At 41.0% G+C, this 144179-nt stretch overlaps 2 long non-coding RNA genes across 2 annotated transcripts; one reads left to right on the forward strand and one right to left on the reverse strand.

The window, feature by feature from the left end:
- Nucleotides 1-19336: 19336 nt before the first annotated feature.
- Nucleotides 19337-43846, reverse strand: LOC116738145. The gene is made up of 4 exons (XR_004343796.1): nt 43393-43846; nt 29131-29418; nt 21228-21299; nt 19337-20484 (listed from the first exon to the last, which is right to left on the reverse strand). It is a non-coding gene; the product is annotated as an uncharacterized LOC116738145 (long non-coding RNA).
- Nucleotides 38633-105668, forward strand: LOC115516127. The gene is made up of 4 exons (XR_004343797.1): nt 38633-38830; nt 98646-98714; nt 99940-100044; nt 105492-105668. It is a non-coding gene; the product is annotated as an uncharacterized LOC115516127 (long non-coding RNA).
- The last annotated feature ends 38511 nt before the right edge of the window (nt 105669-144179 follow it).

The raw sequence follows: 144179 nt of genomic DNA on the forward strand, positions 1-144179 counted from the left end.
CACCTTTGAGCCTTTTCTTATATATTCATTCATCCTCAGAATCAACAGCCAGACTGAGCTGAAGACACTACCACATGGGCTGGTCTGGCTGGACGGTGTTTGGCTGCTGCCCACCTGACAAGAATGAAGGATAATCAATACCTGTTCCTGATGATGTGATGCACACTGTGGCAGGCACATGGAAGGTCACCTATCTGAGGGGCCACCCTTTATCTTTTGATTTTCTGTAATTGAAGGGTAGGAGAAATGACAAGACACAGAACATTCTCTTGAGGCAGGAGGCCAGATTACAGGAATGTTACTTATTCCCTCCGAACATTCAGTGTGATCATACTTGAGGTGGGTAAGTACAGTACTAGGTGTTTTTTTTTTCCACAGTGATTAGCACATTGTTGGCATTAAAAAGAGTTGGGTTGATGAAGGAAAGGAGAACCTTCTCTTCCAGTGCTGATAGCCCCTCCTACCAAAGATGGTTCATATGATACATACTTTTTCTTTTAAATATTCTCGCTCTCCCAGAGTATGAGGGTATCAGCTAGTAAGTCATTGGCCCCTGTGCTGACTAGTATTCTCAGAGGAGTTTATTCATAGAATCTGGCCCATGTTTGCCCACTTGATATATTTCTTCTAATATCCCCTCCATACTTCTTGATCTTTGGACTATAACTCCAAATGGTTGTAGATAGTGGCTCGAGTCATCTCAACTTGCCTATTTATTTGGAAGCATAATTAACAGTGCAAAACACCACAGATTCAGGCCTTAAAATAAGTGGAGTCATTCATCAAGAGAAATTAAGCTGGAATCAAGTGAAGACATATTGAAAACTGAAGGATATCACCACAGCACCAGCAGTATATTAGTTAAAGTCACCAGCACTCAAGGCTTTTGGCCATCTCATTGTCTTGACATTGATGTATGGGCTAAGAATGTTGATTAAACTAACAGACTTTAGAAAGCATCTTCTAATGTAGTTTCTATTAAATACTTCCCCTGAGTTTATGAAAGATCCCCAGAGTGCCGACTCTGACAATCTATTAATGAAAATGTACACATGAAATGACTTGCTGTCTTTATATAAATGCTTACCCAGGAAGCTGTTGTATATGGGGGGGGGGGGTTGTGACCAGGAAAATGCAGTCATCTGAGAGAACTATGGCAGAGAGCACTGTGTGAATAAGGAGGTGCTCCTTGTGAGACAGACCCCTTTAAAGAGCAAGAAGGGAGAGGGGGATGTGAGAAGGACTGAGTAGCACTGAGCAGTGTGGAGCAGACCTACTGAGCTGGTTTGCAGCATGGGAAGAAGGCAAGGAGAAACCGGGCTGCGATAAGGTGCCCAGAAAGTGACCTCCTAAAAGCCATTTTGTCAAGTGTCTCCCTGAGGAAGGATTCATGCCCTTGGGATCAATGGGGGATACTTTAGGTTTAATGGAAGATCTTCCAAGGACCTCTCAACTTGCTGCATCCAGCGATCTCATCAGCAATTATTCTGTGACACCATGATAGGTAGTAAGGTTATGAAAAGGTACGCACGACGCTACCTGTCCCTTCACTGAGCCAGCAGTCTCTGAAGGGACCAGATCTACACAGACACACACACAATCTTATTTGTTTCATGATGAACGTCACGGAAAGATGGCTAATGCAGTGTGGCACGTACTATGAGAAGGATGAGTCAGCCTGCCAAAACCATAGTCTGATTCACTGCTTGACAATCTTTTTCTCTGACAATGAACTATTTTTTAAATGTAAATGAATTTCAGATTTCTCTGAAATGACCAAAGACTACTTTTGTTAAAAAAAAAAAAAAAAAAAGCCAAGGAGCTAGCTTCCCAGTTTCTTTTTTCCCTGCTCATAAAGGCAACCATGGAAGAAGGCTTAAGAGGGGCTCTGTGCTCAGGGAGGCCACATGACATGGGTAGCAGGTTCCACCCCAGGAACTCAATGTGGCCAAAACAGAGGCAGTGGGATATTGCTTCCCCCACTGCCCTGGTATGAACTGTTCTCTGTCTGAATGTTTTACCCTTTGAACTTTCCCCCACGTCACCAGAGCCTTTTATGGATGATCTCATGCATTTACTTATTTATTGATTCAGCACATATTTTGACCCCCAACTATTTGTCAGGCATGGTATAAGTTACTGCAGATTCAATGATAGACAGGCCCAAACAGTCCCTGCCCCCAAAGAGCTTAAACTCTAGTGAGGGACACATTATAATTTAATAATAATTGCATATACTGTTTTTGTTGTCTGATTACTGCCTAAAATTACAGTTAGGCCAATTATAAGATCATTTACAAAATGCCCAACAACTAATGATTATGAGTAGTCAGTTTCTGAAAGGTACACACGTCATAATTTTGTTATAGTGCCGATGGGTGCTACGCTGGCAAAGGATAGGGTGTGATGAAAGACTGTGGTGGTCAGGGAAGGCTTTGCTGAAGAAGTGAGTTGTAGTGTAAGACTGGAAGAATGAATAAAAGTTGGTCAGGGGAAAAGGAAGTAGAGATGAAGAACTGACAGTGATCCAGGCAGAGGGAACAGGACAAACAAAGTCTGGATTTGTAAACCCTTTGGGGGATGCTCCAGACTGGTCCCCTTCAACTTTTCAAACAAAGAAGGTTCACAATGCCTTCAATCACCCACATCATGTACTTTTCTGTCTCCCTGCTTTCAAGTTCTCTGCCTGTAACGTTGAGCTGTGCAAGAGGCCATGTATTTTACAGATCTCCTCCTTGACCCTGGTCAGCGGGGCTTTGGTAGAAGACATAAGTGTCTAGACAAAAGATTGGTTAGTCTTTGCAAAAATAAGTGTTCCAGGTCTGACTCAACCTGACCAAGAGCCAAGAGAGATGATAAGGCTGACGGAAAAGATCTCCTTAATGAATGGTAGTAAAAAACAGCCCAGAGGTGAAGGCACGAAACAGCCTTGGCGTTTCCTCAGGCTGCTGGCCCCAGACAGGCTCTTGAAAGTATCAAGGATCAGAGGTGGGCAGGTTATTTCATTTCCTCTCTGCTACTGGTGCTTTAATGCTTTCCTGCCTCTCACTCGGGTCTCCATTTCCCACACCTCCTGCTCCAAACAGTCACCCTTCAGTGTTGAGGAGGTAAGCACTATCCCTCTTAAGTTGGATTAAATGTCTAGGTTCCACAGTCTATAGGAAAGGAGATTATTTAGTCCCCTTTCCTGGTCGTCCCCTGCTTTTTAACCCTTTGGACCTTAGGATGTTCATTTATAAAATGGTTGGAGAGATGAGCCTATGATGTCACCCTGAGGGCTGAGAGTTTAAAGAACAGATTATAAATTATATGGAAAGCTGGATATTAAAGACAAAAATTCCCTTATTATTGTCTAGTATCCACGGGTGGCCATTACCCATGGTGAAGTTGTCACCTTATGGGTACTTAAGGGATCTCACTTCAGGGGACTACTAACATACCAGTGACCTTGCAAGGCTTTTTTTTTCTTCCAGAAATAAGAGATATAAACAAGGTTTAATTATTAGTCAGGAGACATACTTTGGTCTGTCTTAATGAGAAAAATTTCAAAAATAAAGCCACATCTAACTTTTAAAAAACACATTATAATGTATAATGTAAGAGGCCTTTTCAAGATAGTAAAATATAGATCTCATTTAGATGTCTTCCTTTCCTTTTCCAGTGATCCTTGTGAGGTACGGAACACAGCTCTTTATATTATAGACAGGAATTGGGAGGCTTAAAAAAGTGAAGCTTCTGGCTCAAGCCCATGTCACTAGCAGGTAGCAGAGATAGGTTTTTGACCTAGATGTTTTGATTGAAGGTTCAGTGATATTTCTGCTTTATTTACTACCTCTGGGCCCAGGAACCATGCTCCTGGAATAAGAAACACCTCAGTCAATGGAGGGAACCTGCTATGATTTGTCATGGCATCCTGGTATGTTTTGGGAGCAATATTGGAAAAGGAAGATTTTTTTTCCCCATTTAGTATCCTGGAGGGTGACTCAGGTCTTATAAAGGAGCTCCTGATTGTCATCTACTGGCTGGGATTTTGGTGCATGCCCTGAAGATCCTGAAAGGGATTAGATCAGAACTCAGTCTACAGTTCTCTGTCTGGGTGGGTGGAGGTAGGTGTTTGGGAATGAAAGGGAGGAGCACAATGCAGAGAGTAATGAAGATTCGTGTTCCTTGTGCTGAGACCCCGTATGATCATCTTACTCTACCCACTTCATGATGGAAGCACTGCTAGACGTTTAGAAACGCTTTCAAGCTGAGGAAGTGGGACTCAAAGAAACCCTTTCCATAAGGTTTAAAGGCTTGTCCTGGGCTCCCTTACTTCATCGGGAGAGACAGAGAAGTGGAATGATAATGGCCTTTGGAGTCAAGTAGACACAGGTTCAAAATTGGGCACTGCTGCTTTTGAGTTTGTGTGAGCTGAACTTCAGTTGTCTTACTGGTCAACTGAAACTAATAATACCTCTATCAGAGCATTTCCCTGAGGATTTAACTGTGTGAATGAGGGTCACCCCACAGTACATGTCAGAGGCAGTGCTCAAATGTTAATAGCCACACTCCTGCACATATGATAAGAGAACTCTTACTGTATGATTATTTATTTTACTATATAATTGTTACTTATCATCTGCCCTTCTATTAGAATATAAACTCGACAAGGGCAGTTACATCATCTCTGATGCCTACACTAGTGCCTAGAACGTGGTACATATGAATAAACATTTGCTTAATAAATAATATTATTTAAATAAATGTATTGATGCTAAAGCAGAGAGGTAGAAGTCCTCAGAAAGCTACAAGAAGATTCAACGTTTTAAATCTAGGATATGTCAAAACCGTGAGTGGCCCAGGGAAGGACATAGCTGTCTCAGGCAACTGCAGGCCTTGCTGGGTAGTGGCCTCCCTGAGGCATGTGGTTAGGGGGCTCTGGAGGGTACCATCTCCCTTCTGGAAGAGGGTCTGCCTTCACCCCTGGAAGACCTGCATCCTGTAGCTACAGGGGTTCACCTGCATCTGGGGCAGGGAGTCAGGCTTACCACAAATGCCAAGAAAAAGTAGCTCCTGTTTCAACATATATAGGATCCATCTTCCCTCCCTCTGGGTCTCTAGGATCATGGTATTATGAACTGGATAAACCTATGTTTGGACAGTGAAGAGGGTAGCTGTGCTAAGCCTCTCCTCAGCATGTGCCTAGGAATGCTCTGTGGCCCAAAGAAGCAACTGGTTGGTATTCAGGCATCCTTGGTTTAGCACAGAGCATGAACGGGTAGACCCTTCTGCCTTTGCTTGCTTATGGGAAAGCCCATCTCTGCCTGAACTTCTAGAATGCCTACTACTGTTACACAATCCTAGTTGGGGGAAAAGTGTCGAAGGAGCAGGACACACAGAATTTCCCAGAAGTCAGGCTGCAGATTCACTGTCTTTATCAAAGGTGGTGGCACGTGTCAAAACCATGATGACACATGGGGCAGCCTTTGGTAGTTGCTTAAAAATAGCTGAGGGTTTGGTTAACCACAGGGAAGCCTGGGCAGGGGGCAGTCCCTCCCCTCTCACGTTCCCTCCCTGGATGATTCAGGGTGGTCTCTAGCTCAGTGTCAGGAAGCCAGATCTCTGCAGGCCACCTATTGTCAAATGACAGGACTCATCTGGCACAAGTCATGGACAGTGACCAGAGAGGGCAGGGCAGAGGGGTGGAGCCTGGAGGACTCACGGAAGCTGCTATAGCCACACGCACATGGCCTTACGTTAGAGCTCTGTTGCTGATGATCCAGAAAGACATATGGTTGACAGATGTTATTTACAAGCAGGACTGAAAAAACTGAAAGAAGCAGAATTCTATGTAGTGTAGTCAGAAAAAAAAAATTAAAAAAACACAAGCCATTACCACACCCATGACATTTACACATTTCTTTGTGTTTGGGGTTTACTTCTGAAACTCACATTTTCTTGTGGACTGGCTTGTGTAAAAAAAAATGAAAGTGAGCTCGGAGTCACTTTGATCTCTTTTGCCTCAATTTGGGCAAGTTCTTTACCACGCATTGTAGCACAGTTATTAGAGAGAAGGTCTCTGCTTCCCCTCCCCCCCCCAAATGGTGAGCTCCTTGAGGGCAAGAGCCAGATAAGACCATCCTAAATGCCAACCCCCCCCAATATTCCACACATAGTGTTGTTACTGTTTTGACTTCTCTTCTGCCATTGCTGCTATGCATGTAGCATATTTTGTAGGTGAGTATTCTCTCCTTCTCTTACGTGTTGGCATGCCTCACAGAACTGGCTTTTTGTACAAGGTGGTCCCAAGCTTGGCATTGGGATGTGAGTTCATGAGGGGAGTTGTTTGGTACTAGTCATGGAGAGGGATGGGAATGAGAAGGACAGAGGCACTAAGGGCTCTCCTCCCGAGAATGGGGGTCCTGCTGTACATGTGGTGGTTCTGAAAGCAGACCTTCCCCACAGTGGCTTCTCTCAGATTCCAGCAGCATCTTTGGCAGGCCCTCTCAGCCTGCAGGATTGGAAAGAGCAGGCCTGGAACGGGACACCCAAGCCCTCACTGGGGCTCTGCTCTGTGACCGTGCAAGCCCTGTTACATCTTTGGGTTTCAATTTCTTCATCTGTGAAAAGAAACTGCAGGGTTGATTACCATGGTGGTACTTGTTAGCTCAATATGTAGTGAACAATCTCCCCATCCAGTACTAGGCCTCCTCCTTGTATGAGTGTCTGCCTACCCACAGGTGACCTCCTGTCACAATTGTGGTGACTCTTAGAATCATCTAGCAAGTGACCGGATTCTCTTCATCCTGGCTCTCTTGGGTAAGGTCTATGTTTACAAGTGTGGGGCTGGGGTCTAGGAGAGCAATTTATGGAACAGGAAGGCGGTCTTAGTAGTACGATGGGGTGCCTTCTTGTGGGAAGAGCTGTCACCCAGGAACTGTTGCCAGAATTCCCAGGACTGCCCTCATTCACCTTTAGAATCTGATGTACAAAATCTGACTGGGGCCTATGGCCCTGGCCTGAATCAGACTAATGTGCCAGATGCCAATTTATAGAAATAGCAAGGAGAGACTTGGAGTCTACATGCCTATCTTCCTCTTGGTGGGCTTAGAAAAATAAGTCCATTGGAATTTACAGTAATACAACCTTACAGATGCAGACTCTAACAATTCTGTGTGTGACCATGATTCACAATATATCCATCAGAGTCCTCTGCAGTTCAGATTTTCTTGGGGGCTGGTTGGTTCACCCCATGCTCTTCTCCTTCATGCCTACCTATCTTCCTTCATTGAAACGTAGGTGAGAGTGAAGATCCAGAGACTGGCAGCTCTCCCTTTTGCCGGACCTCACCCTGTTCACCTGGGGAGTGGGATAAATTCCTTCCTTCCAAGATTCTTGTTATGAGTAGTTTATGCAAAGCCTTCAAGGTATTTGGATGCCAAGGTAAGGCCATCCAGTGCCTTAATCTGCCCATTTGAACTACTAAGGACATTGCCAAGAAGAGCACATGATTTGACATATTTCTTTTTTTTTTTAATTTTTTTTAACGTTTATTTATTTTTGGGACAGAGAGAGAGCATGAATGGGGGAGGGGCAGAGAGAGAGGGAGACACAGAATCGGAAGCAGGCTCCAGGCTCTGAGCCATCAGCCCAGAGCCCGACGTGGGGCTCGAACTCATGGACCGCGAGATAGTGACCTGAGCTGAAGTCGGACACTTAACCGACTGAGCCACCCAGGCGCCCCATTTGACATATTTCAACGCCAATGCAGAATGGCTCATCAGAGAACCTGAGATTGCATATGGATGGCTGGATCAGGTCCACATGGCAGAAAGGCTGAGTGCTCACTCTTACTTCTCCAGCAGCATTTCTGGCTCTCCAGGAGATGCCACATGCATTGAGTTGGGAGTGATGACAAGGATATGCAGCAGGTGCTCTGTCCAACATAAGGGTCATTCCAGGAGCTTCTTTCTGAATCAAGTACAAAGCATGGTATTTGATTCCACAATTCTCTGTTCTGTTAGAACACTTGGAAGTCCAGTGAATGATCATCTTATTTGGAGTTGATTAATTCCATAAGCCTCAATTTATAAATGTCTGCAATAAAGAGCAAGCAGATACCAGCGATAATTGACAGAGCTTCAAGTCTTTAATGTCACCCTTGGACCAAACAGATGAGTCCTTGTGGGTTGACTTTCCTGGTGGAGCTGGGCATTGGGCCGGTAGGGAGGCATCTGGCCTGTTTTGCAGGCCCACCGAGGCCCAACTCAGATCCTGTCTCAGGGGACCTGTTGGAGAGTTAAGACTTGGCAATGTCTTGGATATAAAGTTGGAATCTGGTTTAGAGTCTTCTGGAAGTCAAGGTCAGTTTCTTGGTAGTTTATGAAATATTAACTTTTTACGGAGATGAGAAGTAAAACAGTAACAAAAAATAACTTTTCAGCTTTATTTTTTTAAAAAATTTATTTTTTTATAAAATAAAATAAAATAAAATAAAATAAAGTTCACCAAGCACCCCAATACACATTACACATATGATCTGGAAACCATATCTAGGCTAGTGCAGGAGACTTGCTGTTTGCTTCTGAGGTGTGGCCTGCTTCCACATCTGGAGGTTTTTCATCTCTTATGAAGAAGTCTCTTTAGGTGCTTGGAAAAACCATATATACGTTTCTCTTGTGCCTTGTCTTCCCATCTAGACAATAGCCTTCTCGAAGAGCAGTGATGCTGTCAAAGATTAATTCGCATGCTCCGTTGTACCAGGCATAGTGCTTGGCCAAACAGGTGCTCTGTGATAGTTGAATTGATGCACGATAATCCTGCTATTTCTTAGTATCTCAGGGAGCCCATGCAGATGCACGGAACAGATACTCATGAGACGGCTCTGATCCTCCGTGTGAGTTGAATTCCCGGGGAAGCAGATGCTGAGATGGAGTTGGAAGCGCAGGAGGTTTATGGAGGGGAGCAATAATGCCTATAAAAGATAAAAGGTGGGGAGGAAACAGGATCGGGCAGCGAACTTGCTCTGAGATTAGTGCAGATCTCACACCTGTGACAGGAAAAGGGGGAGGAGGCAGGACTCGAGCCAAGGGAGTGGCAAACTCCAAGGCAGATCCGACAGAGTCTTGGGGAATCCAAAAGGGAGTTCCCGAGAGAGAGATCGTTCTTGCAGGAGTGCGGTACTGGGCAGAAAAGACTGGGCCCTAGCAGCCCTGCCGTGTAAGAGCTGCCCAAGAAAAGCGTGTCTTCAGCACAAAGGCCGAGGCAGATCCAGAAGGCGCCAGCACTTGGGAGGCTGTCCACTAAGTGAAAGTCCCGCAGCTGGACTGCAACTTCCTTCTGGAAGGGAGGTGGAGGCAATGCGCCTCTGGCTGCACACACTCCTCCCTCGTTTCTCCACCTCGCCTCGTTGTACACATCCACACCGCATCTGTAGCCACTGCCATTAAATTTGCCCCAAAGATATTTTGCAGGTTGGATTACTTCTCTGTGTCTCCTGCACGGGCCCAAGGGAGCGTCCTCTCTTTCCTGGACTCATAATCAATTTCATGAGAATGTGGCCAGTGCTGTCACACAGAGCCCCACACTCCAAAGGACACTCCACTTAGGCTTTTGTGCTCTGCCTCAGCTGTTTCCAAATTCTTAATTTTATCTTTGAATTTGTGTCTTGTAAGTGAAGCCTGATGGGACGGTGGAGTACGTGCAGGGTTCTTGGGACCTTGGCTTACACACATTTCCACCTCCTGCTGCCTCCCTGCCTCCTCAGACGTTTCTTGGCTACTCGCTGCCCCGGTCCCTGGCACCTGCCTAGCCTTCTCACGACCGCTTTGACTACTGCCACCTTCTGCCTCTGATGGGGACCTGGGAAGAGGTGTGTGGGGGGGTGCTGGGATTGGGTATGGGTCTTGGGGCGGGCCTGGGAACGCCTGTCTCTGCCCTGGCCTGGAAGTGCCCGGATGTATTTGGCAGGTGGCTCAGCTGGGGGGAGTGTCTCGCTCACAGCCGATCCAAGGACCTAGCATGTCCAGGTGTGGAGGTTGCAATACTTTTGAAGGTCCCTCTCTGCCATAGGTAGGCTCATGGGAAAAGGAGATTTCTGGCTCAACCTCCCACTCCTAGCTCAGGCACACATCAGTAGGGCTGACAGCATGCAGGGGCGGGGTGGGGGGGTGGTGCTGGCAGCTTTTGGGCTGCATGGGCATATTGAGTCACAGGATAGGACCCCAAGGTGCCTGTGATGGTCTACACTCACCGTATGAGTATCTCCATGCCCAAGGGAGCGTGACACTAAATAGCAAGTAGATGGGCCCTAGAACATTCCCCTCTGATCTCCATCCCCCTCCCAGCACACCATGGCTGGGCCCCTGCGCACCCCACTGCTCCTTCTGGCTGCCCTGCCCATGAGCCCCGAGAGGGACTCCAGGGAAGAAGAGCCTCACCCGGACCGCGCTGGGTGGAAAGCCGACATCGAAGAGGAAGACGTGCAGGAGGCGCTGAACTTTGTCCTCAGCGAGTAAAACAAGACCAGCGACCACGAGAACCCCAGCCACGCGCTGCAGGTGGTACAGGCCCGCAAGCAGATCATGCCTCGGATGAACTGCTTCCTGGACGTGGAGTTCGGCTGAACAAAATGCCCAACGTGGACAGCTGTCCCTTCCGTGAGCAGCCAGACCTGCTGAGGAAAAAGCTTTGTTGCTTCCAGATACACACAGTCCCCTGGCTGGGCAAGACTTCCGTGGAGAAGTCCAGCTTCCAGGGTGCACAGGGGACCCTGTAACAGGCCCCTTCTCACCATCATCCCCTCTTGTAGAGCTGCTAAGCCTGAGATGGGTGCCCCTGCCCTGGTGAATGTCCCATTGGCATGCCGGCTCCAGGAGGCAAATAGAGAAGGGTTCTGGGATGTTTTTGAAAAGCTTAGTGATTCCACCTCCTTTCTTTTCATTGCTTTCCAAATGCACCAGATGTAGTGCACGTGTTCTGCTCTGTCTTAATCAATAAACACTAACATCAGCTAATAAATAAATAGCATGTTAAAAACACAACACCAGGACAGAGAGCAGAGGAAAAGAAAGAGCTTAATATTTTAATCTAAGCACTTTTATCCTGCTTTGTGAACCAGGGGCCTGAGGTTTCATTTTGCACCGGTCCCTACAAATAATGTAGCTTGCCCTGGATTACTTCCGTAACTTCCTAGCTGTCTCTTGACATCCACCTTAGTTGCCTTCCAACCTATTCACATTGCAGACAGATTCAACACTCCAGACCAAAATCTGATTAGGTTCCTGCCTCCCTCCAGATAGGGCTGCTGATAGCTCCCCATTGGTCTCAAGGTAAAGTCCTTTAAGGCCTGTCACAGACAAGGACCATGCTCTGCCTGTTTACTACACCCGAAGGCGATTCCTCTGCGTGCAAACCGTTTTCTGCTTTCTCTTTCCCAGAAGGCATGGGAGGTTTCCAGGAGCACCCCCTGAGACAGTGGGAGTTGGGGATCAATGGCCCATCATTCTTTGCCCTCAGTGGGACAAATCTGAGGTATGTTCTACATGGTCTTTCTGCTAAGCTCACAGCACAAAAAAACCGTGTAGCACTTTTCACTGCTTGCATTATTGCTTTCCTTTCTTCCCTCCCTGCTTCTCCCTCAAGGAGCTCTCTGGAATCACCACCTGTTAAACTACCTGAATCCATTCCTCACCTCAGAGTCAGCTTCTGGAGGAACCCAAACTAAACCTGGCCCCATCTGCCCTGTAGCCTCATCCTGCACTGTTCTCCCTCTCACTGGCCCACATACAGGGCCTCTGTATGTGCTGCTCTTTCTTTCTGAAAAGGATTCCTACCCCCTTCTCCATCCCAACTCCCCCTTCCTGACTAACTCCTATATGCCCTTCAGATCAGCTGGAAAAACCTCCACAGGGCAGCCTTTCCAGAGTCAGTCACAGATTGGTTCTTCAATCCTACTTTCTCAGACCCTCTGACCACTTAGATTGGTTTGTAAATTTGTGTGCACGATTATGATAATTTGATTAATACTTTACCCTCAGTAGACTGTCAGCTTCTTGAAAGGAATGACCACATGCCTTATTGCTTTCCACTTTCTCTCCCAAAAGCACCACAAAGCCAGGCTTGTTATTGGTGTCCAATTAATATTCATTCAAGCCAAATGAATTTGAAGATATTTTAAAATTGTCACGGAGGTTACTCACAGCAATGACTCAAGAACTCTCAAATCGTTTAAGCTGTGTGACCTCCGGCACTTTCCTTCAACTCTCTGAGCATCAATTTCCTAACATGGAAATGGGGGTCATAACAGCCCGTAGGTTATAGGGCTTTCTTAAGAAGCGAATGAGATCTTGCAGGTAAAGTACTTAGCAAGGTGTCTGACGCATTCTAAGTCTGAATTAAAATATTAGGCTTCTTTCTTTCCATCGACACAGTTTGTGAGAGACTGGGGATTACATGGAAGGATGAGGAAGAGATAGAAAATAAAACCTATGGGAAAGGCAAAAATTATGGAATCAGTAGGTCTGGAAAAAAGAAAGATGAGGGATTCTGATATGCTACACCATGAATGAAAAGAGGTAGGTCCCCAGGATGTTCGAGTGGGCTCTTCTCCATCTTCACTCAATATGAGATCTGAGAAAATTTCGACAGACGTGAGCACGTGAGATCATTTCGTTGCAAAGTAAAATTTCTATTAGGAACCCAAGTTAATTGCTGCTTCTCATCTCTTATTTCTATTCTTCAGTATCGTGATAATTTGGTCTACACGTAAGTGTCTCCGTGTTGCAAGAGACTTGTGGTGTGTCACTAGAAACTGACATCCGTGTTTCAGGGCAATGTATTAATTTCTATCCAGGCATAGTCAGCCAAGGCACATCCTGCCTTTGCGTGTTTTCTTTGACATGTGCTCTCCAGATGAGCAATTAACATTTAAATGTGCATTTCAGTGCTTTTTAAAGATGAGGAAATGTAAGACAATGGAACATACTTGTGACATAAATTCTCTGACATAATTAAAAGTTGAGATGGGTGAACTGTTGCCTAGGACTTAATTCCTATAACCTGAATCCTATTTCATTTTTGCATGTTTAGTTTAGTTGTCTATTTACATACTATGTATTGTATTTATTTTTGCATTTAAATATTTAATATTTTTATCCTGTTATATGTGTACTTATTTAGACATTGAACAAATATTTATTTATTAAGCATCTTCTAGGTGGAAGGGGTAATGTGAGGACTCAGGAAAGAGCTGGAGATGTTTCCAACTCTAGAGGGCCTCAATCTGACAGGAGTGAAGAATCTAGAACAGAGATAATTCCTCACGCGATCAAGGATTATTTGGCACTGCTATGTTCCAGGCACCATTCTAGGCACTGATGATACAGTCTTGAGTAAACAAGATAAGGTTTTTACTTTTTACAGGCTACAGAATATAATTCCAGATTATATATGATATGTTTTATAAAAGAGCAATACCAAGGCATTCACAAGTTTGGAAAGGAAAGAGTACATCCATCCAGGAGATTTTCAAGGAGGAGAGGGACCTTAGAGAAAAAATAAAAATGTGACAGCTGGATAAAAAGCCCTGGGCTTTCCAGGGGGGTGAGAGATCATAGAGGGGTAAGATTCTGATTCCTAATTCCAGTGTATATGGTTTTTAAAAGCAATTCTCTGTGGGGCGCCTGGGTGGCTCAGTCGGTTGAGCGTCCGACTTCGGCTCAGGTCATGATGTCGCGCTCCGTGAGTTCGAGCCCCGCGTCAGGCTCTGGGCTGACAGCTCGGAGCCTGGAGCCTGTTTTGGATTCTGTGTCTCCCTCTCTCTCTGACCCTCCCCCGTTCATGCTCTGTCTCTCTCTGTCTCAAAAAATAAATAAACGTTTAAAAAAATCTTTAAAAAAAAAAAAAGCAATTCTCTGTAACACCAGTTGGATGTCCTACAATTCCACACAATTCTGACACTATCTACTGGGAGATAACACCAGATGCCACAGGTTGAGGGCCTATTCCTACAAGACTGTCTCCACTTCAGATGCCAATCTCTAGTTCCTGTACTTCTGACCAACTGGCTATAAATCAGATGTTCCCATGCTCCCCGCTTTGGGTTCAATTAATTTGCTAGAGCAGCTCATAGAACTTAAAAACTTGCTTACTCACTAGATTACTGATTGATTAAACAAAAGATATTAAAAGATAGAATCAACAGCCAGATGAAGATATATAGGGCAAAGTCCCGAACAAAGGGGCAAGTCCTCAAGGAGTTTGGAGCTTGGCGTGGTGGCAAGTAGAAGAGTTCTGGTTCACCAACTTGGAAGCTCATCCTTTTGGGCTTTAATGGAGGCTTCATTACATGGGCACAATTGGTTAAATCATTGCCCATTAGTGATTGATTCAAACTCCAGTCCCTCACGCCTAGAAGTTAGGGGTAGGACTGGAAGTTGCAACCCTCCAATCACATGGTCAGTTCTAACAACTAGCTCCCACCCTTAGGTGTTTTTCAAAAGTCACTCTATTAACATAACTAAAGATACCTTTATCACTCTTTTCACAAGAAAATTCTAAGGGTTTTAGGAGCTCTGTGCCAGAAATGAGTCAAAGACCAAATATGTATTTCTTATTATAAATGACAGCATCACGGGGTCTTGAGTGGTTGAACACATGAGCCATGTTCAGGGGATTGCATGTTATCCATTAAAGAGTTGACTGTGAAAAAAGAAGTGGAGATAAAGTTCTAGAACTCTCTCCATAGAGCTATACAGGGTTTCTCAACCTCAGCACTATTGACACTCTGAGCTAGATAACTCTTTATTGTGGAGGCTGGTCCTGGGCATTGTAGCATGTTCAGCAACATCCCTGGCCTCTATTCATTAGATAACAGAAAGTAGTGTAGGGGACGAAAACTTTTTCCTTCATCGCTTTTAGGTTCTTTGGCTGGTCTAATAATTAAATTGACATAAGACAGGTTAACAGGAGAAAAACAAATTTAATTACATATATACAGGAGCCCCACAAAAACAGGAGATTGTTAGGAAGCAATTAAGGTGTATAGGCCATCCTGAGCTAGGAGAAGGGGATGGGGTCTGAGACTAGAAAATGGAGAAAGATGATTCACAGGAAGATGGGCAGAATAAGAGTTTGGTAAACAAATATTTGCCATGCCACCAGGAAAAGTCTTTCTTATGTAAAACAGAACAAAACAAAACAAAACAGATATTTCTTCCTGGTACAGGCTGTCTACCTAAATTCTTTTATTAAGGGTGAGGTAAAAAAGCTCTTATTGAGTCTGTTGGGCCTTAATCATCTTCAGTCAAAATAATTCACATGCCGAAATGGTACATTCTGGGGCAGCCTGCCATGAACCTCATCAGTAGCATGTTCCCAGTTGTGGCAAACAAAAATGTCTCTAGACATGGCCAAGTGTCCCCTGGAGGACACAGTGGCCCCACCTGAGGACAGCCACAATAGAGGAAGACTAGATTGTGGTGACCCTTCACAACCAAAGTAGAAAGTACTGATTTTAATTGGATGTAAAGGGCCCATCGATATCAACTCAGGATTGAGCTATTTGCTTTGGGTGTCACGTGGAAGTTTGAAGACATTGAGAGGGTGTTGGAGAGGTCACTGAAGGAGACTTGGTAATCAGAGATTAGCCAGGCCATGAGAGGAAGACGAGAAAAGAAAGACGATGGTAGAAATATTATTTACCTACCTTTTTCCAGTTTCCAAGTCTTTTCCAACTATCTGTTTGTTTTATTCTTCTGATTGTTGAAGGGCTAATGGCTGAAATTTGCTCTTTGAAGGAAGATACTGCACAATGTTATAAAAGTAACTTCAATCATTTCTATGTTATAGGTGAAGTAGATTTCTTAAGGGACACTTCTGCCTTGGGGAGGTAAAGGATAGAAAATTGTGCAATTATGTGGGTTGATCTGGGACCATGGGAAATTGGAGACAAGAGATTTAGTCCTCTCAGGGCTCCCTGGTGGTATTTCCAGGCTGGCGAAAGTTGAAAAGGTGTGCTTAGAAAAATTTTTCCAACTGTAAATTCAGCTATCTTTATAGAAAACTTTGGAAGAACAACTCTGCATCCATCTTGTAGTATGCGAGTTGTGTGGGTGTGCTTGTGTGCATGTGTGTATCTACATATGTGTGGTTCCTTTTTCTTGCCTTAACACTGTTAGGGCTTGAACTTATCTGCATGCCCCAGTATGGTTCTCTGTTTCAGAGTGGTCGTGAGCAAGAAATATGGAAACCTGGTGGTTTCCAAGCCCAGTACTTCTGCTGATACACTGTGGGATGTTGGGCAAACCATTTAACCTCCCTATGCCACTGCTTTAGGTCATTGAGAATGAGGAAGCAAGATTCCATAAGACATTTAACTTTCAAAATAGGTTGTGGTCAAAGAGATTGAGTGTCCTGGCTAATTGGCTGTCTCTCAGTCAATCTCCCATTTCTAGATTATGATAAAATTTTGGAATGTGATAGAGTCAACAGCTACTCAGCCTGTCTGTGGTTTTACCATAAGTTTGATCTTGAGCTTAGATATATGGGTCCAAATTGTAGCCTTTAATAAGCCCTCTCAAATTCTTCCTGAGGCTCCAATGGTGGAGAGCAAGGTGTAAGATGTCAGGAAAAAAGAGAACACCTGAATAATCTAGTGGCCAGAGCCAGCTTTTAAGAAATAATTTTGCCACCCTGCTTAGACCATTGATCTTTCGGCTTAAAAACAACTTGATTTGTCTTACACATTTTTTTGGTTTAAGTCAATATGTACTAATTAAGTGCTTCCTAGCACCAGGAGCTGGGCAATAAGCAGAAAACAAAAAAACACCTGAAGTTCCTGTTGTCATGGAGGTTACATTCCAGTAGGAGGAGACGATCCATACAGAAATAAATGTTTGTGTAATTTTTATTTGGGTTATGATAGGTGATAAATAAGTTATCGTAGAGGAGAAAGGTTGATGGGAAGGTTTTAATCTTTTAGATAAGGTGGTCAGAGGAGGCATTTCTGAAAAGTGGCTTTTGAGCAGTGACCTGAAGGTAGTGGAAGAAGGAATGTCACAGCCAGCTGGGGAAGAGCATCCCTGGGCAGAGGGGAGCAGAGATGAACAGATTCTGAGAAGAAAGACTGGTGTGTTTGCTGAGCACAGAAGAGACTGCATGAGGCTCAGACTATGGCTATAAACAGGCTAAGGAATATCCTGAGGTCCTGAGAGACAAGCAAGTGTGCTCAGCTATTTTGTGTCCCTTTCTGTTTTTTCTATTTCCGGTTCAGAAATGTGCAAAAATACCTGTTGCTCTCTAGTTCACTGGGAAAAGCTAGGTTCTGGTTTAAGGCAGAACAACCAGCTTGTTGGAGAAAGGAGAAATTCAGAGAAAACTCTAAATGATGTAGTTTTTCTACCTATTGGAATGAGAGCCAATACAAATGGATTGGGGTTGGAGAAATGAGTGAGAGAGATTTGAGCATTATGATTACCATCTGTGAATATCAGCACCAGGACGCTGTGAACCTTTGGAGGGTCCTCTTGGCCCAGGGAGTCCAGAGAAGGTCAGCAGTATGTAGAATGTGGCTCCAAGTCCATGATGCTTAGTTTCCTTTTCAAGAGGGGCCATGTCTTCATTTCCTGGCACCTCTGATGGCTTAGAACACAGTACTAGACAAATCATCAGCACATAATCAATGTTTACTGAATGAATATGTTGTAATTGCATCTGGTGGAGCCAGAAGAATCTTGGGGGAGATTGAGGTCCTGGCCCTTGCTTATTAAAGTATGAGTTTGTTGCAAGGCCAGTATGAAAAATATCTTCTAAAGTTATCTCAGTATGGACTCAGTAGTCATAAACCAATCATTTTCCATAAAGTGGACAGCAAGGGGTATTGTCTTGGTAGAGATTTGTTACCAAAACTGTAGTGGTCACAGGATTCTGGTCTCATATGAACAATGACTTTTTGATGACCACATCCATAAAACACTTGCATACTTGCCAAAATTGAGAAACACATTAGTGGCCATGATTTCCTCCTGTATTTGTACAGCATGTGAGATCTCACTGTTGAGTGGAATATTCCAGCTCCCATTCTTGGGAGATGAATATCTTATATTTTATATTTATCTATTTTTTATGAGATCTTAAGTGAAAGAGATTCCACAAAATCACTTGGAAAAAGTGTGAGGAAATACTAACATTCCTTTATTTTTTCTATCATCATCATCATCATCATCATCGTCGTCGTCGTCATCATCATCATCATCATTTTCATTACTACTGTGTTAATTTTTTTTTATTGCTTAGAGTGACCTTTAGTTATTTTTCTTCCAGATATGTTACTGAGGACCCTTTGCCATAGGGTAAATTAAAGAGTTGCTAGTTTTTTTCAAGAAGAGTAATGATTCAAATTTCATTGATTGGAATAATAATCCATCAAGTCATGCAGAGCTGATGCTATAGTCCCACTGTTCTGCAAAATAGCATTGCATTTGTTTGCTCTTGTCTGAAACCTCTAACTTTCTTCATGACCTTAGAGTACATTATTTAGCATCTCAGAACCTCATTTTCATCACATGTAAAAATAGATTTTTTTTACATTTTAAAATTTCTTGAAATGATTGGTATATGCATCCTTTCAGGTCTTGTGAACTGAAATCATTAGCTGTGATCATAAATTGAACTGGATAGGGGCGCCTGGGTGGCGCAGTCGGTTAAGCGTCCGACTTCAGCCAGGTCACGATCTCGCGGTCCGTGAGTTCGAGCCCCGCGTCGGGCTCTGGGCTGATGGCTCGGAGCCTGATTCCGATTCTGTGTCTCCCTCTCTCTCTGCCCCTCCCCCATTCATGCTCTGTCTCTCTCTGTCCCAAAAATAAATAAAAAACGTTGAAAAAAAATTAAAAAAAAAATAGAACTGGATAAAAACTATAATAACTGTCAGATAGAGTTTACCTATGTTAATAAGCACACTGCTTAGCTTTTTAGACATTCAAAGAGCTCCTAGGTAGACTAAAGTCTTCAGAAATAGGATTGGTCTCCACATGTTCAGACCAGCATAGGTTAAGCAGTTTAAATGATTTTTTTTCCCTCATTGTCAACACTTCTCGCATCTGATATCCTGATTACACATTTATACTTCCCTTAGCATTATCACTCAAATTTTGATTTTTAAAAAGTCAGTATAAGCAGGGATAATCTGTACAACTATGATCAGAAAATTGTACAGGAGACCTCATTCACCTCTGAGATTCTCTGAGCTTCAGCCCTTATGTACCATGGGTTGGTATACTCAGTCATAGCAATTATGGTAACCATTTTCTAGAAGAGCACACTGACATGCAGAGGTATAGTAACTTCTCAGCACAAGTTCACACATTATATAAAGTGGCATTCACACCCAGGCTGACTTGACCTCAGTGCTTATTTCCTTAAATACTACATTACACTGCCCATACCAAAGAAAATTGTAACCCCTCAAAAATTCTCAGGCAATACATTTTATTTTATTTTAAAATACGAACATAGTAACAAGTCATAAAATGATGGAGATTTAAAATAAAGCAATGTACATTTTATATAATATCTGGGGGTATGGATATGGAGTTGGATTTAGACAAATGAAATAGTATCAAGGTTTCTTAGCCACTGTTGTGTTTTATTACTTTAGGTGCAATTTGACCACCATGAGTCACAAGCTAAGAAGACTGAGCAGTTCAGCTTAGTATTGTCACTTAACTCAATTATAATAAATTTGCTCATATTAAGATACATATGAGTTCTGTTGTATTTTTTTGGTGAGTGGCCATAGTTTCATGGACATTGGGTTACATTTAGTATTTCAATGATTACTTTAGTGTGGATTTTATAGGAAAAATAAAACTTGTCTTCTTCCGTTTTATAGTTTAACCAGTGTTAAGAATTGGTCTCATTAGGAATACTTTTTTTCTGGTGCTATGTTCTTTTTCATTGTTACCATCATCACCAGGCATATAATCACATTCGGGCCCTAGATTTTACTCTCCAGTAGAGTTCTCTTGTTCTTGATTTTGAATATGCTGTGTGCAGTGCTGGGATTTTCTGTACCCTAGTATAATGCTTCACGCTTCCTGGCCTTCTAATTTGTTGTGGCATTTCCAATACTATGATGCAGGTCTAATTTGAAATCTCTTTCATTCTTTGCAGAATATGGGTCAGTCCGTGGACCTTGTTCAGAAAGATAGAGTCAGCATATCACATTGGGGTTAGTCCCAAAGAACTGGGTCATCAAGAACCTCTAGAAACTGAGGTTGCCTTGGGGGCCAGGTTAGGATCAAAGCAGGCCATGACTCCTTTTGAGGAATAAGTTTGTCTTCAGGAAGGGGAGAGGGCTGAGTCAGAGTGTGCCCTGGACTCTGACTTTGGACAGGTGGGGCAGGAAGATGGGAATAGACCAGATACCTTCTTGCTCCTATTGGTTAAGTGTCTGCCACCTCCCATTCCACTTCAACACTGGAACACAATGCAACAGAAAAGTTCCTGCAGGAAAAGTTTAGGTTGGAGGTGAGTTTTAGGTATAACAGAGCGTGAGGGGTAGGGAAACTTCCTTGACTTCCACCAAAGCCTCCTGTCAAGATCTCCCCATCTGTTTTCTATTGTCTGAGATTCCTTTAACATATGTTTTTAATTGCATAATAAGAGATTAAAGGCTTGAAATTGCAAATACGGTAAATGATGAGTTCTTTGTTGAATTCAAAGTAGGGGTGACAAAGGGGACTTTAGAAATACATGAAAAAATGCCTGACCTTTATAATGTTCCTTGGGCCAGTCCTGTCTATTTTTATCCTGGTGAGACCCTTTGTGTAACAGGTTTTTTGTAGAATGATTGTTCATGCTCTGAACCTCTAATCACAAGTCATCAGTGTCTATTTTTAAAAAATTTTTTACATTTATTTATTTATTTTTGAGAGACAGAGAGAGAGAGAGAGAGAGAGAGAGAGCATAAGCGGGGGATGGGCAGAGAGAGGAGACACAGAATCCGAAGCAGGCTCCAGGCTCTGAGCTGTCAGCACTGAGCCCAATGCGGGGCTCGAACTCACAAACTGCGAGATCATGACCTGAGCTGAAGAAGGACGCTCAACCAACTGAGACACCCAGGCACCCCATCAGTGTCTATTTTAATGGTGTTTTCCACACAATGACACTGTCATCAGTGCATAAGTCTGACACGTTGGAATATTCCAAGATTCTTTTAAAAAGTGCTTTTAGAGGATTTATGTTACCTCTGGTAGGTGACAGTGGTGTTCACTGCACCTGCTATATACATCTAGCAAGAAGGCAATCTGGGACATCATCTAGAAAATTGAAACAAAAACGAAAGGGATGTTAGTCATTGAGGGAAAAGAGGAGCATTGTCTTGACTTTTATGAGTGAGATGCTTATTTTGGATTGAACTGAGCATTTTATTTATTTGAGTGTTCATACATTCGGCAAATACTGACCCCAAAGCAATCTATAGATTCAATGTAATCCTTATCAAAATACCAATAGCATTCTTCACAGAACTAGAAAAAATAATCTTAAACTTTTTAATGGAACCACAAAGATCCTGAATAGCCAAAGCAATCTCAAGAAAGAACAAAGGTGAAGGAATAATGCTCCCAGATTTCAAAGTATGCTACAAAGCTGTGGTAATCAAATCTGTATGGTACTGGCACAAAAACCGACACACGGATCAACAGAACAGAACAGAGGGCTAGATAAACTCATGCCTGTATGGTCAATTAAATAAATGAGAAAGGAGGCAAGAATATACACTGGGGAAAAGAGAGTCTCTTCGATTAATGGTGCTGGGAAACCTGGACAGCCATATGCAAAAGAATGAGACTGGCTCTCTTTCTTCTACCATATACAAAAATGAACTCAAAATAAATTGAAGACTTCAGTGGAAGACATGACACTATAAAACTTCTAGAAGAAAACATAGGCAGTAAGCTCTTTGACATAATATACATATATATATATAGTAACTGTCTCTTGAGGCAAGAACAACAAAACCAAAAATAAATGGGGCTACATCAAACTAAAAAACTTTTGGGGACTTCATCAAGATAAAAAGCTTCTGCACAATGAAAGAAACAACCAAAAAAACTAAAAGGCAGCCTATGGAATGGAGAGAAGATATTTGCAAACATTTCAGATAAAAAGTTAGTATCCAAAATCTATAAAGAACTTATTGAACTCAACACTCAAAAACACAAATAACCCAGTTAAGAAATTGGTAGAAGACATGAATAAACACATTTCCAAAGAAGACATCCTGATGGCTGACAGACACATGAAAAGATGCTCAACATGACTCATCAAAAGGGAAATACAAATCAAAACCACAATGAGGTATCACCTCACACCTGTCAGAATGGCTAAAATAAACAACACAAGAAACAACAGATGTTGGTGAGGATGCAGACAAAGGGGAACCTTCTTGCACTGCTGGTGCAGCCAACACTGAAATGAAAACTGATGCAGCCATTCTGGAGAACAGTGTGCAGGTTCCTTAAAAAACTAATAATATAACTACTCCACAATCCAGCAATTGCACTACTAAATATTTACCCAAAAGAAACAAAAATACAGCTTTGAAGGGGTACATGCACCCCAATGTATATAGCAACATTATCAACAATTGCCAAAGTATGGAGAGAGCTCAAATGTACATCAACTGGTGGATGGATGGATAAATAAGATGGGATATATATATGCAATGGAATATTACTCATCCATCAAAAAGAATGAAATTTTGCCATTTGCAACAACAAGGATGGAGGTAGAGTGTATTATGCTAAGCAAAATAAGTCAGTCAAAGAAAGACAAATACCATATGATTTCACTCATATGTAGAATTTAAGAAACAGAATAGACAAACATATGTGAGGGGGGGGAAAGAGAAGAGAGGAAAACAAACCACAAGAGACTCTTAATAATAGAGAACAAACTGAGGGTTGATGGAGGGAGGTAGGTGGGAGGTGGGCTAGATGGGTGACAGTTATTAAAGAGGGCACTTGTAGTGATGACCACTGGGTGTTGTGGGTGTTGTATGTAAGTGATGAATCACTGAATTCTACTCCTGAAACCAATATTGCACTGTATGTTCATTAAATTAAAAAAATAAATAAAAATAAAAAGCTTTTGCAGGGTGAAAGAAACCATCATTGAAATGAAAAGTAACTTACTGAACGGGTGAAGATATTTGCAAATGATATATCTGACAAGGGTTTAATATCCAAAATTATAAAGAATTCATAAAATTCAATATAAAAAAACCAATTCAATTAAGAAATGGGCAGAGGACAAGAATAGACAATAGTATGGAGGTTCTTCAAAAAATTAAAAGTAGAACTTACCGTTTGATCGACCAATTCCACTTCTAGGTATTTATTAGAAGAAAATGAAGACACTAATTTTAGAAAACATATACATCTCTTTGTTTATCACAGCATTATTTACAATAGCCAAGATATGGAAGCAATCTAGTTGCTTGTTGATAGATGAATAAATAAAGCAGATGTGCTTTATCTATAATATCTATCTACCTATCTATATCTATAATATATTATTATAGATTACGTCTATCCTTTATGTATCTCTAGCTCTCTATCTCTATCTCTGTTGAACACAAAAAAGAATGAAATGTTGCATCTGTGACAACATGGATGGACCTAGCGGGTATTGTACTAAGTGAAAAGTCAGACACACAAAGACAAATACTATATCATTTCACTTATATGTGGAATCTAAAAAGACAAATGAGCAAATGAAACAGAGACACTCTCAGGTACAGAGAAAAAACTGATGGTTGCCAGTGGGGGGAGGGTAGGGAGAAGGACAAAATAGGTGAAGGAAATTAAGAGCTATAAACTTCTGGTTATAAAAGAGATAAGACAGGAGGATGTTACGTACCACATAGGGAATATCGCCAACAATTTTGTAACAAGGTCATATTGTAAAACACAGCAACCAGACTTAGTGATGAACATTTCCTAATGGATCTAAGTATTGTCACTATGTTATACACCTGAAACTAATGCAATAGCGTATGTCAATTATACCTTAATAAAACAAAAATACTCAGCACTTGTTATGTTCTAGCAAGAATACTCAGTGCTGCATTTACAGTAGTCAACAGGAAAGATGTGGTTCCTTTTTGCATAGAGCATAGTCTGGTGTCTAGATGTGAGCCAAAAGTTTCCATGAGATCAGCTGGTCTAAACCTCATTTTATAGATTAGAAAATGGAAGCACCAAGAGGTAAAGGAAATTGCCCTTTAGCATAGCTGGGTAGTGGCAGAGCAAGAACTGTAACTTGACTCTTGCAACTCCCAGTCCAATTCTCAGCTTAAACTAACAAAGTGAGTTAGCACAGGCCCACTGGCATCGTGGCAATAATCCACCAGACAGTTCCCAGTGGCCTGAAAAGGTCCCTGCCCTTCCTTAAGTCTCAAAAATGCTCCAAAAGTGACTTAAATGTTGGGATGAATTTGGTTCATGACATTGAGCATGTTGAGGTGTGATGAAGAAACAGAGCCATGAATTCATTTGGGAGAAAGTCGTCTTTTCCCCCTCCTTCCCCACCCTTCCCACAGCCCCTCTGTGCATTCTGGGCCTGCCTGAGCAGAGGAGTTTGGCTGACTACTGGATTGTTATTAAAATGATAATTAAAGAGGTAAGAGGAAAGGAGCACGTTCCAATACCATTCAAAAGAGTCAGCACTTTCCCTGGATAATGAATTCTTTATACTCCGGGTTATTGCTCAACTGAAGGGAACCTGCAACGCAGTTGTGTCTGGAATCAATGAGTATACATTCTCAACCAATAGATTCAAGGTTGACTTCTTGTTTATAAACAACACCTTAGAACAGGAAAGTAGGTGATGGCCTTGAATCATCATCCAATGCAATCATATTGTATCTGCTGCTGTTCTTTGCAAGGCTTTTGCAGGCAATTTTTAACCTCCTTTTAAGATTGCCTTTTAGAGAGCTCCATATTCCAGGGATTTTCCTGGAAAATAGGAGTTTTAAGAGTTTATTGGGAGCTTTCTTTTGGGGCACCTGGATGGCTCAGCCGATTAAACATCCAACTCTCGATTTCGGTTCAGGTCACGATCTCACGATTTGTGAGTTCTAGCCCCACATCGGGCTCTGAGCTGACAGCATGGAGCCTTCTTGGGATTCTTTCTCTCCCTCTCTCTCTGTCTCTCCCCTGTACTCTCTCTCGCATGCTCATGCTCTCAAAAATAACTAACTAACTAAATAAATAAATAATATGAAAAAAGTTTTTTGGGAGCTTTTAAATTTATTTCATATGGCACTGGAAGTGCATTTTAGTATGGAGGGTTGGGGGTTGCTCCTGCAGGCCACCCAAAGTCACCAAAGAGAAGGGTCTTTCTTGGAGTTTCTCCCAGCACCAATTTGACTAGTGGTCTTTGCGTGTGCACGCATCCCACTCCCATGGGTGAGCCCGGGGTCCAGGGAGCCACTGGATGGCACTACCATATCCCCCCTTTGTCTCCCACTCAAGTTTCCCACTCCATGAGTTTCCCAAACTCATTTGACCTCTGAACCCTTTCTTTCCGGGTTTTCCTATCAATAATTCATGGAACTACTGTTCTGAAGAACCAAACTTGAGAAACAATGAGAAACAGACATGAAGCTGGGTGAATGTGATGATGTTGCAAGACTAACCTTGCAGCAGTTCAGTTTATGAAAACGAAACATGGAATTCACAAAATTCTGCACTTTATTTTTTATCGTCAGTTCCCACAGGAGTTGGCACAGGACTCACAAGTGAATGGAGCTGTTAGGTCTATCGCCTTTAGTTCTGTAGACGTGGGAACCACCGTGAACCCCTTGGGCTATGCACAGTGTCCACTTCTGCACCAGAGCACTTGCCCCATGGAGGATGTGTCTTAGATTAGCAGGGCTTCCTCATGTCTGTGGGCTCACCAATGCCTCATTTCCCATCAGCAAGAGAGGAAAAGCAGGCAAAAAGATAGTCACTCAATTATTAGTCATGCTGGGAAACTTATCTGTTTCAGGAATTGGTTCCTCTCAAGCAAGGGTGGCAGATATGTGGTCCAGCTTGCAGACTAACGCATTTCCCAGTACTATCACTAATACTCAATGTGTGCTATTTCCAGCTCGTCATTTGTTCCCTGGCTTGCGAAACTACCATACAAGAGCGCAAAAACATTTCTGCTCCCTTGGGCCATTTCCTCCTGACATTCTTTGATGATTACCTCTGAAGCAGTGGGGATCACTTATTCGCTTGGTCAACATATTTAGCTGATGGCACTTTGTCTCACCAGAAACAGGCCAGCCCTGGCTGGTCCTGGCAACATGTCTGTGCGTGAAGTTCAGGGATACAGGGTCCTGGCCTGGCTCCCAGCTAGGCTGCACTTAACAAAGCACATTTTGGAGGCATGATGATGGGAAGGTGTTATGATGGCATGAACTGGTGGAATTATAAATATTTAGTCTGTCCCCCAGCCTCTAGCAAGAATGAATCTAAGTAAGCCAATACAGACTAGTAAGAAGCAGAGGTATTATTGAAGGTCCATTGAAAAGGAGATTCTATACTCACCTTCCTCCCATTTTGGTAGTTATAAACTTTGATATTTCCTGGTGATGGAAGAACTAAGGTTTGCCATTATCCAGAGAATTTTCCTTAAAGTCCACTGAATTAATCCTATATATATTAATGATATAGTACATATGTCCTATATATATTAAACATATATCACTACCTACTAGTAATAGTGATATATACGTTATATATATATATATATATATAAGATATATAATACATATCGCTCACTATATATATCATATATATAATACATATATATGTGATGTATATATCCCTTACATATGATATGCTTTATATATAACGTGTATCTATTTTTGAGACAGAGACAGAGCATGAACAGGGGAGGGGCAGAGAGAGGGAGACACAGAATCTGAAACAGGCTCCAGGCTCTGAGCTGTCAGCACAAAGCCCGACGCGGGGCTCGAACTCACGGACTGTGAGATCATGACCTGAGCCGAAGTTGGACACTTAACCGACCAAACCACCCAGGCGCCCCTGATATGCTTTATATATATGATATATGTATCCCTTACTATTACCAATAGGCACTGTGGTGGGTGTCCTTGTGAGTGTTGGGGAAATATAAAAATATATAACAGGGGCACCTAGGTGGCTCAGTCGGTTAAGGGTCCAACTTCAGCTCACGTCATGATCTCATGGTTTGTGAGTCTGAGCCCCACATCGGGCTCTCTGCTGTCAGGATGGAACCTGCTTGGGATCCTCTGTCCACCCCCCTCTCTGCTCCTTTCCTGCTCTTTCTCTCTCTTTCAAAAATAAATAAACATTTAAAAAAATGTAGAACAGTCTGCATCCAAAGGGAATTTAATCTTTTTAAAAATATAAGACATATGCCAGACTATATATCATAAGAACCGTGTGAGTCTGGATTGTGAGCTGGGATTATCGTGGAAAGCATTATGAAGGAGGCACATCTTCCTCTGGGCTAATACCCAATAATACTATGATTACCACCACTACCACTTTTTAACATTTATTGGACACTTACCAGATTTCTGGTATGGTTCTAAATACCTTTACATCTTATTCTAGGCGTTTTTTACATGTTTGCTCATCATATTAACACGGTAACACAGAAGGAGGAGGAAACGGGCATAAAGAGCCTAAGAAACTTGCCCAAAGTCGCACAGCTATAGCTAGTTGGTGGAGCTGGATTTAAATCACTTGCAGACTGCAAAGCCCCTGCTCCTGTCTGCCGAACACGCTGCCTCTGATGGAAGGATTTCAATATGTGCAGAGAAGGGCAAAGGTACTCTCGATGAGGGGAGCCCGGTCAGCAAAGCAGTGGGAGTGGTAATGTTTAAATGGAAAAGGACTGGCTGGTGGCTGCTTGGTGTAACAATTGACACAATGCCCGAAATAGAGTAAGTGCTTGATAAATGTTTGTTGGATTATTGACTGGATGCTTAGAGAGAGAGAGAATGCTGGGGAAATAGGCTGGTATCAGATCAGGTAGGGTTTTGAATTACAGTCTAAGTGGTTTAAACTTAGTCCAGTGGATAATATCTTCTCTAGAATGCTTGAGTTTCTGGGGAGGGCAGCATACTAGTTCATAAACATGCCATTCTAACCTGTATGTTCTCTTCTTCAGTACTTGCTAAAGAATTGCTAGAAAAAAAAAAAAAAACAAACATGGTAATGAAGCCTATTGCAAAATCATGCTCTCTGAGTTTTGTGGAATCTTCACTGCAAAAGTCAGATGCTACTTACACTTGACAAGTCAATCTTTTTTCATATGCCTGTAATCCCTTTTAAATACATGCTAACGGGGTCACCTGGGTGCCTCAGTCGGTTAAGCATCTGACTCTTGGTTTCGACTCAGGTCATGATCTCATGGTTCATGAGTTTGAGTTCCGTGTCGGGCTCTGCACTGGTATTGTGGAGTGTGCTTGGGATTCTTTCTCTCTCTCCCTCTCTCTCTCTGTCCCTCCATGGCATACGCTGTCTCTGTCTCTCTCAAAGGAGTAAAATAAACTTAAAAAATAAAGAAGCGGCAGGAACTGAAAGGTCATGCCGGAAAGAAGAGCCAAAGAGGACAAAACAAATGGCATGTTTACTAACAGGATGAGGGAAGCAGGAATAAGAAGTAAGCAGAAAGCATGATGTAGAGAGAAATTACTTTATGTACGTCTTGAGCCCAAGTCTTTTGATTTCAAATTCAGTTCTGGATACTTCCTGAGATTCTCCATATTATAAATCCTGCCATTCCTTGTGAGTATTCATTGTCCTTGACTTTTCAGCTGCGTTTTATGTAACTGCTCCTTTACCCCTTTTTGAAACTCTTTCCACTGAAGTGCCCTACTCTGGTCTCTTCCTCCTACCACTGCTTTGTCTTTTTAAGCTCTTCTTCCTCTATGCCCAAGGCCTGCCTGTGTCATTTTATCTGTCTCCAGGCTTTATGCTTATATCACTTTGCATATGGTGCCCCAAAGTAGGTACATAATCTGCTGGTATCTTTTCTGAGTTCTCAGGGAGCTCATATTTCCAATTGTTTGCCCAATATCTCTAAATAGTTAACACTCACCTAATTAGAGAAGGCTCCATGCAGTCCCATGGTCATCTTGCTTGGAGTGTCTGGTTTTCCCCCATTGACTTTGGAATGGGTCTAATTTGCTATCCAGAACAGGCTACGGCTTGCAATTGATTATGCACAATTGTTTATGTCGAGGTCACTGGATTTCCGGGTAACACCTAGCTCAAGGGAGGAGACTGAGGGTCCCAAGACACCGAGGTGTGCTTTGGCTTTTCCTCTGCTGGATCATTCAGCTAAGGAACTGCTCTTGCATATCTGTTATGTACCAGGCCAGTGCTGCTGTTGAAGACAAATTAGTCACAGGTGTTAGACTCAAGAAATTATGACTATAATATTAAACTTTTAAATTCCCATCAGACTCACATTGTATAACTTTATAATTATACATTTAAATTTTTAGCATGAGCTATAGAATAATGGGTTTAGATATCTATTAATACTCTTCATATGGTAAGGTCAACTTTATGTAGAGGTTAAATAGGGAATCCCTATGATCGAGACAGGGCATGTATCATTGATGAAAGACACTTTCCCCACAAGGGTCTCCTTTCACCCTTCAAGTTCCCACAACATATATTTTTTTACTTTGTGTTTCAGGAGATAAAGATTAACACTACGGATTGTTTTTGGAGTGGCAAATTCATTAAGCTTATTAAAATGACCGTTCAAACCAGTATATCAGTTTAATTTCACCATGAAGCTCTAGATCTTTCCTTTATGAGTCCTTTCTTCTTTTTTCTTCCTATTGGGTGATTCTGCTTCCCTTAGGCTCCTACATTCTGCTATTTAAGGGAAGAAACACTAAAGGTAGTGAGTGGGAGCTTCCTGAATTCTTAGTGGAAGGAGAGAGTGTGGATTCAGTGGCAAAGATATAAGAACTGTGGTAGTCTACTAACCGTGAGGTGGGTGCTGAGTAAGGTACTGAGAACAAGTGAGTGTGCAAGGGTTGGCAATAGCATCAAAGGCACAAAAACAGCTGGAAAAAGTGAAATTTATGGTCCAGTCAGTACTGTTTGGTTGTTTCTGGTACAAACAAGTAAACAGGTAGGTAGATGGTGTGTGTGTGTGTGTGTGTGTGTGTGTGTGTGTGTGCATGCATGCACGCGTGCGAGAGAGAGTCAAGTAGAGAGACACAGAGAGACAGAGAAAAAGAGATAGCTAGCTAATAGAGAAAGTGAAAGATACCTGCTTACTGTTCCCATTTGTCCTAGCCCCACAGAGTGACTCTAATGATGAAAATTTCAAGCTAGATGAGAGGGGAGCCCATGGACTTGCCCCGCTGGGTGGGAGGTGTTTTGGGGGCAGTTGCAACTCTCTAGCCCCCTCAAAATACTCCTTGAAACCCTCTGAAGCGCGAGGCTACCCAAATTTTCTCTGGATTGAAAATGATGAGGATCATGTTGGACCATCCCAAATGTCTTGGGTGTAGCCTCAACTAGCCCTCTAAGAGATTGCCTGAGGCCAATACATTGGAGTAATACCAACAATACAACAGCCGGCGTATTGCAGGCCAATTCCATGGCACACCCTCACCCTAGACTTCTTTGCTTCCATGATTTCCTTTAATCCTCTCAATGAGCACATGAAGTATTACTAACGGGTTTATGGATGCAGAAACTGAGGCTCAGAGTGTTTAAGTAACCTGCCCAAGATCTAAAATCAGGGGGTTTTGATAAAATGCATTTCTCTTAGACAATGTCTTGATTCTTTCTTGACCTATGATTTCACTTAAGTGCATGGCTTTCTGAGAAGGTTCTGTATTCTGTCCTAGTGAGAAAAGGTCACAGGGCCTCAAGGTCTTGGAGCTGATCTCTCTAATATGACGCAGAACAGAGGCCTCATTTCCACACTGCCATCTCTCCTTGCATGCTAGCTTGCTACAGCTGGCTCTGTGATGCAATGTCCATCTTCCTACTCTGCTCATAACTTGGTGATATCAACAGCAGAGCGGTGGAACATCTGTCCCTTGAAGACCACAAGGGAAGCTACTGTCTTCTCTGACAACATAAGTGGCAGTGGAGAAAGATGGGAACTGCCCCAGCCTGGGGAATCATGATGTTAAGTATCAAAGGGTTAAGGAAGAATTGCACTGAATTTGGTATACAAGTTGTTAGTTTGGTTAATCTTTGTTTCCCGGTGAACTGTTCACTCCAGACAAAGAATTTGCCTTTTTGTACAGAGCTTGCATGTATCTCAAGTTTCTGAATTTGCACACTCAGCTGATCCCCTAAAAATTGTCAACTGATGTAAAACAGCAAAAGTCAAATTGTTCAAATGCTCGGTGCTGCTGTTTATTCCATTATGACAGATTTTACTTGTCTTTGGGCTGTACATCTGGAAGTTTGTTCTTAATATACAATAATAGTAGTACCGACATGAACGATAAAATCCCTCCAGTCCATCCTTCCATGTCTGTGTCCATGGTTAGATCCTGCATCCTAACCCTGGGACCCTGATTCCATGGACACATGCTGTGAGCTTCTCTTCTTCAGCTTTGCAGCCCTGCTCCCTCCTTGGTTTTCCCATGGTGCTTTATATGGGACAGATGATATATTGATAATACATCTCCTCAATTGCACTCTAAGCTTTGTGGGCTCACTGCAAATAGAATTTCACTCACATGGTTTAACTGAAGAAATCGTGGTGAAGAGACTATGCAGAACAATTGAAAGCAAGTTTAAAGAAATTTGAGGTGCTCAGGCACTAGCAAACATGAGAAGCCATTGGCTTATCTGGACCTAGAGAGGCAAGGGGAGAAATAGCTTTTCTGACTCTCAGAGAAGGCTGGAGCCATGGAAGATGGGCTGCCAGGCAGGAGCTATACTAGTGAAGAAAAGTGATCACAGTCACCCCTCAGAGATGAAGTAAGGAGGGAGCAGGAGGAGAAATACGCCACCCTTTTTCTTGCCATTTCCAACCTCCCACAAGGGCTCCCATTGTGTGAGAGTAATAGACAACCAGAGGTAAGGGTGCCTGGCGGTACAGTGGGAGTTGTACTCATGCAATACAGGGTGCAGCAGGAAAAGGACAGGATGGATGTGGCAATGAGGGAGTAACAAATGGAGAAAAACCAGCATAATGTCGAATTACTCTTTGGCTCCCCAATGGATTGTATAGTGCCCAGCACTGAGTAGAAAGTTAACAGGTGTCTTTAAATGGAATAGAACTGGAAGAGATCTCAGAGCTCAGTGGGTTCAGATCCCTGACTTTGTTGCTGAGGAAGCTGGAATTGAGAGATGTGGAGATAACTTACTGAAGACCATGTTAATGGCCAATGGTTAAATGAGGATCCTGGGGCAAGTGTCTGGGTTCCACGACTAGTGTTCCCTCCACACCACCACCATCTGTGGGTGAGCACAGTCGATCTTATTCTCTCAGCTCATTCTTCTGCTCCTCATTATATTCATCTTGGTCTTTTTAGTCCTTCTTGCCTCTTTCACCTTACTCCCACATCTGGAACAGCTTTCCTTTCCTGCCTCTTCGTGATCACATGCATTACCAAGCACGCATTGTGCACAAGACAATGCACTCAGTCCAGAACTTACAAATGTGAGTAAGTCCATGCCAGTCTCCATGCTCTTTCTGCAGCCACTCCTTAGCACTGGCCATTCCCTATCCTTTGGAATGTAATTCATGTCTGTGATGCCCTGACCAACTCCTGTCCAGTAGTCACAGCTCAGCTCTCATGCCACTTCTTCTGAGGGGCAGCCCCGACTCCCTCTTTCTGGCACTTAACTCATTGCACTGCTATTATCTGTGTATACATGGTGCTTCCTTAATTAAAAACAAGCACTTGTATTTTAGCATGGTTCCTATCACACAGTAGGTTTTAATAAATGCTTGGTGAGAAATTGAATAAAGGGTGATGAGGAAAGGATCTGCCGAGTGACTACATTTGAGACCCTTTGCTTCCCCCTCTATCCTGCCATGGCTACCTCCCAGCCACTCTCAGAAGATCAACACTTTTTATCCTTTGGGGTGTTACTACTATTTGTGGGGCACCTATGACCTGCCAAAAGCTAATTTAGTTGCCATTCGACAGGTGAAGAAACTGAGTCGCAGAATAAAGACCTGCCCAAGGTCACATGGCCAGCAGATTTGGGCTGAAATTTGACCCCAAGACTGCCTGGCTCTAAGTGTATGAACTATGCTGCATTGTTTAATCTATCTTATGCTTATAAGGATATATTCATTGATTAACTCATGAAATTCAAATATTTAATTAAAATGCCACATGAAGAACACCTTCTCCAACATTTTCTTCATCACGTTCATCTCTTCTGCTCTAAATGTAATCATTGCCTTTCACTTTATTTTTTTATGGCACTAAGATGGTCACTATGCTCCTACCATGTTCGTTGTGCACATGATTTTCAAAGACTAAGATAAATATCACGTTTTATGTTTTCTGAAATTACCTTTAGTGCTCTGTATGCATACAGTGAACAGATTTTATCATCCTGTGACATTGGAAAGAGATTGAAATCTCCAGTTTTGAAAGAAGGCCAGATTGAGCTTGGTGTAGTTAAGCAATTCAGCCAAGTTCTCACAATGAATGGTGGCCTAAGTTTGACCACAACTGGGAAAAAATGGGAAGCACAATTTGTTTCTTGACCTACTTATCTCAGTATCAGAACTTTTTGGGTCTTAAATATTGAATTATAATTTAATGAAGCTGTGGTCTGTCCTAAGACAAACTGCATTTTTTAAGTCCATCTTTAAGATTGGAAAAAAACCCTCTAAAACTAAAAAGTGTTGAATCGAAATGGCAGAATGGCAGATAATCCCATTAGTAATTTGGGCAGCAACCAGTTGTTTATACTGAGAGTGATAAAACCAGCTTCATGTAAGCATAAGACCTCAGCTTCTCCTGTTCTCTGATTTCTTAGGGGTGTTGATGCCCGTCTCCACCCTGGATGGTCATTTTTTTCTTCATCTGCACAAGAGCTCTGACATGACCACCAAAGTAAACCCAGGGCCGTCCAAGTCCTAGCAAAGAGACCTGGACTGACATGAGCTTGGAGTGGGTGTGATGTATGGTCTTGTAGAATGAAACTGTGGTGCAGACAAAGCTTAATGTAATTTGTTTGATCCTGAGAGGGACTTATATTTTATATGGAAGACAAGCTGAAAGTTAAGGAATTTGTTAAGAATTTGCCTCGGTAGATCCTGAAACTGTAGTGGGCTACATAGTTCAGGAAAGGCAAAGAAACTCTTCTGGTGTTCAAATGTGTGTGCCCAACAGGGAAGGAAGAAGGCAGAGAGAGAGAGAGAGAGAGAGAGAGAGAGAGGGAGAGAGAGAGAGAGAGAGAGGGAGGGAGAGAAGGAGGAGGAGGAAGAAGAGGAGGAGGAGGAGGAGGAGGAGGAGGAGGAGGAGGAGGAGGAGTTTTGATCAATATCTTTCTGGTCTCTAACCCTGAGGTGTTGATCATTTCTGTCATTATGATGGGTCTGGCAGCTGACACTGTCAGGCATGAGGTCAGCAGGTTCTTAACAAGGATGATACATCCATGAATACCAATAGAGGGGGCTCCTGGCCACCCTCCTGGAGTGGCAGACACTCAAGCATGGCTGCTGCCTGGGGAGGACAAGGGAGGCAGAGTTCCCTGTGATGAGGAGGCCAAACAGGGAGGGTTTGTACACAGGTGTCGCGCATCACTGACTTGCTGGCCTATTTGTGTTCCATGGGTTTGTATGTGTGTACAAGGGCATGTGGGTATGTGTACCTTTTTCTGTTGCACCTTAATATATTTTTCCCCCTCAGTATATTCAGTGGTTTCCTGCATGAATTCTGGCCCTGGAATTGTTGCAACCACTGATCTTATTTTTTCACACTTCATCTACACTTTAGATCTCTGGGTACTAGAACATCATAAAGATTCATGTGTTGGTGTTTCTCATCTACCCAGCTTGGTTACTGCCTAAACTCCTGTAGGCACTGTCCTTCATTTATTTGCGTTTTCCTGGTCATCTTATGTCATTGTTTCAGCACCTGGCAATTACCTGCAGGATTGGCAAATACTTTTATTATATGCACTAAGAAGAAAGTAGTCACTTTGCTCTTAATTGCCATTTCCACATTTCAGTGCTGTTTCTGGTTGCACTGCAATGATATATCTGTAGACTTTGCATGCTTACCGCTAGATCTGTGGGCTAGGAGCCTGTTTGGAACACTGCCTACACCTTATATCCTACTCTTGTTCTTTAGATTCCTGGGATAGAAATAGGATTCTTTGCTCCATAAAAAGAGATTAAAGCTCTCAGAGCTCTGTTTTGTTTTGTTTTTGATTTGGAAGGTTAGAGGTAGATCTAACTAAGATCAAGATACTCTCTCAACCAACAAATGAAACATGCTTTGGCAAAGATACATATACTCGTGTGAACAACAGGTTTCAATATTTGAAATCCTAAACTAAACCTTTCTTTTTTCATGTATAAAAACACCTTTATTTTTCTCTTCACTCAAAAATTAACTTGGATGGCTGTTGATTTCTTGGTTGAGAACTGCCATGCACAAATGTGTGGCATTATCAAATTTAAGAAAAAATATCCATCTCCCCAACAAAAATATGGCTTAAAAGTTGTTAGCCAACCCAATATATAATATTTCACATGGAACAAGAAAAGAGTAATCCATATTTATAATTTTGCATTCATTAATTTTGTAACATGAACATTTAAAACAACGTATTACAAAAATCACATTTTAGTTTGAAATACTGCTTTCTTGCTTTCTTGCTTTCTTAAATAGCTCATATTTCCATTATGAACTAAACTGAGATAAAATGTGAGGCTCTTTCATAGGTCTTATTCAGCTCTCAGATTCCAATGCAACAAATATTTATTGAATGGCTAATTTTGTGTAAGGCAAGGAATTCGCCTCTTATGATGTGGTGTCCTGTGCTGAGGACATGAGCTCTGTGCTTATATCTCAGCCTGTGGTTAGTGTCACGAGAATTCTCTCACAGAGCAGATGCTGTGACCCCAAGATGGCAGTGGTAGGGAGCATCTGCTCGGGTGCAGTGGGTCATGCTGTGACTCAGGAGCGGTAATTTGACATGCAGGGACAGGCTCTCAGTTTGGAAGGAAACTTGTTTCAGATTATCCTTAGATTATTAGAAAACAAAGGTAACCACATTCATTCATTTGTTCAATAGACATTGAATGAACAATTAATGTAGAAGGCACTCAGGAAAAGAGAAATGCACAAGATGATTGTTTTCTCCAGCTCTTATGGAGTTTACATTGGTAGGAAGAACACACTTTACCAAAGACCTCCGTATTTAGTTGTTACATTCCAATTATAATTACTTTGCAGGTGGAACAATAGGCTGCTGTGAGAAATTACAACAGGGACGCCTAATTTGGATATTCCAAAAAAGTGACATTTAGGTAGAACTATGATGGGTAAAAAGAAATTAGCCCAGTTAAAGTGGTGGGCTGGAGGTGGGAGGAAGGTTGTCATTCAGGTGAGGACATGGCATGTGATAAAATCCCAAGGCAGGCAGGTGTGGTCAGGGAAATAATAGAAGGACAAAGTAGAGCTTAGTGGGTTTGACCAGGCCGAAGGAGGCTGACTATGGTCTTGACTTTAACTTTATTCTAAGAACAGTGAGAAGGTTTTGAGCAGGGGCACAACACGAGATGTATGTTTCAAGAAGAAGGACCGGCTGCTGGTGGGAAGTGTGTTGAAAGGTGGTGAAGAATCCAGAGAAAGTGGGAATAAGGCCATATCAACATTGGAAACTAGGGATGTGGTTTCTGTGTGATTTGATGCGCTATGTGTCTACTGTGTTTGGGGTGCTTGATCAGGATTAATTGGTGCTATTGAGAGTATGCGTTTCATGGGTGGCTTCTCAGTGTTAAGGTGAGAGCATTAAAGGTTTGGCACCCAGTCCCTTGGACCAATGACACATCTCTCATTTGCGGTTGTGTTTAGGGATATGTATAATGATACATGTTTCCTTAGAGCTTAGCACCCTGCAAAATTTTTTATTTATTTTTAATTTTTTTGACATTTATTTAGATTTTTTTAAAGAAAAATTTTTTTAATGTTTATTTACTTTTGAGAGAGAAAGCAGAGTGTAAGCTGGGGCGGGGAGGGGCAGAGACAGAGAGGGAGACACAGAACTCAAAGCAGGCTCCAGGCTCTGAGCTGTCAGCACAGAGACCGACGCGGGCTCGAAATCACAGACTGAGAGATCATGACTTGAACCGAAGTCGGACGCTCAACCGAGCCACCCAGGCGCCCCTTAGCACCCTGCAAAACTTAAAGCAGCAAGTTCTGTGAGCTCTGGCTTTTGTAATAGGCAGCAAAGTTTTGATTATTTAGCAGCTATCTGGCTGCCAACATTCTTACTCGTGTTATTTTGACAGTTAGCGTGCCATGCTATTGGACATGCCCTATCTATTGCGCAACAGCAGGGTGACTAAGTGAGGCAGGATTCCCCACGTGAAGGAAACGCTCCCACCTCCTGATGAACATCCTAAATGTCAGTTTCGGGATCAGATGCGCTCGGACTCTGCAGGTTGGGTGCCCTGTCTTCCTGCCAGTGTTACGGGTGCTGCTGCTAATGATGGAAGCTAGGCAGCTCTCCAGCCCCTGAGATGCAGCCTCCTAAAGACAGAGCCAGCTAATAGTGGACAAGTCTTCTTGCTAGTTGCTTGTTAGGTTTCATCAGGTTTCCTAGCCCTTGGTAGGTGGGAGAAACAGAGGGGAAAGACCGCAAGCTCTGAAGACAGGCACATTTTGATTGCGCCGTATGAAGCTCTGTAAGCTTAAGCACAGTGTTTATCCTCTCTGAGCCTGACTCCCCTCACCTGTGAAAAGGGGATAATACAATGTCAGCCTCTTGGGATTCTCTTGGGGACTAGACGTCACAGCACATGCAAAGGGCCCCACAGAGGCTTCCCACACTGCAGGCATCTGATACATGTGAGTTTCCTTCCCTATGTTAGCCATGTAATAACTGTAATAACTATCTCGCCTGATGGAACCCAGGGGCCCCTGTTTTGCGGTAGTGGTATCAACCACATCCTCATATTTTGTAGCTGATTTGTGAGATTGTCACTTATCTGTGCTGTACCTTCTTTCTGAGGGCAAGGTTAATTGACTTTTCAGTAGAAGCATGAAGCAGATAAGACTGTCAGCTCTGAGTATATCTGACTATAATTTGTAGACTGTCAGTAACGTAATGTAGCCAGTCTGGCACTGGTCTCGGACAAATTCATGAGAAGATGCTATGCTGCTCTCCAGTAGTTAAGAGAGTGGATCTTTTATCTATGCGTTTATTGAAATCTCATCAGAACCTGTGATGCCCATCTACCACATTTTCAGGCTCATAGGTCCATGAATGTATTAACTCCACTCAAAGAAGTGCTTTCTCATCAGGTCTTAACTTGCCTTTTGCTAACCTCATAGCATGCTCCTTGGTTCTAATATTTTCTTGGATTGGGGAATAAATTCTAACCCCTGTTTTCATTTTAGGCAGGTGAGCAACAGTGAAAAAACATGAAAAAGCACTGGCCCTGGACTCAGGAAATTGGCTGAGAATTTCATTTCTGCTGCTTGTCAATTGGATAAATGTAATTTCTTTGAGATTCCATTTTCTCCCATTTGGAATGGTGATAATGACACCTATTCTGCCCACTTTATACATTGGCTGTGAGGATGGAAGTCTATCCCTGAAAGGTACGTGAACTGTAAAGCACCAAACAAATGATTTTCCTCAGATGATGGCATCACCACAGGGGTTAAAAACAATTCTGATGTCAGTCCTCCCCCCAGTTCCACTGAATCAAGATGTCTAGTGGCGGGATCCAGGCACTTCTATTTATTTGTTTATTATTTTTTTAATGCTTATTTATTTTTGAGAGACAGAGAGAGACAGAGCACGAGTGGGGGAGGGGCAGAGAGAGAGGGAGACACAGAATCGGAAGCAGGCTCCAGGCTCTGAGCTGTCAGCACAGAGCCTGACGCGGGGCTCGAACTCACGGACCGTGAGATCATGACCTGAGCTGAAGTCGGACGCTTAAAGGACTGAGCCACCCAGGTGCCCCTGGCACTTCTCTTTAAATTAATGAATGAGCAGTGTCTGGGTGGCTTAGTTGGTTAAGCATATGACTTCTGATCTCAGCTCAGGTCGTGATCTCGCGATTTGGGAGACAGAGCCCTTGCCTAGGGCTCTGTGCTGACAACGTGGATCATGCTTGGGATTCTCTCTGCCCTCTCTTTCTGCCCCTGAGCTGCTTGTGTCTCTCTCTCTGTCTCAAAATAAATACATACACTTTCAAACAAACAAACAAACAAACAAACAAATGGATAATATGTATATATATACACGTTTAACTAAGTGTGTGAAGCAAGGGTGGAAATCCACTGCCCTGTAAAAACAGGATGATGTCGCTATTCACAATATTAGAGGCTTGATTTTTCCAAACGATGAGCTTGACTCCTTCTGGCCCATCTTCAGCTGCAAGTCTTTGCCCCTCACACTCTGAGCATTTTCGGACTTAGCCACATTCTCCCCTCCCGTCTCATCTTGCTACAGCACAGTGCTCCAGCCATGTTAGACTAGCCTAGCCTCCGTTGGCTGAAAACCCCATTCCCTTCCTTGCCTTTGTGACCCTGCCCTGTGATTCCTTGAGAGGACATTCTCACTGGGGACCAGGGACCTGGTCTTCACGTAGCACCGATAATTGAGACGTAGACATTTCAAATGGGAAGCCATCTTACGACCATTCAGTTTATCTTCTGTTTCACAGAGGAAAACTCTGAGACCCAAAGAAGGTAACACAGGCCAGACCACAAGGTAACATAGCCGGTTAATGATAGAGTCAGGATTAGAATCCAGGGTTTCAGACTCCAGACCACTGCTCTTTACACCACTTACCTAAAGCCATTAATGGAGCAGCTATTGTGTTGCAGGTGCTGGCATAGAGTTGTAATGTTAACATGCAAAACTGTGTCATGTATCTATCATTCCAAACACAGAACGCTTATCTCTAGCACTTACAATTTTTTTATCATTTTTTTTTGCACTTATAATTTTTTTTAAATGATTCCTTTTAGTATACTTAAAAATGCCCTAAGGTGCCTGGGTGGCTCAATTGGTTAAGTGTCCAACTCTTGGTTTCCACTGAGGTCATGATCTCATGGTTCGTGAGATTGAGCCCCACGTCGGGCTCTGCGCTGACAGCATGGGGTCTGCTTGAGATGATCTCTCCCTCTGTCTGCCCATCCTCACTGGTGCTCTCTCAAAATAAATAACTAAACTTAGAAAATAAATAAAAATTAAAATGCGCTTGATCTTTAAAGCTTTTCAGGACATCATACTTTCTTCTAAGTATGTTCAGCTACCACCCACAGCCTATGCATATCTACCCTGCATTATACATCGGACCTGAGTTATATGAGAGCTGGGCCTTTTCTTCAGGGATTTCAGCCACCTCCTCGGCCAGGCTCAGACCATCAGCAGAGATGGGGCTACTTCTGGCCTATTTTCCTCAATCGAAGTGCTCACGCATGGCTGCATCGCGGTCACTCTGACAGGTTGTCTGGCATTGTCTTTAGAACGGACCCTTTAACTTCTGGTCTGGTGTCCTAGTGCCAGTGCTAAAGGACTGATTACCTGGCGTTTGTTCTCAGTATTTTACTTTGGGAGAAATTTGTAAATGATGGTAAAAGAATTTGACATAAGGATTTTGTTAGGATTTACAGAGACTGGCTTGGGCCAGCACATCCTCAAGCTAACCTCCAAAGTTGTCCTGTGTATAGTTATGGAGTCACACTCTCAATCAGATTCTTAGATAGCTCAGGGCCGGAAAACTCCTAGTAAATACAAAGACTAAATGAGCGTGTAGGGAGCGGTGGGTTAAGTTCAGGAAACTGATTTCTTTTCTCATGGCTCCTTACTCAATGTGGTGTAGAAGCAAAGACGTAGAGTTTAGAATTGCTGATCTCTAGAGAGTTCCTCCACGACATACACTTCTCTATTTGACAACCTGGTGTCTGAAGGACTGCGTTAAGCAACGTGTGCAAAACGCACTGTCCTTTCAACATTTCCTCTGCGTCTCCGCATTTACAAGGCCCCTTTATTTCCAGCGTATCGGCAACATCAGTTTAGAAAATGAAAAATAGCGGGGCGCCTGGGTAGCTCGGTCGATTGGGCGTCCGCTTCGGCTCAGGTCATGATCTCGCCGTCTGTGAGTTCGAGCCCCGCGTCAGGCTCTGTGCTGACCGCTCAGAGCCTGGAGCCTGCTTCGAGTTCTGTGTCTCTCTCTCTCTGCCCCTCCCCTGCTCACGCTCTGTCTCTCTGTCTCTCTCTCAAAAATAAAGAGTAAACAATTTTTTTAAAAAAGAAAATGAAAAATAGTGATGCATCAGTAAGTACTACATGTCCTAAGATCAGATGTTTTTTAATCAAGTATAATTAACATACAGTGTTATACTAGTTTCAGGCATACAATAAAGTGATTCAACAATTCTATACATTTCTCATACTAACATGTATGGCATTGAAGAAAAATTGGCAAATTTATGACCTCACATAAGTTTCTAATGCCAGAGCCTATCTTGTGTTGTTTAAGATAAAGCTGCCTTCATTAAAACCACTAGGACTTGTAAGGAAGTTATTATGAGTTTGAGATCTTTAAAGATCTCTATTTCCCTCTAGGGGTTCAGAATCAGGCAAGGGTTGAAGGACATTCTCTTAGGGTATTACTTACTTTTCCTTTTTTTAAAAAGAAGATCCATGCATTTGGTTGTTACTGTTTTCTGCTACAGAAATTTGTTAAAACTTGGTCTTATCCACATTCTTTTTATGCTTTTTTCATGCATTGTTTTTTTTGTTTTTGTTTTTGTTTTTGTTTTTTTTAATTCAACCAATACTTACTGAATGCCAGACATGATTCTAGCCTCTGGGAATACCACAATGAACAAATGTGTTCCTGCTAGTGCAAGAAGACAAATGTCATATCTTTAAAAGGCTTAATAAAACTGATAAGCTTTTGACAGAAGTGATGAGTAGAAGAAAGAAAGAATAAATGGAATGAGAAAAGAAATAAAACCACAGATGTATATTTATTAAAAAGATAATAGTGTGTAGAACTGATATGCCATCAAATTAGAAAAATTAGGAGAAATATATAAATTTCTTAAAAATAGTATATTAAAACATACTTGAGAAGAGACAAAAACAAGTCTAAATGATCTGGTAACTATTAAAGGAATTGAACAAATTATTTAAAATCTACAAAGAAAACATTAGCTCCAATAATTTTAGGGGTGCATTCTGCCGATTATCCAAGGAACAAGTAATTCCATTCAGATAACATAAAAGGAGGAATAACCTCTCAATTTATCTTATAACATGAGTAAAAACCTGGTGTTGAAACTAGACAAGGACGGATGAGAAAGAAAAATTACACAGCGGTTTCACTCATGAACATAGATCTGAAATGCTAAATGAAAATGTTGGCAAACTGAATCCAGAAATATATTAACAAAATATAATAAATTACGACCTAGTTAGATGTTTTCCAAAATGCGAGGTGAGTTGAACATCAGAAAAAATATTATTGTAATTCACCATTTTAAAGTTTGCAGTAAACAAAAATATGGTCACCTTCATGTAGGAAAAACATTTGATAAAAGCCAACAACCATTCATGGTAAATACGTATGGCTAAGAAAGCAAATTTCCTGAACCTGTTTAAGAGTAGCTGCAAAAAACCTTACAACAAATTTGATACTTAATGGCAAAATGTTAAAAATACCATTCTGTTTAAAATCAGGAGCAAGACAAAAATGCCTGGTAACTGGTTCAACGCAAATGGTAAAGCAGGGAAAAATAGCAAATGTATAAAGATTAGGAAAAAGGAACCAAAATGTCAGTTTGCAGATGAAACAAATTTCCACATAAAAGTGAGAAGGCTCTAAAAGTTTAGGTTGCATTGCAGATATCTTAAAGTCCTTGGACTCTCACATGTAACTTACTTGAAGGAAAGAGGAGTGTAACGGTTAATTTGTTTTGGACCTTAACAGGTGTCAGGCTCAGTGCTAGATTGTTTTAAAATAATCATAATAATTATTATAATAGCTACTATTTATTGTACCAATTCCTCTGCCAAAAAGTAGGTGAATTTTTACAGTTACTGTTTCTAATCCTCACACAAATTACAAGTATTATTCAAGAAATTATTATTGCTATTTTATAGATGAGAGAACTAAGATTCGAGAAGTTAAGTAACTTACCCAAGTTGACACAGCTATACAGTGGCAGAAATGGAATTTCAAAGAGAGGCTTTGGACTCCAAGCCTGTGTTCTTTACAATGCATGAGGCTTCCCAAAGATACGGAACTTGTGTCCGGTGGTGTCCTAGATGCCCAATTAAGTATCTGTGAACTGTTGCACTTAGAGTCCGAGTCAAATGCTTGTCTCACAAAAGGATCAGCACTTCTTCAAAATCAAGAGTCAGAGCCATTAAAGCAGCTATCACTTGTCCAGGATTTTCTGGTTCCTTTGCTTTTCCTCTTGGGGCCAGAAGAGAATTTCTAGGGAGCTTTCCCTGTTGGATACTGGAAAGGATAGACGGCGTCTGTATTGATGTGCTCAGGCTGTTATAACAAGATACCACAGACCAGTGGCTTAAACAACAGCAATTTGTTTTCTCACAATTCTGGAGGCTAGACGTCCAAGAGCAAGGTGTTAGCAGGTTTGGTTTCTTCTGAGGTCTCTCTCCTTGACTGGTAGAGGGCTGCCTTCTCCCTGTGTCCTTCTCGTGATCCTCTTGCTGTGTTGTCAGGGTCCTAATCTCCTCTTCTGTGGACACTAGTCATACCGGAGTAGGGCTCATCCTAATGACCTATTTTGACTTACTTGTCTCCTTCATGGCCCTATCTCCAAATACAGTCACACTCTGAGGAAGCAGGGTCTAGGATTCCGACATATAAAATTTGGAGGGACACACTTAAGCTCATAACAATATCTCAGGGGAATAATAGGATAGAGTTGCAGTCTCAGAGAGGTTGGATACTTTCGGGGTATGTGTGATTGTGAGTCCTTATGGGGAACCTCCATGGACAAAGAACAACAGACAGCAGCATCACCAGGTTACACTGGCCGTTGACAGAAGTATAGATACTTAGGCTTTAGGCTTAGAACACTACTCTCATTGGGATCATTGCGAAAAGGCAAATTCAAGTTCAGATCTCCATTGAGAACAGGAGCAGCCAACAGGATATCCCTCCCTCCTTGTTTTCCCTTCATCTTTTATGAACCTGCCAAGGCTGGTGAGTGGGAGCTTCTAAACACCCACCCAGCTGGCCATGCATTCATCGATTCATCAATTCTGTTAGGACAATGAGAACTTAGTCTCAAATTTCCAGATAGATTTGGAAAATAAAAAAGGTTTGACATTTCATGAGAGTATTTTTTTGTCAGGCCATGTTTTGTCATCAGAGGCCATGCAGGGGCATACAAATAGAGCATGGGAGCATTGAAGAAACCTGAATAATAAAGTCGGACTTGAAAACATCCCTCAGTGTTGCCTCTCCTTTATTCTTAGCCTCTCCCCTCCTCTCTTCCTTTCCCTCGCCCCCTACCATGTTCCTTTACGCAGAGAAACAGAGCTCCCTTTTGGAAGATAAATCTGGAGACAGTCTCAACTCCAACCCAAGGGCAAGTTCCCAAAGAGCCAGGCCACCATTTAGTCTCTGCCCAGCCCTTCAGTTTGGTGAAGAGGTACTGGAATGATCTTTATCTGCTGAGTAGAGACCATGAGTCTCTAGGTAACTTTTTTAGTCATCACCTGGATTGACATTGACCTCCAATCTGAAATTGAGGTACTCATGTATAGCTGTGTTCTTTAATTGCCTTAGCATTGTGTTCACACAAGGACTCGCAGAGAATTGGAGAATTGGAGGTTAGGTCTCTAGGGTATCAATAGGGAGAATATATGATGGTTTGAATGATAGTTAGAATATTAGAGCATTGAAGGATAATCTTTTCTAACCTTACGTTTCTGGAATATGCCAACCTTTGAGTCATGATTTATCGCATTTCTTGACTCAGGGCTTGAACTCAGAATATAGGATGTTCTTGAACCTCACAGTTTACTTAAAGCATCATAGTGATATTAGAGAGGAAATAGTTCAACTACACAGAAGGTAGTTAACATTTATCAAATGTTTTGCTCTACGCTTTGTCCTGTGCTGGTAACTTTATATTATTTCTTTATTTAATAAAAAAAATAATGTAGTGGCAATATTTAGCATGAAGATACACCTCCAGCATGGATTGAACCCTTGAAGGGAGCCATGTGAAATGTAAGATGCTTCATCTACTTACATTCTCATGTCTCTCCTTTCTCCTTTGTCTTCCAACTCAGTTCCCACAGGCATAGTGGCTGTACTTCAGTTATTCCTGTTAAATGGTACTTTAGAACAGATGGCCTTTAGAAGACACTCTGAACTTGAACACCTCCAGTAAAAGACCTTCCTTGACTATAGGAATAGTATAACCACCTATGTAACTTAAAAAAAAAATACCAGTAGCCGAGCCCTACCTCAGAATAGTTAAATCATAATCCCTTAGGATGGGGCCAGGTGATTCTACAGTGTTGCTGTAGAATCCGGCAACTACTTATATGAGTAGGATTGCGGTGTCTTAGGGCACAAGTTTGTTAAATTTTACTACATGAAGTCAAATTGCTTTTCCAAAATGGTTGCTTGAGTTATGCTCCTACCAGCTTTTTATGAGTGCTACTTTTGCTCTGTGTCTTCATCAGAACTTGTATTATTTGACTTTTTAAAAGTTTATTTCTTTATTTTGGGAGAGACAGAGACAAGTGGGGGAGGGGCAGAGAGAGAAGGAGAGAGGGAATCCCTAGCAGGTCCCATGCTGCCAGCCCAAAGCCCAATGGGGGGCTCAAACCCATGAAACTGCAAGATCATGACTTGAGCTGAAACTAAGAGTCGGACACTTAACTGACTGAGCCACCCAGGTGCCCCTATTTGACTTTTCAATTGTTGCCATTTTTATAGGTACGAGGTAGGCATCTTGTTATAATTTTAATTTGTATTTATTTGGTTAATAGTGGAGCTAAATATTTCCTTATATGTTTAAAGGCCACTAATATTTTTAATTCTGTGAAAAATGCCTATTCGTGGGGCCATGGGTGGCTGATTGTTTAAGTGTCCAACTCTTGGTTTTGGCTCAAGTCATGATCTCACAGACCTGACACTGAGCCCTGTGTCAGGCTCCCTGTCACCCTCCCCTGCTCGTGTGCACGCATTCACTCACTCTCTTTCTCTCAAAATAAATAAATAAACCTCAAAAAAAGTCCCTATTCATATCTTCTGCCATTTTTTTCCCTACTGGATTGTCTTTTTATTGATTTGTAGTCATTCTTTATGTATTCTGGATGCTAATTCTTTGTCAGTTATACATGAAGGAACTACCTTCCTTCTACTTTTTGTTTTGTCTTTTCATTTTCTTCAGGGAATATTTTGACTAACAGAATTTTTTTTAAATGTCATTGAATTTCCCTCTCTTTTCTGTTAGGGTTTGTGTTTTTTTGTATCGTGGGTGAGAAATCTTTCTGTACCCGAAGTCTAAAAGATATTTTCCTGTACTTTCTTCTAAATGTTTTAAACCTTTGTCTTTCACATTTAAGTACTTAATCCATCTCAAATTTAAAAATTATTTATTTAGTTTGAGAGAGAGAGAGAGAGAGAGAGCAAGCACAAGCTGGAAGTGGCAAAGAGAAAAAGAGACAGAATCCCAAGCAGGTTCTGCACCATCGGTGCAGTGGGACTTGAACTCACAAACTGTGAGATCATGACCTGAGCCGAGATCAAGAAAGAGTTGAATACTACCAACTGTGTCACCCAGGTGCCCCTCAAATATTAAAAATCAGTGGTCTAAAGTAAATATTTGTTTTCACTTATATTCCTTATGGATAAGCAATTGTCTAGTACCATTTACTATTTAACCCATCCTTTGTTTCCTAAACTGCCGTGCCAATCTTGTTTATATATCTATGTTGGAAAAATACATGGGTCTGTTGCTGATTTACGTATTTTATCTATACATGAATTTTTAAAAAAAACAATGAGTCAATACTTCATTGTTTAATAATTACAGGTTACAATCAGTCACAATACATGACCAGGCAAGTCCCCTTCTTGGTTTTTTTCCAAGAACATCTTGGCTATTCTTGGTGCTATGCTCTTCAGTGACTTAACAATTAGCTTATCAGCTATCACGAAAGGCTTGCTAGAATTTTAATTAGAAATGCATTGAAGGGGCACCTGGGTGGCTGAGTCGGTTGGGTGTCCAACTTCAGGTCAGGTCACGATCTCACAGCTCGTGAGTTCGAGCCCTGCATCGGGCTCTGTGCTGACAGCTCAGAGGCTGGAGCCTACTTCAGATTCTGTGTCTCCCTCTCTCTGTCTACCCTCCTCAGCTCATGCTCTGTCTCTCTCTGTCTCAAAAATAAATAAACATTAAAAAAATTAAAAAAAAAAAGAAATGCATTGAATATTTACATCAACTTAAGGATCGATCTCGTGAAAAATGGGAATCTTTCATTTAATGAACATAGTATGTCTCTCTAGTTATTTAGGGTTTCTTTAATGTCTTTCAATAAAGTTTTATATTTTTCTTACAAAATTTTTATTGAATTTATTGTCTGGATCCCTTATATTTTATTGTTATTATAAATATTACTTATACTTTTGAGTGGCATTTTAGAAATGTTGGTATCTACGTATAGAAATAAAATTGATTTCTGGATGTTAGTCTTATGTCTGGCAACCTAAATTCTTTTATTCTAACAATTTCATAGATTGTTTTGAATTTGCTATGTAAACTGCTATGTTAATGTATAAATGATTGGTTTTTTCTAACTGTTTAAAAAAATTTTTTTAAGTTTATTTATTTTGAGAGAGAGAGAGAGAGAGAGAGCACACAAGTGGAGGAGGGACAGAGAGAAAGGGAGAGAGAGAATCCCAAGAAGGCTCCGCACTGTCGGCACAGAGTCCAAAGTGGGGCTCGAGCCCACAAACTGTGAGATCATGACCTGAGCCCAAATCAAGAGTTAGTGGCTTAACCGAATGAGCCACCCAGGCGCCCCAGTTTTTTCTAATTCTTATACAATGTGTGTGTGCGTGTGTGCGTGCGTGCGTGTGTGTGTGTAGGACTGTGTGTATTTGCCTTATTACTTATGAGAACACCAAATTGTATGGAATTGGTGGAAGTGGATCCTTGCCTCATTCCTGATTTTAAAGGTACTAATGCTTTGAACATTTCATCATTGAGTAATCTATTTGTGGTAGGAGTTTTGTCCTATTTTGTTTACTTTCTTATGGTGCTACTTTTGAGTGGGCTCAAAAAGTTATCCTTCTTTTCGTCTTTAGCTAAGAAATTTGGCTTGAGCCGTTGCTGAATTTTATCACTTGTTATTTCTGTCTGTATAAAAATAATTATTTAGTTCTTTTCCTCTGTAGTCCATGAATATGGTGAATTATATTAATAGATCTTCTCATGTTGATTCAACTTTGCACCCCCCTGGTCATGATTCATTTTTCTCTTTTTTACAATGAGCATTTGGTTTTCTAATGTTTTAGTTCAGGATATATTTACATTTATTTTAGTGAGTAATACCAGCATGTAATTTTTCTTCCTTGTACTGTCCTGTCTGGCATTGGGATCAAGGTTTTACTCACCTCACAAAATATGTTTGGAGACTAGCCCTTCTTTTCCTACTCTATAGTTTGTATAGATAAGAATTACATATTCTTTTCTTTGTGTAAGGATTTTGTTTTTCCACCTTTTACTAAAGTGTAACATACATGCAGGGAAGCACAGAGCAGTTGAATGATCACAAACTGAACACACCCTTTAACCAGCACCCAGACCAAGAGACAAAATACTGCCGGCACCACCGAAGCCTCTGCCATGCCTGTTCCCACCATTCCTCCCACAGCAAGATTTCAAAGGTCACAAGTGCTTGGATTTCTAGCAGCATGTATTATTAGTTTTGCCTGTTTTTTGAATTTTATATAATGAAATTCTATAGTATGTATAAGTCAAGATATTTTGAGAACTCACACATTTCCATAATGATTATGGAGTTAATATATTTCTTGTCTATTTTCTTTTTATAATGTATATTCTAAAAATGCATTTTTGTTCACCTCAGTTTTCAAATACATGGGTGTACACTTATTCAAAGTATTTTTTTATATTTAATCAATGCGGTATTGGTAGTTAGGTTTCCATTTTACTTTATTTCTGTGATATATTTTACTAGAGCAGTTTTGTTGAACATTTGTCAATCTTACACTTTTTGAAAAGTAGCTTTTGGCTCTGTTTCCTCTGTTTCATTTCCATTATGTTACTTTCTGTTTTATCATATTTTTCTTTCTGCTTTCTTCAGGTTTATTGTACTGTAGTTTTTATAACTTAAGTTTTATTCTTAGCTCATTAATCTGTAACCTGTCCTCATGTTTATATTTTTTAGAGATTATTTTATTTTATTTTTTTCCTTAAATTTTATTTTTTATTTTTTTTCCAATATATGAAGTTTATTGTCAAATTGGTTTCCATACAACACCCAGTGCTCATCCCAAAAGGTGCCCTCCTCAATACCCATCACCCACCCTCCGCTCCCTCCCACCCCCATCAACGCTCAGTTTGTTCTCAGTTTTTAAGAGTTAGAGATTATTTTAAAACAATGAAGCCCTGTGGGTATCATTTTGGTTGTATTCAGTTTGTTTCATTAAGCAGCATTTTATTATAATTTAGTTCTATGCTTCCCCCTACATTTCATTACATGTTCTTTAATGTATGAATTACTTAAACTTTTTTTTTTCAAAATAGAGTTATCATTCTGGTTTTGATTTTTTAAATTTATTTTTGGTGTTTATTTATTTTTGAAAGAGAGAGACAGCATGAGAAGGGAAGGGACAGAGAGAGAGGTAGACAGACGATCTGAAGTGGGCACTGCAGTGACAGCAGAGAGCTCGATGCAGGGCGTGAACTCAGGAACTGTGAGCTGAAGTTGGATGCTTTGGCTTTGATTTTTACTTTATTGCCTTGTAGTAAGACTATGTAGTCCGTGCAACACTGACTTTTAGAATTTTTTGAGACTTGCTTTGTGATCTAGAATATATTTGATCTTTATAAATGTTTCATGTCTCCTTGAAAAGCATATCTATTTTCCAGTTGTTGGGTGCCATGTTCTAAATATATACACTAGATTTATCTTTTTAATTATGTTGTTTAATTCCTTTCTATCCTTACTGTAACAGTCGGGATGGGTTAGGTTGTAACAAAGCTTCTCACAATTAAAGTTTACTTCTGGTTCATGCTCACTACTTATCTTTTCTGAGGAATCAGGCTAGCAGAGTATCCAACTCTGTGCTTTCAAAATTGCCACAGCAGGAAAAAGAATTTGTATGGTGTCTCACACTGATCCGGAAGCCAGCTTCTGCTGACACTAACTTCTCACATTTCATTGGCCAAAGCAAGTCACATGCCCCCAAAAAGCCTCACCTAATTTCAAGGAGTCAGGAAAATGTATTCCTACAATGTGTCATGAAGGAGGAGAACCAGAATTTTGGTGAACAGTACTAAGGACTACCATACTTTAGATTTATTTTGTCTGCTTTATTGATTACTGGGAAAAAACGGGGGGGGAGGTAAATCTCCTATTATAATGATGGACTCATCAATATATCCCTATATATTGTGACAATTTTTTCTTTATACAGTATAAATATATAAATATGTATATATAAATATATATTATATATAAATATAATTAAACATATTCTGAGGTGGCTACATTAGAATTCTAATGCTCTCAAGGGAATTATGTAGGGATCGTCTTTGCCTTTCAAAATGTTCTTGCTTTAAATCCCATTTTGTGTGTTATTAATATTCACTCTTTGGAGAGCTTAGTAGTTGCCTTGTATAGAGCTTCCCTATTTTAATTTTTTTTTTTAATTTTAACATGACTATTTGTTAACAGACATGAATGTAATCAATCTCTGCCCTACTCTTGAATAAGGATCTCAAAACCTTGCTAATCAAAGTTTGATTCATCAACTAGCAAAATAGACACATCTGGGAACTTGTTAGAAATGGAAAATATCTGCCCCAACCCACTGATTTAATACCTGGATTTTGCAAAGATCCCCCAGTGACTGGGTGCATATTAAAGATTGAGAAGCTCTGCCCTAGAACATATTAAATCCAGTTACAGCCTTTCTAATTTATATGCTTTTGGTGCTTTCTAATTTCTAATATGCTTTCTAATTTATATTGCTTTTGGTCTGGTTTGTTTTTAACTCTACAAATTAGCCTTCATTGTAGCTATTTTATACAGTTAATGCTTGTTTTAGTGTTACCCACAAATCTACCATTTCTTTGCTTAGCCATTCCTTCTTGTACATCAAACCTTTCTTGGATCTGTTCCTTCTTTCTTAGATATGACTTTCAGAAGTTCCTTTTGTAAGGTGCTATTGGTAGTGAACTCAGCTTTAGTTCATTGGAAAATATATTTATTTTGCTTGCATTAAAAAAAATTTTTTTTTAACGTTTATTCATTTTTGAGAGACAGAGCATGAGTGGGGAAGGGTCAGAGAAGGAGATACAGAATCCAAAGCAGGCTCCAGTCTCCGAGCTGTCAGCACAGAGCCCCACGCGGGGCTTGAACTCACGGACCGTGAGATCATGACCTGAGCTGAAGTCGGATGCTCAACCGACTGCGCCACCCAGGCGTCCCTATTTTGCTTGCATTTTAAAAATATCCTCACTAGATGGGGCGCCTGGGTGGCGCAGTCGGTTGAGCATCCGACTTCAGCCAGGTCACGATCTCACGGTCCGTGAGTTCGAGCCCCGCATCAGGCTCTGGGCTGATGGCTCGGAGCCTGGAGCCTGTTTCCGTTTCTGTGTCTCCCTCTCTCTCTGCCCCTCCCCCGTTCATGCTCTGTCTCTCTCTGTCCCAAAAATAAATAAAAAACGTTGAAAAAAAAATTTAAAAAATATCCTCACTAGATGACATTTCAAGGTCACTTGTTATTTTTCTCAGTATTTTTAATATATTTCCATTGTCATTTAATGTCCTTTATTGTTGTTGAGAAGTCAGCTAGAAGGTAATTGCCTCCCTTTGGTAGTAGTCTGTCCATCACTGTGTCCCTCTATTCTCTCTCTTTTCTCTGTTTTCTTTTAAAACCTTGTAATGTTATGTATCTATATTGATGGAAGACCTGAATCCTAAAGTTCAAGTAACCTAATGGATTGTGTGTTCAGCGTAGGACTAAATTATAATAAAAATACTGCTTAATAAAACATATTGGATGCAACTAAAATACCTACAGGCCTTAATTATTTTTAAAATAACCTTTAAAAACATGTATAAGAAAATAAGACAGGCTAAAGATTAATGAGACAGGAATAAAACTTAAATTATAAGATATAAAAATAACATTAAATAAAGTCATTAGTCATTATATCTTTGAACATGGTCTTTCTTCCATTTTCTTTTCTCTTTCTGCAACTCTCATTTTGTGTATGTTGACTCTCCTAATCACTATATCTCTTAAACTTTCATATTTTCCATCTTTTTGTTTATGTGTATTTGCCTTCTAGGTTATTTCTCTTATCTATCTTCTATTTCATTAATTCTCTCCTCACCTGTTTCACTTGAACAGAATCTGTGGAGCCCTTAAATTTGCAAATGCCCTTAGAGAAAATATTAGCTGCAGCACTGGCTTTTTCTTCTTGTTTTCCACACTTCCATGTCATTTTTGGGCTATATCTTTGCTTTATTTATGTCCCAATTAGCCATGATTTTGAGAAATATTTATATTTTATCCAGATTTTTCTATTTTTATCCTGGGATAGATTTTTCTATGAAACTATTTCACCGTATTTCCAGAAATGGAAATCTGAATTTCTTTTATATTTTGTCTAGTATTTTGGGTATTTTTGTACTTACTATCATCTATTGTTGTTAGGTTTCATCTCTTTGTGGGCAAAATTTTTATCTGATCTATTCTGAAATTTCCAAATTAACTAGTGTCCTTAAACAATTGTTGTTAAATAAATGATTCCAGTAGTTAGGGGAGCCTTCTCACAGTAACAAGACCTGCTTTTGGGGAAGTATCAGATGAGGCAATCACATGCATTTAACCATTAAGAAATCAAGCACACAGCCAGTTCAACAGGAGGAAATTCCTGTTCAAGTCCCAGATTTTCTTTCCTCTCCTCCTGGACAACTTCATGGGTTGAAGAAAGTTAGGGAAACAAAATATTTTCTCTAGACGCTGACAGGATTGTACAAAAATTTGTTTTCCATGAATTGTTTCACATTTTAAATTATTTTTAAAGGACTCTAAATTTTTTTTCAAGTTCCAGACCACAAAAATTAAAATGCAAATAAATAATACAATTAAGGAAGACACTGAAAGATAGATGACAAACAGTCTTAGAAAAGTATCCTCCCTCTGCTGTTCTGCCTCATCTCATCACATAGCAGCTGTAGGTCATATAAATTCCAGTTGAATATGGGCTTTCCAATTTTTCCATATTTAATCAATTAAAATAGTGAAATCCTAACATCTACATAATATTCCAAATATGCAAATTTATTACAGTCAAGAAAGGACAAGATATTAGCAACATTATCTAAAGATGACCAAGCCACTCAGATCAGATGTACCACTCTGCTCATCTTATAACTTAACAATTTAGGGTAAATCTTACCCCAAGATGAGTGTCTACTCTTAATCTCCACAGACTGCCACACTTGGAGTTCATTTCTATTTATGGCAGAGCAATAAAATGTTCAAGCCTACAGTTATACAAAAAAAAAAAATCCTAATATTGGGAAGGATTTTCACCCAATTTATAGATACTTGACTTCTGACCTAACTGAAGCACAGTGTGAGATATTCATAAGGACTGGAAAGGCATCAAAATAATATTGGTAAATCAAATGGTAATACTGATGTTTACACTTATTTCTTTCTGGCTACTTAGAACAACAAGAAACCCTTCAGTATACTATATGGGACCACTTAGAAAGTTTAGTTCAGTACTGCATTAATAACATTGAATCAACTGTATCTCTCTCTATTCAATTTCTGCCACCTTTGATAATAGTGGCCAAGACCAGCTCATGGAAGATACTCACGCCTCTCTTGGTTTCTGTGATAGTAAACTCCCCTGGCTCTCCTCTTATCTTTCAGTCTGCCTCTTTTCCTTCACCTCTCCCCCCACACCCTACCCTCAGCCATTAAATGTTAGCATAATTTGAGATTTTATAGTTTGCCATGAATCATCTCATTGGATCTCACACTTGAACTAATTCCAAGTCTTTACCTCTATATATTTCTTTCATTTCTTTAGGTCTGTGTTTTTAATTGCCTATTTAATGCTTCAAGCAGGACACCCCACAGATAACTTCAATTCACTGTGTAAAAAACAAATCATAATTACTCAATTTCACACCTGTGTAGCCAAACTAGAAATCTTAGCTTTCTTAATGTTTCACTTTCCTTCACCACTCATGTATAATCACCAACAAAATCCAAATAAATATACAAGCAGGTGTATTTCTCTGCTTTTGCACATGGTGCTTGAAATCCTCTTGAAATTCCAGTAAAAATTCAAGTCATTTTTCAAGAACTAACTCTAAAAGTGACACTTCTGTAAGTCTCTCTCAATATCCCTCAGTGGAATGAACCATTTCTTATTTTGAATTTTCCCAGTTTTCTTTTAAATATCCCTCTTAAGAGGTAAAATATGATTGCCACGTTCTAGGCATGTATGTGCATGTCAATCACTTCCTGCAAATTGTACAGTTTAGGATACGACCTGTATCTTGTTTGTGTATCCCCCACGAAACAATATAGTGCCATGAAGTGTTAGATTTTCAATAAGTATTTCCTAGAAGAAAAAGAGGTGTGCATGGCTATTATACCTATTCCAAACCCAACTAGCAAAACCTACCTCTACTGAAAAAACAGAAGACACCATCCCCAAAAGAGCTTTCATGTTTATTTGTACTAAAGTTATTAAAATGAGAGTTGCTTTAAAAAATCCTTTTATTTACTGTAGGCTCTAAAGTCAATAGAAGAGGCAACTTTCATATGTATCAACTCTTAAATGGCGATAAGCAAAGTAGGCAGACACTAAACCAAGCACATTCTCTCTCTTCTCTCTCCCTCCCTCTCTCTCTCTGTCTCTCTGTCTCTCTCTCTCTCTCTCTCTGGCCAGTGCAAGAAAGACCCAATATCAATTTAAGTTCGGTGTAACATATGTTTAGCATTTACTATACATAAGGCTTTAAGGCAAAAAAGATAAATGAGACCTTTGCCAAGGAGTTTTTCTTCTTTTGCTTTACCAAAACATTTTCTCTTAAGCTCAGAATGACTCCACTCACGTGATGCTATTGGCTGCTTGCAAAATAATTCTGTTTTCATTGGTGATGTTATTGGCTACTTGCAATATAGTTGCAGTTTCACAGGTTTGAAAATGGTAGCAGAATGGACAAGAATAGAAATCACGTGGGTAATCCTGAGACCCTTAGGAATGTTTCAAGATAACAAAGAGTGATATTCACTTACTTCTCTAAAATTGTCCCACCTATCAAATTTAATTGACTTGAGCCTTCCTTAAACAACTTGTCCAAAAGAGGTAATTTACAAGCTTTCCTCAATAATTCCTGAAGTATGAGCACAATAATTACACATACAATTCTAAATTTCATGCAAAATCAGAAATAAAAATAATCCTCTTGAGTGGACTGTTTTTGGACTTGCTCTCCACTTTTAGGATCTAATAACATAGTACACTTCCATGGCCTCTGCGAACCACAATGTACATGCTGTACTGTTTACCTCCAACAGGAAAAAAAAAAACTACTTCTTAATACATGCTATTTAACAATAATTGCTGGGGCTATTCATGTCTAGTCCTAGAACTGGAATTTCCTGCATTATGGATATTTCATGTTGGAAATATTGCTGGTTTGGCAGAATGAAAAATAGATGGCTTTGGCTCTGTGGGAAATAACACTCTCAATGGGTTCACTGTGGCATCCTGGAGGCTTAACTTCTGAGTTTGGTGAGTTGGACTGGATTCTGGAAGATGAGCATGTTTGGTAGGTGCACTAGAAGAGGAGGTTATAAATTGGCTGTACGTTACTTGAATTTTTTGGGGGGGGAAGAAATGGGGAAGAACAAAGGAGAGCATCTAAGCCATAAATTTATATAATAATTTATGCTACAAAGTGGTTGTATCAGTCGGATACACACTATGTTATCCACAAAGGGAGAGTTATGTCACGTGTCATGTCTATCGATAAGCAACTAATTCTTTCAGTAAATGCTTCTGATGTGATTGGGTTATGCTAGGGGGTGAGGGCACAGTCTAAGAAGTCATAGCACTGTGCTCACAGACATGATACTCTAATGATTTTAGTCTCACCAAATCCTTTAATAGCCATCCAATTAGATGTTGCTTGTGAAGGTGGGTTGCATTCCAAGTTAGAAGATAATTTAGCATCTGAACTTGCATAGTTATGTGGCAACCTACTATCTCTTCATCAGATATTTAAAACTAGGGTTGACCATATAATTTATCACCTAACCTGGGGTAGTTTTGAGAGTGAAAGGAAGAGCTGCTTATAATTGTGTAGTGTGTATAAACCTGGAGAGAAACTAGTTTATATAGGGTCACCCTATCTGAAACCACAGATGTTCCCTTAATCAGTAATGTATGCTGCCCAATCTGGAGCCTTCACCAGGAAGAGAAACTCCAGTTTGTCTGTTTTTCTTAATGAATGGCTAGCAGAAGTGATATTCAATGGGAAGAGTCTGAAAGACACATTATTCATTCCTTCTTCCAGGTATTTAGTTTCATCATTCCCTGATGATCAGGAAAGGTCAGAAATCACATATATGAGTCATATTAGCTGAGTCCCCAACATAGCTATCTTCTTTAAATTATGCTTTTCTGTGGGGCGCCTGGGTGGCGCAGTCGGTTAAGCATCCGACTTCAGCCAGGTCACGATCTCGCGGTCCGTGAGTTCGAGCCCCGCGTCGGGCTCTGGGCTGATGGCTCAGAGCCTGGAGCCTGTTTCCGATTCTGTGTCTCCCTCTCTCTCTCTGCCCCTCCCCCGTTCATGCTCTGTCTCTCTCTGTCCCAAAAATAAATAAACGTTGAAAAAAAATTAAAAAAAAATAAATTATGCTTTTCTGTTCTGAGTGTGTGCTAAATGTCTGTACAAGACAGAACAGTGCAGTCATGTGACCTTGCTTCTGTGTGATTAAAAATGGTGGAGATTTTCCCCACTGTGTTATTGAATGGCATGTAAGAGTTCACAGGATTTTGCCTGAATGTTTGCTCTCCTTTCAAGAACTCATGAGTGTCTTCCTATCAGATAAAGATTCATACAGGCTTCTGACTTACCCTTTTATGCCTGGCTCCCAATGTTTGGTTACAGGAATCCCTCCCTGAGGTGAAGCATTCGTATTCTACTAATTCTCATGTTTGACTTTCTCTCTCTTTTGATGTGGCACTGTCTTCTAAACTGGCTAATTTTCCTCAGTTTTATCTTTTTGTATTCAGTATTTCCTAATGACCAAATAAAGTTGAAACTTTTTGGCCTGATGGTCACGGCCTCCATATTTAACCCTAAACTCCTGGCCATTCTCACTTGCTAATCTTATCCCTCGTGTATTATTTCTCCATTTGAACTACTTGCTCTTCCCAGCACCTGCCCTATATTTTTTGCCTTTGTGCCTATGTTCATGCTATTCTTACCCTTTCGGGATTTGAAGAAAGTTCATTGATATCTGCTGTGAGGAGTAGAGAGTTAATAGGGAGAAGATAAAAAGAGTGTACACTGGAACATTTGGAACCTGTTGAAAGAGAAAATGTGCAACAGCCTGAACCCTTCTTCATTGTGTGTGCTCTGGCCTGGTACCATTTTCCTTTCCATATGGAAGACTTGTCCTGGAAAATTCACCTCTTGAAGGAGCAGAGGCTCATTTTTAATTCTTTTTTCTGAAGTGTGGGAGAAAGTGCGTGGCTTGGAGGTAAACAAATTATGTGTTGGCACAGGCCTGCTGACACCATCTGTTTCTCTTTGGGTAGTCATTCAAACCTCTTAGGCATTTGCCCCCCAAACCCCAACCCCAAGGTCAAAACCCAGGGCATATCTGAGGAATAGGATCATAGGGATTTACCTCATGTTTCAACGTTTATTTATTTTTGGGACAGAGAGAGACAGAGCATGAACGGGGGAGGAGCAGAGAGAGAGGGAGACACAGAATCAGAAACAGGCTCCAGGCTCTGAGCCATCAGCCCAGAGCCCGACGCGGGGCTCGAACTCACGGACCGCGAGATCATGACCTGGCTGAAGTCGGACGCCCAACCGACTGCGCCACCCAGGCGCCCCCTCATGTTTATAATCGTATAATCTTCTTGGGTGGGAAGGAAAGAATGGAAACCCTTGGAGTTATTCTTGTATATGACTATGCATTCAGAATCTAGATGTTTTTGTGCAGTCGTGAGAGAAAAATGTAAAATGAAAATGTGATGTATGGGGTAATAGTCACAAACCCTAATTTTTTCCATGGCCCCTTCTTTATTTATTTCCTCCTTTTTTTTCCTCTTGTTCATTTTGTAGGAGGGGCTCTTGGCTCTTGTTCAAGCACATTTTTGAAGAATGGAGGAAAGGGATTGTGGTTAGTTAGGTTATACGGAAAGACAACAAAGAAATCGAATACCCACCTTGGCAGTGGCCCAGATGCCTTCCAGTGGATACTGGTTTACTGTAAGCACAAAAGACCCATGCAAAAAGGCTTGAAAATGTGGTTAGAAACCTATTTACTTTTCAACGCAGGAGGAAATTGGAAACAGAAGTCTGGCTTGCCATTGAGAGGCAATTTTAAGTTAATTAATCAAGTGAGGGAATCCAATGGCCAGGAAATGGTGGCAACAGAGTCAGTTTTGCACTTTGGACCTGCAAGCAGGTCCTCGGCTGTTCCTAGTAATACAACTGTTGCATAGTCCTGGGGGACTGTTTGCCATCTCAGCATACCTGGTCACTGAAAGAATGCAAACTTCCTTACTTTTTTTTAAAATTTATTATTGTTTAAGTGTATTTATTTATTTTGAGAGAGAGAGAGAGAGAGAGAGAGATTGCGTGAGCAGGGGAGGGGCAGAGAGAGGGAGAGAGAGAGAATCCACGGCGGGCTTCACACTATTCGCGTGATCAGGGCTCGCACTCACCGAGAACCATGAGATCATGACCTGAGCAGAAACCAAGAGCTGGATGCTTAGCTGACTGAGCCACAGGTGTCCCCTTACCTGTTTGTGTTGTGCTGTCACTGGTGGTTGGAAAATATTTTGCAAAGGTAGCTGTAGAGTGACAGCTGCAGAAGGATGGAAATACAAGCGTTTTTATGATGATGACAGCAGTTTGTTAGAGAAAAGTTGTAAAGACCAGAGATGAGATATAAGATGACAGTGTATTCTTATACTGGAAGATGCATCCTAAAACAATCTTTCCATTAGCTGGCAAGTTCAGTAAAGACAGAGGTTGTGTCTCACTCTGTTTTAAGCCAACAAACTGCCTAGTTGGTTATCAGTATGAATGAAAGACTCTTCTAACCCATCTCTTTTGCCCTTTGCTATGGCTTGAATGCGTGGGTCCCCCACCCTCCCAAATTCATGTGTTGACAATCTGACTCCTGAAGTGATGTTGTTGGGAAGTGGGCCCTTTGGGGGTGTTTAGGTTATGAGGGTGGAACCCTCGTGAGTGGGATCGGTAACTTTATAAAAGAGACCCCTCAGATCTAGCTTGTTTCTTCCACCATGTGAGGACACAGCAAGAAGGTGCCCTCTATTAATCAGAAGGCAGGCCATCCTTAGACTGTGAATCTGCCAGCACCTTGATCTTGTACCTCTCAGCCCCCAATACTGTGAGAAAGAAATTTCTGTTGTTTATAAGCCACTCAGTCTATATATTTTGTTATAGCAGCTCTAACGGAAGAAGACACCCTTGGAACTATCTTTCTATAGATGTGTGCCTGATAATATTCCTAAGTATTACTAATATATTCAAGATCTCCGTGACAGACTATTCCATAACCAACTCACTAACTTATATTCCAGACTACTTTATTCTCAAAAAAAATTTTTTTTTGCATTCTAACCTGGATCCTACCTGTTATTATTGAAACCTTTATTTTGTTCTGTCCTTCATGAAGATAGAACATGTTACTTTCTGTCATTTAAAATACTTTCCTTAAAAAGTGAATGGCCTTGGGGCACCTGGGTGGCTCAGTCAGTTAAGCGTCCAACTTCAGCTCAGGTCATGATCTCACAGTTTGTGGGTTTGAGCTGACAGTTAGAGCCTGGAGCCTGTTTTAGATTCTGTGTCTCCCTCTCTCTCTGCCCTGCCCCTGCTTGTGCTCTCTCTCTCTTTCTCTCAAAAATAAATAAACATTAAAAAAAAATTTTTTAAGTGAATGGCCTTATTGAGCCACTATTGTCTCCAAGCAGTGAGAAGACAAGATCACCATATATAAAACATTCATAAAACCACATTAGATGGAGTGGGTAAATGAATAATACATATGCAATGTGTTGTAATAAAGAAGCAACAATGAAAAACATTTGCATGGCTATATGAATGTTTCCTTGGGCCAGCATATTATTACCACTTTTTTGTTGATGCTCTATTTCTAAATATATTTTTTTTCTTGTAACCTTTTAATTTGAAGATTTTTAAACTTAAGACAAAGGAAATCCTTGTATATCTTTCCTTTACACTGATCCACATTTAATTTTGCTTCCTCTTTCCCCACCCAACCCTGTCTCTCTTCCTGTGTTTCTCAAAGCTTTTTTTCATCATCACTCTCTCAAGAATACATTTTAGACATTTTTTTTCCTAATCACGTACCCCCATAAAAATTTAAGACCACAGATAAACTATCTGTTTACACCATTGTATCATCTAAGAATTTTTTGCCCTCCAGGAACCAAAGCTTACTCTCTCCTTTTCTGTACCATTTGAGAATAAGTTGGAGACATTGTGTACTTTTTCCCCTGAATATTTCAGTATTTATTTCCTAAGAACAAGGACAGCCTTTTACATAAGCAAAATACAAATATCAAAATCTGGAAACTTAACACATGAACACGATATTATAATCTAAAATCCATAGTCCATATTCAAAATTTGTCAGTAGTCTCAATACTGCCCTTTGTAGCTCATTTTCCGAGCTCAGCCAGGATTCAATCCAGGATGCCACATGGCATTTAGTTGTTATGCCTCTTCAGTTACTCTTACTCTGGAGCATTGCCTCAGTCATATTGACCTTGACATTTTTAAAGAGTACCTGAGGTATTTTGGAGAATGTTCCTCGTTTGGGTTTTCTGATGTTTTGTCCAGATTAGATTCAGGTTTTACTTTGTGGACCAGAAACCCATAGAAGAGATAGGTCTTTCACAGTCCAGCACGTCAGGAGAAACATGATGTCAGTGTGTCCCAGTCCTGGGATGTTGACTCTGATCATGTACATAAGGTGGTACTTGCCACTATTTCCACTGTAAAGTTACTATTTTTCCCTTGTAATTAACAAGTAATATTTTGATACTATGTTAATGTCTTAGTTCTCATAAAACTTTCCCCTACATAGTTTGATCATCTATTAATACTTTTTTATTTGTGTTTTTTGTTTTGTTTTTAGTTTCTTCATTATATATCATTCCTTCCATAGTTCTTACTTGGAATTCTGTCAGGAAGAGCTTTCTCTCTACATTTATTTTATTTTATTTTATTTTATTTTATTTTATTTTATTTTATTTTATTTTACTTTATTTATTAAGACTATAAGATTATTTTATTAAGTAAGATTCAATATTGTATAAGTATGGACATACAGATTCTAATTTTGTTCATTGAGTCATAATCCATTGCTATCATTTATTTTAGTGTTCAGATTGTGCCAAATTTGGCCTGCGGAATCTCTTTCAAGCTGGATCTTGTGTCCTGTGATTCTCAATTTTGGGTATTATCCATCCATTTCAGTATCTGAGATAGCTTTTCAACACATATCCCCCTCAGTTGAATTACAGCATGGTGGGAGATCAGACAGAGAGGGCATTGCATCTATAATTGATAGATCATCAGGCGCTGTCATTGGCTGACAGCTGACCTTCAACTTTTGAGCCTTAGTTTGCTCATTGGTAAAATGCGGCTAATAATTGTGTCCTCACTATTTAACTGGGTTGTTGTGGGGTAGCAAAATATTGCATAAGATATATTAGACAAGCAATAAAGCTTCAATCCTATGTAAGATTTATTATTATCATTATAATGTTTTTATAATGATAATGATATAAGCCTATGTTAGCAACAAAATACTCTGGATGATTCAATAGGCAATGGTCCAGAAACAGGAATACTTTTGATAAATAGTGAGGATCTGGATATTATATTAAAGTCTTTCAGACCAGCTCCATCTTCCAGAGTACTTCATATGCACTATTTTCATTGCTTTGATGAAATCCCAAATCATGAGGCATGGAATTGTCTTTGTAGAATATTATTCCTTTAGTGGATCCCTGCCTGTCATTCACACACTGGCACCTGCCTGACATGCAATTTATTAGAAAAGCATTCACGCACATGGGCTAGATGAATCTCATTTGACCTGTAATGTCTGGAAGGCCTGGGAGACTGCAGTGCAAATGGGGCTGCTCAGAAGAGACTCTTCCCCTGAGAGGAGACATTGTTTTGTTGGTTCTTTGTTTGTTTGTTCTCAGTGTGGTCCTTACTCTGTAGTCTCAGAAAACCCTTGGAATTTTTGCAGCTGTGGGGAAGAGGCGTCGCTTCTTTAAAGTTAAGTTTTTTCTTAAAGAGTCTTGGGCTAACTTATTATCCAATGAATAGAATTGTCTTTTACTTGGCTTATAGCGCTTGCACAATTACCAGGGAAAAGGGAATTTTTGATAAGTGGCATATTATAATCAGAAATCCTCTCCTATTTGGTGCGGGGTGTGGGGGGGTTCCTAGTAGGACAGAGGATTTGTTTCGTATCCTCTGAGTTGAACTTTGAGTTCTGAAAAAACCTGAAGACCCAAGGGGAAAAGGCCTTGCTATGTACTGGCTTGTTGGCTGTCAGGTCAACATCTTGCTGGATTTCTAGGTTCCAGGCTTAAGTTGGAGAAGCCTGAACCATATTTACGTTAGACCATCCATCATTTTCACAGTTCGACTAAGCCCAGAAATTACTCCTGCAAATACTTTGAAACTGTGTATTAAAGAAGTGTAAAGTAGGAAAAACTCAAACCGTATTCCCAGCCTGGAGAAGATTCCTGTTCTATGACCTGCCTACCCCTCACCAATGTCCTGTGCTAGTTTACCATAGAGGGGGAATGGTAATCAGACCAGGCCTGTGGTGGTGTCTCTCATTGTTAACAACCACATCGAATGGACACTCACTGTCTGCCCAGGGCCTATGAGAAACACCAAGAAATGTCAGACATAGTCCTGGCCTTCAAGGAGCTTTTAGTCTCTTCTCTTCCTTAGCCTCACTTTGACTAGGGCTGACCTAGATAGTTTTAGTCTTTGGACCTTTGGAATCCATGGAATAAGTCCCTGACATTGGAAAATTTTCTGCTCCTGTCTTGTAGGTGCTTTAAGAAAATATTTCTATTCTTTTCTCCATGTATTTACTATTATTCAGGATTGAGAATGTATGAGGAGTGTTCTGTGGCAAACTGAAGAAAGGAAGTCTTGACCTTCCCAGTCACTTCCTCTCTCTGATACTCAGAAGTATAAAGTAAGATTGAAAAATAATAGCCACAACATTCTGCATCTCCTCCTACTGTGTCTGGAGTCTATTATCCCATCCTTGGAATTTGGGTGGGATTTGTTTTGCAGAATGGGATTGTAGCAACTTGATGCAAACAGAGACTTGTAAAGAGCTTACATGTTAAACCTGACTCTGTTGCTGCTTTTGGAACCCTATATTGCCACCATGTAAACAAGCCAGGGCTGGCCTGCTGAACAGGAGGGATGAGTGGCAGAATGGCCCCCATCACCCCAGCCAACAAAACCCCAGAAACAGAGACATCTAGCTGACCGGCAGCTAACTGCAAGACTTGAATCACTGGAGCTGAGGGAGCTCAAGAACTGCTCAATGGATCCCAGCCTGAATTAACAGCTCATGAGAATGTTGTGCTAGAAATAATGATTGTTGCTTTAAGCCACTAATTTTTTCGAACTGTTAATTTTGACTCAAAAACTGCAAATGTAACAAAGTCTGGTCCACCCTTCACTCAGCTTTCTCCAATGGCCACATCATATATAGTTGTAGTACAATATCAAAAGCAGGAAATTGACATAGGTACATTACTACTAGTTATACTGAACTTACTCAGTTTTTACCATGTTTTTAAAAGTCTTCATTCATTTATATGTATGTGCATGTGCATATGTAGTTCTATGAAATTTTATTGCATATATAGATTTGTGTAATCTCCATCATGTCCACAAAAGGACTTCTTACCCCCTCTTTGTATTGGCACCCACCCCCCACCACATTCCTATCCACGTCCCCTGGCAGCCACTAATCTGTTTTCTCTTTCTGTAGTTTTGTCATTTCAAGAATGTTATGTAAATTGAATCATGCAGTACGTGCCCTTTTGAGGTCCATCCAAGTTGTGAATCAGGAGTTCCTTCCTTTTTATTGTTGAGTAGTATTCCATTGTTTGGTGTACCAAGTTTGTTCTAGAAACTAGCTCTTTGATGGATATATGGTTTGTAAATATTTCACTCAGTCTTTAGCTTGTCTTTTTATCCTCTTAACAGAATCTTTTATAGTACAGATGTTTTTAGTTTTGATGACATCCAATTTGTTAATTTTTCTTTTATGTATTGCGCTTTTGACATTATATGTAGAAACTCTTTACCTACGCCTAGCTTCTGAAAATTTCAATGTTTTCCTCAAAAAAGCTTATAGTTTTATGTTTTTAATTTAAGTCTATGATCCATTTTGAATTAATTTTTGTGTAAGTTCATTGTTAGCTTACATTGGTCCCAACAGTTTGTTGGGAAAACTATCCAGCCTTTACTGACCTGCTTTTGCACCACTGTAAAAAAGTCAACAATTGGAAATCATTAGAAAGAAAAATCTACCAAATTTCTTGGTTTTCTATGTTGTTCAATTGATCTGTGTTTCTGTTAATTTGCCAGTAGTACACAGCTATCATTAAGCTATGTAACTATTAAAGATTACTGTATTTATACAGTTTTAAAATCAGGTGCAGTGATTTCTTCTACTTAATTTTTCTTTTTCAGAATTGGTTTAGCCATTCTAGTTTCTTCTCCTTCCCATACAAATTTTAGAATGAGTTTTTCTATGCCTCCAGGAAATCTTTCTGGGATTTTGATAGGAATGACTTTAAGCCTATAAAATAATTTTGGGGGGCGCCTGGCTGGCTCATTCGGTTAAGTGGCCGACTTCGGCTCAGGTCATGATCTTGCGGTCCATGAGTACTAGCCCCGCGTGGGCTCTGTGCTGACAGCTAAAAGCCTGGAGCCTGCTTCAGATTCTGTGTCTCCCTCTCTCTGACCCTCCCCTGTTCATGCTCTGTCTCTCCCTGTCTCAAAAATAAATAAACGTTAAAAAAAATTTTAAATAATTTTGGGAGAATTGATCTCTGTACTTCCTTGACTCTTCCAATCTATGATCACAGTGTATCTTTCCATTAATTTAGATCTTTGATTTCTTTCATCAGACTTTTATAAATTTCAGTTATAGAGTCTGTACATGTTTTTTTTTTTTTTTTCAACGTTTATTTATATTTGGGACAGAGAGAGACAGAGCATGAACGGGGGAGGGGCAGAGAGAGAGAGGGAGACACAGAATCGGAAACAGGCTCCAGGCTCTGAGCCATCAGCCCAGAGCCCGACGCAGGGCTCGAACTCACGGACCGTGAGATCGTGACCTGGCTGAAGTCGGACGCTTAACCGACTGCGCCACCCAGGCGCCCCTGTACATGTTTTCTTAAGATAAGTTACTCATTTTTATGGAGTCTTTCATGAGAAAATTGATAACTAATATCAAAAGCAGGAAATGGTCATGCTGTGATTCTAACATCCTGACAAGGTTATAAGTGCCAAACATGGCTCAGTTCTATAGACCGATCTACTCTAGTCTCACAGCCAGAAAATGAGAGGGAAAAGTCAAAACTACAAATCACATACGGCCTGGTGGTAGAGGGGGTCAACAGGTGGGTTTTATCCCTGCTGAAAGCCCAAAGTTGGAATGACAAGGCTTACACCAGGCTTCCAGAAAAAAGGCAGGACTTTACTTCTAAGACCAAAATTAGTCTGGAATTGTCAACTAAAATTTAGATTTTCCCTGTGATAAAATGTGTACATTAAAATTTGCATTTAGATTTCTCCTCAAGATGGTAAAGTGAGCATGTGTACAATCCCCTTGGCTCCTAGCAGGGTAGAATGATAAAAACTTATGTTTACATTGTCTGAGTCTGGATGGAGCTGCCTTTATGTTTGTGACTATAGCTGTACCAGAGACATTTGATTGGGACTCAATTACTCTTATAATAACAGGTTACCACTAATGATAAATTATAGTTTTCCTTCTCATGTTGATATATCTGCTCTCTCACTTAATTTACCCTGTTTCTCATTTTTTAAATTTTATTTATTTATTTATTTATTTATTTATTTATTTAATATATGAGATTTATTGTCAAATTGGTTTCCATACAACACCCAGTGCTCATCCCAAAAGATGCCCTCCTCAATACCCATCACCCACCCTCCCCTCCCTCCCACCGCCCATCAACCCTCAGTTTGTTCTCAGTTTTTAAGAGTATCTTATGCTTTGGCTCTCTCCCACTCTAACCTCTTTTTTTTTCCCTTCCCCTCCCCCATGGGTTTCTGTTAAATTTCTCAGGATCCACATAAGAGTGAAAACATATGGTATCTGTCTTTCTCTGCCTGACTTATTTCACTTAGCATAACACTCTCCAGTTCCATCCACATTGCTACAAAGGGCCATATTTCATTCTTTCTCATTGCCACGTAGTACTCCATTGTGTATATAAACCACAATTTCTTTATCCATTCATCAGTTGATGGGCATTTAGGCTCTTTCCATAATTTGGCTATTGTTGAGAGTGCTGCTATAAACATTGGGGTACAAGTGCCCCTATGCATCAGTACTCCTGTATCCCTTGGATAAATTCCTAGCAGTGCTATTGCTGGGTCATAGGGTAGGTCTATTTTTAAATTTTTGAGGAACCTCCACACTGTTTTCCAGAGCAGCTGCACCAGTTTGCATTCCTACCAACAGTGCAAGAGGGTTCCCATTTCTCCACATCCTCGCCAGCATCTATAGTCTCCTGATTTGTTCATTTTGGCCACTCTGACTGGCGTGAGGTGACATCTGAGTGTGGTTTTGATTTGTATTTCCCTGATGAGGAGCGACGTTGAGCATCTTTCATGTGCCTGTTGGCCATCTGGATGTCTTCTTTAGAGAAGTGTCTATTCATGTTTTCTGCCCATTTCTTCACTGGGTTATTTGTTTTACGGGTGTGGAGTTTGGTGAGCTCTCTAGAGATTTTGGATACTAGCCCTTTGTCTGATATGTCATTTGCAAATATCTTTTCCCATTCCATTGGTTGCCTTTCAGTTTTGTTGATTGTTTCCTTTGCTGTGCAGAAGCTTTTTATCTTGATGAGGTCCCAATAGTTCATTTTTGCTTTTAATTCCCTTGCCTTTGGGGATGTGTCGAGTAAGAGATTGCTACGGCTGAGGTCAGAGAGGTCTTTTCCTGCTTTCTCCTCTACGGTTTTGATGGTTTCCTGTCTCACATTTAGGTCCTTTATCCATTTTGAGTTTATTTTTGTGAATGGTGTGAGAAAATGGTCTAGTTTCAACCTTCTGCATGTTGCTGTCCAGTTCACCCAGCACCATTTGTTAGAGAGACTGTCTTTTTTCCATTGGATATTCTTTCCTGCTTTGTCAAAGATGAGTTGGCCATACTTTTGTGGATCTAGTTCTGGGGTTTCTATTCTATTCCATTGGTCTATGTGTCTGTGTTTGTGCCAATACCATGCTGTCTTGATGATTACAGCTTTGTAGTAGAGGCTAAAGTCTGGGATTGTTATGCCTCCTGCTTTGGTCTTCTTCTGCAAAATTACTTTGGCTATTCGGGGCCTTTTGTGGTTCCATATGAATTTTAGGATTGCTTGTTCTAGCTTCGAGAAGAATGCTGGTGCTATTTTGATTGGGATTGCATTGAATGTGTAGATAGCTTTGGATAGTATTGACATTTTTGACAATATTTATTCTTCCAATTCAAACAATCCAAAAATGGAATGTTTTTCCATTTCTTTGTGTCTTCTTCAATTTCCTTCATAAGCTTTCTGTAGTTTTCAGCATACAGATCTTTTATATCTTTGGTTAGATTTATTCCTAGGTATTTTATGCTTCTTGGTGCAATTGTGAATGGGATCAGTTTCTTTATTTGTCTTTCTGTTGCTTCATTGTTAGTGTGTAAGAATGCAACTGATTTCTGTACATTGATTTTGTATCCTGCAACTTTTCTGAATTCATGCATCAGTTCTAGCAGACTTTTGGTGGAGTCTATTGGATTTTCCATGTATAATATCATGTCATCTGCAAAAAGTGAAAGCTCGACTTCATCTTTGCCAATTTTGATGCCTTTGATTTCCTTTTGTTGTCTGATTGCTGATGCTAGCACTTCCAACACTATGTTAACCAACAGCGGTGAGAGTGGACATCCCTGTTGTGTTCCTGATCTCAGGGAAAAAGCTCTCAGTTTTTCCCCATTGAGGATGATGTTAGCTGTGGGCTTTTCATAAATAGCTTTTATGATGTTTAAGTATGTTCCTTCTATCCTGACTTTCTCAAGGGTTTTTATTAAGAAAGAATGCTGAATTTTGTCAAATGCTTTTTCTGCATCGATTGACAGGATCATATAGTTCTTATCTTTTCTTTTATTAATGTGATGTATCACGTTGATTGAGTTGCGAATGTTGAACCAGCCCTGCATCCCAGGAATGAATCCCACTTGATCATGGTGAATAATTCTTTTTATATACTGTTGAATTCAATTTGTTAGTATCTTCTTGAGAATTTTTGCATCCATATTTATCAGGGATATTGGCTTGTAGTTCTCTTCTTTCACTGGCTCTCTGTCTGGTTTAGGAATCAAAGTAATTAATACTGGCTTCATAGAATGAGTCTGGAAGTTTTCCTTCCCTTTTTATTTTTTGGAATAGCTTGAGAAGGATAGGTATTATCTCTGTTTTTTTTTTTAATTTTTTTTTTAACGTTTATTTATTTTTGACACAGAGAGACAGAGCATGAACGGGGGAGGGTCAGAGAGAGGGAGACACAGAATCTGAAACAGGCTCCAGGCTCTGAGCTGTCAGCACAGAGCCCGACGTGGGGCTCGAACTCACAGACCGCGAGATCATGACCTGAGCCGAAGTCAGCCACTTAACCGACTGAGCCACCCAGGCACCCCGATATTATCTCTGTTTTAAACGTCTGGTAGAACTCCCCTGGGAAGCCAGCCATCTGGTCCTGGACTCTTATTTGTTGGGAGATTTTTGATGACTGATTCAATTTCTTTGCTGGTTATGGGTCTGTTCAAGCTTTCTATTTCCTCCTGTTTGAGTTTTGGAAGTGTGTGGGTGTTTAGGAATTTGTCCATTTCTTCCAGGTTGTCCAGTTTGTTGGCATATAATTTTTCATAGTATTCCCTGATAATTCTTGTATCTCTGAGGGATTGGTTGTAATAATTCCATTTTCATTCATGATTTTATCTATTTGGGTCATCTCCCTTTTCTTTTTGAGAAGCCTGGCTAGAGGTTTATCAATTTTGTTTATTTTTTCAAAAAACCAACTCTGGGTTTCATTGATCTGCTCTACAGTTTTTTTAGATTCTATATTGTTTATTTCTGCTCTGATCTTTATTATTTCTCTTCTTCTGCTGGGTTTAGGCTGCCTTTGCTGCTCTGCTTCTAGTTCCTTTAGGTGTGCTGTTAGATTTTGTATTTGGGATTTTTCTTGTTTCTTGAGATAGGCCTGGATTGCAGTGTATTTTCCTCTCAGGACTGCCTTTGCTGCATCCCAGAGCGTTTGGATTGTTGTATTTTCATTTTCGTTTGTTTCCATATATTTTTTAATTTCTTCTCTAATTGCCTGGTTGACCCACTCATTCTTTAGTAGGGTGTTCTTTAACCTCCATGCTTTTGGAGGTTTTCCAGACTTTTTCCTGTGGTTGATTTCAAGCTTCATAGCATTGTGGTCTGAAAGTATGCATGGTATAATTTCAATTCTTGTAAACTTATGAAGGGCTGTTTTGTGACCCAGTATATGATCTATCTTGGATAATGTTCCATGTGCACTCGAGAAGAAAGTATATTCTGTTGCTTTGGGATGCAGAGTTCTAAATATATCTGTGAAGTCCATCTGATCCAATGTATCATTCAGGGCCCTTGTTTCTTTATTGACTGGTGTCTAGATGATCTATCCATTGTTGTAAGTGGAGTATTAAAGTCCCATGCAATGACCACATTCTTATCAATAAGGTTGCTTATGTTTGTGAATAATTGTTTTATATATTTGGGGTCTCCCGTATTTGGCACATAGACATTTATAATTGTTAGCTCTTCCTGATGGTTAGACCCTGTAATTATTATATAATGCCCTTCTTCATCTCTTGTTACAGCCTTTAATTTAAAGTCTAGTGTGTCTGATATAAGTATGGCTACTTCAGCTTTCTTTTGACTTCCAGTAGCATGATAAATAGTTCTCCATCCCCTCACTTTCAATCTGAAGGTGTCCTCAGGTCTAAAATGAGTCTCTTGCAGACAGCAAACTGATGGGTCTTGTTTTTTTATCCATTCTGATACCCTATGTCTTTTGGTTGGCACATTTAGTCCATTTACATTCAGTGTTATTATAGAAAGATATGGGTTTAGAGTCATTGTGATGTCTGTAGGTTTCATGCTTGTAGCGATGTCTCTGGTACTTTGTCTCACAGGATCCCCCTTAGGATCTCTTGTAGGGCTGGTTTAGTGGTGACGAATTCCTTCAGTTTTTGTTTGTTTGGGAAGACCTTTATCTCTCCTTCTATTCTAAATGACAGACTTGCTGGATAAAGGATTCTCAGCTGCATATTTTTTTCTGTTCATCACGTTGAAGATTTCCTGCCATTCCTTTCTGGCCTGCCAAGTTTCAGTAGAGAGATCAGTCACGAGTCTTACTGGTCTCCCTTTATTTGTTAGAGCACGTTTATCCCTAGCTACTTTTAGAATTTTCTCTTTATCCTTGTATTTTGCCAATTTCACTATGGTATGTCATGCAGAAGATCGATTCAAGTTACATCTGAAGGGAGTTCTCTGTGCCTCTTGGATTTCAATGCCTTTTTCCTTCCCCAGATCAGGAAAGTTCTCAGCTATGATTTCTTCCAGTATACCTTCAGTACCTTTCTCTCTCTCTTCCTCCTCTGGAATACCAATTATGCATAAATTATTTGTCTTTAGCGCATCACTTAGTTCTCTAATTTTCCCCTCATACTCCTGGATTTTTTTTTATCTTTTTCTCAGCTTCCTCTTTTTCCATAATTTTATCTTCTAGTTCACCTATTCTCTCCTCTGCCTCTCCAATCCAAGCTCTGGTTGCCTCCATTTTATTTTGCAGCTCATTATTAGCATTTTTTAGCTCCTCCTGGCGGTTCCTTAGTCCCTTGATCTCTGTAGCAATAGATTATCTGCTCTCCTCTCTACTGTTTTCAACCCAGCGATTAATTTTATGACTATTATTCTAAATTCACTTTCTCTTATATTGTTTAAATCATTTTTGATCAGTTCGTTAGCTGTTGCTATTTCCTGGAGATACTTTTGAGGGGAATTCTTACGTTTTGTCATTTTGGATAGTCCCTGGAGTGGTGCGGAACTGCAGGGCACTTCCCCTGTGCTGTCTTGAAAAACTTGCATTGGTGGGCGGGCCGCAGTCAGACCTGATGTCTGCCCCTAGCCCACCGCTGGGGCCACAATCAGACTGGTGTGTACCTTCTCTTCCCCTCTCCTAGGGGCAGGATTCATTGTGGGGTGGCGTGGCCCGTCTGGGCTACTTGCACACTGCCAGGCTTGTGGTGCTGGGGATCTGGCATATTAGCTGGGGTGGATTGGCAAGGTGCACAGGGGCGGGAGGGGCAGGCTCAGCTCACTTTTCCTTCGGAGATCCGCTTCGGGAGGGGCCTGCCCCACCGGGAGGGGGACACACCTGCCGCCAGAGAGGTGGATCCGCAGAAGTACAGTGTTGGGTGTTTGCATGGTGCATGTTTGCATGGTGCAAGCAGGTTCCCTGACAGGAACTGGTTCCCTTTGGGATTTTGGCTGGGGGATGGGCTAGGAAGATGGCATTGGAGAGAGCCTTTGTTCCCCACCAGGCTGAGTTCTGTCATCCGGGGCTCAACAACTCTCCCTCCCGTTGTCCTCCAGCCCTCCCGCTCTCTGAGCAGCGCTGCTAACTTATAACCTTCCAGATGTTAAGTCCCGCTTGCTGTCAGAACACACCCCGTCTGGTCCCTCCACTTTTGCAAGCCAGACTCGGGGGCTCTGCTTGGCTGGCGGGCTGCCCCTCCGCCCCGGCTCCCTCCCGCCAGTCCGTGTAGCGTGCACTGCCTCTCCGTCCTTCCTACTCTCTTCCGTGGGCCTCTCGTCTGTGCTTGGCTCCGGAGAATCCATTCTGCTAGTCTTCTGGCAGTCTTCTGGGTTATTTAGGCACGTGTGGGTGGAATCTAAGTGATCAGCAGGACGCGGTGAGCCCAGTGTCCTCCTACGCTGCCATCTTCCCCTCTTCTCCCTGTTTCTCATTTTTTTTTTTAAATTTTTTTTTTCAACGTTTTTATTTATTTTTGGGACAGAGAGAGACAGAGCATGAACGGGGGAGGGGCAGAGAGAGAGGGAGACACAGAATCGGAAACAGGCTCCAGGCTCCGAGCCATCAGCCCAGAGCCTGACGCGGGGCTCGAACTCACGGACCGCGAGATCGTGACCTGGCTGAAGTCGGACGCTTAACCGACTGCGCCACCCAGGGGCCCCCAACCCTGTTTCTCATTTTTAAAAAGAGAGAGAAAAAGAGAAAGAAAAACAAAAATGTATGTTTCTTTATTTTTATTTTTTGTTAAACACAGTCATATTCAGAAACAAAAGGATAAGTAAGATCCAATGATTTGGAACTAACATATACCTCTAGTGGGGAGCAGAGGCTAAAGGAAATTGGCTCATAGGAAACAGACACTATATACAAACAGTAGAAGCTGAGCTTCAAAGATCATTTGATGATGAGGGCTTTGCTCATCCCCCAAAAGGCAGAGCAGCTGAACTAGGCTTCCCAGATAAAGTTGAGATCAGTGTTTACAACTCATCTAAGTCAGTGGATAAGAAAAAATTCCACTAACTTTCACTGGATCCTGCTTGCCTGTGGTTCCGTGATGGAGAATGGATATCCAGGGGAGAAGGGGAACAATAGCCCTCAATGTGGCACTATCCATGGTGGCTGGGAATAAGGAAAATACACACCTAAAATCACTAGATAGACGGGGGAATCTACCAGAAAAATATCCAAAGCAAGATAACCTTCCAAACAAAAATAATAAAATAGGTAAGGAAAATTTCTGTCGTGAGGATAGTTAGCAGAACCAACAGTCTATGTAGACTCTATATATGAGGAAACAGAAGTCTGTATAATCTATAGATTTTACACATAAGGAACTAGAAATAATGGTACAATATAAAAATATGCCAAAATAAATACTTTGTAAAATGTTTACTTATTTTGGGGGGAGAGAGAGTGCATGTGCATGTATAGGGGAGGTTAGAGAGAGAGGGAGATGGAGATTCCAAAGCAGGCTCTGCACTGTCAGTGCAAAGCCTGAAGTGGGGCTTAAACCCATGAACCCTGAGATCATGACCTGAGTCGAAATCAGATGCTCAACCAACTGAGGCACCCAGGTGCCCCTAAAATAAATATATACTTTGGAATCATCAAGTAAATCAAAGCGGAATGAGAACAAGGGATTATGAATCAAGAAAGTAAGGTATTAAAAGGATTAATCTAGAAAATTCTTATGTATACTTTTTGGAATAAAAATTGGAGCGGATAAGGTAAACTGTACACTAGACATCTGGGCCAAGACTGGGATGAGGCAAGGGAGGCACCCAGGGGGCACAATTTAGGGAGACACTCACTGTCAGATGCAGACCTTGAACTTGCACAAGCCTGAAAGTGAGTGCCTCCTTAAATCGTGTTCCCTGGGCACCATGTTTGCCTCACCTTGTCCCAGCTCTGGTGGACATGGCTGAAGAGAAAGTTAAGAGTTACAGAAGATACAACTGAGGGAATGACCTAGAAGGCAGATGAAGAGATTTAAAATATGAAAAGTGTAGTTGAGAGACATGGAAGAAAGTACCTCCCCCACCAATATCTTAAGAGTTCCAGAAAGAGTAAGAAGAATAACAAGGAAGAGATATTAAGAGAAATAACTTGAAAATTTGTTTAACTTGAAGGTATTAATCTTTCAGTTGAGATAATTTTGTCTTAATAGAAGAGATTTTAAACAGTTTATTTTTCATTGCTGAAAATATGAAGGGCCCAAGTTCCTGATTGTCCCCTGACCCAAGCCAGTTTAACTGGGTTGGGAAAACTGTATTTGATCCTGGGGCATTGGCCCATTAAAGAGGACTGTGGATGGGGGCCCCTGGGTGGCTCAGTCACTTAAGTGTCAGACTTTGGCTCAGGTCATGATCTCACAGTGCATGGGTTCGAGCCCCTCCTCGGGCTTTGTGCTGACAGCTCAGAGCCTGGAGCCTGCTTCGGATTCTGTGTCTCCCTCTCTCTCTGCTCCTCCCCAGCTTATTCTCTGTCTCTCTCAAAATAAATAAACGTTTAAAAAAAAAACAAACAAAAAGAGGACTGTGGATGGTGCAGAGGAATTGTGTCCTCAGTTTTACTTGTCTGGCTTGTAAACATTCCACAGGTTCCGGTATTCAGGTGCTTCTGAGCAGAGGTGGCTCAACAGCAAATGGATTGGCTCATCGCTTGTTGGGAAAGGTGAAATTCTTCTGTTTGCAATGAGTAGCTTGACATTAAGCTGGATGCATGTTTGAGAACCACTCCATCTACAGGTCTTCCTTCCCCGCTATTGCATGTGAAATGTTTTCAGCCCCCTGTTGTGGTCATCTGCCTCCTCTGCCAAGGGAAATGCATTTTGCCTGTCAGGCTGCAACGCTGACAGCAGAAACTGCTTGGTAGAGAGAGTACTGCTTTAGTCCTTCAAGCTATTTGCTTTTCTTTGCTCCTTATCACACCGAAATATGTAGCTAAGGCAGGAAGCCTTATCGTTGCGGCCCAGCCAGTGCATAATTAAAGAAAGAGATGGGTCATTGCTTCTTTCTGTGCTCCCATGAACCCTCATGGCAATTTAGGTCTAGTAATGAGGGCAGAGTTCACTTTCCCTTCCTAACAGGTTCTTTACCACATGCATGGTAGGGTAAACAAAGGCTCAAGTCGTGAACTTGAGGCAGGAAGAAATCTTTAGCCTATAGGAGAGGGACAATTTTGAGTAAATAATTTGAGTAGCCTTGCAAGGCTCTTTGTTTATTTCAAGGTAATTAAAATGTTCTGGGTTTGGAGGAGAAATAATGCTTTGGGAATTACTCATTTGGTGTTTTTGATTTAGGGTTTTGGCATCTCTTTCCAGGAGTGAGTAATTTCTTTTTGTGGTGTCTGTGTGCAGATAACACAACAATCAAAATAACTCAGAGCCTGCAGTCAATACGTGCCTGAGAAGGACTGAAGAATATCACATTGTAAATTGGGGCTCAGCTGATGCTAAGTTATAAATTGTACATGAAAAACATAGAATCTAAATTAGGACACTCAAGGATTGGATCAACGTGTGTGTGAATATATGTGTGTGCATGTGTATGTGTTTACATGAGAGCAAGACAAAGAGGTACAGAGAGACTAAGAAACAGAGACAGAGTGGTAGGGAGACAGAAAGAATGAGAGATTGACAAAAAAACATAACTATTGAGAGTTCAGTTAAAAATCAGCCAACCGATAGGGCACCTGGGTGGCTCAGTTGGTAAAGTGTCCAACTCTTGGTTTCAGCTCAGGTCATGATCTCATAGTTACTGAGTTTGAGCCCTGCATCAGGCTCCCTGCTGGCAGTGCAGAGCCTGCTTGAGATTCTTTCTCCCTCTCTGCTCCTCACTCCTCACTGCTCTCTCTCTCTCTCTCACTCACTCTTGCTCTCTCTGTCTCAAAATAAATAAATAAGCTTTAAAAAATCAGGAAACTGAACTAAATGAGAGAAAAATTACCTAGTTATCATAAAAACACAAATATAAAACATGAAGATCATTTACCATGTACCAAGTGTAGCATAGGGTGTAAAACACATACAAAGGCATGACCCCTTTTAAGCAGGAGGAGTGGAGAGGAGAAGTAAGGTTGGCTATAGTTGTGCGACACACTAGTTCAAGATTAAAGTGGAACACACTGCAGGGTCAGGTGGGATCAGCTAACTTTCCAGGTAGATCCCAAGGTCTTGTTTGTGTGGTACAGGGTGCTGGTTGTACAGGGCTTCGGTGAATATCAGCTTGATGCGGTGGCATGGTCTGAGAAGCCTCAAAACAGAGACAAACGTCTGTCTAAATGCTTATCTTCCTCATTTGTGCCATCTCAGATAGAAAATAGATTGTATGCCAACTAAGGAATACATTCATTTTGGATTCATTTAATACAGTAATAATATTTATGTTAGGAGTGAACTTGTATGTTTTACAAATTGCTTTCACTTATAGCGTCTGGTGGTCGCATCTTTAAGACAAGTCTGTATTGGGAAGATGTGACTGTTTCACAGGCAAAGAAACTGAAGCACAGAGATGTGGAAATACTTGCCCAAGGTTACAGAGCTAGGGGATGGCCAAGCCGGGCTTGAATTCAAGTTCATTATCCTTTCACTGTTCCGTGTGTCTGATTGCCTGCCATATGAAATGCTATTTATGATTCTGCATTTTGTTTAATTTCCTATTACAACTATGTTAACAAAAGATTGTTAGAGTCCAGGGACTGATAGAAAAATTCCCGTATCTGGGTGGCTCAGTCGATGGAGCGTCTGACTCTTGCTTTCAGCTCAGGTCACTATCTCATGGTTCGTGAGTTCCAGCCCTGCGTCAGAGCCTGCTTGGGATTCTCTCTCTCCTCTGTCTCTCTGCCCCTCCCCTGTTCTCTCTCTCATTCTCTTTCAAAATAAATAAATAAACTTTAAAATTTTTAAAAAGAAAAAGAAAAATTCCGCATCTAAATTCTCTCTTTGCTTGAAGTTGGTGGAGACCCATGATAATTTTTTTTTTTTTTAAGTCACAACTTTTACAGAGAGCCAAGAGGTTTGGTGACCTTATGTGTTAAAAATCATTGCTGCATTAATCATTTCGACATAATAGGCTTTAGGAAGGCCTTTCTGAGTTCCATTTAAGATAGTTTCTTATTAGTGTTGAGTGAATTGGTTTGACTTTTCTGTCAAAGTCTGTCCAAGCAGGAGCAGTGTGACCAGTTCCTGAGCCAAAGACAGAGTGGGGAGGCTGGGCCAGGCTTGTCTCTGGCTTATTTCTGTAGCTGGAGGAAAATGGCTCAGAAAATAGTGTGAGATGAGCACACCACATGTCCCCCCACCACCACCCCAAGAAGGTTAGTTTGGGAATCAGAGCCTCATTCCATTTGAAACTTTTAGCTTCATAACCAGAAAATTTTCATTTAAGACTCAGAAAAAAACTCAGAAATAGGTTTTGAGGGTCAAAGGAAATTTAGGGGGGGTAGCCCTTTTCAACTTGAGCCTACATAAGATGTCTTAAAGATGAAAGTAGTAGGGGCAGCGGGTGGCTCAGTCGGTTAAGTTTCTGACTTTGGTTCAGGTCATGATCTCACATCCACGAGTTCAAGTTCCACATTGGGCTCTGTGCTGACAGTTCAGAGCCTGGAGCCTGCTTTGGATTGTGTGTCTCCGTCTCTCTCTGCTCCTCCCCTATTTGTGCTCTGTCTCTCAAAAAAAAAAACAAAATAAAACTTAAAAAAAATGTAAAGATAGAAGTAGTAGATGAAAAACTGAATAGGTGATTGAAGATAACGTTTGTCTCTTGTTTGGCGTTGCAAATTAAATTTCTCATGTGTTTATCCCATAGGTGGTTGTTTCATATTGATAGATATTTATGATCAAGAGAAAAACAAGTGTTTTTTCTTTTCCATTCAGGCATATATTCTTGGATAAATGGCTCTGAAAGAAACAATCATGACGATTTGGACTTCCTATAGATAAAGCTTTGGTAGGACCACCACTAACCCCAGCATTCAAGTCCTTGAAACCCTTGGGCTTGCCACTGGTTACTTCCTAGAAGATGAAGTTTCAGAAGGTTGGCACATTCCATATATCTCCAGAGTCTGAATCCATATCCTCAAGAAGACTGTGTGAATGCTAAGGCATCTCAGGCCTGTGCTTCCAGAAAGTTGAATTGGGAGGCATGATCTCATGCTTTTCAATTCAGTGTCAGTTGTGTATCTGGATTTCTGGTGGCTGATTTGGCATTTCCTAACCTTTTAGGTGTTTAGAATGGTGTGATCACCTCCATCGCACAGACTGAGGACCGGAGGCTCAGAGACGTGCCCTTTGTGACAGCTTACATGTGGCAGTGGTAGGATTGCTTCAAACATGAAGCCCTCACACTCTCTGTGACAAATCTGTGGGCACACACATCAGGGGGTTTCACATGGTCTGAGCCCAGAGGAGCTCTAAGTCACTAGAGAACCTTTGCTTCTTCCTGTGTTGTTTTTCTAGAAGGCTGGAGAAGAAGTATCCCCAGAACTCAAACATCATAGCATTTCTTTTATAAAAAGCAGTCTGCTTCTTCTTTATTTTTCTTTGTGATTTCATGGCTACAAAATTTTTTTAAGTGTAATTTTTTTGTCAAATTGGCTAACATACAGTGTATACAGTGTGTTCTTGGTTTTGGGGGTAGATTCCCATGATTCATCAAAACAGCAGGCTTCTGATACAAGGCCCAGAATAGAGGTTTTATAGGTCCTTACCTTTCTTCTCTGGGAGGAATTTAAATCATTACAAAGTATGATCTAAAATGCTCCCCAAGGGAGGCATCTAGGGGAAAAATGGAATTGGTAGGTTATCTGACTGATTTATCCAAGGGGAAAACTGAATTGAGAGGCATTTTTGCAGAGCTGTTTCAGGGTGTGGAAGGACTTATTTGGTCTGTGATTTGAATGCCCAAAGAAGGAGAAAAAAGAGTCAACTCAGGGGGGAAGAAAAGGCTAAGCAAAAAACACTCATAACATGCTGTTTAGCTCCTCAGTGAACTTTGTGTGTGCGGTCATGATAATGACTGTGATGGAGCTCTACTGGGAAGACAGGAAGGCACTGTACACAGTGATGGTGATGGGGAGGTGACGTCATCTCTTCCATCCAAAGTCCCTGGACCGTGAGTACATGTTCTGGGTCAAATTTCACTCCCAAAGAGCAAACCACTCAGTCTCTAGATGGCTCAGGAGAACCAGTCTTATTTTGTTTTTAAATACTTTTTAATACAATCCTTATGAAAAGACCTACACGTTTCAGCCTATATTCTGAAACCAGAAAAATGCCTTCAGAAGAACTTCTGCACATCTCCAGTTTCAGAGAACTAACCGAAAAGATCTTACTGTAAGACTTTTTGTTTTGGTGTAAAAAAATATTAGAACTTTAACTGTTGCCATGGGTAAAAACTCCATTTTTACAAATGTGCAGGTTGAGATCCTCTTTTCTAGGTGGGAATTGGAATTATGAAGCGATGAGCCTTGAGTTACAGAACAGGTGGTCTTTCTGTAGGCAGGCCACTTCCTCTCTGGGTCTCATACTCCTCATCTGTGGAATGAGGGAGTGGAACCAAGAGAAGCTTCATCGTCCCTTCTGGCACAATTTTTGATGGCAACAGTGTTTCTGCAGGCCTGGCGCCCTGACAATTCTACTGATCGGGCCTCCCAGGCCCCCAGGAATACCTGCTTAGGGTTGGCCTGGGCCTGCCTCTGTGGAAGAGGGCTCCAGCCCCGGCCATTCCCAGCCACATGAGGACAAGGATTGTTTAGCAGGTCTCTGAGGGCGAGGGGACCCAAGAAGCTGGACTGGGCTCGTACCACGGATATGAGTGTTGTGTGAGGGCTGTTTGCGTCCCAACAGGCCGACTTCCAGCAGCACTTTTCTGGGGAAACATTCTTTGTTGTTATCAGGAAAAACAGGCTAACAAGATTTTTACATGTTCACACTCGGCCCTCCATCTGGACAAATGAGTAATCTGACTTACAGAGAGTGTGTTTACAGAAAACAGCCACGAAGAGTCTCTTGGAGCCAGAGTTAAACACAAAACGGGAAAAGGCAAAGCTTTTTAGAATCCCATTGTTGAGTCAGGGTCCATCTGTTGCCACTGGGAGTGCGTCCACCTACCAAACCCTAACTGCCCACCTCCCAGCCACAGCCAAAAGAAGCAGTGTGGTTGGTGGGTGTCTATACTCTGGTGGTGTACTGAGCTCCAAACCCTCTAGCTTCTCATCATCGGGGCTCCGTAACTCATTTTAGTACTGCTTATAAGCTGCTCATCCCAGAGGCTGGTAGCTGACTCCCTCTGGTGCTATGACCTGAGACCTGTAACTCAGAAGTCCTTCTCAGGTATGGCATTGCCTTGTCCCTGACGCTTGAGGGCTGGAGATCTGGTTTGCAGGGTCATCCACCCGTGATGGGAGAAGACAGCTGGGAGCCTGAGAGACGATGGGTGGGACACTCCTCCCCACTGTTCCAGGACCAGCTGTCCTGGCTGAAGCCTCTATTCAAATTTTGTCTTTATTTTTCACATCCACCCTCATTTTCCCCTCCTCATCCTCTCTGTGTGTCACCAAAAACATACAGAGGCTGGAATAGAACTTTATAAAGATAATACTCTGTCTTTCACGGTCTTCTCTGAATCCTTAGTTCCCGGCATTCTGTTTAGCATGTTGTAGATGGTCAATAAATGTTTACTGAATTAGTGGATGTGTGAAATGTGTTTCCTCTACTGGAGTCTGAATTCTTTCACAAGTGATATCTGTTTCCAGGGCCAGGGCTGGAGGCTCTGGTTGGGCCTGAGATTATTATTTTTTTAACTATAGAAATAAAAAAACAACTTTAGGGGTACCTAGGTGGCTCAGTCAGTTAAGCATTCGACTCCTGGTTTTGGCTCCGGTCATGATCTCACCATTCCTGGGTTGGAGCCCCACATTGGGCTCTGTGCTGATGGTGCAGAGCCTATTTGGGATTCTCTCTCTCCCTCTCTCTTTGCCCCTCCCCTGCTTTCTCTCTCTCTCAAGATAAATAAATGAACTTAAAATTTTGTAAAATGTTCCATTTTAACTATTTTTAAGTGTACAGTTTGGTGGTATTAAATACATTTGCATTGTTGTGCAATCATCACCAGACATGCAATTTTTGTAGCCAGATCTGTGTGTGGGAGATGCTGGAAGGAATGGAAAATAAGGGTACAAAGTCAAAGAGGGCTTTGGGAATTGAGGAAGAAATGAAAAATGCAAAAGATCAAGTCTACAGAGGTGGATGGTGAGTAAGAAAACCTAGATCTCTGTGAAAAGGACCTGAAGTGAGCTCAGAGAGCAGGTGGGTTCCAGTGAGACCCAAGGGGGCAAAATGGTAGCCAGGAGCCTTCTGTGGGCTTGTAACTGAGTTCATGGGCCGAGGTGTTGGGATGCTTGAGGAATTGGGACACCGGCAGCCATGTCTTCGTCATCTCTCTATACCTAGAATCTCCCACAGGGTTTGGTCCATGAGAAGGCATAGAATGAAAATTTTAAATGAAATTGAATTTGTGGTTTATGGTAACGGGATGGGATATTCAGGATGGGCTGGATAATCAGCCTGTGGCTACTGCCCCTCGGACTGTACACAAAGGGTGTTTAGAATGCTCAGTTGCCTCTAACCTCTGCTTTCATTCCCCTCCAAAGCTTTGGCTCTATTATCCCTGAAGGGCTGTTTCAGCCTTTTTACTTTTCAGAGGGTAACAATGCAGAGGAATTGAAGGGCCATTGAGGACAAGAAACCAGGTTTTCCAAAGACCCAGTTTTTACCCAAGGAGCGGGTTAGCTAGAGGAAGCAGGAAGCACATGAATGCTTGTGTCCTTTCACTAACCTCTGGCAAATCTGACAGAGCCTGTGAACCTCCTTGCCCTCTTCCCCCAGCCACCCTGCTGGACTTGGGTGTTCCAGGAGCTGTGCTAAACGAAAGACCTCTTTGTAGCCTCTGATGGGTTTTACTCTCTGCCATGTGACTCCATTCACATCAGTGATGACTTGGACTCGCTTGCCAAAACCTTAGGACTGAAAGAGAATGTCCTTTCATGGATGCTGGGAGCACAGAGGGGCCAGGGAGTGCTCCTCAGAGGAGGCAGGGAGGGGAATGGCCATCATTCTTTGTTTGGAAAAGCTGCCACAGCCAGGTGCAGAGTCAAGGCCCTCTGGATGAGAGGGAAGGGGGGCATGTCAGGCAATAGACACTGGAGATAAACATGTGGAGATGGGAATTCGTACGAGGGTTTGAAGGCTGTGAAGGAATAAGTCTGGGAAGTGCAGATGAAGCAGGTGGCAAAACAGGGAAAAATAGTATAAAATAGACAAATTTTGGCCAAATAATGAGGGACTGTGAAAATTATGCAGAACTATAGAGGTTTGATGCAACTAATTATAGGGAGTCATTGAGTTTTTGAGAATTTATTTATTTATTTATTTGGGGTACTATTTTATTTTATTTTATCATTTTTTAATATGAAATTTATTGTCAAATTGGGCACCTGTTGGGATGAGCACTGGGTGTTGTTTGAGAATTTATTAAATAAATTTTCTTGGACGTTCTACTTCAGATACTAATGTAGACCCTGGGGATACAACCTGCCCTTATAGAGCTTACAGTCTAGAGAGGGAGGCAGTTAAGCATTGGACAATTTTTTTAAAAAAATTTTTTTAACGTTTATTTATTTTTGAGACAGAGAGAGACAGAGCATGAATGGGGGAGGGGCAGAGAGAGAGGGAGACACAGAATCTGAAGCAGGCTCCAGGCTCTGAGCTGTCAGCACAGAGCCCAACGCGGGGCTTGAACTCACGGACGGTGGGATCATGACCTGAGCCGAAGTTGGACGCTTAACCGACCAAGCCACCCAGGCGCCCCAAGCATTGGACAATTTTAATGCAGTATCTACATGAAGTGATAAGTTAAAAATTTATGTAAAGATGTAAACAGGAGTAACATCAGATCGTGGAGGTATGATATGGAGCTCTGGAAATAAATGCATACATAGGTAATGAATATCTTGTGCATGGTGGTGGAAATAGGAAGGAATGGACAGAGAGAAAGTGTATTTCTAAGGAGAGACAGTACCTGAGACATAGTTTGCCGCTAATTTGCCTTCAATATAATACTTGAATGAATGACTGAACTTTGCAATTCTGGACTTTTAAGAAGATGGCAGAAAAATCAGGTGTCTGGTTTTGAACTTGGGTGATAAAATGGAGATATGGGTGACACAACAAAGGATTTGGGGAGAAGGGAAGGAAGGAGGGTGATAGGACATGCAGGGAAAGGAAGATGTTGGCTTAAGGCATGTTGGGTTTAAAAAGACAGTAGAACATCCCATAGCAAATGTCTAGTTTGTAGTTAGAGAATAAAGCAAGCAAAGAAATAATCAAGCCTTGGAAGGAAGTACCGAAGAATGCATGTAAGAACAGGCTTGGAGGTACTCGTTGGGAGTAATTAGTCGAGTAATAATAATGGAACACATCAGATTGAGTTCTCCGTGCAAGAAAAATAAAACTATAAAAAAGGAGCAGCAAGTTAAGGATCATGACTTAGAAATTACTCACACTCTTCTCCTAATGAATGAGGTCTGGGCTTGGTCTTGCTGCTTGACTTCTTGGTCCCATGTATCTGTGTAAGTTTGAGGAGTCTTCTCTTGGGTGGTCTCCAACTTCAGCCTCTCCTCTGTATCTTTCAAGGTTTCCTACTCTATGCTGGGGCTGCAGCTCTTGACACAGGTTTACATGCAAGGAGCTGAACCTCTCAGCTTGTGTTTTCTGGCTTCTTCTTCCCAGCAGCTGGACCCTGTACCAGGGTGAATTAGCTATAGGTAGGATCTGAATTTAAATTAGGTTGGAACTCTCTCCCTGCAAATGGCCTTAGCCCTTGCCTATCCGAGATACCTGTGTTTCACTACCACCTAAATATTTATGCTGTTTATCTTCACACATCAGACCAGATAGCCCGGATCCAGAAGCCAGGACCCAGAGATCTCATCTGTCTGCCTTGGGGCACCCTGTCCCTTTGCACCTTGCCCCATTGATCTTAACATCCCCAACTCTGACCTGTCCTGCATTTATCTTCTGCCTCTTTCCCCATAAGCCCCTAACAAATGCTGGCATACCTCCATGACTGGAGCAAAATGGTGAATGCATAATTCCTTCCATGACCTTCCTCTAGTCCTGGAGAGAACTGAGTCCTAATCAGGATTCTATGAGTCTGTCTGGAATTTTTTACCTCCATTTGTTTTTTGTAGTCATCTCAGGAAATTTTGAGGAGAACCCCCATTCTATTATGTCTCTGAACATCCTGGTACTGGTGCAAACCTTGGCAAAATTTTGTCCATTTCTTTTTGACTGTTTATTACCATTGGAAGATTCATGAATTCCTCTTGCAAATGAGCTGGAAGCTTAACTATTCTAATTTGGAATCTAATCTGGAAGCTTAACTATTCTACAGTAATCAGAATGGAAGCAAAGGAAATCATCATGGAAACTAAGAACTGTCACGTTTTAGATTTTCTGGAAAAGAAAGTATAACATAAATTTTTTATTAGTTGTGAAATTTTCCAAATGTTCCAGTCATTAACAGTCCGTAAAGTAACCTGAAACTATAATAGGAAGCTTCATTTGCCAACTTTATTTTCAGAAAGTCATTCTTTGAGTAATATGTTTCTGAACCAAAATTCAAAATAAATAAAAAAGGGTATAGTAAAATGTGATCTCATATCCCACTCCTTGGCTTCCCAGCTCCCTGTCCCAGGCCAACCATCTTAAATAATTATATAGTATACCATTTATTTATATATATTTATATAATCACCCCTTAGTTATGTAATTCTTCCAGAGATGGTCTTAGTGGGTAAGCACACAAAAAAGTGTGTAAGTACACAAACACACATGCACATACTATCTCTTTTTCCTTCAAATAGCGGTATACTATGCAACATTCTGTATTGGTTTTCACTTACCAGTATCTTAGAGGCTATTCCCTGTAAGGTTTGTTTATTTATTAGTTTTTTTATTTTTTAATTTTTTAAAAAATTTTTATTTAATTTTATTTTTTAAATAGTTTCATTTTTAATATTCGTTTTGAGAGAGAGCACGTGTGAACATGCAAGCAGGGGAGGGGTAGAGAGAGAGGGTGAGAGAGAATGCCAAGCAGACTCAGCACTCTTAGTGCAGAGCTCAACACGGGGGCTTGATCTTACAAACCAGGAGACCATGACCTGAGCTGAAATCAAGAGGTGGATGCGGAAGCTACTGAGCCTCCCTGGCACCCCTAATTTTTTATTTAAGAGTGAGAAAGAGTGATATGAGGAGGGACAGAGAGAGGAAGAGAGAGAATCTTAAGCAGGGCTCAATCTCATGACTGTGAGATCATGGTCTGAGCCAAAATCAAGAGTCAGACACTTAACTGAGCCACCCAGGCCACCCTATTTCCTATAAGTATTGAGTGCTACATTATTATTTTTAAAAACTGCAGAGCATTCTGTTGTTTGAATGTATATAATTTATTTGACCAATTAATAAATTAAAAAGTACTTATTAATTTATTGAAGATCACATTTATGTTGTTTCCAATCCTGGCTATTAAAATAATATTGCAATTAATATTTTTATATTCATTAAGATAACCGAGAAACAATGAAAACACTGCACCTGTGCAAGTATAACCATAAAAGAAATTGCCAGAAGTGTCTCTGTGGGTCTAGTGGTAAGGGCATTTTAAATCTTCATGGCTATTGCTAAATTGTTCTCCATGTATACTAAATTGCTTTTCCTCTATTTATACTCTCTCATTTCTATTAATGTATATAAATGTCCCTTTGAACTGTGGCCAATTTTATAACACATAGAAGCTTAACAAAGTTTCTGTATAAAGTCAACTTAGTAGAATTAACATTGACATTGTCAAATAAGCTGAATATTTCCATTTAAAAAATGTTGGACATTTGACCTAAGGCTAGACTTAGCCTCAGGCATAAGGAAATGAAATAAATCACTCTATATAGTATGATTTGAAAGGCCCAGGAGACCTACTTGGTAATATTTTCTTAATATTTTCTGTGGACTGAATATTTGAGTCTCTGGCTTCCCCCCAAATGCATATGTTAAAATCTCAATCCCCACCATGATAGTGTTTGGAGATGAGACCTTTGGGAGTTCTCCTATATTTCTCTTTTATCCAGATCAAGAAACTGAGGCTTAGATGTTAACAAGTTTATTCAAGATCACCAGGTCTAGGATTCAGGAATTCTTTCTTTTATATTATTGCTCCTGGTCCCTTCCATTACTTTCTTTTGTTCTGAGAGCCAGATTGCTTGTGGCATGCAAAAAGTAAATACTCTTCCTGGTTCTTTTCTTCCTTCCTTCTCTGAAATTGTGGGTTCAAAGATTATATTTTAAGGTATACTTTTCCTAATGCATGAAATATCCAAAAAAGGTGAAAGGAAAAATTTTATGAATTGAGTCAAAAAGTAATATACAAGTGTTGTTCATTTTCCTAAACACGGAATATAGTAAATCATAAAATCGTTTCAATGGACAATTGAAAACGAATGTTCCTGAGGCATTATACAGAATTGTAGAATTTCCACACTGCAGCACTTGGATTGATGGCCAGTTTGGTTTAAGAGTCAGGGATTATCCATTTCAAAAAGAGAGAAGTTAAGATGGCTATATGTAAGAAACTTTTTCTTAAGGTCCAGGCATCTGTTGAATTGTCATGATCATCTTAACAATCCGGTTTGTTGAAACACTATTTTATTTGATTTCAGTGAAGTCTTGTTATTGAAAAAAGTGGCAACGAAAATCGTGAAGTTCCTGGAAAAGACTTAACCAAAGCCACTGAGGAGAAGAGGAAAAGCTGGACAATACAAAGTGATTCAGGAAAGAGTGTTAGCTGTAGAGACTTGGCCTTTGACAATAGACTTGACCTTCCTTCCTCAGAAAATTCAGAGTCATTTTTTGTCATCAGCATCTTTACCTCTGGCACATCCTTTATTCCTTCAACAGTAAACTGAAAAAGATTTCGTGTGTATAGACCTTCCTGGAGGACAGGGGGTTGCATTCTGGCTACTTTCCGATTATTTAGTGAATATCATGTGTTAGAGCAGAGGTTGGCACACTTTTCCTGTAAAGACCAGATAGCAAATATTTTAGCCTTGTGGGGGCCACATGGTTTCTGTTGCAACTATTCAACCCTGAATGCAGAAGACATTCAACTTTGAAAGGGAATACATATAAACAAATGGGTGTAGTTTTGTCGAATACACATTTCTTTCAATAGTCAGAGAGAGTTGGATTTGGTCCATGGACTGTAGTTTGCCAACTCTTGTTTTAGAGGATGGATAACTTTCTAGTCTTTCATTATTTTATTGATACATTCATCCAGTGTTTGTTGGTCATTGCCAGGTACTGTGATTTACTGTATTCTAAACTTTACTTTGTTTTAATAGAAGAGAACCAGATAAACATCTTTACCAAGCAAATTAACAATGGCAACAATATCTGAAAGATTTAATTTGCGTTAGAAACTGAGGATTAGCCAACATTTATACTGAAATGGGTTCTTTGGTTCTAAACATAAAGTAATTTTATATATAATCACAATACCATTAGTCTATATTGAAGGTCTGCTTGAATACAGTAGAGCAGGATCAAATACAGTGTGTGTAGGGGCACCTTTGTGGCTCAGTTGGTTAAGCATCCAACTTCAGCTCAGGTCATGAACTCACGGTTCGTGAGTTCGAGCCCCATATCGGGCTCTGTGCTGACAGCTCAGAGCCTGGAACCTGCTTCGGATTCTGTGTCTCCCTCTTTCTCTGTTCCTCCCCCCACTCACACTTTGTATCTCTCTCTCTCTCTCTCTCTCTCTCTCTCTCAAAAATAAATAAAGATTAAAAAATAAAAAAAAATAAATACAGTGTGTGTATTTCACATAACTCAAGGGTATGTATACGGGTCAAAGACAGTGATAGGTTGGCAATGCTATGTAACAATATTTGTAATAAAATATAACGTTATATTTTAAGTCTATTCACACATTAATATTAAGGATAAAGTGTACTCACACATAAATAATATGTATGCAGGGCTTACAATGCAAAGCCAATGCACGTATTATTAAGTCACAATTTTGAGAGCGTTCCAGGTCCTTGAAGCTAGTATTATCTCAGCCACCTTCCCCTCTTATAGTTTAGTATGTTCTCCTGTCAAAGGTATGGTGTGTATGGGGGAAAAAAAGAGAGGAATATCTATTTCTGGCTGAAAGGGAGAGCACTGGGTCACAAGCTTTCCAGAGTAGAAACTGTAGAACACTTGTTAACATTTTCCATAAGTCCAGTAAAACTCGATTATCAAAATTTGACAAAGTATAAGAAAAAAATTTCACAGGCTAACTTCTCTCATGGTCATGGATATAAAAGTAATTAATAAAATGTTAGCAAAATGAATTCAGTGACATATGAAAATTATTTGATGTCATGGCCAACTTGAGTTTATTTTAGGAATGGAAGGTTAGCTGAACACTTGACGATTGACATCATTACCACGTAAGTATTACAAAAGAGAAGAACCATATACTTATATAAATGGATACAAAAAATATTTGATAAAATGAAACCCCCACTTATTGCTAAAATAATCATAAAAAGACTCTTAGCATTTAAAGATCTAAGGGGAACATTATTAATTTTAAAGTATTAAAAGGTGTTTTACCTGGTATGCAGTATTGAACAATTACATCATTTATCACCATTTCCATTCAACCTGTATTAGAAGTCACCAGTGCAGTAAGTCAAAAAAAAAATGAAATCATAAAAATGGGAATATAAGTAAATAAACAGGTATTATTTGTGTGTATAGAGGATTTAAAGAATCTATAGGTAAACTATTAAAATTAATATAAAAATTCAGTGACTTTAAGAAAGTCACTGAATACAAAGTAAACGTACACAAATTAATTGCATTTCTATATGTCTTCAACAAGGAACTGGAATTTAAAATGTGAAAAAGCAATTAGAGCATCAACAACATTAAATATGCAGGAATGAACATATGAAAAGAAATGCCAACACTCTAACCAGAATATTAAAAATCTTACTGACAGAAATTAAAGAAGATGTAAGTAAATGGGGGAAATCCTTTATGGGTTGAAAGACTGGATCATATATGACTTCCTTGGAGGTAAGAGGAAAAGTAAATGTTTTTTTTTTTTTTTAAATAGGCAAGTTGGGGAAAGATGTTAACATGCTTTATCTGTACAGTTTGAGTAGCTCCAGTTCAATGTAAGATTGTAGAACACTAAGCCCTGGGCACTTGGACTGTAGAGATGTTGTACGTATGTGTGCACAGGGAGCACAGCCACTTAACACAGATTCAGTATTATCTTACAATGGCATTGGTGAAGCAAAACAGAATGTATACAGGGCTATAGATACATGATGGGAGAATGGTGCATTTTACCAGAAGTTGAAGTGTCCAGGAGAAGATGCTAAGATAGTGACATTTGTTCTGGTTCAGAGATGAACCAGAATTTTCCAAGTGGATAGTATGTGTGCATGTGTGTGTTTGTGCACCGTTTGGGGTTTGACTGGGAGCAGAGCGTGTGGGATTCCCAGGCAAAGGGATTTGCATAAAAAATGGCACAAGGGAGTTCAGGGAATGTATGTATGTTACTAAGCTGTAAGGCTAGGAGTATTATAATAGCTTCAGATGAAGTCAGAAAGCTAGTTTAGGATCTGTTATGAACGACATCCAGCCTTGTTAATCAACTTTTCTATCCATGGGTTACTCTTCAAACTGGATTGTGCATAAGAATTATTTTCATAAGTGCAGATTCCAAGGCCATATCTCCAGAAATTCTGATTTAGTAGATATGGAAGCTTAAATTTGACCTCAGTGGCCCTTGAACGTCAGTTTGAACACAACCCTTTCAGGCAAGGCAGTTTTCCAAGCAGGTGTTTTTTCAGATAACACAGCACAGGTGTGGAGATTGAGTTCATGTGGGGGTTGGGAGGCAGCAGGGGCAATATGAGGCAAAAAAAGAAAAACTTATTACACTAGCTCAAATAAGAGATGACTTTAATCAGTCACTTCTCTTGTAAAGTGTTAAAAGGTTTTTAATGGGTCTGGTGGCTTGCTTTGTGGTGAACACCATGAGTGAGGGAAACTAACCCTTGTGGTGTTTTGTAGCCCCCCGTGCCCAGCATGTGCCCTATCATTCCAAAGCTGGTGTTTTTGAGTAAATGCAGGATATGGCCTCCCCACCTCAGCAAAATTTTAAGGGCATATATATTTCATTTTTTGGATTCTCCAGTTTCTCCTCATTTCTCTTTCCCCATCTTGGATTTGGTGACACCACCTTCCTGGTGACAGTGTCCTTGGGTGTCCCTGACCCTTGCCAGGCTTACTTGAGTCTGTCCTGGCCTCTTCTGTGCTATTGAGTCTCCCCTCTTTCCTCCCCTCTCCTTCCCTCCTCTCCAAAAGTTTTTCTGCAGGTGTTCTCCCTGCGTGAAACTAATCAACCATTGAGTGCTTCCAGGACCCTGATTTATCAGTTGGTACTGATGTAATAATGTATTGTAATGAGCCTTCCACTGAGCAACATGTGTAGATGCACTAATGATGCAATAAGGAATAAACCTGAAGGCTGAAATTCTGGTGACTGCATGTTCACTGATGAACCATCAGTGCATCTAGCCTCATGCCTGGCATATATGTTTTAAATAGAGTTGGAGAATTCATGATGAAATGTGTGAATGAATAAATACATTTCAGGACAGGCAAGACTTTGAGCATATTGTGTCCTCCCAGGAAACCAGCACAAAGTCTGCCTTGTAGGTAGCGAGTGCAAAGATTGACTTCAGCTCAGAGACTCTCAGCGCCTGCCCCCATCCCCTTCCGCACCCCCACCTCCACCCCCACCCCAAGGGGACTAAAGGAGCTCTGGTTAGCAAGGTAGATCCTGGCAGCCGGAACCCAGAGCATTCATTCCAGACTGCTCCCTAGACATACACACCCTTCTGACTTTTGGAAATGACAACTTCTATTTGAGGCTCAACATTACTTAATTTATGGAGATTTGCTGGGTTGGGTTTCAGATATTTCCTAGGATTTTGGAGTCCAACATTTGTTCTTTGGATTTAAAGATGAAATAATGAAGATATAATCCAGGCAAAGCTTCTGCCTCTGGGAGAAGATCTATACACAGGATCCCTGAGTAAGTGCTGGAGACGGCAGGGGTTGACATGCTGACTCTTGGCAAAGCCGGCTTGGCCCTTGGGTGTGGATGAGCAGCCAGGAAGAGCTGGGTAGGGTCTCGGCAGCCACAGACCCCAGCTTTCGCAGGAGGAGCTTGAAACCCCTAGGGCCCTCTGCCGTGCATTCTCTGTGGCAAATTCAGGAAAGGGATTAAGTAAGACTCTCTTCCTCTTCTCCCTGCTCCCCAATTTAGACATCAGTATGGTAAAACGATCATTTGAAATGAAAACCCCTTAATGAATATTAAACTTTCTCTTTTTTGCCACAAATTAGTTTAACATTCCTTGGAGACTCTGCCCCCCTCCTTATTTTAAGAACTTTCACATTTTAATGTCAAAACAACTCCAAGAAGTAGGAACAGTTTGCCCATAGATCCTGACTCTGGGAGGCTAACCTGTTTTGCAGTCAGACTCCCGTGGTTGGGGTGTTTAGGGTTAGTTTTAACACGCTGTGTCTTGCATCAGCTTGGGGTTGGTTTTCCATTTCAGAACACATCTCCAGTTTCATGTAGATTTAAAGTTACCACTCTTCAGTATTAGTTGGCTCTCTACAGAGAGTTATTTGTCCTATCCGTGTTCTTTGTGATCCTGGGGGTTTTTCTTGACTGATGTGAGCCTCAATTCCTCACCTGCATAATGTAGACAGTATTGCTAGCTTCCTGGTGAAGTAGCTTTGAGGATTACATTAAATGAATATGTTTAAAGCACTTAGCACAATGCCTGGCACACATAAGTCATTCAGTAAAGTTAGCCTCATAGGGATGCTGAACTGACTACAATACTAAACAGAAAATCACTGTTCCTCCTGAAGAAAAATATCATGTAAGGTTTTATTTTTTTATTTTTTATTTAAAAAAAAGTTTTTTTAACGTTTATTTATTTTTGAGACAGGGAGAGACAGAGCATGAACTGGGGAGGGTCAGAGAGAGGGAGACACAGAATCTGAAACAGGCTCCAGGCTCTGAGGGGTCAGCACAGAGCCTGACGCAGGGCTCGAACTCACGGACCGCCAGATGGTGACCTGAGCTGAAGTCGGCCGCTTAACTGACTGAGCCACCCAGGCTCCCCTCATGTAAGGTTTTAATGTGCGCTGTCAAAGCCCACGTCACATTGTATTATACTTAGTTACATAAATGCGTGACCCTCTCCTCCGTTAGACTGTATTCCTTCTGGGCAAGATGGCGGTACATTAAGCTCCAAAGGCCAGGCATCTATCATGGAGCCAACTACATGTTCACATTTAAAAACCACTATTGGGTTAAAAGCCAAAGTGTGGCAGTCAGGAAGTCCTGGGCTTTAATCCTGTCGATTCCTTGGCAAGTTACCTGAGTGTTGATGCTCTCATGTATAAAATGGAGATGATAATACCTCCCTTGCTGAGTCATTCTGAACATTAAGGAGGCAATGGATGGCAATGTTTAGTCAGGCACTGGGCTGTCAGGGTGTGTGCTAAATAAATTATGGTTTATAACGACTAAGGAAGAAGTTGACAGCATGTCTTTTTTTAATCACTATATGCTTTTTCTCTCTGCTGCATAACCCCTTAATTTTCAGTGACATGAGAAACCTGTCAGAGCCTTGCCTTGCGGAAAGGAGTCCTTTCTTCCTGGGGTGAGAGATGAGAGCCCTGAGGAAAACACTGCATACATAGGACCTTAGGTGTCCTTGGTGTCAAGCAGTGAAGTCTCTACCACCAACCTCCTACTCTGGGCCCAGCCATTTTTCTGGGCCGCAGTCAGCATGAAAATGTTAATCTGATAATGCCACCCTACTGCTTTAAATCACTTATGACATGCCATTGTTCTTGGGATAGATAGAACTCCAGGCCCCATATTGGTCCCTATACACCTTTCTTCTTCCTCTTCAATTATTCTCTTTCCTCTCTCTCCTCTAACCATATCTGCCTTCTTCCCATTCCCCTCACCACAAGACTTTTGCACATGTTGTCCTTGTGTTCAGCACTTACTTTTATTCCCTCATTGATTTATTAATTCCTATTTATCCTTCAGATCTTAGCCTAAAGCTTGCCTCCTCAAAGAAGCCTTCCCTGATCAATCTGAAATGGTCAGATTTTACTATTGCGTGCTCTCACGGCATCGAATACCTATCTTTGTAATGTTATTTACAGCCACGGTTTTATATTTGGTAATTTTTAACCCACGTACAATCTTATACTTTTTGTATGAGTATTTGCTTACTCTCTGTCTTAGTCCATTTGGGCTGCTATGACAAAATATCACAGACTTGGTTGCTTGTAAACAACAAACATTTATTGCTTACACTTCTAGACTAGAAGTCCAAGATCAGCATGCCAACCTGGTCAGATTCTAGTTAGGGCCCTCCTCCTATCAAACACTTCCTGCTGTGTCCTCACATGGTAAAAGGTTCTAGGGAGTCTATAAGGTCACTTTTATAGGAGCACTAATCCCATCCACGAGGGTTCTACTCTCATGACCTGATCATCTCCCACAGGCCCCACATCCTAATACCAGGAATTTGGGGGTTAAGACTCCAATATGTGAATTTTGGGAATGATACAGATATTCAGATCACAGCGCTATCCATCTCCTACGATATACTATGGGATCTGTGAGGTAAAAGGTCTCCTTCTATTTTGTACATTACCATATCAAAGACTCACCTTCAGGGGCGCCTGGGTGGCTCAGTCTAAGCGTCCGACTTCGGCTCAGGTCATGATCTCGCGGTCTGTGAGTTCGAGCCCCGTGTCGGGCTCTGTGCTGACAGCTCAGAGCCTGGAGCCTGTTTCAGATTCTGTGTCTCCCCCTCTCTGCCCCTCCCCTGTTCATGCTCTGTCTCTCTCTCTGTCTCAAAAATAAATAAAACGTTAAAAAAAAAAAGACTCATCTTCAGCAGCTTACCAGTTATTAAACTGCTGGAATAATTCAATGCCAGTAGACAAAAAACTGGCCCCTAAAGCCCCTGAATGCCCTCTCCCCTCCTCCCTGCTCTGCCCCAGCTGCCCTGGTCACTCACCTGAAAAGCCTGGGATGTCCCCACAATCTAACAACAAATGGAATAATCTAGCAACAGCAGTGCTCCTCAAAACCCTGGTCCAACACTCTGGCTGGTGCCCACATCATGCCCCTGTCTCACTCATTCCTGACTGTTTTGAATGTCACTCTCTTTTATTGCCAGTAACCACAGAGCAGCCACATGGTAAGTTTTTGATAAACATTTATTGAGTGAAGTGTATGATTACTGCAAAGGAGATGTGGACATGGCTGCAGAGTGGGACTCAGCTGGCCCTGCAGTTGTGACTAGGGCTGTGGCTCTGTTTCCTTATCTAAAGGGTCCCAGGAGCTTCTTAGCAGAGGCGTTTCTTCTAACTATGCATACCATCCCTATAATGTCTGGTTTTTGAGGCCTCAGATTCAAACCAGGGAATGCTGCAACTGAGGGTTAGGGGGAGAGTGGAATGAGGGGGAAAAGGGCCAAGGACAAGTTCAAATTCTCCCCTCCTCTGAATCTCTGGACCTCTGAATGTTTGCTCCATGATGGAGGGATGAGTTGACAGGAATAAGGAGAATTGCCTCCTCCAGACAGCAATGCCTTAGGCCAAACCCCTTGTTTCCCTATATGAAATAATTAAATTTTGACACAGTTTAACACATTTCTTTGTTTCTTGGGTCAGGAAACAGGCATCTCAGAGCATAGCTGCCCAGGGGATATGGAAGAGGAGGCAAGATGAAGTGCAGTGTTTGGCCTCTGTCGGAAAAGTGTGCTAATTATGAAGGTGAAGACAGAGGGCAGGGAAAGAATTCAGGTTGCACCTCAAGGGAATCTCTATTTCACAATCCATGGGGATAAAGCCCCTTTAGCTGGCCTGCCATGGCATCTGGGAAACCTGCAGTGATAAAACTTGCAGTAAGGCAAGGGAGTGACTGCCTTCAACTCTCACACCTTTGCCTCTGGGTGACTTCCATGAGGGGAAGTGGTCAGAAGGCACAGGGATATAGAAGAAACATTTGTAAGTCAAACAACAGCATTCATGAGTAAGCCTCAGGTCCAACCTTACTTGGATCTCATTTATTGTAAGTGGGGATAAAAAGGCGAATGAATTATAATTTTTGCTCTCAGGGACTTTGGTTTAAAAGGGAAGATGATGGTGCATAAAGATAATCGTATTGAGTATGGAAGAGTCATGTGCCCAAGGAGTTTAGACACCAGAAACATTATTTTCTATAGGGCAGATGATGCTTCATGGGGAAGGTACCATTTGGGGTTTGAAGGCTGTGTAGGTTTGGCTATGTTACGATGAAGGAGAGACTGTTCTAAGTGTTTAGGGGAGTAGTGACCTGATCAGAGCTGTAAATAGTGCACTGGGTGGGTTCAGGGTGGGAGGGGAGAAAAATGTGAGGCAAAGGGTGATAATTCTACTGGTTGGGGCCACAGCAATTGAAAGGCCTGAAAGGTGGTGGTCGGCTGGAGAACTGCCTACTCACACAGGCTTTGACACACAATTAGTCTTGGGAGGAAGCCTGGGAGAAGGAGGCTGTGAAAAAAAGGAAAGTCTGAAGTCTAGGTGAAAGTCTGGAAGAATGGCAGAGCCATTTTCATAAATATGAGACCCCAGAGAAACAAAAAGTATAGATGAAGAGGTCCCATTGAGTTTGGTGTAGTTTTTGTTGCACTTAAGAAGCTAACAGGATGGAGGATGAAGAATATCACATGGGCATTTAGAGTGGAAGACAAGCTGAGGATGAAGGTTAGGAGTGAGCTTCACATTTGGGGGTGAAGTATATAAGGTGAAAGAGGCCCCAGGCAATGATAGATTGCCCAAGGATAGACTCCAGAGAGCAAATGGGCCATAAGCATGTACTAACAGCAATCCCAAGGAAATAGACATGGGGGTCCGGGAATTCCTGGGGCACCCCTGGTCACTGGCTTTGCATGTGACCACCAGAGCAGATGAACTGGGAGAAGTAGGTCTAGAAGCTGAGAAGGTTGACCTTTGGAATCTGAGCAGTATCTAGTCCCAGATTGCTGAGGAAGTTCCTGGGTTTTAGCATAGAAGTTCCAGAGTCTCAGGAAACCCCACCAATCTCAGGAAAATGAGACAGCTGATCACTCTCTGTACGTCAGACCTCACTGATGAGAACCCTGCCATAAAATTCTAGCATAAATAAACTGTCTCGCCTTCTAACCAAAGGATGAAACCTTTCTTGTCGAGGCAAATGTGCGTGAGAAAAGCAACTTTATTCACAGGTCACTCAGCAGCCCTGCCATGTGTCCAAAAGATGAAGTTTTACTTGGATGAAGCTGATCAAATTTTCCCCCTAAGGGCCAGTGTTCATACTTGAGACTTGTAAAATGGGCTCCAGCTTTGGGGAAAAATGGACAGACCATTCATGTTTTGATGTTTGTGTCTATGAGCTTGACAACAATGGGTTTTTCACTATTGGGTGTTCTTCTTTTGTTGTGCATGTCACCTGGTTGGACTGTGGGCCTTGGTAACGGGTGAGTGACAGAAGAGACATAAGAAGAACGTCAACAAATATGAAATTTGATATTCAAGGCTTCAACTTGAAAGAAAACTCAGTGCAAGCGGATGTGTTCAACCAAGGTCCCCCTGCCTCACTTAATGGAAATAAGCCAACAACCATCTTTGTTCTTCCATGCATGGTGGCTCTTTGGAAAACTCTTATCAAAATTATCTACCCAAAAACACTAGATGCTTTTGATAGTTCAGCTCCAAACTAGGCTATGTGGGAGAGTAAAATAGAAGAAGGAGAAGGAGAAGGAGAAGGTGATTGTAGATTGCTTGTTTTAAGTAATGACATAGAGGAAAATATACCTGACACAAGTAGAGAACAATGTGAAAGAAAATCTGAAAATTTTCCATCTTGTGAGGCATAAAAAAATAGGTGCTCTAGGAATTCAGAAGAGGAAGTGTGAGTCGGTGAAGTCCTTGAGGACTTCATGGAGGAAGGGGAGCTTTTGCTAACCTTATAGAAAAGAGGAAGCTGTGTGAGGTTCATACTTCATTCTCTGGTAGGGCCCAGCTTCACCTCTATTTCTTTGCTTTTGCTTTATCACTAATGACTGTGTTTAAAACATGATAGATCAGGTGCTAGGTGGGAACAGAAGTTTCAACTTGTTTCTCTTCCCTGCAGTCATTCCCAGGTTGATGAACAAACTGTAGCTTGTTTTTTATTCAGTTTCCAAACTTTCAATTCAGCCATGTACCATTGGGTAGATATTGGTGTCATTAGTTTTTGTGTTATATTGAAAATGATGAGAGTTTCCAGTGTTTCTTTTTTCTCTCTCTTACGTTTGCTGAGGCAGAGGAGTTGGAATCATATTTCTAAGAATCGTTCATTTTCCTGCTACAGTCCAATGAGATAAGATTGACTTTACTCTTCATCTTGTCAGTATTTGGTCATTTTCTCAAGTTATACCAAAAAAAAACCACATGGGATTCAGTTTGACCCTGTTTGGCTTATGTTTCTGGATAATCTAATGTTTAGAAAATGACCCTGTCAGGCCCTTCCTTAGCTGGGACAACTGGGCTTGAGCTGGGTGCCACAGAGCTTGAGTTCAACAGCCTGCAAGGCAAAAGCTGAGAGCTCTGAGTGACTCACTCTGATTTCCTTGTGGAGGCCCAGTTTACACCACTTTCTTGGTAAAGCAAACCTCTTCAGAACATGTCACAATCACTGTGTCCTTCATTTTTTGCAGAAAAGAGGAAATGCAATTAGACACGAAGCTTATTGGAAGAAGGCTTAGAAATGGAGTGGACATGCAAAAGTGAGTCCAAGAGCCTGCATGGGTGGTACATGAGGACAGTGATGGGGCTGTGGGGAAAAGTAGGGGAATAAGACAGTACCCCTCTTCCAAGGCAATGGAAAGGGGCAAGCAAAGGGCTGTGGGGCACTCCACACAGAGTGATGAAACACCATTCACTCTTTATGTGTGTCTTTCACTAAACTTGCAAGGTTGGGCAAATAGTGTGGTTCCTCCCTGAAGGCCGATGTCCCAACTTTTGTGTTGGCTTAGTGTGACTAACATGGAGAAATATTAGAAGTAAAGAACTTTGGTGAGTCTTGACTCAAGGGGCTGCTTGAAAACCACCACGACTGAATTCCTAGTTGTTGACATTGCGTATCCTATCCTGTTCACGCTCAGTGCCTGGCATGTAACAAATGCTTGTTGATCGGATGAATAAATGCATGGGATTCATGAAAGAACTGTTTCTTTTTTAATGTTTATTTATTTATTTTGAAAGAGAAAGAGAGAGAGAGAGAGAGAGAGTGCGCGCAAAGCGGGGGAGGGGCAGAGAGAAGGAGAGAGCTAATCCCAAGCAGGCTGCGTGTTATCAGCGTGGAGCCTGACACAAGGCTCGATCCCACAACTGTGAGATCATGACCTGAGCCAAAATCAAAAGTTGGATACTTAGCCAACTGAGCTACCCAGGCGCCCTGAAAGAACTATTTTTTGAAGGAAAGGGAATGAATAACAGGCTTGCCCTTTTCTTGGCAGCCATTACAATGAATACTCTCAAACATAAAGATCGATCAAATATTCCAGCCATGTCAGCTGCCCATCATCATCTTCCCCATGCCTGCCTCCTCATTCTCTAGACTTAAGCATGGTTAGGTGAGAATAACTCGCAATATCTTAAAAATGTGACAGAGTGGGTCTTTGATCTAAATGTTTTTATTAAGCCAGCTTTTTTAGTGAGTCTAGTTAATGTCGCTATGGACACAAAGGATGGATTCAAGCTTTGCCTTCTGCCTCTGACTTGTCCATTGCCACTTGCCACAGAGGGAAAGCGTTAGGAGTTCAAGGCCCTTTTTTGTTTACTTCAGAGTCCTCCTGCTGCTCCATTAGATGCCTGTCTAGAATTGCAGAGAACAGACGTTGGGACTTGAAAAGTTGCATATGCTGACGTGTCCGGGGCTTTGTTATCATTTTGTGGAAAGTCTTGCACTGCTCTTAAAGTTCGTGAAAAATTATGTTTTCACCACCTCAGGGGGACCAACCCAAACATTTGCTAAATTTCTGCCTGAATTGTTTGGAGTCTTTTTATGGATGAAAGATGCGTGCTTCACAACCTCCTCACTGCTGGACCTGGGTGGTAAGATTTCCTTTGGCTTAAATACACACACACACACACACACACACACACACACACACACACACACACGCATGCACACACAGTACAAGTGGGAGGAATCCCTGACGGAGATATAGCAATGTTGTCAAAAGAAATGACTCTTATAAATAAATAAATAAATAAATAACCAACCAAACAAACAAACAAACAAACAAATATGTAGGCTCAGAGCAGTTGGAGACATAACCTGGACCAGGTCAGTTCTGACCTAGGCCTGGAGAGCTTCTGTTCAATTCTGGTTAGATTTAACTCCTATTTACAGTGACAGGGAGTGGATATAAGTGTCATCTGGCTCACATTAGGAGTCTTGTCTCCTGCAACAGAACCTGTTGTACCAGGAAGAACTGAAAACTCTGGGTCGAAGTTTAATGACTGGGCTCAGGCTAGATAAGTGAATAACACTGAATTCATGTCCAACTTTTGCCAGAGAGTCAGTGCCTTTTCAGCAAACGCCAAACAAAACAAGCACATGATTGAGGGTTTGTCCAGCACTTCCCCACCCCACCTTCAGAAAGGCCTTCCCGGATAGTTCTTCAAATACATCTGATGGCTATTGGCCCACAGTTACCACATAGGTGATACTTCGGCCAGATTATATTATCCTTCAGGAAATTTATTTACCGCTAACAGAACAAAATGGAACATACATCCAGGGCCCGAGGGCATCTGCTTAGCAGATAATCGTAGCAATAAAAATTAATCTCTCCCTTTAGCAACCTTGGGCCTGTAAAGAAAATGGTGAGAACAATATCTCTGAAGGCTGCCAGACCAAAAAGATGAGTCTTGTCCGTTGTGAAAAGAATATCCTCCCTGTCTGGATGTCTGTTTTTGTTAGGAATCATATGCTTTTCTTATGTGAACTTGTGACCCAATAATAAACTACCTGGCTATTAAACCTGCTTTCCATCCTAAACCTCTCCCCTAGGCCTGCTGTGAATAGGTGTGCCTCTGCTTGTGACCCGAGCCCGTTGCCTACCCTAGCTTTAAGCATTTGTTCTAGGGTACTGCAAGCACCCTTCTGGTGCCATTTGACCTCGTGTTCCTGGCTGGCATATGGACGGTGGAGAACAAAGAGAAGATCCGACCCCTAGCTGCCTCTGGCAGGGCTGATTCTGACCCACGTTTATCCTCTGGTTCGTGTAGCATGGATGCTTCATGAGTCCAGCTTGGCAAGCACTGTGGCCTTTCCATGTGAGCAAGTTTCAAGATGGTTTTGGTTCTGGCTTGCTGTATGCCGTTCACTGAAGGGGTTTCTACGTACATCTCAGAACCCCATGTAGACCCCAAAACATGAGAACTGCAAAAAGGCCTCAAATTAGTTTCCTTTCTATTTCTTTCAGGCCGGTCTGTGGGCCCCTCACTTGTACACGTATGGCCCAGGCCCTCAGTAACTTCTCCTGTTGGACTCTCAAGACTCTTAAACAATTTTCATGCTATTCCCTTCCCTTGAAACAATCGTTCCTAGGTCTTCTTCTCATGGCTGGATCCTTCTTTTCCTTTAGGACTCGGTGTCTTCTGAGAGGCTTTCTCTGACTGAGTTGCCACCATGCTGTTTGCAATTTTCTATCAGAGCACTACGGTTCATTTTCTTTGAACCGCTTATCACAATTAGTTTGATGTATATGTCTATTTGTTTACTGCCTTTCTCTCCGAATAGAGAGTAAACTACCAAGTCTCTGTTATTCATTGCTTTACATCTAGCACTTAGCACACAGTAGGTTGTCAACAAATATACGCTGATTGAATGGATGAATGAGGCTATTATCAGCCCCTGAAAATGACCAGAACCCTACTTTAGTTTTCCCAGAAAATTTCAGAAAACAACTTTGTTTCAGAAAACAACTTTGTCTCTCTCTACGTAAATTAGGAGAGTGGAGAGAAGAGTTAGTGTAAGAAGGAATAGCAAGACACTTCCAGGGAGACTTTCATTGCTGTCCAAGAAAAATATTAGTAGGCTAAGCTAACACCCTTGTGCCCAGACATGTCTGCCCCTACCAGCCACCCTGCCAACATTTCCCACTCTGCCTGGTCAGGCAGCTTGTGCCAGAAGCCCCTGTCTCCCTTTATGGTTAACTATTAGAGTTGACTGATGTTGGCACCTCGTTTATCCCCTGGCATCCTCACAGCAAGAATTAATCATCCCAATGAGACTTGTTTGTGTGCTCAATTGATTTTGATAGTTCTGGTGCCTTCAGCAGGGGCAGCCTTTTGCATAGAGCTTGTGGAGGGCCTGGTTGTTTCTCTGTTCTGCTACCCACGATGCTCTGAGTGACGTCGATTCAGCTCTGTTCAGTTCTGTCCAAACCAACCCAATCCAATTTTTACTGAACACCTACAATGTAGGAAAATGCTTGTTGCTGAATCCATTCACCAAGGCATATGAGGTTGGCTGGGCTCATTGAGAACTTGTAGGTGCGGTGCCTCTCTCTAGATCTCAGGACCTTGCTGGAGAGTGATGCTGTGACTGCTTGTTTTCTGCAGCTGCAGAGTGACCAGTTCTGTCAGGACATGGCCCAAGGAAGGTCAGTTGAACCAATGGCCTTTTTAGTGTCCCTTCCCCGCCCCCCCCCCCATTTCTCTCTTCTTGTCTCCAGCCCTGATACTTTCTTTCCTGCTCTTTCTTCTCTGCAAGGTGCACATTGACACATTCAGGGATATCTGTCCCCACCTGGGCTGTGGGTCATGGTAGAATCTGTCCTGAGCCAGAGATGCTACCTCAAAACCTTACTCATTATTTCCTTCATTATAATTCATTTCAAGTGATTGCTTTTGTTATAAATTTACTGTGATGTCTTTCAAAAGTCTTAACTGAGTTCATTTAATGGGCCAGGTACTCTGAACCTTGCTTTCAAAATAATTCACAATGAGTTAAAGAAAATAGATGCTTAAACAAGCAAACATCAAGCAAAACAAGTCCTCATGTTTCTATTTTACATATGTATGTACACATATGTGGATGTGTATATACAGTGTTCTACGAGGGCTGTTGTCAGACCCTGAAAATTCTAAGTCAGGAAAATTCCAAATTCAGGACCAAGTCCCTGAATTAGTTCTTCTTGCCATATTTCTGGGTAGTAAGAATTTAACTCTTTACATAAGGGGTTGCAAATTCAATTGCCTACATGACTGAGGTTATGAAATGACCTGGTCAGAAATGAAATAAGTTGTAGGACTTTGGTGTTTTGGAGAGAGCATGCCCAGTCCAAGGAGGTCAGTGGCTACCTGAAGTTGTCTGATGATTGTTATTCAGTAATGAAAACCATGAAAATGAAATAATGAAAACAATAAAAAACCACTATGGCCATATCTTTTCGTTGTTCAGGAGAACAGGGAGATCTGGATTTCTCATGTGACATTTCCCAATATTTGAATCATGCCAATGGCAATAAATAAATAAACAAATAAATAAATTTTAAAAATCCATCCTGGGTCAAAATATAGCTCATAGTCACCAATTTGTAAGACTGATTTGCACCAGAAATACAGACTTATTTATGAACATTTTAGCTCACCTGCAAACCATGTGGGTTAATTTCATGGGTTTTCAGGTACTCTGTGTTAATTCATCTCATGAGGCCTAGGGTCCTGAGCTACTATTTGTCACTGTCTGTTCTTTGGTCATCCATTATCCTCCCCAAGATTCACCTGACTTGCTGCTATTCACGTACTGAGGCCTCACAAGATGCTTCTGCAAATCACTCATAGTCCTGTAGTTGCTTTGAGTAGCTCTGGCTTTCGTTTTCTCTTCCTTTCTATCTGCCTTTTTGTGAATTCTGCCTTCCCAGGTTCTGCTGTAGACTCTCCTTTTCTTTTCCTCATTTCCTGCACTCTCCTTATGTCCTGGCAGAGACTGACTAGCTGTTTATGAAAACTGTTTGTTCTTCTTCCTGGGCACCTGACTGGATCTCTGGATTCCTGGGTACATTTCCCCATCTTCTTTGAAGTTAGAGGAGAACATGTGGACTGTGTGACCAGTGATATGTTCATGAACTGACCCAGACTACCTCCTGCATGCAGTACTGCCCCCTGCTCCACCTTTCCTTTCCTTCTCCAGTGGCTTGATGCACATAACCATGGCAACCTTAAAAGCCAAGAGTTGAATGTGGGAGGGCCACAAAATGGAAGAATCTTGGATCCCTGAATTAATACTTTTAATATTTGTGGTGGGGCGGGGGTGGGGTGGGGGGAGCTGCCTGTTGCACAGAACCTCCTGTTTTCTACTTTGCATGAGTGAGAAATTAACTGTTGCTGCTTTTGAGTCATTATCTGTTAGATGTGTGCTAGCAACTATTAGATGCCAGCTAGATTGGAAGCAGCATAAAATCAGAGACACTGCTCTCGTGGCCTTTTCCTAGCTGTATTCCCAGAATGCTAACACAGGAGCAGACACACCAGTGGTGCTCAGTAAATGCTTCCAGAATGAAGGAATGAATGAGCAAATGAAATGAATGTCTCCATAGAACTTCAGAGCTGGTAGGGACTGAGGCATCATACATCCCTGTCATCATACTGTAACAATTAAAGAAATGAAAGCTCGCAGAGAGGAAGTGACCTGTCCAAGGTCCAAAAACTAGTTAATTCCAGAACAGGGATCGGCAAACAGAGAGCCTCAGTCTGTTGTCCTTCACCATCCGTGCTTCCCTCCATGGTAACCATAGTAAATCAGCAGTTGCTAAGCAAAGAAAGGGATACTTTCATGCCTTAACTTCTAAGGTCTCAATAAGAATGAGTTGCATCGTCCCGCAGGGCACGTGTGAAATATGTTGCGAGCGGGCCATTCTGCTTTGCTGGGTCTTCATGGGAAACCCCTTTGTACGTCACATAGCAGGAAGCCCGTGTAACTGTTGTTTGATCTGCAGCTTATACAGTTAGGGAAGCCATCCTGCAACACGTGGACTTGAAAGGGTTTTACAGAAAGGGTTGGATCTGGTGTGGGGGATAAAGTCTTGGAGTAGAATGCTGTGTATACCAAAGCTCCGAGTCTGCAGAGCCTGCTGTGTGCAGCTGAAGTAGTCTCAGCAAAACTGAGGCACGGTCTGACTGAAGGGCTGTTGGGAACTTCGCCAAAAAAAAAGGGACAGATGGATAATAATAAGACTTAAAGATTATATTTGATAATTGGTACTTATATCTCTTTTATTTGAATGAAAATAATGTGGTAGGCATAAATATCAACTCTATTTCATCTTTTAACCATTTATGTAGAGCACCTTTCCCCACACATACACAGACGTATCCCAACCCAACCACTGAAAAACTGGAAGCTTCCCACAAAGACCTTGCAAAACTCAGCTCTTTGATGGAATGACTGAAAAGTACAGACTCTTCTGAGGTCATTGCTCTTTGTTGCTGGGTTTATAAATCCATAATTTTGTAACCTATGTCTTTTAACTGTCTTTCAAAATCAGGTATGTCTTGAAAAGTCCTGGTTGCCACATTAACCCTCACTATAGCATTGACCATGGAAGCCATGGAACCATCTGCCATGGAACCTCTTTGGATGACTAGGTAGGATGAGGTGACAGAAGCAGCATTCATGCTCATCCATTCTCCTCGAGTGGGACTCCATTGCCAACTTCAAGAACTCAAGGTGGGGGTTAAGTGTTTTTCCTAAAAGATGCTTTGTGCTTGCAACTTATTCTTTTGAGGGTACAGTGACTATATTTGATCAGCTGATGCTAGAGAAGGGATAGGTTCTAAACCTGCCGAGATGAGGGATATATCTTCTTAAGTCTGTCCATTTTCAGGATCTTTGGGGCCAAGATGAGACTGGTTTTAATGGGTTGGCATTTTAGTCCCAGCGTGGTAATGCACAAGTGCTATGTCACTAGTAATTGTCCCAAGCCAAGGACCATAGTTCAGGAAGCTAGCATGTGGTGACACCTCCAGAGAGTCCTACCCACAACAGCATGGGCTGGGGCACCTGAACTGGTGCCATCCCAGCTAGCACACATCGTTTCTTTACTCCTAAAAGTGAGCCAAATGCTGAGCCCAACACTGGCTCCTGAGAGTCTGAGGGACTTAGTTAAGGGAACCCTGTCCTGTCTGTTTCCTAGGGGGACTGCTCTCATAGGTCACCGAGGCAAATGTTTGTTGAATTAAGTGCGTAAAAAAGGTAGCTTGCCAGATCCTCAGAATATGTAGGACTTTCCCAGGAGGAGTATCTACAAAGGTAAACGTGGTTGAACTTGAGGAGAGAAGTACAAAGGAGAAGCAGGTGTATGCAATGCTGTGGAAATATTTTAGTGGCCAATTTCTCTGTGCTTACATGTGTCATGAAGTTACCTGTACTGTGAATGTTTGTCTTAATTTGTTCTACCCTGGGGATGAGGTAGGGTAGGGAGTGAAGCAGAGAATTGTAGAAATTGTATTTTAAAGGTCACTTTTCGTATTTGACTTTTAACAAATTGCATAGAAAGTTAACAAATTGCATAGGAGGAAAGGGGAAACCCCTCTTCATCTGAGCTGTGTCATTGTGGTATTGTGCAAATTTGTGTTTCCGCAATCTCAGGGGTGTATAAACGACAGTCTTCTCTCTAAGCATGGGACAAAAACTGCTTCTCCCTATACCTTTTTGAGTTTCCCCATAGTCTTTACACACGTGCCCTGCTCCCCAACCCTCCACCCCACCCCCCACAACCATGGAACACAATTTGCTGTGCTGCAAGATTGGGCAATGACCTTTTCACACTTTTGAGTCCCGCTGGTCATTTTGCAATCAACAAACGTAATAGATGGAATCTGCCTCAGGCTCTGTTTTGAGCCTTCCTGTTTGGTTGAGCTTTGTTCAGCTGTTTGTTCTTTTGAACTGGTCACTGTTCCCAGTGTACAAGCAGGCATCTGAAATTAGGTTCACCTTATCTATTTTCAAAGCCTGATTTTTAAAAAAGGGAATCGCATTGAAAAAAGAAGCACATTTTCCCACTCTCACCCCAAGCCAAGGCACTTCAGCATTTCCAGGGTAATCTACAGGTTGGACACAGACTGAGCTTGAGAAGGTTGAGCCCAAAGGGAAAAAAGTGTTTGTGAGAGTTATGAGCAGGTGGAGAGAGGGTTTTATTTTTAATTAGGGGCTTATTTAGAATGGAAATCTGTATGTAATCTGAACTGCTGCATGCACTCTGGTGGACACTAAATGAGCGAACAATGGGAACCTCTGTTCAAACTTTATCTGAACTTCAACTCTGTTTTCCATACCTCAGTTGTCCAGGTAACTATATTGTGGAAGGCAGTGACTTACCTGTAAGGGAGTTCTCAGATCGAGGGCAGGGAAACTGTATACAGCCCCCATTGATGGGGAGGTGGGGAGGGAGAGGGAGAGAGAATGAATCACTGTTGCAAACTGAAATGCCTTTGTCCCCCTGTATTAAATGCTTGTTTCCAAATCTGGAGCAAGTACCTAGAATTCTTTCTCTTTCTTCTGCGGAACAGAAGAATCTTTTCCTCATGCATCCTCCTGGTTCTTGGTCATCTGACAGCTTCTAGGGGGACCGGTTAAAAATTTAGACTTGGAAATGCTTCTTCTCCCCTCCACAGCAGTGAGCTGCACTTGGTAGCCATGTAATAAACCCATGTAAACATATTTTCTTTTCACATAACCTTCTTGACCTACTTTCTATACAATAAGATGAGAGCCAAAAAAGTACTTTGCTTCATTAGGTAGAGGCTTTGCCTGCCTTGTCCTGACTTTTCTCTGTGCATCAATATGACTCTGCAGAGGTATTTCCATTATGAACTGCTGTCCTGGGACTGGGGAATAAAAGCACCCCAACACCTACTAATAATGAATGAGCTAAGTCTGACAGAGAGAATAACTCATTGATTCAGGGTTTGGGTGACAGTGATAGACATATAGCTGTGCTTTGCTCAAATCCAGTCCTCTTGCCTATCGTCCTATCTTTTGAAATGGATGAGTGTTTTCAAAATAATATAGCATGCGGGAAAAATGTATAAGACATCATTTGAGAGAAATCCATCAGTGTGCAGACAAACCTTGAGAAGGATTAAAATGTATCACTTCAGGATTATTGTTGTGGGTTTATTAAACAGTTTTCTTTGAAGGTGCTTTAGGAAACATCTGTAAGTGAATTTGATCTGTTTCTTTCTCCAAGATCTAAGAAGAAATTCAGTATGAGTTCCAGTAAGGACCGGTTGCCCTTCTCTTGAGGAAGGAGGCAAATAAGAAGGCAGCCTTTGATATAGTATAGGAATGGCATCGATGAGATGGGATAGAGAGAAGAGAGGAGTGGAATTTTCAAAGAGAAAACCAAGACTCAACATGCCTTTAAAAAATTACTTACAATGGGGCGCCTGGGTGGCGCAGTCGGTTAAGCGTCCGACTTCAGCCAGGTCACGATCTCGCGGTCTGTGAGTTCGAGCCCCGCGTCAGGCTCTGGGCTGACGGCTCGGAGCCTGGAGCCTATTTCCGATTCTGTGTCTCCCTCTCTCTCTGCCCCTCCCCCGTTCATGCTCTGTCTCTCTCTGTCCCAAAAGTAAATAAAAAACGTTGAAAAAAAATTTTAAAAATTACTTACGAAAGTTTTTTTTTTTTTTTAATTTTATTTAATAACTTACTGTCAGTGGACTGGGGCCAATTCACTTATGATAGGTAGAATCAACTGTAGTTAAAAAAAAAAGTGCTAAAGGGAAAAAGAAAATACCACTGCTTGGGAAGGAGGGAAAGCTTGTGAACACAGTCATCCATTAACAAAATTTTCTGCTCATGAAATTTAAAAATTTTCTCACATTATTACTCTCTTTGCACAATTCAAAAATGATTATTGTTTCTTGTGGTATGTAAGAAAGGTGAGTCTGAAAAAAGTATTCCAGATGTAAAATTCAGATTGTCTTGGCAGGTAATTCAACCAAAGGCATTTATTCTCTATGGTTTTCCAAGCCACTCTCCTGGAAGCATACACCTGACGGGAGGCAGATACAAAGCATGAGGTGAGAGGAGTAAGAAAACCCGGGTTGGTTTTTTGAGAGAATGAGCGGGCCTTTAGAGTCCTGTCTGGGTAGGCAGAAAGGCAGCCATGCCCACCAAAGAGGGAATTTCAGGAAGACACAGGCAAGAAGTAAATACTGGCCATTTCAGCATGGGAATACATCCTCAGGAACAAAGCACATACATCTTGTTGGATTTGGTGGTATAACATTGGTTATACTCAGATTATCAAATAGAATTCCATGGATCAGTGCCTCATTCTGATGCGTTTACAAAATAAACATTTTATTTTTTTTTATTTTTTTTTTCCACGTTTATTTATTTTTGGGACAGAGAGAGACAGAGCATGAACGGGGGAGGGGCAGAGAGAGAGGGAGACACAGAATCGGAAACAGGCTCCAGGCTCTGAGCCGTCAGCCCAGAGCCCGACGCGGGGCTCGAACTCACGGACCGCGAGATCGTGACCTGGCTGAAGTCGGACGCTTAACCGACTGCGCCACCCAGGCGCCCCAAAATAAACATTTTAAAGAGTGAAAGTAGAAGCTAATATTTTTACCTATTCATCAGTGAGGCTAAAATGTTTATTAACCTAGTAATATTTGGAGGCTGGGGAGTCAGTGGGGTAGAGAAACTTAGACTTCAGTTTTGAATAATGTTTTGCCTTACCGTAACCTAATCAAGTCTTTCAAGGCCCTTTAAGGGTTTCCTTCATTGGACACTTATATCCACCGCCCCTTGCATGCTGTTACGATCACCATGAGCTATTCATCTTAGTAAGAGCTTATGTTAACCCATAGAGAGAGATGAAAAAAAAAAGAATGAGACCAGAGAAGAGATCTTTATCTGCAGCCAGACCCAGGGCAGCACCTGGGAATCTTGTAACCAACAAATTGAGCTGTTTGGAATTGGGGGCCGAAGATGGGCTCTACAAACAATTATGATAGTCAGTATTAACTGAGAGTCTGTTAGGTGATTGGTGCTAAGTGTCTTCCTGTTGTGAAGCATAATTTTTATGTGCCAACTTAACTGGGCTTCGGGATATTCAGATAGCTGGTAAAACATTATTTCTGGGTTTGTCTACGAGAGTGTTTCAGGAAGAGATTAGCATTCGAATCAGTAGACTGTGTAAAGAAGAGCCACCCTCACCAACGTGGACAGGCCTCATCCAATCCATTCAGGCCCCAAACAGGACAAAACAGCAGAGGAAGGGTGGGTTCTCTCTTTTTTTGAGCCGGGACCTTCACCTTCTCCTGCCCTTGGACATGCCCTTGGAAGCTAATGGTTCTTGAGCCTTCAGCCTCAGACTGGGAGTTATACCATCTCATTACCCTGGTTCTCAGGCCTTCAGACAGGTACTGAATCATACCACCGGCTTGCCTGGTTCACCAGGTTACAGACAGCATATTGTAGTTTTGGCCTCCATAATCACAGTCAGTTCCTATAATAAATCTCCTGTTTTGCATGTACCCATAGCCTGTTCGTTCTGTTGCTCTGGAGAACCCTGACTAATACACCCATACTCTCTCTTTTAATCCTCAAAGCAGCCCTTTAGATAGAACCGCTAACCTTCCCATTTTACATATGGAAAGACTGAGCCCTAAAGGGCTTTAGCGATTTGCATGAAGTTACACTGCTCACAGATGATAGGACTAGGATTAGAATCTTACTTTGTCTGGCTTTAGAGCTTGAACTGGCCCCCAAAGTGTGAAATTACTTCTAATTTTATGAAGATTGATGTAGCAGATACCATTTACTCATAAAACAATGACAACAAAAACTCTTTAGACCAATCCTCTAAACTGGAGATTGAGTTTTGTGCTCACATTTGGTCACTCAAGTTACAGTGTTAAATTACTGACATAGGTCTACTCTTCCCAGCTCTTGTGGAAGAAGCTCTAAAGGCAAGTGATAACCAAATAAAATATTAGTACTAGAATGAACCCTAGTCAACTGCCTCACCTGTCTTTCTCCTGAGAATGTGCCTCAGTTTAATTTACTTTTACAAATATTAATTAAAAAGTAAGTATACAGTCTAGTACTGTAATAAGTACTATGATAAGCTCTGTTAACTAAGGCAAACTAATAAAAGCAAAATGCATTGGAAACAATCAGGTAAGTATAGGAGATCACATTTGTGTCTAAATAAATAATATAATTCACGTCTCTGCTCCCCAAACAATTCTATATTAAAATGGTCCCACAAAGGAGTATCTTTGATCTCTGGGTGATCTAATAAAATGATATTTTTCCAAGGATCTGGCTTCAGTATCCACTTTTCCCACCAGTGGGTCCATGCCAGAGGAAACTAGCTGAACCATTCTCTGAGCCTCATACTTGCTGCTCAGTAAACATGAGCCCAATAAAGGATAGCTCATAGATCAATTTAAGGACATCACTGCATGGTTCCATTAAATCAGATAGGAAGGAATAGCTGAAGAATTTAGAAAGTTACAAGAAAGAAATTAAGTAAACAGGGGGAATATAGAATGTGTTTGTATCTTCTGCTCATATTAAAATAACATTTGATTGTTAAGATAATTAAAACTTAAGGGTGCCTGGGTGGCTCAGTCAGTTAAGTTTCCAACTCTTGATTTGGGTTCAGGTCGTTATCTCATGATTCCAGAGACTGAGTCCCGCATTGGGCTCTGTGCTTACAGCGTGAAGCCTGCTTGGGATCTCTCTCTCCCTCTCTCTCTGCCCCTTCCCCTGTTAGTGCTCTCTGTCTCTCAAAATAAATAAATAAACATTTTTTAAAAATGACAATTGGGGCGCCTGGGTGGCGCAGTCGGTTAAGCGTCCGACTTCAGCCAGCCAGGTCACGATCTCGCGGTCCGTGAGTTCGAGCCCCGCGTCGGGCTCTGGGCTGATGGCTCAGAGCCTGGAGCCTGTTTCCGATTCTGTGTCTCCCTCTCTCTCTGCCCCTCCCCCATTCATGCTCTGTCTCTCTCTGTCCCCCAAAAAATAAATAAACGTTGAAAAAAAATAAAAAAAAATGACAATTAAAACTTAAACTCTTACTCTTGATTTTTAAAATATCACATTAATAAACTATGTGTTCATTTTTGAAGTGATTCTTGAAATGCTTCTGGATTTTTTTTTTTTTTAGGTCATTATGTGCCCATTCAAATATGCAACTCTTGAAAATCCTCAGTTGAGTTTTTCAGAAATAGTTTCTGCACTTGGTTTTGGGATCAGCATCAGTCCATAGGTGTGTTATGAAGGTATTTGGATTTGTTTTCATGGAAGCCTCTGTGGGTTCTGATAAGGCATCATTAGATGGTCAGCTCTAGGTGCCAAGGAAAATAAAATCTGAATTCGGACCCAGCTGTTGGCAAGCAGACTTGTGAGAGTACAACTGGGATAAATTCAAGGGGATTGTAGTAACAATTATGACAACTGACAAGGTTTGAAGTAAAGATGGCTCTTTTTGTATTGTGGCCATGGTAATATGAAGGAGGGAACTCACTGGGGGAGCAGACCCCAGCCTAAAGAAATCTGTACAGACCTGACGTGCTATATGGATTTTCGGTTTTGTGCTTTTAGTTTTTTATCGTGATTGAGAAAATAATTCTAGAACCTTTCTTGTTTAATAATGAGTTTGTTTGGAATGAGATTTGAACACCGTCTGTGAGAAGCACTGTCTCCCACAAGTGGCCATTATTTCAGAGTTTTATTTAAAGTGAAAGTCAGTGAGTTTACTTTTGCCTTTTAAGGAGAGGTGTTACTAGACCCAGACTTTGGTTGTTATTTCCAGAGAAAAGTTTTGTTATTATAATCCTCATTGACCAATAAATGGTCCGAGGACACCCTGGTTTTGGAAGCCCACCTCTCTTCTTCACAATGAGATTCCCTTGAACTTTTGATCAGAGAATTCCTCGGGGAATGAGAGAGACCCTGAGGTTGGACATGGTTTCCTTGTGATGATTCTGCAAAGATACACTGCTTAAAAAGCCAGTGTGCGAAACAGTTGTTTTCTGACTTAATAATCATAATAAAAATAAAATTTATCTAATTGAGTTCTCTTAAATCCCCCATACTTTATATATGTAGTGTCTCTAAATCCTACACAATTCCTGTAAGGTAGTTGGTATTATTGTCATTGCATGTATAAGGAAGCAAAAGCGTGTAGAAGTTAGGAAATTTGCCTACGAGCACACGGCTAGTTTGCTTCCAAAGCCTTTCCAGGTCTAAGACACTCATTGCAACAAAAACAAAACCTGCTCCTTGTTCAAAATGGTCACACCACACACACACACACACACACACACACACACACACACACGTGCGCACACATGGTCTCTCTTGGGATTGATAGTCATGTTCATATCATGAGTAAGTGGCACAAGTGATGTGTTCCTCTAGTACTGGACATGGGTCTGATGCTCTGTGCTAAATGACACCACCAGAATTTGGGTTGAGCGGTAGTGTTTGTACATAGTAGCAGTGAAATGCAGAAACCGCGCCCCCCACCCCCTGCTCAGAACAAAGAGAGGTGACCTGCTGAATTGGAACAGGTAGCAGTGAACAGTTCCTAGTCTCCTTATTGCTATAAAGCAGCTGATAAAAAGCAAGGCACATCATCAGAGACATAAAAAACCTCTCCTTTTCTCTTGAGTATAATCAGATTATATACACACCGCTGTGATCACAATGAGGCTCCACAAGGATTCATTCCCTGCTATAGATACGGCAGTATGGAGTAGCTGCCTTGTGTATTCAGAAGAGTTGAGTTACGTAAGATACAGACAAGCTTAAGGTTCATCTGTGGTTGGGGAAAGGGGTTTAGAAGGCATTTCTCTCTACCTGTTCTGCATTTACACAGGGCTATGTCCCTCCCCACAGACCATGTCAGGCTGCAGTAACTTTCTGAAATTTAAGTGGTTTGTCTTGACAAATCTCTTAGAGGACTGCATCTTTCTCCTTCCAGCTGCCTTTTCTGCATGTAACCTAAGACTCCTTAAGTAGGACATTCTATCAAATGTTCAGTTGACATTTATGCAAATGTCCTCCTCCCAAGGCAAAGGCAGCTGCTTTTCTGGTATCTTCTTGAAGACTAGACAAGAGGACAGATAGAACTAGCTCCCAGTGAGAGAGACACAGAAACAGTTGGATTAGCACTTCTCACATGGAAAGGATTTGGGTCAGTGCTGTGTAGCTATCAGGGTAGATCCTCAAACTCTGCAGTACTGGGGGCTCTGTGATGCGGTGGGAAATCCCAAGAGCTCTATTTTAGATGAATGAGTCACTTGGAGCCCTGTTATTGGTGGTGGGAATCCCGACTTGGCAGGAAATTAATCATTATGCAGGCATGTTCCTAAATGTCCATCTATGATTGAGCCCCTGGTGGGCCCTTCCCCAAGTTTCTGTCACACAAGCCAAAAATAAGCTAAGGAACCATGTTACAAACTATGTGAAAAATATTCTGGAGAAAGCATTGAGTTTTTCACTCTTAAATTCAAACGGCACCACATTTCTGGTTTAGCTTTGCCCCCTAGCTGAATTCCTTGCTTCAGGGTTTGGGTATCTCTGGCATGATCTTTAGAGAGATAAATTAATGGTTGTCTTAGCAATCAGGAGTTCTGGATTTGTTTACATTTTGTAGTCTGTCAAAGCATAAGACAAAATTGTATTTTGGATCTCACATCTATCCTTTCTTAGTGATCTGACATAATACACATTCAGATGGTCTCCTTGGACTAGAGTTTAGTCTCAGCCATTATTCTCCACATTGAGTGTCTGGAGGAGATACTTCTTTTCCCTACTATGTTCCAGTTGACCAAAATTAACTGGTGCTTCACTCTGAGCAGTGAAATCCCATGAGGCATGAGTTGGAGGCATCCGGCTGACTTTGGTTTTCCATTGTTCTGACTTAATGGACATACAGTTAATGACTGCTTTTGTTGAACCAGTATGTGAAGGGCCACTATTGTGGATCCCACTGGCATCCTTCTCCAAACACTTACAGAATTGAAAACCAAATAAAAGAGATATTAGACTCACTGCATTTAGGGGAAAAAATGGCATCGGCTCTGTGCTGGATCGAGGATATGAAAATAAGTAAGCTGTGTCCCCACTTTCATAAAGGTCATAGTCTATGCATTGTGGGTTGAGCCATATAAATAAAAAATTAAACTCAGATCAAAGGAATAAGCTTGAAAATAGAAGTATGGTTAGCTGAGAGGGGGCTTGGGGAAGACCAAGAGGTAACCCAGAGGTGGGATTTTAGAAGATAAATAGGGCCTCGACAGACATGTAATATAATGAAGACACATTTCTGGCAGAGGGAAAACATGAATGATAACATGACTGGAATCTTCAGAGAAATGAGAGCACTCAAATGCATGAACAGCATGAAGTGTCCGGGGAAAAGGTAGAAGTGAGAAAGTCAGCGAGAGCAAGATTGTGCAGCCCTCTGTGCCAGTACTCAGAACTGTGAAATTCACCTTCTTCTTCAGGCAATGAGTAGTCATTGTGGGCTTTTCAGTAGGAAAATTATGTGACCATGAGTGCAATTTCTTTTTTTTTTTTTTAGTTTATTTATTTATTTTGAGAGAGATTGAGAAAGACAGCATGAGTTGGGGAGAGGGAGATTGAGGGGAGAGAGAGAGAAAATCCCAAGTAAGCACCACACTGTCACCGTGGAGCCCCATGTAGGGCTCGAACTCATGAACTGTGAAATCATAGCCTGAGCCAAAATCAAGAGACGCTTAGCCAACTGAGCCACCCAGGTGCCCCATGATTGCAATTTCTATTGCTGACTTTCCATCATTGATTTTCAAGGTAGAAAAGACTAGAAGGTGCATCTGGCCCCACCTTTCACACTGTCCCAAATCTGAAAGGGATATAAAAACTGTGGAGACTCAGCACAATAAAATTTAAAAATAGCATTTCTAATATGTTTTCCTAAAACGCTTTTTCCTTTGGTACTATTGAGGCACTAATTCAAATTGATAGTGGCAACGCTTGAGTGCTATAGGCAACAGGGAAACTTTATCCCCTTTTTTTGTTCTTTCAGATTTTTACTACTGAATATTATGAACTTGAGAGGCCACTTGATGCCAGAGGTAAAGCTTCCACAGGCAGACAGAACTGAAATATTTAAAAAAAAAAAAAAAAGAGGGAGGGGCTCAGGGGTGCCTGGGTGGCTCAGTTGGTTAAGATCCAACTTTGGCTCAGGTCATGATCTCACCATTTATGAGTTTGAGTCCCAGATGGGGCTCTGTGCCAACACTGAGGAGCCTGCTTGGGATTCTCTCTCTCTCTCTCTCTCTCTCTCTCTCTCTCTCTCTCTCTCTGCCCCTTCCCCACTTGTGGGTGTGCACTCTCTCTCAAAATAAATAAGGTTTAAAAGAAAAAAAAAAAAGAACAGCTTCTTTAAAAAAAAAACTTGGGGCACCTGGGTGGCTCAGTCAGTTAAGTGTCCGACTTTGGGTCAGGTCATGATCTCACAGTCTGTGAGTTCAAGCCCTGCATCGGGCTCTGCGCTGACAGCTCAGAGCCTGGAGCCTGCTTCAGATTCTATGTCTCCCTCTCTCTCTGCCCCTCCTCCACTCACATTGTCTCTCTCCCTCTCTCAAAAATAAACATTAAAAAAAAAACTTAAAAAAAACTGACTTACTTTTAAAATAACTCTTGCTAATGTTATTTGTACTCATTGTCTATCTTCAGTATGTTGTTTGATAATGTCTTTACATCAGAGTACATGCTTATTGCATTCTAGAAGTAAAATGTGGTAGTATCTAAAATTATGCAGTACTGTTGGGTCTGGCATATAAAAATACCCACCATGGAGTGAAGTAAGTATCAAATAATTAGGTAGTTGGTGAATTGTAGGTAGATGTTGCATAGTGTTTTCAGTGATATTTGGGAAAATTGGCTGGAAATTTTGGAAGAGTTGGGAACACCATGAGCTGCTTTATTCCTATTTAAAATAATGAAACCTAGGGTCCTACTGTATAAATTCACTGGCAGGCTTTCAGGGATGGATTAGGTTTGGATTAAATTTGTGAGTCACGCAAATCTGTTACCAGTTTTGACTTTTCATAATGATGTACTCAACTCAGTTATGTCAGAAGGCAAGAGGACAAGGATGCAAATTTACACGTCTTCCTTATTTTGCTTATCTTATTAAAATACATTTAAAAAAATCTATAGTTGGGTAAAGGTGAAGAGGAGGAAGGATGGGGAAAGGGAGTGATTTCTTTTTTTTTTTTTTAATTTTTTTTTTCAACATTTATTTATTTTTGGGACAGAGAGAGACAGAGCATGAACGGGGGAGGGGCAGAGAGAGAGGGAGACACAGAATCGGAAGCAGGCTCCAGGCTCCGAGCCATCAGCCCAGAGCCTGACGTGGGGCTCGAACTCACGGACCGCGAGATCGTGACCTGGCTGAAGTCGGACGCTTAACCGACTGCGCCACCCAGGCGCCCAGGGAGTGATTTCTGGTAATTGTTCTCAAAATAACATTATAGATTTTTAAGGATATTAGTGAAGAATATATACAGCGGGCCCTTTTCAACGACTCAGATATTCAGCTTGATTTTCACATTAACTGTCTCTAGTGACACACACTGGCTTGGAACGCATGTTCCTACATCCTCTGAGAACTTCATGGAGTTTATTCTACTATGACTAGAGACTAATAGTCTCTATGCTTGTTTTATCTTATTCTTCTTTTGTGTACATTTCCCAGTCTCAACTTGTGGAAAAGCCTTATGGGAAAATGATAGCAGTAAATATATTCAATGCTTCTCATATGACTAATAAGTTAACAACCCATTTTGAGTAGCTGGAATTTTGAATTTTGCCAAGGGCTTTTCTTCCCTTCTGGGTCTTTGTTTGGCTTCAAAACAGACTTGTTTGACTTTAAAGGGATGGCTCCTTTGATACACATGTTAAATCAAGGAGATAAGCTTCTCAGCTTCTGAATGAATGAGAAGTTTTTCTTGAATGTGTAAGGTTAGATTTTGTTTGTCTGCATTTCATTCTTTTTGGACTATTTTATGTACCGCCTCAGCCTCGGTTCTTCAACCAATAGACATTGCCCAGTGGAAGTACTCTGGAAAAAAGTTTAGTATTACTTCAAGCAAATATCATAAAAGGCTCTTTGAGGCAACTTTATGGATAAGAAGATTGGTTATGAAAAATCAAGTTTTACTTACTTCTATTTTGTTAATTTTTTAACTTTTTTTTAATGTTTATTTTTGACAGAGAGAGAGAGAGCGAGCAGGAGCAGGGGAGTGGCAGAGAGAGAGGAAGACAGAGAATCCAAAGCAGGCTCCAGCCTCTGAGATGTCAGCACAGAGCCTGACATGGGGCTCAAACCCACAGACCATGAGATTATGACCTGAGCCGAAGTCCGACCCTTAACCAACTGAGCCACACAGGTGCCCAGCATTTGTTTTTTGTTTTTTTTTTTAATTTTTTTTTTTCAACGTTTATTTATTTTTGGGACAGAGAGAGACAGAGCATGAACGGGGGAGGGGCAGAGAGAGAGGGAGACACAGAATCGGAAACAGGCTCCAGGCTCTGAGCTATCAGCCCAGAGCCCGACGCGGGGCTCGAACTCACGGACCGCGAGATCGTGACCTGGCTGAAGTCGGACGCTTAACCGACTGCGCCACCCAGGCGCCCCAACATTTGTTTTAATGCTTACTTATTTTTGAGAAAGGAAGAGAGAGAGATTGGAGGAGGGGCAGAGAGAGAGAGAGAAAGATTGAGAGAGAGAGAGAGAGTGAGAAGAATCTGAAGCAGGCTCTGTGCCGACAGCAAAGAGCCTGATGCAGGGCTGGAACTCACGAACCTTGAGATTATGACCTGAGCAAAAGTCAGACGCTCTACTGACTGAACCACCCAGGCACCCCTAAAAAATCAAGTTTGAAAAGATTAGATAATTGCATTCGTGAATGACTGAAAGGATTTCCATTTAGGACAGGCCTACCAAAGGCTCCTTTGCTGTCAGGAAATGGGCACCTCCAGGGAAGTTCTGATCACTAGGTGTTCTGTTTATTACACCATGTGGCTAATGAGTCTTTGTTTCCGTTTGCCAACAAAAAAATCATATTCAGAATCATGAGTGAGATAGTCATAATAGTGCGTTATAATGATAATTCCCTTTGTTTTTTTTCCAAAGAGATTTCATTTTTATCATTCCTTTTTTTGAGCCAGGTTGGTGAAATGAAAAGAGCATTGGACTAAGAGCCAAAGGATCTACTAAAAGCAGCTGGCACGTCTCTCCCTGGAGAATCTTGAGGGGTCAGTTAGGTAGCATGAGGGATACTCCATGCAGTTTTACCAAGGTAAGAACTTTTCATAGGTCCTTTGAGCTCTCTGAGTTTTGATGTCTTCCTTGATAAAATGAAGGAGTTAGTTGGCCACTAACAGTCTCCACCTTTCTCACTTTCATATTGTTATTCTTGTTAGACTTTGGGAGGTAAGTAGACTAAGGATGGGTGATACTGTGATTTAAAATAAGAAATATAGTTTCAGTCTTCCTCCAGATTCCCGGCACAGAGCTCCAAAACCCTAGGAGCTGCCCTGGGGAGGAGAGGCATAAAGGTGTCTTTTGTTAATGAAACGACTTCCAGAGGAGGGTGCCAGTTGCCAGGGAAACCAACTGTGTATTATTTGCCCTTCCAATGAGGGGCAAGGGGCTAGGGATTGAGTTTAATCACCGATGGCTAAAGATTTAACCAATCGTGCCTGTGTAATGAAGCCTTCATAAAAATCCAAAGGGGCAGGGTTCACAGAGTTTCTGGGTTGGTACATCCGTGGAGAGGCAGGGAGAGCAGGGTGCCTGGAGAGGGCATGGAAGCCCTGCCTTCCCACATACCTTGCCCTGCACATCTCCTCCCTCTGGCTGCTCCAGAGTTATATCCTTTTTTTTTTTTTTTAATTAAAAAAAACTTTTTTTAAGTTTATTCATTTTTTGAGAGAGAGAGAGAGAGACAGAGTGTGAGTGGGGGAGAGTGTGAGTGAGAGAGAGAGAGAGGCAGACACAGAATCTGAAGCAGGCTCCAGGCTCTGAGCGGTCAGCACAGAGCCTGATGCGAGGCTCGAACTCATGAACAGTGAGATCATGACCTGAGCCGAAGTTGGACACTTAACCGACTGAGCCACCCAGGTGCCCCCGGAGTTGTATCCTTTTATAATAAACCTGTAATCTAGTAAGTAATCTTTCTTTGAGTTTGGTGAGTTACTCTAGCAAATTAATCAAACCCAATGAGTGTTGTTAGAGCCTCTGATCAGAAGTCTTTTGGTCAGAGCACAGGTAACAAATTGGACTTATGACTGGCATCTACAGTGGGGGACCGGGCAGTCCTGTGGGTTCTGACACTATTTCCAGGTAGTGTCAGAGTTGAGTTGAATTGTGGGACACCCAGCTGGTGTCCAAGAATTGCTTAATGGTGTAGAAAAAAAGCCCACACCCTGGAATTGGGCACAGAATCCCAAGATGGTTAAAAAAAAAAAAAATCCTCTTCACTGAAGAGGAACTGAAACAAAGAGGTAAGGTGAACATCCTGATTATGGAGAATGAGATCTGAGCAATCACTTTCCCCACCCAGCTGTGTTTTCTTATATGTGTTAGAAGCTGATGGGGCCTGTTGTATTCTATGAGGAACTCTGTGGCCCCCGCTGTGGACAATGTTTCACTAAATGCAAATGATTTTAGAATAGAAAATAGTAAGGTCAGACTTCAGGTGCATCCTAGAGGAAATCTGATCTCAAAGGAAAGATACCGAAGCTGCTTCTCTGGGTAAAATGGAAATGTTGGGGGTCTGAGCTGCTTGCATCTGTGAAGAGCTGCCCGGCCCATGAGCAAGGACAAAAATTGTCTTTCTAGGATTTGTCAGTTGTCCAAGAAATAGCTCTGTGAGAAATTTAAGCTTGCTATTCTAAATCAACCGTATTTCTTTTTAAAACCAATGGTTTTTATCATTTTGATCCATGAACTGCTTGGAGAGTTTTACAGTGGGTCATATGATCATTTTACAAAAATACAATATGAGCCATCACAGAGAATTTTTGCAAATGATTTCAGTGGGTAAAAAAAAAAAAAAAATCCTCTGAATGCCATGGATTGGTTTTGAAAATTCACTACACGTAAGAACAATACTTGGACTCCATTCTCAGAAATTCTAATTAATTAGATACTAAGGAGTTGGTCCTAGATTCTGAATTTTTATAAGCACCCAAGAGAATTCTGATTCAACTGAGCTGGACTAAATACTGTGAAACATTATGAGGGGGGGTCCTTGTCTCTCAGTTAAGAGACACTGCCTCAGATTGCCTGAGAATTCCTGTGTTCCTGAGTATTCAGGAATTAATCCCCCAAATTAACATCATCTTTTCCAATTTCAACCTAAAAAGAACCCCAAGCCTCCCATCAAATGAATTAGCCAAATGGGAGCAAAAAACCAAACACAAAGTAAATAAGGTTTTGTACTGATCGAGCCAGTTTGCCTGGCTTCCTAGCTGGGCATCACCTGTTGAGTGTTCGATTTCCAAGTCACTGGGTGACACGAGGCCTGGCTTTATACAAGTATGGGTGCTTGTCAGCTGCATTGTAGAGTGCAAGAACAATCACATAAGAATGGGCTAGTCTCAGTGCGACCATGAGTGGTTTCTTCGGAAGCAGCATAATCGAGAGTGATTGCAAGTGGGAGTTGAGATCAGAGCCAGAGAAGTGGTGTTGAGCAGCAGATCTGGAGTAAGGCAACACAGTCATTGGAGGGGAAATCAAGGCCTCATAGGACTAGCCCTCAGTAACCATTTGGGTAATGGAATTGGAGTTGGATAGAAGCAAACAGTTCAGGAGGGAGGCTGTGAGCAAAATGAAGTCATTGGTCTGATCAGATCCAGGCCAGTTACACACATTAGACTTGACTGGACATAAGATGTTCTATATAGACATTCACTGATGAACACTTACTATGTAGAGGTCCAGAAAAAGAAACCATTGTGGATGGTAAAATTTCTCCTTTCATCTTATTTCTGATGACTACTTCTTAACAATGAATTTACAGAAATACTAGTTACTTCTATGCAATCTCATTAGCAATCTTCTTTATTAGGGTGTTGTCTAGTTCAGGAGGTGGAAAGATTTTTCTCTGCAGCACTGAATAGCAAATATTTTAGCCTTTGTGAACTACAATACCACCTCTGTTGTTTATTCTTCATTTTTTCCTTTTTATAAGCCGTAAATAATGTGAAAACTATTCTTAGCTCTCTAGCAGTACAAAAGAAGCAAAAAAACAAAAAACAAACAAACAAAAAGGCACAGAAAGGATTTAGCCCCCAGGCTGTAGTTTGCTGAAGTTCCACTTGAATATCCCAACAACAGCAGTAAGATTATTTTGTTTTTACATGACATTTAATATTTTCTATTAACAATTATAGTTCAGTGGGAAAAAATAATAGTTACTGATTTCCCATTGAGAATATGTCCCCTCCCTTATGTACTGATAGGAGAGCCTAAAGCTGTGGGATGAGAAATACTGTTTTCTAAACTTGAGTCCTTTTGGGGGCGCCTGGGTGGCTCAGTCGGTTAAGCATCCAACTTTAGCTCAGGTAATGATCTCACCGTGAGTCGAGCCCCACTGTCGGGCTCTGTGCTGACAGCTCGGAGCCTGGAGGCTGCTTTGGATTCCGTGTCTCCCTCTCTCTCTGCCCCTCCCCTGCCCTCCCCTGCTCTCTCTCTCTCTCTCTCCTTCAAAAACAATAAACATTAAATTTTTTTTTAACTTGAGTCCTTTTATAGCCACCTAATATTAAACTCTGTAGAGACAGAGTTGAATTTTAACTTGGTGTCATTTGACATAAAAATTCAGATGTGACAATGGTCTATTCCTTTTGGGCTCTATTTTAAAAACTAGCTAATGTGATTTTTGGATTACTTGGATGATTATTTTATTACTTGAGTGCTACCATGATATTTATTTAAGTCCAAGTAGACATTTGAACATAAGATCCTTTTGCTTCTCAGTAGTATTACCTTAACTGTTGCCACATAATGAGATAGGAACAGAGGTAAATTTAATAAAGGCCAAGTGATTTCACAGTTTTCAGGTCTTTTAATAGAGGAAAAATGGTTGGATATTGAATTATCATATAACACATGGCCTGTTTAACACCAAACTAGAAAGATCCTGCAACATAGATGTTAATTCTGTACCCTAAAGAAAAGGATCAATTTCAGCAAAAGAGCATTCTGGTTACATCTAATTTATGTTGTTTCTTTGAATTTTGGTGATGATGTATTTGTAAATTTGTGTATAATTTGTCCTGTTAGGAATATATGAATGTGTGTGTGTGTGTGTGTGTGTGTGTACGCGCGCGCATGTACTCAATTTAGATCGATCCCAGAGGTGTTAGGAGACTATCACAGTGGTCAGTGTGAAAATGATAAGAGTTGGGCACAAGGTAGTTACAGTCAGCATGGTTAGAGCAGGTCTCTGCTGGTCCATGCAGGACCATTTTACACAGCAACAAAAGACACCCCTTTCTCTGGGCAGATGAAGAGGCACGTGACCTATAGCAGTGATCGACTGGATTTTAGCCTCATCAGTTTCCTCAGCCGGGCACTCTTGCTCAGGGGTGTGCTCCTGTCCTGAGTAAAAAGCAGTGAATCTGAGAGAGAATGTGGAAATACAATATTCAGGACCTGGTAGCCAATTAAATCTAGAAGTCAAGGACTGCTCCCCAACTTCTGGCTTTGGTGACCATTGTTTTCAAAATAATCTGATTTACTGAATCGTTAGCAACAATTGCAATAATTATTATTAGCTTTTGAAAAGCTTTGATGTAGTCAAGGAAAACAAAACCCATGGAAAGGCTATTAAAAGAAGACAACATGGCAGCAATAGGAATGGACAAGACACTCACTACAAAGTAGAAACTTGAAAGACTTGACCACTTCCTCTTTCCTGTGTGTTTACTTGAGAATGTTGTAGGCATGAATCCATAGTGCCCTCTACTGCCTCACCATGTGTCTGGGGCAACATGGAACAGTGTGACCTACTGTCACCTGTATGTTTTAATGCCACCTTCCTTGTAGATGATTTCGAGCTGTGGTTCTGGGAAGCAGAAGCATGGCTGAGTAGAAGTACCAGGAGAGGCTTTGGTTGGCACAGGGGAGCAGCTGAACCTTGGCCTGGTCATCCCTTTCCTCATTTCTCAACAGACAGATAAAAATATTTATTTTGTGCTGGATGCTCGCTAGGTCATACAAAGTAAAGATGACTTTACTTTGTAAGAGAAATGAAAGCACTATTCTTCATCCTTTAAGAGCTTATGCCAAAGCAGGAGGCAGAACCCACCTGCAGCACACTGAGAACACTTAAGGAAGCAAACATGGGCAAATTAGTATCTCCCACTCATAATTGGTCTTAATAATCTTCTCACAGTGTCCTCTCACCATGAGAATATAGCATTCTGTGTGTAGGAGGAATGCCGAGTGAAGATGAAGCCTGAGCGCAAGCATGGGTTTGTGAGTGTCTCTTGTGTGTGTGTGTGTGTGTGTGTGTGTGTGTGTGTCTGTGTGTGTGTGCGTGTGCATGAGTGTATTCTGTTACATTAGGGGGTGGTGAATAATTTGCAGATGGCTTAGAGGGGGATAAATTAGGTCCGTATTTTTGAGTATGGAGAGGAGGGAACAAGAAATGCTTAGTGGAAAGGAGAGCAAATTCAGAGGTAAGAATCAACAGTGAAGTTCAAACACAGTAAAAGGAGAAGTTAACAGCACTTCCCAGCTGGTTACATATGACTACTGTCTTACAAAATGTTTCCATACCCAAAGTCCAATCACCAAGAGCATGAAGGTTTATGGCTCCTTAGCGGTATCTTCTTTTTTTTTTTTATTATTTTTTAAAAAATGTATTTCTTAATATTTTGATTATTTTTGAAGGTGAGAGAGACAGAGCATGAGTGGGGAATAGCAGAGAGAGAGGGAGACACAGAAATCAAAGCAGGCTCCAGGCTCTGAGCTGCCAGCACAGAGCCCAACTTGGGGCTCGAATTCACAAACTGTGAGATCATGACCTGAACTGAAGACAGACGTCCAACCGACTGAGCCACCCAGGCACCCCTAGCGGGACCTTTTTAATGTTGAGCCAGGCTTTTGCTTGCTGGAGGCCTGATTACTGTAATACTTGGTCTAATTCTTTTCATCTTGAGCCCATGGGCTTAGGCAAAGCTGAGCAGCTGGTGCATATTTTTGTTCTCTTGTGGTGGTGAGCACTTTAGCTATTAATCTTTGTAGCACAAAAACAAATGGCAATAGCTCTTAACCAATGTCCCGGAGCCCTCAGTCAAGTTGTTGTTTTGTTTGGTTGTGTTATAGAGAGATTTAAGGACAGTTTGCATCGTATCCATTCCTTATAGTTGCATATGTTAAATGCAGCCCTAGAACAAGGTGTGAATTATTGGAGACATACTTGGAGACAGTTTAGTGATGAAATGCCAGGTCTTTAATAGGCTTTGATGGGATTAGCTTAGTAATAGTTACATGATGTATGATTTGTGGCAATGAAAATGCTAAAAGGGACAATTGCTTCCTCATAATTGACACACCTTTAACAGAATGATATTATCTGTCCCTTTGCAGTGTTCATATATGTTTAAATGAAGGATACTTGTCATCATGGCAATGGCAAGACTAGCTGGCAGGGATCATGTTGCAACTCTGCTTCAGCCAGTGAGGACACAGAGCAGCTTTGTAGAAGCAAGACTGTGGGCCATGGAATCGGGTTGCCTGTTGGCATCTTGGTTCTACTGCTTGCCGAGCAACCTTGGGCAAGTGACTTAACTATTCTCTGAACCTTGATTTCTTAATTATAAAATGGGAGTCATATTAATGTGTACCTGTTATGATGGCAATCAATGGAGACAGCATGCGTAAATCACATGCAAGTGTTAGGCACGAAGTAAGTGGAGTGTTAGTTTCCTTATTGTTGTTGGACCTGTTACTTTCTTGTACTTTATTTATCTGGAATTTAAAATGGAGGTAATGCTTCCTGGGAATGTTTTAAACTTGTACAGTTGAGCTCTTCCTGGAAGACGGAGTAAAAGGACAATGTACGAGAAGAATTGATATGTTTTGATTAGAAACCTAGTACCTAAACCAGCTACTGCCCCGCCTCTATTTCTGCTACCCAACACACATTTTCTGTGTGTCCAAACTTTATTGCCCTACCTCAAGAAACATATGCATTTAGGAGCCTTCAGATTGAACTGCCTTCACCCTCTTGCCCAGGCTACCACTCCAATTCCAAACTCATTTCCCAAATTTTTAGTCTGCAAATTTGACATAAATACTTTTGGTAAAGGAATCTTTGAGATGTGTTGTTGTTATTGTTGTTGTTGTTGTTGTTGGTTCCAAGCTGAAGAAGTGACATGCATGTAAGTCCTCCTAATTGAATGAAGGTCAAATCTAAGATACTTGTCCATGTGGGTCAGACTGTCTAGGCTGAGAAATATTCTAGATAATTTAGGCCATATGGGCACACTTCACTCCTTTCACCTTTGGAGCTCAGCATGCATCTACGTATGGGCAGAGCGTCTTCCTCTCCACAGGACAGCCAACTCTTCTACATGCACCTGAGCTGATTTTGACCCATTGCTGGTTCTGAGGCTTTAGGAGCTTGACTTTAGCTTCTGGAAACCTGCCTGTGCTGGGCATCCCTTTTCCAGAGCCCTGGAGCACTCAAACGTTAAGATGCCAGAAAGACAAGGAGGAAGCAGCAGAGGGGATTGAGGAGAATCAACCAGTTGAAGTAAAACAACAATAACCCAGGAGACTGTGGTTTCCAGGAGGTCAAATAAACTATTTCAAGATTGAGGAGGGGGCCAATGATATCAAATGCTATTAGTAGATGTAGTAAATGAAAACTAAAAATTGATTATTGAATTTGGCAACACTGATTAGGTTAGTAATGCATGAATTTCATCTTCTTTTTAATTCTGGTAAAATCTCTGACAAGATTACTCTTTTGTATTTTTTGCAAAGAACCTAAGATACAGGACACATAACCTGTCCAGATTCACACACCTGGAAAATGGTAGAGTGAGGCTTGAACTCAGATTTTCTGATCCCAATTCCCATTATCTCTGATATTAGCTACTTACATTTTTGTTTGACTTTAAATCACAGATTTCCTTTTTCCAAGGAAGTCACATTTTAAGACTCATTACACAGTGTGGATATAAGATTTTGTTCCATTTTTATGAATCTTAAGCGTTAAGAATCTGGTAGAATAAATGCTTTTAGGAACCCCCTTTATTATCTGGGAATAAAGCTAGGCCTGAGCATGACCACCTTTAACACTCAGCCATCTGAACACCCTGAATGTTTTGTGGAAAGTAGAATGGGAACAGGAAAATGTAAAGAGAGAGAGAGGATTCCTGCATCCTCAAATGAATCCTTTTCCTGAACACAGTTAGCCGGCGTCCCTTGAAGAGACTTCTAAGAAGGTCAACATGTATTGGTCATGGTCATTCTGTGCTCTAGGCAACATGACAGGCAGCTAGTAAGTCTGGAGCTAACAAGTTCAAAGGTTCTGGAAGAAACAAGACCTGGGTATAGAGTCCAATTTTATTGTTTCTATTTTGCTATGAACAAGCACATGTATGAGACTACAACAAGGTCATCTCACCTCTGTCTACTCCTTCCTTAGCTTAAGACTATCCTAAGTATTTTCAAAGAGTAATGTACATGCAAAGGGTTGAACATTTGTAAGTATTTGTGCACAGCATTGAAGTACTAGAATTCAGGCAGTAGCATCAAGTGGTTCTTTTTTTTTTTTAATTTTTTGTAATGTTTATTTATTTTTGAGAGAGAGACAGAATGTGAGTGGGTTAGGGGCAGAGAGAGAGGGAGACACAGAAGCAGAAGCAGGCTCCAGGCTCTGAGCTGTCAGCACAGAGCCCGATGCGGGGCTCGAACCCACGAGCCGTGAGATCATGACCTGAGCCGAAGTCGGACGCTCAACTGACAGAGCCACCCAGGCGCCCCCATCAAGTGGTTCTTTTGTAGCTCAATGATTAATGCTATAAAAGTGGAACACTCAAATAAGGATATGCCTGTGGCTTTGGAACAATGCCAACAGGACTTCTGTGATAAGGGACAAATGATTTTTTTTGTCTGTTCATAAGCCCAAATGGTTGGGTAGATTGAGAAATGCCGTAGATATTTATTTCTTAAGGACTAGAGAAGAACAAGAAGGAGATTTATTTGACTGATTCATTGGTTTTCATCACTTTTGTTCAACATAGAGATTTCCAATTGTTTGTCTTACTGAAAAAAAAAAAATCACCGGTGGCATTAGAGATACGGTAATGCTACAAAATGATGGAAAAAACAACCTGAAGATAATTGGAATATACATGAAAGTGGCTTTCTTCTCACAGATATCAGATTCATAGTTACCCACCAAATAATTTCAGATCAGATGTCTTCTGTGTGTATTTCTTTTGCTTTTCCACAAGCTACAAAAGATAGCTGTCATCATGAGCTTCATCAAAACCTGAAAAAAGTCATGCTAAAAATTTGGCACCACAGACATCAACGTAATATTTAGGACATTCAAGACTGGAAAGAATCTCTTAAAATTTAACTTCATTTTGAGACATAAAGTAACGGAATTCTAGAATTGCAAAACGCTAACAAACAGAACTCACTAAAAACCCAACATTAATTAAAATAACCCAAGTCATGGGCCAATTCTAAGTTTTACAGGGCTGTTTTGAATAGTTTTAAAAAGCTGAGACTTATGCTAAGTCAACATGCCTGGTCCATCCAGAGCCCTGGGAGTGTCCAAGACAGCCACAAAAATGCTGAAGAGAGTCCATAGCCTTGAATTCAGAGCCTCCATGACTGTGCCTATTATTTGTGAATGTGGTTGGAAACTAGAGCTCAAGCCTCAACGCAGTGAAACCTGCCTGATAAAGAAAGGAGTTTCTGAAATGGTAGTGCCTTGAACAGACTCTGGAGGGTTGAACGGCTGCAGGATCTAAAGATTAAGGATGGATATTAGGTAGTTAATCTGTTAGTGCTTGACATGTTGGTCTAAGGGCAGGATGTAAAGGCATCACCTCAAGTAGAACCAGGAATTCATCCACCAGCCTGCCATTAAGTAGTTGCACATCATCTTGGCTCACTTTGAATCTCTCAGTGGTTCTGTTTTCTTACTGGTAAAATGTGGGGAGAGTGATTGTCACTGCCTCTCCCAGAATTAATGAGGTGGTATTCACAAAGAGCATTGTACCCTTAGAAAGGAATGCTCTGTGGCCAGACATTATAGGGCAATAACATTAAGCATGTTTGAAACATGTGCCTGCTGTTACCAAATGGATGCTACGGCTGAACAGTCTTGTATCTCAAATACAAATTAATGCATATGGAACTGCTTAGGGGTAACAGATGACAGGCTGAATGAGTGAGATAGTTGATTATTATACAGAAGGTAGTTCATGCTTAAAAAATGCTTTATGCCTGCTATTTCATCCTCAATACACTGAAGACATACTTGAGAAATCCCATTTAGATAATCACTAGCCATTGATGGCGGAAATTAGAAATGGAGAAAAGGATTGGGTCACCGAAGCTGTTTCCTGGGAGACAACATGGAAGAGGCAATTCCAGCAACAGTGCCTGGATGCTCCTGCTGTGTGTTAACTTAGCTTCATAAATTTGCCTCTGTAACTGTGACTGTGATAAATGCCAGACTGAGCCCAGGATGGCTACCCTTAGACTTAATCTCCACAGTTGCCTGAAATCTTTTATACAAGGACCACACTGTAAACCTCCGGGATCCACAAATAAATAGCAAGGCTCTATCATCAGAGTGGCACCTGTGAACATCCCCCCTTGCTTGTGCAAGTTATTCAGACACATTTCCATTTATCAGGCAGATAATAAGCCAGCTGCTTCCTAAAGAGCATCTTTTCCTATATTTGGAGGTTCTGGGATTCATAGCACAATCAACTTGCTGAAATTAGATAACTTTATTCCTCTAATTAAAATTCTCTAATGGATTCCCATTGCACTTAGGAAGAATCCCATCTGTTTACCACAGTCATCAGGGCCCTAGCAGAGCTGGCCTCTAACCTTGTCTTGGACCGGGTACCCCTTGTTTGCCATGCGGTATGTTCAGCTCATTCCCAGTCTAAGACTTTGTCCTTGCTACCCCTTCTGGCTAAAGTGCTCTGTCCCAGATTATAGGCTGCAAGCTTCATATCTCAGCTCAAATGTCAGTTTCTCAGCGAGGCCTTCCCTCACCATCTGATCTAACATCCTGCCCTCCCCATCCCCACTTTTCATCATATCACCTCAGGATATTGTCTTTCAAAACATTTACAGTAATGGCAACTACCTTACTCATTTGTTGCCTTGATTATCGTTTCCTCCTCATGGAAGTAGACAGTTTGACTATCTTCTTCATCACTTTGTAGCCCTTGTGCCTGGAAGAGCACTTGGAACATAAAGTAAATATGACTCCAGCGGATGGATTAATGGACAGCATTCATGATTTAGATTTCTGAATTCTTTATGGGATTTTTAATACTACTCACTGTGACCAATTCCTCATGGCAATATGCTTGCTCTGAGAAAGTCTTTCATCCAGTGTATAGTTAAGATAGTCTGGGATCATTCCATTCATTACAGCTTAGCTTTATGGACAAGAGAGAACTTATAGATAATGGGATCTAGAGAGACAGCTATTTCTGGAGTGGTTAAACCTGAAAAGACTTCTTACTAACCTACTTTTAGTTTTCTACACAGATAGAGGGTGTTAAAAAAGACCAGTGCTCAATTTCAATTCTCATCCTTACCAGCAAAGGTTTGGAAAGAAATTTAACCTTTCTGACTTTGTATTCTCATATATTGCCTGCCTGATTTATATCTGAAGGACCAAGTGAGACAATATGGCTGAAAGGCTCTGAAACCTTTAAATTGCTATTTGGATGTAAGGTATCAGTGTTTACACATGAGCATTTTGAATAATCTATCTGTTGACTCCTTTCTTCCTCACCAAGTGATCACTTTTTACTTCTTTTTGTATTTGCAGTACTCAGTGCAGTAGGTATTCAAGACATCATCAAATGAATGAATGAGTGAATGCTATTATCATTCCTATCTTTCTCTTGGCCAACTCCTATCTCCTTATTGTAAGTCTTATTGACTTTGTATTTATTTGTTACTCTGTCTTTTTTTTTTGTAAGCTATTGGCCGTTAAACAGAACAGTTTCATAGGAACTGACCCAGTGACTTTCTGCTGTTATTGTCACTGTACATGGTTTGCACATGGGTTTTAGCATCCTAGGGTACTATAAGGGAGAGAGGGAATCTGTCCAATAAACAAAGTGAAAGGCACAGATCTACTGGCCATGGCCTTCTATGGTGTAGACTCAGAATATCTGAGACTCTTTATCAACCACAACTCCAGCCCACTCCAATCTATGTGCCGTAACCATTGAGGAAACTGAAGTCAAGACCTTAGTGAATCATGTCCTAGGCTGTTGGGCAATACCTTTATTTTGGGATTTGGGTTATTTGTAGATTGCCCTTTTTTAGTAAAATGAGCATCACTGTTTGTTTCCATTTTGCAATAAAAAGCTACTGGCTATTTAGCCAGAAAATAAATATTTTCATTTTGAATTGCTTTCTGGACATTTTTCCAAGAGTTTGATTTGAAGCTGTGAAACACATTATTCTCCTTCCCTCCTCCCATTACTCCCCCCCACCCCATTTCCTCTGAGGTGGATCAAAACCAGTGCTTCAAAAAATAAAGCCAGTATTCTGTGATTGCTTCTTTACCATATGAAAGGATCAGAGAAGCTGAAATAAATGTTTGAAGAGATCCAAAATCCTGCAGTCAAGGAAAGTCTGCCAGCCAACCAGGTATTCCAGAATATCTTGCCATAAGGCCAGCCTGCCCAGGGACTGGCATTGAAATATGTCTGGGCTTTGGTATTTTCTGTGTAGCTTAAAATGCTATCTTTGGGCACATTTATTGGGCTGCATAAGAAATATTGTACAATCTGCATAGTGATGAAGTTACGTATGTCTTAAACATGTTCTCCAGTCATAGAATATTCCTTTTGCAGACCTTTGGATCCCTTAGGTTGTTTTTAAATTTAATTTTAATTTTCTATTTTTCCATCTGGATGCACTTTCCACTCTCCATTTCTTTTACTAAAATTTTCCAGCTTGTTTGGTTCTTTATCCACTGAAAGCCTTACCTCCGAACCTATGCCCTTTACACAATAGCACGTACACACACACACACACACTCAAAAACAAATGTTAAAAACCTTAAATTTAAGAGTTTAATTTCACTTCCAGCTGTAATTTACTATCAGTAGCCTGATGTCCTCAATTTTAGTCATTTCCACTCCTGCTTGGTTCAACTCAAGGCACTCAAATCCTGATTGACTCATAGTCTAAGTATTTAGTAAATTTGTATCTCTCCTTTTTATTTTGGTGACATTGCTTAGGTATGCCCTGCCATTCTTGACATAGCTGATAATGAGAAGCCTTCAAAAGACATTTTTCTTACTTTTTAATCACAGCAAGTAATAGCAGTTGAATAAAAAAAAACATAAAAGAAAAATAACAATAATCTCCAAAAGAATCATCATGAACAAAATAGCAATGAATTGCACATTTTCAGAAATGGATCAAGGATTCGTATTTCAGATTCCTCAAAAGTAGGCGAACTGCTTTCTTCTCATTTTTTCCATAATGTCCTTTAAGTAGAGGATGAAGGATGCTTTACAGAGGTGAATAAAATTCACTGCCCTATCATTATGAAGGGCTGACTCAAACTTTCAAATATTTTGAGTGGTAGGAAAAAATAAGCACAAGATGATTTTATGAGTTTTAAAAGTGTTGTCTGACCCCCAGGGAGAGATCCAACTGGACCAAACCTGCTTTATCCCTCCTGGATGCATAACATGCATTGGGAAATTAAAGACTTTGAGAAGTCCCGTAGTAAGGAATCTTGTTTCATATGGTATTTCCCACACTTCTCAGACTATGATATTCTCTTCTCACAGAATAAGAATGAACTCTCACAGAAAATGTCCACAGAACACAGTTAAAGAAAGGTTCTGATCATTCTAAAAGCAGAGGGTGGGTGTATGGGGCACTGTCTTTGCCATGTGATCAGCAATAAAGAACCAGGAAAAGTGGACAAGTTCAATGGCTACCAGCTTGAACTTAGGGATGAAAGCACAAGATATACTCTTGAGTGGAGAGCCTCTGCTCACAATGAGAACAAGACTGAGGGAGAGAAAAGGTGTTGAGATGTTCCATGTGACCCTAAGCAGGCATGCAGAAAGGCTCATCCTTCTGGTAAGCTGAGCTTTTCCAACTTGGTTGAATACTTGAATCATGTCGTTCTTTTATGTTGCCTTAAAGACAATTGACTGAGTTTCTGTTTTTCAACGTATATAGAAAAAAACAACATTCTTGAGTCATTAGTTCAATTACTCAGCATATCCCTGGTGAGTATTCATAACCATATTTTTAAAACAGGTTCAAATTACTTGTCATTGTTTTCATTTTAAACCACATCAGTTAGATTTCCTACAAATTACACATGCGCGTATGCATGCACGTGCACGCGCGCACACACGCACACACCACCAACACCCACATGTCTGTTTCTCATTCTGTGGTGACATGTAATGAAAGTTTATTGTGAACCTCGTCTACATAAGACAGCTGCCCTGCAGATGTTCCAGAACTATATTAAATGCTCTACACATTAATGTTGGCTTCTAGGAGTCTGAAGCTCTCACCCCAACCCAAGTACTTTAACTTCTCATTCCTCTTCCATTTACTTTCAAACTGAATGATTAAGGGACAATATGAAAACCACATGTAAAATGCCCACTGCGTTTTCTTTTCTTTTCTTTTTTTCCTTTCTTTTTCATACATAAAAACAATGGGGGAAAGCCAATGCAGAGATACTGGGGCCAACGAGTGGTTTACTTTGAAGCTTACCAGGGACACTAGGGAAATTTGCCAGTACATGGATTGCGTTTGAAGAGTCAGATCAAAGAAAGAAATATGGAGTGTCAGAGCCTGGCATCTCTTGGGTTTGGATGTCCAAAGTGCAGTGTCCAAAGCAATTTTCATTCCTTGTCGGTGTTGCATTTTGTGTCACTCTTCTCTTCTAAAAAGTCCTTGAAACAAAAAGGCATATGTTCAGTGTGGACAAAGATGTAAACCGTCATCACATTTTTAAAATGGAATTGTCAAGTAGCCTTGGATTTGGATTTCATTTGGGGATCTACTGATCTCTGGAAAAGTTTAAATCTCTGGTAGTGAAGTACTTCATGTCCTTTATCCTTTCTACAGATATTTCACTTAACTTCTAATTATTTTTTTTTCCTTAATTTTCCAGGGCCCCCAAAGGAATAATTTTCTCCAACTTTACTCATCTTGGAAATGATGGGGGAAAGGTCAATAGGACTCTCTGGTGAAACTGGACGTGAGAAATAGACTGATACATGGTAGCCTAGACTTTGCACTTCTAAGACATTACACCTTTTGGGATATTTAAAGTATCTGTGGCAAACCTGTGATCTTCTGAAGTTCCAAGTGGAGGTGTGGAGTGCTCCTGATGGCAGAATTTCCTGGAGAACGAAATTGATGTTTGTACACCAAACTTAAAACCTAGCAGGTAGTTTGGATGTGATAAGACAGAGAAGAAAGTTGGTGCCTTCATCATCTATCATCTTCTGCCCTTTTCATAGACCCCAGACCCATGAACAAGCAGAACCACTTCATTTTGCATTCCACTGCCCAGTCCTCTCTGCTATTGTGCTCTTCAAAGATTCTGGGCATCTTCTGAGTCTGGTAAAAAAAAAAAAAAAAAAAAAAAAAAAAAAGGTGGATGCTACATATGCTTCTGATTTGGATTTTCATAATAACATTCCCTAAGATTTCCAAAAGGCCAACACCTTGAAAAAGTATGTTAAATGGCTTAGTGTTTGTTTTTTGAATGTTTTAAATGCTGCATGCAACTTTGTTTGGTTCTGGGTATGCATTTAGCATTTAATTAGAAGTCAATGCAGTGATCCTTTTCTGCTTTATTTTCTACAAAAAGATTTAGTAATGGACAACTATGTCTGTGAAGCTGGGGTGACTTTCCAAAAGGGAACATATAGCCAAGGTTTTCTTTCTCCTTAAGCACCAGGGCGAAGGTTGGCCTCACACATATAAGTTGTGACAAGTCCATTTCTGGCTGTGTAGTTGGATTCCCAGAATGTCATTTCTTCTTGTATTTCATGATTCTGTCACTCCAGGGTTGGAGTCATTCATTCTATTACCATCTTAGATTTCAGTTTCCATAATGTGCCCATCTGAATTCAGCATTAATTTTCTTTTCCCTGGCAAGAAAACACCAAATAGTGTGTTTAACCCCTTGAGTCATCAATTCATCAATAGGCCAGGCTCTGTACTTTGGGATAGCTCAACAAACAATTTTACCACTGACCACAGAGTTGGATAGAGTAATCCCTTTCTGCAGAGAGCACAGAGGGTGATCCAAGTCAGGGCATATGGGGAATGATTTCTTTTGCCATCTGCATTTTGCATAGGGTCATGTAACCACCAGACCAGTAGGCCCCCTAATTCACCCTGTCAGCTCCAAATAGAGCAGACTTCACACACAAAAAGTGATGTATCTAAACCTGAACAAAGCACTGGTTTATGATCTTCTCTTCACATCCTTGGATCTTAGGCATTACAATATTTTTCTTTTCTTCCTAAGATCTTTTACTATAAAATTTTAAAAAGCTCACAGTGCATCAGCATGGTCTTCTTAGATGTTTGTTCACTTCTGTTCTTGTTGCTTAAGAATTAAACACACAGAAAACTTCCTCCCTACCCAGTTCATACTCCTTGTTTTGTTAAACTGGTATTATTACCCTTTTCATTAGGGTTCATTAAATTCATCCTCAAAGGTTTGGATTAAAATTAACTAACATATATGTTAATGGTCATGTCTATACACAAATCTGTTTGACTATTTTGACTAAATATGCGAAACTACTAAGTAAATGGAACGAAGGTTTGGGACTCTCTTACCAACCAGTTATTTGGGGATGTATATCTCATTAAATGATTTGGGTGAAACTTGTACTTTTCCGCTAGGCATTTGTGTTCCATAGGTAAACAAACAAACTATAAAACTAAGGTGGAAATTCAACTGAAAATAATCACAGGGTTTTTTTTTTTCAGTAACTGAGAGCCATGGTACTGTGAGAAGTTTTTGTTGCACTCAGTTCTTCTCATCTGTGTGTGTGTGTGTGTGTGTGTGTGTTTCTGAATGCCTAACTCTGATGGATATTCTATTCATTAATATTCCATGTGTTTCCAACTGATTCCTTTGAAATTTCTTCTCATTTTGTGACAATGCTGAGTTCTATTGGTGGTGGCTGACATTGTGAGAAGAATAAGTTGTGCATATAGTCTTTAGATTGCACCTGCATGCATTCCAATATGCCAAATTATAAAGGAGCAATAGGAAACCACAACGAGGAGTTTATTGGTTTATTGGAGAGTTTTTGCCTGTGGCTGTCTCTGCAGAGTGTCACATAGGTGGCCTTTCTGACCAGGGGTTTTAAGTGATGCTTCATTTGTCAGTGTGGAAAACTTCAGAACGAACATCCTCTCAAATCCCAGAAGAACAACATCTTTTTTACTTGCTATTCCCTTGGGAGGTTCTAGAAGATAGAATGGGAGACCATGGTGATTTGGAAAGAAAAAGAGGCCAGTCTTCATATCGACACCTGAGGAATCAACCTATAGTCTGCCCGCTGTAATCTCAGGGGGCTGAGGCAACTGTGTGTTTGATAATATCGAGGACTTTGTGACTTACAAAAAGCCAGTCAAAGCAAGGTCTGGAATCAATGTGCATCCACCCTTCTCAGTTTATAAGACTCTAGGGAGAAAGATTTGGGCTTTGTCATTTCTGAATCCCACAGGGTGCTTAGTAGTGAAATGATGGCACTACTTGCAACTTCAGCAGCCAATAATTACTGAGTGTTTACTCTAAACCAAGCAATACACTAAGCAGTTCATAAACATTACCTTATGTAATCTTGATTATTATTCTACAGTGTTATAGTGAGTATTCTCACCTTATTGTCAAGAGAATGTAGGCTTAAAGTTTGTATAATTTGTCCAAGGTGACAGCCGATATAGTGGGTTGAATAGTGGTCCCCAAAGGACATGTTCACGCCCTAACCCCCAGTCCTTGTGAATGTGACCTTACTTAGAAATAGGGTCTTTGCAGATATCATTAAGGTAAGGATCTTGAGATGAGGTCATCCTGGATTTAGGGTGGGCCCTAAATCCAATGATAGGTCTCCTGATGGAAGAAAGCAGAGGAAGATTTGTGACACATGCAGAGATGGCCATATGAAGATGGAGGCGGAGACTGGAGTGACATGTCTACAAAACCAGCAACATCAAAGATTGCTGGCTACCACCAGAAGCTAGGAGAAAGGCATGGAACGGATTTCTCCTCAGCCTCCAGAAGCAACCAACCCTGCTGATACCTTGATTTCAGATTTCTGGCCTCCAGAAGTGTGAGAGAATAATTTATGTTGTTTGAAGCCACCGAGTTTGTGGTCATTTGTTACAGCAACTCTAGTCAGTGATGGAAACCAGATTGAAAACCAAACACCAAAGCCTATGTTTTGAGCCCTAGTCCTTACACATCCACTGTATTGACTAGGCCCATGCTGTGTGTCTAATAAATGTTTAATAAATGTTGCTGGGTTTAAATGTATTTGAACAAAACAGATGGCTGAATTTTGATTCTTCTCATTTCTTTGGAAAAATGTCAGTGAAAGAAAGCATTTGGAGTAAGAAAGTATGTATTTTTTGGGAGTAGCCATTTGGAACACTGTGAACATGTTCCTGTAGGATTTGCCTTTTGTTTTCATTAATAGCAGATAATTTTAATAATCTGAGAGATTTAGTATTTTGGATCCATTGATCAGACATTTGTTAAAAAACCTCCTGAAGTGATAGAGGCAGTCTCCCAAATGGGCAACTCCCTAGAACATCTCCTTAAAGCACCAACACCCCCCCCCCCACACACACACACACACTTACTTTTCTTATTTTTCTTTGGTGGAGATGATTACGAGCATCTCACATTAACTAGGACTGCTGTTTGCTCTGCACAAGTATAAGGGGGTGGAGTAAGTTAATAGTGAAGTGAACATGGGGAGGAGGGAGGGCAGAATTTCAGGTAACACCCACAACAAGAGGTCAAATGCGAGAGGAGAAAGAATTACCAGGAAAATGGCTGAGGGAAAAACACAACATTTTTCTTGTGGTACAGTTGAGAATAAAATAATTGACTTAAACTTTTCTGCCATAAATGATTTCTCTGAAAGAGAAGATTTTAAAGGATTAGACCAGAGGCATGGATTGTTCTCCTTCTCAATTTACTTGGAGTTTGGTTTTGGTAAGAAGCATTCTTTTCCTATGCCCTTTGTCAACACCATTCAGTGGCTGCAATCATCAAGCAGAAAGGTCACCCCACAACTGTCTAACCCCTGAGAGTGCTGGCAACATCTCACCCCAATGAAGACTCAAATCTCATTCTGCTGGAACCAATGGCTTTTTCAGTGTGGCACCGAAATGGCAGAACATTTGTATGGCTTTTTCCCCCAATCCATTTTTACCCTTTTTGTAAAATTTATTCCTTATTGGAACTTGGTTAGTTTGGCATTACTATCCCTCTTTTTCAGATGAGGAATTGAGGCTTGCGGACGTTAAGTGGCCTGCCCCAGATCACATGGCTCGCAAAGAATCCTAGGACCTCTGGGGATAGTTCTTGATCTGTTTCTAAGTGGAGGAGTGATTGGGAGCTGAGGGCCATTGCTTCACCACCCCACAGGCCATTCTAGGCCAGTGTAAGTCTGGTGCCATTGCTGACAACTAGCTGTAGAAATGCTTTAAGAGTTGGATGCTACAGTAGACTAAAAGCACAGGAAAGGAAAATGGATTAAATATCCATTCCATTCCGGGAGAGTTATATATGTCTAGTTATAGAAAATGCCCTGGAGCCGCCAAGGTTTCGTTTTTGGGTTTTTTTTTCTCCTCATCTCCTTGGGGGAAGATAAAGCAGAGAATTTTTAAAAATACTGTTGACATTGTTAAATTCTAAACCTCTCTCTGCTCCTACCAGTAACTTTCCAATAGCTAAACAGAAGCAACTTAGGCATAGTACACAAGACAAAGTAAATCCACTAATACACAGTTGTCTGTTTTCCCAGGTGTTCAAGTGCAGATTTCCAGCAACTAAATTAAAATCAAAGATTGGCAGCAACTTTTTCTACCCAACTGTGTCTTGGTGCTTGAATTTAAGAAGGATATAGTTCAAAAACTGTAAGAATATCTTTTGGTCTTGAAAAGAAACACCTCTTTAGAGACATAGCTAAAATACTTCATTCCATTTTAATTACCTTACTCTTTATCTTTACTATTTTAATAACATTTTCCTCAATGAAAAAAAATCATCATCTTAAATCTACATAAAATTCTTCATCTTTTATAAACACATAAAAGCTTGGGAAAGAAAATGAAAATTACTTGTAATCCCACCATTCGATGGTAATTACTGGTAGCATTTTGAGGTGTAATCTCCTAGTTAGTTGTGTGTTTGTGTGCACACATGTGTGCATGTGTGTGTGCTTTTACAAAGTGAAAACCATATTATTTTAAAATATGCTTTTTACACTTAGCCATATATTATGAACTTTTTTTCATACCACTATTATTCTGTGGCATCATTTTAAGTAGCTTTATAATATTTACTTTAATTCTTTTATTGTTTTCCATTTTTGAACTATAAATAACATGCGATTAATATCCACTCCATAAATCTTAGAAAATGTCTTTAATTTTCTCAGAGGAGTTTGTGATTAAAAGAGTATGCACATATTTAAGACTTTGGATACATTTTGTCATTTTGTCCTCCTAGAAAGTAAGAAATATTTATACCTTTTACCAGTAATAGATTAAGCCTCTCATTTCTTTGCACAATAACTGGCACACTTAATTTCAATAATTGCCAGTGTTGTAGGCAAAATGCAGTATTTTGTTAACTATATCTAAATATTTTATTGAGAAGTGTAAGAATGCAGTTGCTATTCAGTCATGTTTTTCTTCTCTGAATTGTCTGTTTTATTATATTATTTATAACATTTTATTGAACATATTTTTAGGTCTTTATTTTTGTTGTTTTTATTGCTGATTTCTAAGTGCTGTATAATTAAAGAAAATTTTTTTTCTTGCCATGAATTTCTATTACATTATTATTTGCGTGTGTGAGTTTTCCACTTTTAATTTTTAAATTATGTTTTAATTTTAATTAAGTTTCAAATTTTGTTGAAGGCATTTTTGGCATTAAGAAGTTTGCTTTTTAGGTAGTCAAATCTATCAGTATTGCATTTTATTGGTTCTACTCATAAAATATTTACTTATTCATAACTATTATGCCCCAAGATCAGAAAAATGTTGATAATTTTTTCCACCAGATTTTTAAAATGGTGTTACTACTCATATTTAGTTCTTGAGTACATCTGGAATTTAATTTGGTCTCTGTCAGGAGGAAAGACGTTAACACCCTCCTTTTATATTTAGCGTAGCCCCTAAATAATTCACTATTATTTGACATGAGACCCTTTCTTTCATAAACCATGTCTTATATGTATTTGAATTTGTTTCTAAACTTCATATTTTGTTCTATTCATCTTTTTATTCTTAGACTTCTACTACAGTTTCAGTTATTTGTTTTATAATATGGTTTAATAACCCCAACGAATTCTCTCTGCTTGTTACTACTTTCATCTTCATTTTATTATTTAAAGCTTATTTCTTGGATACTCTGATAGTTCCCCTCTCCCAGGTATATTTTAGAATAATTTTGTCACATCAAATATTAAAAAAAAAAAATGTCCTATTGGTATTTCAATTTCAATTAAAATTGCAGTTGAGTTTAATGTGTTAATCTTGAGAGATCTGACATCTTTTCAGTAGTCTTACTCAGGCTCTTTATTTGTGAAGTGACCTTATCCTCTACAATTATGGAGATTGTATCAGATATTTCTAATTAATTTACCACAGGGTGTAGATGACATGCTCTATATTCGCCCCACAGTTTGCTTTAGAGGCTGTCTAAACACTGACATTGGGCAGCGGTGTGGCCGGTTTGCAAAGACTAAGTCTCTAACCCGGGCTTACGTCATACGCACGCAGGCACGCACGCACCCACCTGCCAGCCCCCACGCTTGCGCCGCTTGTCTTTCAAGCAGGGGACTTGAAGTTGGTTAAACAAGTAGGAGGCGGAAGAGAAATTTGGTCAGGAACTGGAGCGAGTAGGTGATTTTTTAAAATCCCTACTTTCGTTGGTGGAGAGATAAATTACCCCCGAGTAGAAGGTAACTTTCCCAGAACCGTGAATAATGTTATTTGGATCAGAGACCATTGGCGATGACAAAGGCTGTGGCAGAACTGAGCTCGTGTCTTAGGATAACCAGCATTCTGCTCTCAAAGGTGGGAGTGGGAAATAAGATGAGCCTGAGGACTCAGGTCCTCTCAGATCCCCTTCCTTGGCGCCTTTGCTCTCTCTCTCTTCTCCCTTTCTCACCTCTGTGCTTCTGTGTGTAGTTAGGTGGGCAGTGAATGTGGCTGCACTGTAATCAATGATTTTGACTATTAAAAATCTTGTTTTTTTTTTAATTTTTAAAAATATTTATTTTTGAGAGAGAGAGACAGAGAGAGAGAGAGTGTGAGTGGGCAAGGGGTAGTGAGAGAGGGAGACACAGAATTCAAATCAGGCTCTAGGCTCGAGCTGTCAGCACAGAGCCGGATGCAGGGCTTGAACTCACCAACGGTGAAATCATGACCTGAGCCGAAGTCCAATGCTTAACCGACTGGGCCTCCTAGGCACTCCTAAAAACCTACTTGTTAACTTTACTCCTCATTAATTATGGATTCACCCAGTAAGATAAATGTTTAAAGGCGCTGGGAATGGGTGTTGCATAAAACACTTAGACACTGAAATTATTTCACTGATCTGTGCTGGTGTTTTCTCTCTTTTACATACATACTGAACTGTCAGTTCCCCTTCTATTTTATGAACTACCTTTTGGGACAATGATTTTTATCTTAAACTGCTATTTAGAAAATAAATATTAATTTCTCCTGCTATTTAGTGGAAGCTGTAAACACATTCTTAAGTAATTCTAAGATTTCTCTCCCCAACCTGTCCTTCCTGCCATCTGAAGCCTCAGGTTTTTGTGGCCCCTCATATCCTTCTTCCCTGACACTGAATTGCCCTCTAACAGGGATTTTCAGAACCCCAGTTTACGCATTTTCTACCTTCCGTAAGTCCTGCACTCCTTTTTTAAAAAAAGTTTGATTTATTTATTTTGAGAGACAGAGAGAGAGAGAGAGACACACACACACACCTGCATGCACTCTCATGTGTGCAGGTGCACTCATGTGCATGAGTGGGGGAAGGGCAGAGAGAGGGAGAGAAAATCCCCAGCAGGCTCTGTGCTGCCAGCCCAGGGGAGGGCTCCAACTCACAAACCATGAGTTCATGACCTGAGCTGAAATCAAGAGTTGGATGCTTAACTGCCTGAGCCACCCAGGTGCCCCAAGTCCTTTGCTACTGATTGATATGCCCCAATGAAAGGTGCAGCAGTTAATCACCTGGTTTTTTAAAGGGGAAGGGACCTTTGTCCTGATAACTGCAAATACTTTAACAACGAAAAACTCCCAGAAGGATAACAAAGTGAAACATGTTCTTTACGTATTCTCTGGGACTTCAGAGAAAGATAAGAAAGTCAACATAGTGTGTAGGATAACAGATTTCTCCCTGCAGAAGAAGCTATAGGAAACAGTACTGCATTTTCAGTTCTAGCGGTGTCCTAACAGATGCTTAAGAAGGAGGAGGAAATGGGAGGGAGACATTAGGAAGTAAAGCGATCAAATCACTCTGATGGTGAGCCTTAGAGTTTGGATCTCTCGCACCCCAATAACCTTCTGTTGTGGTACGACTGTCTACTGAATCCCAGGATGCTTAACCCTCTTCTAGGGACTGTTGCACCTGGACACAGCTGACTCAGCGCGACCTGGCTGCCTGCCTTGTTCTCCTCAGGAAACAGCCTGTGTTGGCAGGTAACAAAGGTCCCCATGCCTCTTGTGACTTTTTCACAAGTCTAGGGTCCGGGGCCACCTGTTAAAGGTATTTGAGTAATTCTAAGCAGTGCCTGATGTCAGAGTTTTTCCTGAATGGTCTCAAGACTTGACTTATTCCTTGCTTTTCTCTCTTCCATGATCCTAGAAAATTGGAGGGGGTGGGCAGGATGGGGAAGTAGAGTCCTGGTATTTTACCTGGAAATAGTCCTAAAATTGCCTCACAACTCCCACATTAGCCATCTGGTCACTTTTACCTTGAATACAGGACCATTGAAGGTTAAGAGTTGAATTAAAACTATGTAAAGATTGTTTTTATTTCTAAAGCAGTTATTAAGAAAAATAACAGGTTTTGTCTGTAGGGAAGATGTATGTACTTGTGCATCTCATATTTTGTGGCCTGATACTATATTCTAGTATTCTAGTATAGTATTCTAGTATTATCTAGTATTAAAGACCAGCAACCACACAGATAAGGATAATATGTCTCATGAACCAACTCCATGTAAAATTTTGCTTTAACTTTCCGTTTTAAGAATACAAACAAATTATTTGAAAAAAATTCTGGGAAAAGTGAAAATCCTGGGGACGTGAGGAAAAGGTGATGGCAAGTTGGTCTTTGCTCCTTTTTCCTCTCTAGGTTTTGGATAGTCCTACCTTTTTGATGTTTGTAATATGAAAGAGCACTTAAGTATTGTTTGTGGTATGTTTATCTTCTGGGTGCTGTTTCTTGTAGTTGGATTGGAGTCTCATTTTGTGAAGAGTTGATTTTGAGCCAACAGCCTGTTCCATACTTGTAGGAGGAATTCATTATGGGGAATGCAGGGGATAGGAAGCTTTTCTCTGTCGTAGCCAGAGGACTAGAATAAAACAAGGATCTCTAAATTGCTGGCCTTTGGGTTAGAGTCTTGCCTT

Source organism: Lynx canadensis, chromosome B3 (genome assembly GCF_007474595.2).
Source record: "Lynx canadensis isolate LIC74 chromosome B3, mLynCan4.pri.v2, whole genome shotgun sequence".
Lineage (NCBI taxonomy): Eukaryota > Metazoa > Chordata > Mammalia > Carnivora > Felidae > Lynx > Lynx canadensis.